At 38.6% G+C, this 136923-nt stretch overlaps 21 protein-coding genes and 1 pseudogene across 35 annotated transcripts; 9 read left to right on the forward strand and 13 right to left on the reverse strand.

Annotated features, from left to right (window-relative positions):
- LOC109724216 (SNF1-related protein kinase catalytic subunit alpha KIN10-like) lies at nucleotides 2114-7215 on the reverse strand. Of its 2 annotated transcripts, XM_020252957.1 has the most exons (11): nucleotides 7032-7213; nucleotides 5750-5943; nucleotides 5304-5488; nucleotides 4922-5104; nucleotides 4703-4834; nucleotides 4416-4601; nucleotides 3851-3940; nucleotides 3417-3497; nucleotides 3157-3297; nucleotides 2850-3065; nucleotides 2114-2608 (listed from the first exon to the last, which is right to left on the reverse strand). In XM_020252957.1, exons 2-11 carry the CDS (start codon nucleotides 5934-5936, stop codon nucleotides 2495-2497), a joined length of 1515 nt encoding a protein of 504 aa, XP_020108546.1. In that variant the 5' UTR covers nucleotides 5937-5943; nucleotides 7032-7213; the 3' UTR covers nucleotides 2114-2494. The 2 variants fall into 2 exon arrangements, with proteins under 2 accessions (XP_020108546.1, XP_020108547.1); XM_020252958.1 differs by lacking the exon at nucleotides 2850-3065 and having other exon boundaries at nucleotides 7032-7215.
- Nucleotides 8229-11450, reverse strand: LOC109724297. Of its 2 annotated transcripts, none has more exons than XM_020253073.1 (6): nucleotides 11101-11450; nucleotides 10916-11015; nucleotides 10300-10819; nucleotides 9118-9865; nucleotides 8993-9038; nucleotides 8229-8579 (listed from the first exon to the last, which is right to left on the reverse strand). In XM_020253073.1, exons 1-5 carry the CDS (start codon nucleotides 11126-11128, stop codon nucleotides 9001-9003), a joined length of 1434 nt encoding a protein of 477 aa, XP_020108662.1. In that variant the 5' UTR covers nucleotides 11129-11450; the 3' UTR covers nucleotides 8229-8579; nucleotides 8993-9000. The 2 variants fall into 2 exon arrangements, with proteins under 2 accessions (XP_020108662.1, XP_020108661.1); XM_020253072.1 differs by having other exon boundaries at nucleotides 8229-8594.
- Nucleotides 11597-15749, reverse strand: LOC109724296 (transmembrane protein 209). Its single transcript, XM_020253071.1, has 7 exons — nucleotides 15267-15749; nucleotides 15127-15182; nucleotides 14162-15042; nucleotides 13869-14067; nucleotides 13123-13290; nucleotides 12274-12650; nucleotides 11597-11984 (listed from the first exon to the last, which is right to left on the reverse strand). The coding sequence occupies exons 1-7, from the start codon at nucleotides 15470-15472 to the stop codon at nucleotides 11829-11831; spliced, it is 2043 nt and encodes a 680-aa protein (XP_020108660.1). The 5' UTR covers nucleotides 15473-15749; the 3' UTR covers nucleotides 11597-11828.
- Nucleotides 16377-17458, forward strand: LOC109723868. The gene is made up of 2 exons (XM_020252356.1): nucleotides 16377-16658; nucleotides 16741-17458. Exons 1-2 carry the CDS (start codon nucleotides 16488-16490, stop codon nucleotides 17260-17262), a joined length of 693 nt encoding a protein of 230 aa, XP_020107945.1. The 5' UTR covers nucleotides 16377-16487; the 3' UTR covers nucleotides 17263-17458.
- LOC109724305 (lipid phosphate phosphatase gamma, chloroplastic) lies at nucleotides 18863-21795 on the forward strand. Its single transcript, XM_020253086.1, has 3 exons — nucleotides 18863-19483; nucleotides 19577-19787; nucleotides 21373-21795. Exons 1-2 carry the CDS (start codon nucleotides 19022-19024, stop codon nucleotides 19781-19783), a joined length of 669 nt encoding a protein of 222 aa, XP_020108675.1. The 5' UTR covers nucleotides 18863-19021; the 3' UTR covers nucleotides 19784-19787; nucleotides 21373-21795.
- LOC109724303 (alpha-taxilin) lies at nucleotides 22425-28360 on the reverse strand. Of its 2 annotated transcripts, none has more exons than XM_020253079.1 (11): nucleotides 27890-28360; nucleotides 27333-27415; nucleotides 26623-26746; nucleotides 25804-25871; nucleotides 25647-25724; nucleotides 25082-25146; nucleotides 24470-24536; nucleotides 24132-24314; nucleotides 23551-23607; nucleotides 23302-23397; nucleotides 22425-22875 (listed from the first exon to the last, which is right to left on the reverse strand). In XM_020253079.1, the coding sequence occupies exons 1-11, from the start codon at nucleotides 28257-28259 to the stop codon at nucleotides 22720-22722; spliced, it is 1347 nt and encodes a 448-aa protein (XP_020108668.1). In that variant the 5' UTR covers nucleotides 28260-28360; the 3' UTR covers nucleotides 22425-22719. The 2 variants fall into 2 exon arrangements, with proteins under 2 accessions (XP_020108668.1, XP_020108670.1); XM_020253081.1 differs by having other exon boundaries at nucleotides 26638-26746; nucleotides 27890-28355.
- Nucleotides 29361-32811, reverse strand: LOC109724302 (L-type lectin-domain containing receptor kinase VIII.2). Its single transcript, XM_020253078.1, has one exon. The coding sequence runs from the start codon at nucleotides 32235-32237 to the stop codon at nucleotides 29892-29894; it is 2346 nt and encodes a 781-aa protein (XP_020108667.1). The 5' UTR covers nucleotides 32238-32811; the 3' UTR covers nucleotides 29361-29891.
- On the reverse strand, nucleotides 35799-41537 carry LOC109724304 (RNA pseudouridine synthase 5). Of its 5 annotated transcripts, none has more exons than XM_020253082.1 (15): nucleotides 41329-41537; nucleotides 41110-41167; nucleotides 41002-41029; nucleotides 40880-40926; nucleotides 40665-40755; nucleotides 40167-40335; nucleotides 39535-39622; nucleotides 39325-39406; nucleotides 38854-38929; nucleotides 38229-38296; nucleotides 37476-37545; nucleotides 37228-37306; nucleotides 36853-36946; nucleotides 36487-36604; nucleotides 35799-36149 (listed from the first exon to the last, which is right to left on the reverse strand). In XM_020253082.1, the coding sequence occupies exons 1-14, from the start codon at nucleotides 41462-41464 to the stop codon at nucleotides 36530-36532; spliced, it is 1161 nt and encodes a 386-aa protein (XP_020108671.1). In that variant the 5' UTR covers nucleotides 41465-41537; the 3' UTR covers nucleotides 35799-36149; nucleotides 36487-36529. The 5 variants fall into 5 exon arrangements, 4 of the variants coding, with proteins under 4 accessions (XP_020108671.1, XP_020108672.1, XP_020108673.1 ...); XM_020253083.1 differs by having other exon boundaries at nucleotides 36141-36281; XR_002219885.1 differs by lacking the exon at nucleotides 36853-36946.
- On the forward strand, nucleotides 46685-48042 carry LOC109723819 (nucleolin-like). Its single transcript, XM_020252304.1, has one exon. The coding sequence runs from the start codon at nucleotides 46685-46687 to the stop codon at nucleotides 47780-47782; it is 1098 nt and encodes a 365-aa protein (XP_020107893.1). The 3' UTR covers nucleotides 47783-48042.
- LOC109724085 (pre-mRNA-splicing factor SYF1) lies at nucleotides 49188-55470 on the reverse strand. Its single transcript, XM_020252749.1, has 9 exons — nucleotides 54133-55470; nucleotides 53549-53874; nucleotides 52799-52983; nucleotides 52545-52715; nucleotides 51749-51949; nucleotides 51195-51446; nucleotides 50324-50818; nucleotides 49822-49893; nucleotides 49188-49526 (listed from the first exon to the last, which is right to left on the reverse strand). Exons 1-7 carry the CDS (start codon nucleotides 55314-55316, stop codon nucleotides 50381-50383), a joined length of 2757 nt encoding a protein of 918 aa, XP_020108338.1. The 5' UTR covers nucleotides 55317-55470; the 3' UTR covers nucleotides 49188-49526; nucleotides 49822-49893; nucleotides 50324-50380.
- Nucleotides 56907-59595, forward strand: LOC109724400. Of its 2 annotated transcripts, none has more exons than XM_020253218.1 (2): nucleotides 56907-57071; nucleotides 58620-59595. In XM_020253218.1, the coding sequence occupies exons 1-2, from the start codon at nucleotides 56966-56968 to the stop codon at nucleotides 59270-59272; spliced, it is 759 nt and encodes a 252-aa protein (XP_020108807.1). In that variant the 5' UTR covers nucleotides 56907-56965; the 3' UTR covers nucleotides 59273-59595. The 2 variants fall into 2 exon arrangements, with proteins under 2 accessions (XP_020108807.1, XP_020108808.1); XM_020253219.1 differs by lacking the exon at nucleotides 56907-57071 and having other exon boundaries at nucleotides 57085-58946; nucleotides 59046-59595.
- LOC109724093 (elongation factor 1-alpha-like) lies at nucleotides 60053-63504 on the reverse strand. The gene is made up of 3 exons (XM_020252765.1): nucleotides 63361-63504; nucleotides 61552-62035; nucleotides 60053-61336 (listed from the first exon to the last, which is right to left on the reverse strand). The coding sequence occupies exons 2-3, from the start codon at nucleotides 62011-62013 to the stop codon at nucleotides 60455-60457; spliced, it is 1344 nt and encodes a 447-aa protein (XP_020108354.1). The 5' UTR covers nucleotides 62014-62035; nucleotides 63361-63504; the 3' UTR covers nucleotides 60053-60454.
- Nucleotides 64320-68199, reverse strand: LOC109724155 (protein IQ-DOMAIN 1-like). 2 transcript variants are annotated; one of them, XM_020252874.1, is made up of 6 exons: nucleotides 67966-68199; nucleotides 67571-67700; nucleotides 67142-67474; nucleotides 66176-66397; nucleotides 65796-65915; nucleotides 64320-65320 (listed from the first exon to the last, which is right to left on the reverse strand). In XM_020252874.1, the coding sequence occupies exons 2-6, from the start codon at nucleotides 67643-67645 to the stop codon at nucleotides 64592-64594; spliced, it is 1479 nt and encodes a 492-aa protein (XP_020108463.1). In that variant the 5' UTR covers nucleotides 67646-67700; nucleotides 67966-68199; the 3' UTR covers nucleotides 64320-64591. The 2 variants fall into 2 exon arrangements, with proteins under 2 accessions (XP_020108463.1, XP_020108462.1); XM_020252873.1 differs by having other exon boundaries at nucleotides 67571-67703.
- On the reverse strand, nucleotides 71488-77204 carry LOC109724186 (probable glucuronosyltransferase Os05g0123100). The gene is made up of 3 exons (XM_020252917.1): nucleotides 76478-77204; nucleotides 74060-74345; nucleotides 71488-72070 (listed from the first exon to the last, which is right to left on the reverse strand). Exons 1-3 carry the CDS (start codon nucleotides 77161-77163, stop codon nucleotides 71903-71905), a joined length of 1140 nt encoding a protein of 379 aa, XP_020108506.1. The 5' UTR covers nucleotides 77164-77204; the 3' UTR covers nucleotides 71488-71902.
- LOC109723993 (phosphatidylinositol transfer protein 1-like) lies at nucleotides 84966-88274 on the forward strand. Of its 2 annotated transcripts, none has more exons than XM_020252559.1 (10): nucleotides 84966-85165; nucleotides 85377-85407; nucleotides 85517-85665; nucleotides 86097-86188; nucleotides 86307-86314; nucleotides 86410-86481; nucleotides 86568-86735; nucleotides 86884-86979; nucleotides 87414-87536; nucleotides 87865-88274. In XM_020252559.1, exons 1-10 carry the CDS (start codon nucleotides 85146-85148, stop codon nucleotides 87952-87954), a joined length of 849 nt encoding a protein of 282 aa, XP_020108148.1. In that variant the 5' UTR covers nucleotides 84966-85145; the 3' UTR covers nucleotides 87955-88274. The 2 variants fall into 2 exon arrangements, with proteins under 2 accessions (XP_020108148.1, XP_020108149.1); XM_020252560.1 differs by having other exon boundaries at nucleotides 85034-85165; nucleotides 85357-85407.
- Nucleotides 88581-92356, reverse strand: LOC109723992 (tetraspanin-3-like). Its single transcript, XM_020252558.1, has 2 exons — nucleotides 91582-92356; nucleotides 88581-89315 (listed from the first exon to the last, which is right to left on the reverse strand). The coding sequence occupies exons 1-2, from the start codon at nucleotides 92113-92115 to the stop codon at nucleotides 88971-88973; spliced, it is 879 nt and encodes a 292-aa protein (XP_020108147.1). The 5' UTR covers nucleotides 92116-92356; the 3' UTR covers nucleotides 88581-88970.
- LOC109724372 (low temperature-induced protein lt101.2-like) lies at nucleotides 97471-98047 on the forward strand. Its single transcript, XM_020253166.1, has 2 exons — nucleotides 97471-97636; nucleotides 97775-98047. The coding sequence occupies exons 1-2, from the start codon at nucleotides 97556-97558 to the stop codon at nucleotides 97856-97858; spliced, it is 165 nt and encodes a 54-aa protein (XP_020108755.1). The 5' UTR covers nucleotides 97471-97555; the 3' UTR covers nucleotides 97859-98047.
- Nucleotides 99400-102751, forward strand: LOC109724065. Of its 3 annotated transcripts, none has more exons than XM_020252713.1 (3): nucleotides 99400-99521; nucleotides 99620-101918; nucleotides 102018-102729. In XM_020252713.1, exons 2-3 carry the CDS (start codon nucleotides 99683-99685, stop codon nucleotides 102089-102091), a joined length of 2310 nt encoding a protein of 769 aa, XP_020108302.1. In that variant the 5' UTR covers nucleotides 99400-99521; nucleotides 99620-99682; the 3' UTR covers nucleotides 102092-102729. The 3 variants fall into 3 exon arrangements, 2 of the variants coding, with proteins under 2 accessions (XP_020108302.1, XP_020108301.1); XR_002219811.1 differs by having other exon boundaries at nucleotides 99451-101918; nucleotides 102018-102167; nucleotides 102258-102751; XM_020252712.1 differs by having other exon boundaries at nucleotides 99451-101918.
- On the forward strand, nucleotides 111267-114934 carry LOC109723828 (probable RNA-binding protein ARP1). 2 transcript variants are annotated; one of them, XM_020252316.1, is made up of 6 exons: nucleotides 111267-111685; nucleotides 111854-112049; nucleotides 112273-112438; nucleotides 113143-113179; nucleotides 113618-113882; nucleotides 114571-114934. In XM_020252316.1, the coding sequence occupies exons 1-6, from the start codon at nucleotides 111494-111496 to the stop codon at nucleotides 114606-114608; spliced, it is 894 nt and encodes a 297-aa protein (XP_020107905.1). In that variant the 5' UTR covers nucleotides 111267-111493; the 3' UTR covers nucleotides 114609-114934. The 2 variants fall into 2 exon arrangements, with proteins under 2 accessions (XP_020107905.1, XP_020107906.1); XM_020252317.1 differs by having other exon boundaries at nucleotides 114583-114934.
- LOC109723991 (probable sugar phosphate/phosphate translocator At3g11320) lies at nucleotides 122456-126022 on the forward strand. Its single transcript, XM_020252557.1, has 4 exons — nucleotides 122456-123308; nucleotides 124131-124234; nucleotides 124352-124580; nucleotides 125465-126022. The coding sequence occupies exons 1-4, from the start codon at nucleotides 122841-122843 to the stop codon at nucleotides 125609-125611; spliced, it is 948 nt and encodes a 315-aa protein (XP_020108146.1). The 5' UTR covers nucleotides 122456-122840; the 3' UTR covers nucleotides 125612-126022.
- On the reverse strand, nucleotides 126186-129927 carry LOC109723990 (arogenate dehydratase/prephenate dehydratase 2, chloroplastic-like). 2 transcript variants are annotated; one of them, XM_020252556.1, is made up of 12 exons: nucleotides 129496-129927; nucleotides 129332-129396; nucleotides 129102-129194; nucleotides 128339-128539; nucleotides 128167-128247; nucleotides 127897-127974; nucleotides 127746-127823; nucleotides 127523-127612; nucleotides 127354-127421; nucleotides 127108-127189; nucleotides 126915-127037; nucleotides 126186-126530 (listed from the first exon to the last, which is right to left on the reverse strand). In XM_020252556.1, exons 1-11 carry the CDS (start codon nucleotides 129788-129790, stop codon nucleotides 126978-126980), a joined length of 1191 nt encoding a protein of 396 aa, XP_020108145.1. In that variant the 5' UTR covers nucleotides 129791-129927; the 3' UTR covers nucleotides 126186-126530; nucleotides 126915-126977. The 2 variants fall into 2 exon arrangements, with proteins under 2 accessions (XP_020108145.1, XP_020108144.1); XM_020252555.1 differs by having other exon boundaries at nucleotides 127897-127992; nucleotides 129496-129925.
- LOC109724310 overlaps nucleotides 135593-136923 on the reverse strand; it is a 7219-nt pseudogene continuing 5888 nt past the window's right edge.

Here is a 136923-nt window from a genome sequence, read left to right on the forward strand (position 1 = left end):
TGAGAATTAAAATCTCTATATCCGAGTGAAGTCACCTATTGTAAATCAACCATATTAGCGAGTATATCAGGACAGTAGAGTGTTCGAGTATCGTAGGTAGTTAGTATCGCTCTTTTTTTATCTTTAAACCACTCTAATTCATTTCTTTCACTTTTATTTTATTACAATAAAATGTATGATAAATTATGTTATAATTTATTTTAGGATAAAAAATATATATAAATTCAAAATCAAGTATGATCACTAACTTGATGATTAGTAGTCAATCCATAAGGAATATATTATAATAAAATAATTTATAGTCAAGAGTCCCCTACAGAGTAAATTGCACTACTACCTTCTGAACTTTTGGCGAGTTTCACTTAACCTCCTAAACTCCTAAAATAGAAATCTAACACCCTAAACTCTAATATTTCATTCGTTTTATCCCTTCCGTCAGTTTCCGGTTAACGGAGCTTGACGGAAAACTGATGGAAGGGATAACATAAACGAAATATTACAGTTTAAGGGATTAGATGTCCATTTTAGGAGTTCGAGGGATAAAATGAAACTTCGCAAAAATTCAAGAGGTAACAGTGTAATTTACCCGTAGGAATAGTATGGGAGGTAAAATTTGATACAAATACAATCACCTAAATTTTGAGTTTACAAAAAATGCACCATAAAACGTAAGTATAACCAAGGGAGATTTTAATTCTTACTTTAATGGACATTTGGCAAACAAAAAGTTTTTTTTTTTTTTTTTTTTCTTATTCCAGAAGCAAAATCAAGCCTTTTGTTCTCAAAAGCAGAGGATAGAATTGGCACTTCTACAACAAATGGTTATTTTACTAATTAGCACCTTTTAGAAAAATTCTGATCAGGCCAAACAAGCCATAGAATGGTCTCGACGCTTAAGCAGACAAGAACAAGTTAATTCGAAAATAATCAGAGGACTTTCCAGTATACCGTGGATTAATTATTTCAAAAATTAAAGTAAATGATAAATTATTCTTTAATTTGTGGCCATAATTTATTGTGCACATCTTCAAGTGGAGGATGCAGTAATAATTCCCCTACAAGTGGTTCTGGATACTACCATAATTCTGATTCTCTCGTATATCAATCACTAACTGTAGGTCCATCTCCATTACGACATGCATAATTATATTCTTGCTTATCATGGATGGTTCTAGTAGCAGAAACTCCTGATTCCATTAATTATTTTTAAAAAAAATAAATTTAGCTGAAAATATAAATCAATTAGGATTCGAACTTGAGACATCGAGTACCAACCACCAAGTCCTTTACCACTTGCGACAGGGACAGTCGGTAATTTTAATCATATATAACTAGGCGTTCGGTTTGAAGGAATAAAGATATAACTTCGAGAATTGTTGTTATTATCTAAACGTGTCATTAGGTAACATAAAGCAGCTGATAAGCGTCGCGTCGCTTGGAAGGCTATAATATAATTTTAGAAGAGAATATGTTCTTTATCGCGTGCTTTTTATTTGTGGAGTGATGCATCAGTGATTCCAGGTGCGTTGCTGCTTCTATGAGATGACTATTATTGCTCTCTATCCAATTCGGAATCCCCACTAGGCTCTTATCACGATTCCAGAACCTGCAACAATGAATAACTTACTGGATAGTAACACATTGAAAAGACCATCACTCACCGACCGTCCATAGAGCAAGTGGCAAAGGACTTGGTAATTAATACCCGAGACTCAAGTTCGAATCCTAGTTGATTCACATTTCCAGCCAAGTTTATTTCAAAATGAAATAAACGAAACGGGTAGCGCGCATACCACCTATCTTTCAAAAAAAAAAAAAGAAAAAAAAAGAAAAAAGAAAAGACCACCGCTTGATTGGAATTTCTTCAAAAGCACTGCATAAATTGACGAACTTCATAACTTCATTTCTCTGCGTTTGCAACTGAAGCGAAAAATGGAGATACAAAGCTACTTCAGTTTCACACCACAATAACTTCGGAATATTTTTGTTGTAGAGCTATTTAATTTGTTTCCCATAAACATCGGGTTAACATAACAAAGCCTCACAACAAGGCCAAACCACCCCAATTGCACGCGCCGACAACAACAACAAAAAGAGCACGAATCCAATGACGGAACCAAAAAGCAGGAAAGCAGTAAATAATATAAAGCCGTTCAAGCTAGGATGCTTGCCTGAGCCGAAATTATAGTTGTCCCATACATAACTAGGAAAGCTCGGTGCAGTACAAACCACTAAGTCTACAACAAGACCGGTGCAGTACAAACCACTAAGTCTACAACAAGACCGCTATAAACAAGATAAAGTTCATCTCCAACAACAGTCATATGGCAAGAAATATAGCCTCTCTCAGGTTCTTAATCAGCAATAAAAAGCCTGATAGCCTCCCACCCCCCCCAAACAAGAAAAAAAACAGAAAACAACCGAATGCTAATTTACAACAAGGAGCCGTTCCACATTGCCGAAAGAATGCAACTCTGCATCCAGTCCCAAGTGCTTATAGGACCCTAAGTTGAGCCAAAAAGGCGGCACATAAGTCGAGAAAGAGGAGCTGCGGCCCACTGACCCTCTGCAAGTCGAGGAGGTACTTCTCCTCTTTTGTCTTGAAAAGCTAGAAGTGACATGGAAAAGTATCAGCAGCATTTCTATGATTAGTGCAGCCCAAAGATCGGTGATTCAAAGGATCAATGAAAGGCTAGAAGAGCTTAAAGAAATAGACTCGGGTACTAAATGACATATTATACAAGAAACTTCCCACAGATTTATATCTTATCAGATGTGAACTTAGACTGCGTAAAATATCAATGCCACAAAAATTTATTTGAAAAAGACTTTAAAAGTGGCGCGTTTACCTGAATTTCAAACTTGACAACGTTTGGTGATTTCTCAATTGCACTATCGTTTTCGACAATAGCTGATTCATCACCAAATCCATGGTTATTATGGCCAGAAAATTCAAGAGACCATCTGCATTTCATGTTATAATGCCCGATTTTCTTCCAATAAACATTTAATTCTTGCAGTGCTTTAAGGACCTCCATCATGATCTCACGAGGGTGAGCTCGAGACTACCATATAAAATTAAGTAATCTTCATATCAGAATGGGGCGGTATAAGGCTAAAAACAAAGTGCGCTTAACAGCAAAAAGTTAAAATGACCTGAAGTCCGAGAGCCCATTTTCTTTCAGCAGGAAAGTGCGGCCTCAAACCAATTCCATGAGGGTCTGTGTACGCAGGAAGACGATGTGCAACTCCTGCAGTTGGGATCTCATAGGAAGTCATTCGAGCAAAGCCACCATCCTGGAAAACCACCCATTCAGATTTTTAGTGAAGTCACATTAACAAGCCGCTAGAAAGATGGTTCAAAGTGAAATAAAAAAAGAAGTACAAATAAAACAAGGTATCTAAGTAAAACGCACCATAGATTCTTGATAATCACCGAGATACCCGCTAGTGGCACGGAAGCGATTGTCCAGAAGTAAATAATATGCTACAGTTGCCTACAGAAGCTTTTGCAGAATCAGTAACGATTAAGATAGTCTGTGAACTTTTGACGAATTCAATTTAGTCTCTAACTTTTGCACCTAAACAAGTTGGTCCAAACAAGTTGGTCCCAGTCTTACCTGTTTTTGCAGCTTACATCTGCCACATACTAGGGATGGCCTCTAACAAACTTAGGAATTTTGGGGAAAAAAAGGCACCAGATGATGATGTAGCAAAAGATAGGCAAATAAAGGATCAAAACTGTTTAAGTGAGCAAAAGCAAAGACTCACGGATCAAATCTCAATTTTACACATCGTGAAAAGCTCAAGGACTACTCAAACTTGTATACAAAAAGTTTTAACAAAGTACCTCATTTTGCATTCTATTTTGAATAGACTCAATCAACTGGTTCTTGTCAAAACCCAGCTTAACTACCTCTTGAAGTGTGTCTTCATCAATCTGCAACAGCAACACCATCACTGGAGTGTTATACTTTCGAAGAATCACAAATACATAGGAGACGATAAATAAATTTCCAAGTATTAAAGTGCATCATTTTTAATGATCCACACAATGTAGAAAGTGAAACAATACTAACAACATCATCATTCACCTCTCATCAAGAAGCATATATAACACGGAAATAAATCTGGTAATCAAAAATCAAAATGTAGCATGGTATATGCATATTGGCGCAAGAAGAACCAACAATGAAAAAGTTAGACAGCATTATTAGCTCCGGCTGAAAAACAAAGTACTATGTGTTAAGAAAATCTACACTTTGTAAAATTGATTATGTTGGAGCACACATGTAATAAAAATCACACATACTATATTGGTGCAACATCTTTGAAGTAGACTTAATAAATAAAGAAATAACATTGAAGCAAACTTTCAGTGCTCTTCCTTAGTACTTATATGACAAGGAACATACCTTTTTAACCTGTTGCTTTGTATCAGGTGGAGGCACAGCCAAATAACGAGGAAGTCGAGCTTGAAACCATGGATGCTCACGGATTTCAGGAATTGTCATCCGCTTCATAGGATCAACAACTAGCATCCTGGGAATCAAATCCCTTGCTAAAGCCGACAAATGGCTAGGAAGAGTATATATCCCACTCTAGAAAAATTGAATGAACAGTTCAAGTCATAGAGTAACATCACAATTAAAAGAATTGAGGATCATAAAAAGCAAAATAAGATTTGTAAATGTTTCCCTACCTTTATCTTTTTAAACAGGTTAGGAATATTCTCATCATCAAAGGGAAGAGTACCACAAAGAAGAGCATAAAGGATAACTCCGCAACTCCAAACATCAACTTCAGGCCCTGCATATAATTTACCAGAGATCACCTGCAAAAAAAGGAAAAAGAGAATTCTCCCTAATGAAATCAAAATTCTACAGCAATATTATCAAAGATGATGGTACAACATGTATACCTCTGGGGCAGCATAGTTTGGGCTGCCGCAACTAGTCTTCAGGAAATGGCCATCGCGCATAACATTGCTCAAGCCAAAATCGGCAATTTTAACGTTACATTTTGAATCCAGTAGCAGGTTCTCAGGCTTTAGGTCACGATGAACAATCATGTTTCTGTGGCAGTATTCAACACCAGATATGATCTGTTTCACATTTTAGTGATATTAGCGAGGCAAATGCTAAAAGTAAAGCAATTATAAGCTTAAAAGAGTTCTGTGTAAGTAGTGTTACATCATGTATGCAATTTTTTTTCATGCCAACCCTGGAGAAGCTAATATGCCCACTAAACATAAACGATAATGAGTGCAGAAATGCTTTCAGAATGCAGAAGAGCATGTGTACCTGCTGAAAAAAGCGGCGAGCCTCATCCTCTTGTAACCTGCCCTTCTCTACAATGTAATCAAACAGCTCGCCTGATTTAACATACTCCATTATAACATAAGTATCTGTAGGTGTTTCTATGACCTCATAAAGGCGTATGATATGTGGATGCATGAATAATCTTAGTATCTTAATCTCCCTCTTTACTGCAGTAAGAAGAACATCAGAAAGATCAGATTTTACATGTCAACCATCAAAATACCATGCAAAAAAGAGCATTGTTGAAAATAAGCAAACAACAATGAAAATCAAGTGCAAGTTAAAAAGATAGAGAATAATGAAGCAGTGACGGAAAACATGGAAAGTTTGTCTTCTAGCAAAGGCACATTTTTTTTTATTCTCAGCAATAGCAATACCATAAAAGGTCTATCCACTTAATAAGTATGCAAAGAATTCTTGGCTTGTACCTTTGTCTTCCATTTCCATGCTTCTTACTTTGCGGCGGTTGAGAACCTTGACGGCAACTTTGTGGCCAGTCAGAATATGCTCTGCAACTTTCACCTTCCCAAATGACCCAATGCCAAGAGTTTTCCCAATTTTGTAGTTTCTTACTAACACTTCAGCACCGCCGGTTCCTCTTCCAGATTCCTCCATTTTCACACTAGATTTTTTTTTTTTTTTCAAAAAAAAGAGAGTAAGCTAGATAACCATATAGAAAAATTACATATATGTTGCCTATGATTTCAACTAACTAACCTCAAAAATTATGTCATGTAAACTTGGCAAAGTTATTAATCATCAAACTTGGCGGAGATAACAAGCAACATCTATGGGAAAGATAGACTATGAACTTTAAGATAATACCTATAAATAATAAATATACATCTAGCAAGCATGTCAATGGAATTTCCTATTCATCTCATTGCCCTCTACATAGGTACTCCAATTTGCAAAAAAGATTATGCTCTATGAACAATTATAAACTTCACAAAATCAGAACACCATAAAATAGGAGCACATGTTTAGGAATATACTTTACAGTCCAATAAGCTATTTGCAATTTTAAGCTAGATTGATTCATAACAAAAGACGCTCGCGGAGAAGAAGCATTTTTCCACAGTTCAAAATTGCTAAGGATGCAAGTTCAATGAATAAAATAGCAAAACTGTCAAGCAATTGAAATCTTTGCTACTTTCCAGCCTAACCAGATTCCACGAATTAAACCACCAATAACAATCCCAAAAAGTAGAAAACCTAATGAGATGTTCAACATTTACATCACATAAAGTTTCACTTGTCCCATAAATACAATAATCTTTGAGGGAAATGTATATAATATGTCTTCTTATCATGATCGCAGCTTGGCTAACATATTCTTCTAACTGAACAAAGAAGAAAAAGAAAGATGAATTACATTAATAGATGATAACCAGACACATAAAAGCCAACTGATTTGATCTACAATCTATGCTTAGCACTTAAAATTACGTCCCATTAACTCATGAACTATCAGTGTAATAACGCACCGTCATTAAAATTCTCAAGTTTGCTATCGCATCTGTTCCAGGAAATCAAATTAAAACAATAAATTAGTAGGAACAACAATTCCACGAGATTCAGGATTGATCATCGCACTACCAGATCGATTCAAAAGATAAACAAATAGCAAAAGCAGCACAAAAATGCGATTAAATAACTAAAAATTAACAGATTATTGAGCGCCTCAAGATATCGATTAGGGATTCGCACCGACGAGCAATCGATCGTGCAGGCGAAGTCGATCGTGGAGAAGAATAGCTAGCTGGAGCTACTCGATCGGATCTTCGAGAATTGGAGGAGGAAAAGGGGAAAGGGAATCGAAGGAGGAGAGAGGAGGGAAAGAGGAGGATCCAGAGAGAGAGTGGTGGAGGGGGAGGGGAAGGGGAAAGAGCGATGACGAGCGCTAGGGTACTTGTATGAGCGAAGGTCGCGTCGCGACGGAGGGGTAGAGGGGCGAAAGCGAGCAGGGGCAATTTTGTCCAGGAATCTTATTCCGGACTTCACTGCAAAACACCGAAAAGTTTTGGACCAAGTTGCAAAAGCTGAAATAGTCGAATTCTTTCACACGGTAAACCCCTCGATTATGGACACAAGGGGTAATTGCGTGATATTTCCTTTTTTTCTGATTTTGAAGAAACTTAGCTTAGTTATCTGCTTAATTCATTAGCTTTAAGCTACAAAGTTGAGATAATAATATCTTAAAAGGGTAATCTGAAGATAGTTTTGTTTTCACCAAACAAGCAAATTACAAGATCAGAGATCTGACCCTAGAATTATTTTTTAAATTTGGCGATTTTAATGTTTAAGGAAAAGGCGGTGATTTAAAAATGAAAAATGCTAAGTAATTAAAGATCTTAAACATAAATGTTAGAAATATTTTTTTTTTTGTACTTGCACTATATCAGCAACTATGAAAGTTTGCATTATCTTAATTGGAACATGTCGTCACCCTCTCACCGTATGTTGACAAACTACGAACAACCCAAAGGAGTTCCTGTTAAATGCCCTTTCCTCTTGTGTTTGCTGAGTCAGAAAGATAACTCCAACGTAAGATTGAGAATTAATAAATCTAATCATTCTTAAGTTTCTTATTTTTTAATTCTTTGAAAACGACGAATATAATTCGTCCTTTCTATAACAGTACGAGCAATTCGGACTCTCCAAAGAGGAAAAAAGAAATAAAGTTCATTTCCCAGAGACAACGTATATTATTCCTTCTTCTAGAAGATATTGTACAAATAAAAAACAATTGGTTCAAGGTTGACGATTTCTCTGATGCATGAATGAAACAGAAAGAAATTGCTATCATAAAAATCTCACATCATTTTTCCAACGCAAAGAATAGCAGTTATTGCTTTCCAAAGTACAAGAGCTAGATTAGAAACCAGACCAAGTAGACACAATCAATGAACAAACGCAAACAACTAGCATAGATCTTTTAGTCTAATAAATCCAAATTGCATAGATTGGTTCCGCCCAGGTTTTTGTTTTTAGTCTAATAGATAGCCAGTTAAGTACATTGAAATATCCCCACAAATTTCCAAGATCAACCAAGAACTGATAAGAAGGAGAGAAAATTCCTTCTCCCCCTGCGAGAACGCAGCACACACCAGTGCATGCATACAGATACTATGTGACACTAAAACAATCTTACGTCAAGCAAAGGAAACATTTACATATTCAAGCTCTAATCATACATGCTAAAACGTTCACATTCGCACTATCATAAAACTGCATCATTGATGATCATTAAAGCTCCTGCAGACAATGTTTCTGTAAAACATAAGGTCAAAATTATCATTTTTCAAGTGAAAATAGTACGCAGCAAACAGAAGAAAGCGTTAGTGTCACTAGTAACAGAAAAGTTCACAGATATGTAAACTCTTAAAATCCTTGAAATAGAAGCAAATAGAGTTTAGGAAGTTAACAAGAAACTACAACAGAAAATACTAGTCAATAAAAATACTGTATATACGTCACAATTTATTTTCACCGAAAATCACCATACCAAGTAAAGAAGGAACAAACATTAGAACGTAAGTGCTTTCGTCTTCTTCACGAACTAAGTAATTCTCATACTTAGGCCATGCATTCATGAAGAATATAAGCTAACAAGCATCTAAATCTCTCTAGATTAAGCAACAAGCCAGTGCAGCAAAGAAATTACAGACCTGGGCTTTTATCCTGTCTGCCCCATTTCAGATTTGATCTTATCACCTAGAAATTTAACATATAATTAAACACAAATCATAGAATGAGAATTTTGCGTGGAAAAAAAATAGATTTATTCACTTACCTGAAGCAGGGCTTTTGCCCTTTCCAGCTTCATTGCTTTTACTCCGAGTCTGACGGCATCGACCTATTCGTTTTCCAACTCCCCCAGACGAATTAGAACCCCCAGAAATTTTACTTGGATCCTCTATGTGGCGACTTGAAGACGAAGTTTTATTCGATGCATTAATACATCTAGTAAACTTCTTTTCCTTGAACTTCTTTTCAGAGACCTTGCCATCAACAGAATTACCTCCATCACCACCGTAAGAGATCTCATTTGAATTGCAACTCTTCTCAGGGTCATTTAGAACCAACTTTTCATTGGCGACCACATTTTCTTCACATACATCTTTATGCTCAAAAGGCTCTTCCGTTGGCTGATCCAAAACTATGGTTTCGCTGTCATCATGCTTGAAATTTTCATCTTTTTGCTGCTCACAGTTTACTTCATCTTGTTCTTCACGGTCTTGTTCGATTCCAGTTGAACCTACTTTATCCGTGTGTACCTCCTCCACAACTAGGCTATCTCCACAATGGAATTCCAAAACTCCTTGTTGACAAGTGTCACACCCTAACTCATCTATGAAAATTGAAGCTTCCTCTGCTTCAGCTAAGGAGGCACTTGTATTCTCAAGGCTAGTACCATCAAATTTGGACAGGTCAATTTGTAGCCCATAGGCCTGGAAGAGATCTTCAAACAGAGCTTTTATGGTGTTGCTTTGGTGTCGTGTCGCATAGTGCCTGAGTTCACTCTGAATCTTATGAAATGGCTGAAAATAAGAGCAGAAAAACAAAATGGTAAGCAAATATGCTAAGTTAAGAGTTCAGGTTGAATGTCCTATGTGGCCGTTTATTTCTTCTTTTTTTTTCATTTAAAAAGATTGGTTCTGGATCATGGGCATTTCTGTTTTCTGTCCAAATATCTAAAAGTCGTTGCCGCATAGCCGCATAGCCGCATTGTGTATAGCATGTGGCATGTGTCAGTTATCATGCTAAATGACAATTTTTATCCTCCATATTTTTAAACCGAATCACATAGAACATGTGTAGAATCTTTTCTCTTTTTTTTTTTGGTTCCTTGTATTGGCTTGGAGAGTATGTAAAATCACAACAATAGTAACATCATAAAAATTAAGCAAAATTATCAATCAACCTGTTTAACTTTAAGAATCAAGACAAATCCATCCTTAAGTAGAGATCAAACCTGGGCATTACACTCCAGAGCTAGACGAAAGAAAGCAGCGGAGACAAAATGCTTCCCAACGGACTCCGCCAGCCTTATCTGGGCGAGCCAATATGTCGACAACTCGAGCCTGTCGAGCCTACACTTGCTACAATCCCGGGCACTTAGATATGGCGTACCAGCTGCCGCCACGGTTTTGATAGAAGACGTCGGAGTTCGGATCGCCTCCTCCTGCTTGATGCCATTCTCCTTGCTTTCAACTGTGGCTGAAGTGTTCGATTCCTGAAAACTCACTCGCTGGTGTTTCTTGCTCCTTACAATTCCATCAACCACCTTTTTCCCCGATCCGCTTCTTCCACTCCCATTATGGGGGCTTTTTACAGCTCCAGTGGTTATCGAATCATCTCTCCTGGTGTTGGCGGGATTCGAAGGAGCTCCCGAGGGTTTCCACGGCTTCGAGGATTTGGTCAAAACGGGCTTCGATTTAGGCTTTTCCACAGGAATGTTGGCGCTACGAACTACTCCGAATGCGCGCTTTGGCCTGAAAAAACATGAGTATCATGGCACATAACCATCATAAAGCATGAAAACTAAGTGAAAGATTGGATTTTTTTGGAGGTATTAAGAACTAATTTACCTGGTTTGGGTGGAATTGACGGTTTGCGGCGGTGGTTTCTTCGAAGGCATGGTTCGATCGATCCCTCTGTTGCTAGGGTTTGCAACGGAGCGGCGTTTACCTTAAGAAGGGAATAATTTGTACTAAGTACTAGCGCAATTACGAATTAAAAAGGTGGAAATGAAGCAATGAGATTAATCCATTACCAGGGTATGGAGTGGGGTGGAGATCCATGGAGTGTGGGGAGAGATGGAGCGCGTTAGAGAGAGAGAGATAGAGAGAGAGAGAGAGAGAGAGAGAGAGGAGGGATTTGAAATTTTTTGAAATGGAGGAGGGAGCGCTCGCTAATGTTAGGCAAGGCGCCGAGAGGTTGTGATTCGGATGTCCCGCGCGAACCAGGTAAGTTAAACGCGCTCAGATCACGTGGCGTTTCACATTATTGGGGCCTAAGGCCCATAGAGTTGTTAAGTGACAAGAGAAGCCCAATTTTCCTAATTTCATGTTCACATTTTTTTTAAAAAAAAATTTCCTGTTCACATAATTATCATCGGACAATATAAAGATGAGTACACAAACAGTTGTCTTTTTTTCCTTTTTTCCCTTTCTTTTGTTTTTTTGAAATATTTGAAGGTGGGTGGGTTAGGAGTCAGGACTGAAACACATAAGTTGTCAATAATTTAAGTATCTCAATGGACAAAGTCAGAACTGGAAAGGATAAAGGTGGTGACTACTAGCTAATGTTGAAAACATTACAACATCAAAAATCGTCCACTACCTACATTCAGGAAACAAATACAATCAGTAATTAGATGAAATCCCAAATCAAATGCGCATTTTGTTAATTTCTCTCCCTGCAATTTCAAATCCTTGATTATCAGAGCTGCCAGATTCCGCTCGAAGCCTATGAAAGATATGTAAAACTTGGTGGTGTTTATCATCCAAAACCATTTAAGCCTTCAATATCCGAATCAAGAACGGGAAGAATGTTAAGAGCCGAAGAACCAAGATGAACCCCCCGCACAACACCTCCGTATCCTATCTTTATTCTGTGGCAGAGAAGCAAAATGGCATCCCACAATGCAGTTCGTCCCTGAGAAACAACCCGCGGAAGTTAGCATCACTGCTTTAAATGTTTGATTAACACAAACTAAGTTCTCTTCTGATGTGATTATAAAGAGAAAAGTAAGGGGACTAGAGAAATTGAAGTTGTTAGAATAACAGCTATGGAAGTGGAACAAGTAATTCATGCAAGGGCCAAGCCAATTAATGCTTTAGAAAACGAAGAAAACCGCATGAATCGGAAAGTTCAGGCTTAAATAAAACCAGCTCACTTCAATTCTCATTGGCATGTAGCAACAGAAGCATCAAATGGAACTTGCCTGAAGAGAAAATTGTGACTTCTTATCCCAATATAGAGCGAAAATTGGAGGATTCTGCTTCCCTACTGCTAATATGCAAGCTCCTGGATGAATGACCGATGGAACTCCTGATATGATAGCCACATACTTCTCTGGAAACCTCTCTTTTGGAGGAAGAACTCCCAAAAACAAGGGATTCTTGCTGGACTGAGCGCTAGAATAAGAGGTCGGGTCGACATGTAGCATCCATTTAGGGTGCTCCAAGAAAGCGGCAAACAAGTACAAAAGCAAGTGAGAGTCAGTTGGAAGCTCGCTGGTCCAGTTTTTACCAGCTTTGTCATAGCCATCTCCGCTGCCCATGTAGTCATAGTTCTTCACGCACGTTCCTTCAGCAAGCTCTGTGAAATTCCGGCAAAGAAGAGAGAGAGAGAGTTAATAATGGGCTCCATGTTACACTAAGGCCTCTTTGGCCAGGTTAAAGCTCATACAGAAGTGTTGCATGAGCTAAGCTGTTTGGGGAAGCACAGCCAGCTTCTTCATTAGAATCTCATCAACAGCTTCCAGCTGCACCCAGAAACATAAGCTCCAAATTGTGGGGCCCAGTAGCTCATTAAAACTTTTTGCCACAGTAAAAGCTCTAGATTTTTTTTGTTTGCAAAAGGACAAGCACTTGCTTCAAGGAATACAGTAGTTCTCAAAGCCCGACCAAGCAATTCTTAAGTGCCCATCTCAGTAAGAAAGCATGTCATCGTTAGTGAAAAATAGGTGAATATATCTGACAGTCCGCAATTCTTGCTACAACATTTAGAAGAATAAATTGGATTACTTCAGGGAGCTCTAAGATGATGTGATGGACAAAACAGTAGCTACCTTGAACCCTTTGGACGGTGTAATCTGCACGAACACTGCTATGCGGCAGCAACCCTTTTATCAGCTCTCCTTTCATCAGTGTGTTAAGCCTCTGGTGTTCAGTGATGGCATTCACGCATGCCTGAATGACTGGTAGTAGTGGGTGTTGTTGTGACTGTTGCGGCTGTGCTGTTCATAGCGAAGAAACTATTAGTAAGTGGAAAATCTACTATAAATCCCATATGCACAAATCTACCAAATTTTCTTCCTTCAACAGATCAAACTTTGTTGCATCCAAGAACTGGATAACGGTAAAACCCAATGAGAAAAGATGTAAATATCAGAGTCAAAGAAAATCACACTACAGAAAATGGGTGCTTATACCTGTAGAAAGTTGAACTAGCAAGAGAAATGTCTAAATGAACAAAGTAGAACTGGCAAGAGAGATAGGTCTTTAGGTCCATTTGGCACGGGTGGAGCTTCTTTGTATTTACTATTTCTATAGAGCTTCTGCAATTAGAGTACCATCAGCAACTTTACACAGCAGCAGAAGAAGATGCTTTAATTTGGATGTTCAGCATCTTGTGGCCAAGAAACTCACTTTGGCTTCTTGCCACAGCAAAGGTTCAGACGTTTGTTTGCCAAACAGCTATCTGCTGTTTTTCTGTCTTTAGTAGAGAAGCTATTCCACAGGCAAATAGCCAGTAATGTGAATAAAAGCAGGTTGAAGAAGCAAGAGAATGTATCAGGGGAATAAATAAACTCACACATCAATCCGTCACGCACTTGTAGGAGGGAAGCACGTAATTGATTAAGAAGCCCATCCTCATCTAATGAAACAGTAGCTTGCCAATCTTTGACTCCACTGACTGGAGACAATATCACAGGAGCCGTAGAACTTGGCGAGTCACTTCCAACTTGATTTACAGTAATTGAAACACCGACATTTGCTGCTGCTTGCTTAACCTACAACAAGAGAAAACCCAAAGATAAGTAATATCAGGAGGAGATAAGATATGCACATATTTAGTCAAGGAAATATATTCTAAAAGTATAAAACCTGAATGTGGCTTGTTTTAATCTTTTCGACAAGTGGATTTAACACGACAGAAGAAAACGACTGCCTGAGACGATCCCGCCACTGCTCTATCTGAGGATATATATCCAAATTCTCGAAAGCCTCGATTGCCTGCTCCATGGACATAGGAGGAGGAAGCTCCCCTTCTCCCTTCTTAGGTGGTGTATTGTACTTCTGGTGGGACCCAGGAGACATCCTGACAGGCCTCAGCGGCGTGGTCCTTGAAGCACCAGAAGCGGTGGTTGAAGTCGCAACTGAACCCGGGCTTGCAATTCCGTAACCCCGAATGGTAGGGGGTGGTGTCACAGTCTTCATAGCTGATTCAGTAATTTTCTCCATCTTCTCATCCACATCCGCTAAAAATTGCTCAAGCATTTGCTCTGTTTGTATTCCTTTTGCACTGCCTGAGCTTTTTCTTGACCATGGAGTTGAAGGGGAGGCAGCATACTGCGGAGGAGAAGGCGAGATGGGCGAAAAGGCCATTTTTTTCTCACCGCTAGCAGTTAACTGATCAGACCCAACTCGCAACGGACGGGTCGGAGTGTAGCTGAAAGCAGATTTTCTTATTGGAACAAGAGGCTCAGAAACCGGAACGGGCTTCGATTTGGGGGGTTTCTTCGTCAAATCAGCTCCATCAGTTGTCTCGGCAGCTTTCGGCTTCAAACCAAGAAGACCCAGTTGGCGCTCGGTTAGAATCCTCTGTTCCTCCTCCTTGGGCTTCTGAGAAGCAGATACGGCAGAGGCGTGGGGGGTAACCGCTACTGCTTTCCTTACATTATACAGCGACAGAGCCCTACAAAACGCGGATAAATTTGCCACAAAAACTAGTCCCACTGCTACTTCCAAGAGCTTCACAACAAACTCTGCAAACGACACCGTTGAGGATTTTTAACAAACACTTGGTGGGCGAAAAGGACCAAAAAAAAAAAAGGAAAATGAGAACCTACGAGCTAGGGCAAGGGACACGTGGATGTTCCTCAAGCTCCGTGCGAGGCTCTCTTCCCTTAGAAACAGTAACAAAAGCTTCGGTAGTTAGGTTATAGAAGTAGAATCTCGTTAGGGTTTAAGAGGCGGGAGAAGGGCTTACCAGGAGGCGAGAGCGAGGAGGAGGAGGGCGGAGGCGAGGGAGGAGGAGAGGAAGAAGAGGAGGGAGGAAGAGGAGGGGCGGAGGCTGTGGGCGGTGAGCGCGGCGGAGAGGGCCGGGTTCTGGTACACGGAGAACTTGGGCTTTGGCGCGGTCGTGGGCTCCGCCGAGCGCGGCGGCGGCGGCTGAGCGCTCCGGTACCCGGCCATGGCGGCCGCACGCGGCGGAGAGACCTCTACGAGCTATCGGAGGTCGGAGCGGTGGGAGGCGGCGGTGGTGGTGGTGCCGGCCATGGGAGAGGGAATTCGAGTATTCGGGTGGGAGGGGACGAGACGACTCCAAAGGTGCGATTTTTATTTCAAAAGTGCGGGTAGCATGTGAGGTTGCTGCTTGAACTGGATTCACCACGTCATCGCGGAGTCCTGTGATTTTTGAAACCGTGAATTAGATAGATTGGCGCGGTTTACGGATGACGTGGTGAACCACAACCGTGGCAATAGTTCCGTCGCCTGACGCTTTTAGAAGCGAATTCAAATTCTCGGCGCTGGCTCCTGCAGCTCGTCGGAAAAAGCGCAATGTCTCAACTCAATAATTCGGCCGCTCATCGACATTTCAATGACTATGATTATAACTAAGGAACGAAAGTATTGGAGTGAAATTAAAAAAAAAAAAGATTACTTGCATACAACATATTCAAATTATGCTCACCACTGTTTGGATGGACTAACATATGCCCAACATATTATTCTTGTTTAGACGCAAGAAAAAATAAATAAATTTTAGCGAATTTAGATAATGTTTGGTTCGACGAAAATGAAGACCGAAAATAGTATTTTCAAAATGTGGCGTATCGTTTGGTTTGCGAAAGTAAATTCGTAAGTCACTTTGAATTATAATTATTATTTTTTATTTAGGTTCAAGAACACAACCTAAACTGTCATCTCTTATTGCTAATAAGAGCCAAGCTTGATGACAAAGTGGCCCACCAATGCACCAACCAAGCGCGCATTCATTGCTTCCTAATAAGTGGACCACAAAAACAATAGTTTTAACTTGTAGCCAATTAGCCACCAAAGAAGCCAAAATTGAGGTTTAATAAATCAAGACCACACCCGCTATTCTTATTAAGGACCCTGCATCACTCATCCCAACTTTGTGGATCATTATAAGTACTCTATTCCTGGTACTCACCAATCCAACAGAGCTTTTGCAGGAAGCCACAAAATGGCTGAAAACTTCTCATACAACTTCCAAGATTCCATGGACAAGCTGTGGTTTCACCAAAACATCCTCTTCTGGGAGCCTTCCGGGATCAACTTCCAATCACTAGTCAGAAGCACTAAAGCAGCTGCTGCTTCTCCAACACTCCTTTCAAACAAAAGCAGCAGCACAGAGGTAAGACTAAAGTTTCTTTATTTCAAATATATTTCAAGTTATTTCCTCTTCGGCCCTTCATCCTACATGATTTTTAATGTAGAATGGTCCAGTTCACAAAGAGAAGATGCCCATGGAGCTGAATATCGCCGGAGATCAGCCACTTTTCCAATTGCAAGCGCCGAGAAGAAGTACAACTCACGAGTCGCATCCCTCAGCGGCATGCTTTGATGCAGGTTCGCCATCTAAGCACAGGCCAAAAATTCCGAAGAAGGCGAAGAACTTGAAGAGCTTGTCAGAACTGGAGAATTATGAGTTAAAAGGGTTTGCTGACTTGGGTTTTATGTTCCACAAGGAGATATTGAGTCCGCAGCTCATTAACATCCTACCTGGCCTTCAGAGGCTCAAGGCCAAGTGTGGAGACACTGAAGAAACGAGGGAAGTGGACGAGGGACATGTTAAAAGGCCTTATTTATCCGAGGCTTGGTCCACTAGAAGAGCTGATTCTCCGCCGCTTGATCCGCAGATATTGTTTAAACCTCAACAGGCGGAGATGCAGAATCATCTCCGGTTCTGGGCGCGGAACGTGGCTTCGATGATCCGCCATGATCATGATGCATATTAGATCAAGTTTTTTTGTTTTTTGAATGTATATTTACATATTTAAGAATCAGAGTTAGCAAGTGGAGCAGCTGCAGTGGTGAGTGTAGTTCAATATAAGTGTTGTACCAGAACTTTGTCAATATAGAGTCTCTCTGCAGCAGAATGTACAGAGCTACTACTTTTAGGCATCATAATAATACAAGTTTTGAATTTTTCTATCTGCTAAAAGCACTACAAGTAGAAGCAAAAATCGATCGAACAAGCACATGAATTAGTATCTCGCATAAAATTGATATGGCTAAGAGAATTTGGAAAAGTGATTATTTCATAGGAGATAAGAAAGTGACAAATGGATGAACTTCGTAGGTTCTTATCCGAAAAGTCGAAAGAGGCTATTTTTTCTGTCCATTAAAGAGAAGCAGAATAATTCAAAGGAGACGAATTTTTCCTGGTGATAGATGGAATTGATGGCAACAGGAAAATGATGTAAAATTACTTCTTCTTTTTTTTTTTCCTTTATTTCCATGTTTAGTTTATCCACATGCGTTGTTCCAATGAAGGTATACATGATGTGAACCGCTCGATAGTGTGAAAGGCATACAAAAACTTAGAAAAGAAGGGAAGATCATAAAAGATAGAAGTACACTTAACTAAATGTACGAGCTCACACGTTTGGGCTTGTCTTTTTTCTTTTTTCTTTTTTTTTTTTTGAGAGAGAGAGATAGGTAGCACGTTACTCATTTCGTTTATTTCATTTAGAAATAAACTTAGCTAAAAATATGAATAAATTAGGATTCATTTCGTTTATTTCATTTAGAAATAAACTTAGCTAAAAATATGAATCAATTAAGATTCGAACTTGGGTCTCAGGTACCAACCACCAAACCCTTTGCCACTTGCTCTAGGGACGGTTAATTAAGATCTACATATAAAAATAGTAATGCATATAGATTTAGCTCCCGACATTAAGCACATTCTAAACTAATAGAAAGCTTAATTGCTGATCATTGTTCATCTGTAAACGGGAATTCTACAATGGCAACCTTAGAAATACTTATATAAATTGGAGGTGAACATTGAGGGTGGCCTCAATCGGGCCCAATTTGGAAGCCCATACTTAGTAGTAGGCCGGGCACTTGTAGCAGGCCCAAATCTATTATTTATTAGTAGTAATCCACCTCAACAAAAAAAAGAAAAGAAAAGAGGGTCCAATTTGGATGAGAAAGACGTGGTTCTCCCGTTAATATATATTTTTGTATTGTTTTGGGGATTAAATTCGACCTTACAAATTTACGGGATACGTGGTGCTACGTGTCCAGATGGGCACTGCATAGCAGTACAGCATATAATGTACCGACAGATTTATCTCATCAAATTCTTTTAGATCAACTCCTTAAATATCCAATAATCTACTGCCACGTATGCAGACGGTAGTAATTATATACATTTAGCAATATACAGTATCCTTCAACACCATGAAAAGAACACTAACACACGTTACACACCTCATCATCGACCTTCCTCAAACCTCCAACTAAGCGTTTAGGGATAATTAGGGAGAATAATAATAATAATAATATTTTATAGTCAAAATACTCGACCCTCCAATTTCTCTCTCTCTCTCTCTCTCTCTCTCTCTCTCGCACCCACTCTGTCTCCCTCTCGATCTCGATCTCGATCTCGATCTCGATCGCGATTGCGAAACCCTCCTCTTTCTCCATCTCCTCCTTCTTCGCTCGTCCCCTTCGATCCCCCGCTATTTGGTCCTTGGCTGGGCTCCCATGGCGTCGGAGTTCGAGGAGGTGGCGCCGCCGATACCGCCGGCGCTGAAGGCGGTGACCCTGACCCACGTCCGGTACCGGCGCGGCGACCCCCTCGGGCACTTCCTGGCGTGGATCTCCCTCATCCCCGTGTTCATCAGCCTCGGGGGCTTCGTCTCCCACTTCCTCTTCCGCCGCGAGCTCCAGGGCATCTTCTTCGCCCTCGGCCTCATCGTCTCCCAGTTCCTCAACGAGCTCATCAAGTCCTCCGTGCGCCAGTCCCCCCTCGAGACCTGCGACTCGCACGGGTGGCCCTCCAGCCACTCCCAGTACATGTTCTTCTTCGCCACCTACCTCACCCTCCTCTGCCTCGGCAAGCGCCGCCGCGGCGGATCCGGCCGCCTCCTCGCCCTCCTCCCGTGGCCCCCGGCGATCCTCACCATGTATTCTAGGGTTTACCTCGGCTACCACACCGTCGCGCAGGTTCTTCGATCCCGATCCCTCGCTCCCGTTACCGCCATTCGAGCAGTCGATCGCTCCTGTATAGCTGATCTCTCGATTCTGAAACTGGCGTAGGTTTTTGCAGGGGCGGCGATCGGGGTCGTGTTCGGGGCGTTGTGGTACTGGATCGTGAATACTGTGCTAGTGGAGTACTTCCCCATGATCGAGGAGAGCGCTCTGGGGAGGTATTTTTACATCAAGGACACGTCGCATATTCAGGATGTGCTCAAGTTTGAGTACGATAATGCGAGGGCTGCTCGGAAGAAAGTGGCTACAGATTGAAGCTGTGAGTTTTTTCCCCCCTCTAATGTTTCTTTCAGATTCCCTTTGATTTGTTCTTTTCTTAAAAAAAAATAAAAATTGTGCAACATCTTCATAGGTAGGATTTGTTGAGATGGTGGATTAATTCTGAAACTTGTGATATGTATATTAAGGGTGTCTAAGCAGAACGGTTGAAATTATTCTATTTAATATCTGATGCGGTAGTACATAAGGGATGGAACTAGGTTATTGTGATGTGGTTTATTGGTACTTGTCAATTGTGCCTATGTTGTGGGTCTTCATCCGGTGATTCACGGATGGTCTTATCTACCATCGTCCACTTCTCATCCGTTTAGAATGGCCACATCTATTTTAGTTCTTCATATGTTTTAGCAGGTTGATGGAGCTTGTGTTCATTTCATTGTGGGTGTCCTTGTTCTTATGGCGTTTTAGCTCTATTGGTCCCTCTGTGAATTGCGGTAGACATTACTTGTTCCCTTTTTATAAACTGTTAAGATTCCTGACCATGGGTGACATATTGATTGGCAAGCAAGCATTGAAATTTCATATCCTGTACACTTTTTCTTTTTTCTGGAAATCCCCGTATACTCGTTCTGAGTCTACACAACAGATAGAAAGGTGATGCTTTGATTATGGTACGATCGTCTTTATTATTTTCTAGGATATGAAAGTTAACAAAAATGAAAGAAAGGAATGATATTCGGTGCCAATATTGTCCTGAATGTGTTTGTTGATGGGGTAATTACGGGCGCTTTCTTGCTAGGTAAGTGTTAGATTTTTCTGGTTTTGTCTAGGTTGCCATATTCCTTTCAATCTTATAGGGTTTGGATGGTGCTTCTTTTAACTCTCTTGTGGAGTGTTCTTATTCATGCCTTTTATTTATGAGTCCTAGTCGACCTGTCAACTCCTCATTGCTAGGGGATGTTTGAGACTAAAGACTTATTGTTGTTATTCCTATTGTCTGATCGTGGTGCTTATCTTAGTTGGGCCAAAGGCAATAAAAGCTGTGGCCATCGAACACTGAATAATTTATTTTAGATAGAGATGAGTATTAAGGATGTTATATGTTACGTAAATCTGCACTATTCGATATATGAAAACTGTCAACTCTCCTCATTTCACATGATGATAACATTGATTAATGTGTTTTCTATTAGTGAGATGTGACATTCTTGGTGACACTTGCTTGATGGGCATGTATAAATTTTTGTGAGCTACTTCGGACTTAATTTTCCCTCTTTTTTTGTTGAAGAATATTTTCTTTTTGGGATCATAGAATGATTAGAGAACCTATTAGAACATCAGAATTCCATTCTGACACTTGGTAGTTCTGGTTACCTGAAATTTTTTGCTTTAAAGAAAAGGAGAAAAAACTTCCAGTGATTTACATTTGCAGCACTGCAAATGATGTACATCAAGGACCATTACCTGAAGGCAACATATTCTCACTACACAATCATAATCTGATTACTGAATAATTCCGTAGGATCTTAAATTTGCACTATTGTATCTCCTTCTACTTCTTTTACTCCTATCTCTGATTGTCATGTTTTCTTAAGTTTGATTGTTCTCATTTAACTTGGATGCAGGTCTTTCTTTTCAATCATGTTCGTCTTAATTTACGGTAGCAGAACTAATCTAACATCAGTCGCGCCACCACGAAGCTAGTGGCATTTGAATCAGAGTCATCAAGCACATTGAAGAAGCTTATATTAGAAGATCTCTTCTTCGGTTGCACTCTTGTGCTTTAGTTGTTCAGCACCACATTTGTCATTTATTGAAGACATCAGAACATAGCTTCAGGTATTATATTTATGCCAATAAAACTTCTATTGGCTTTAGATTTGTTCTTTTCATTCATCCGATGCTGGACTGCACTCGGCAAAATAAAGATATTTATTTTACCTGTTATTAAAATGTAAAAAGTGGTCTCACAGTTAAGTTTGATTGTTGTCCATTTTTATATTGGTGCATTTTGCTAAATTTATAATATGTGAGATGCTTATAGTCGACACGTAGCTCTCTTTGCCTCCAGTCTCTGGAACTATCACAAACTGATCTGAGACTTTAAACATGAAAAGAAATTAAATGGCGATTTAGGGCTGGAAGTGCATTTCCTTTTCGTCGGAGTTTTCAGCAGTGTGTTTTTTTAAAGCCTTATCAAGATGAGCAAATAAGGCACAAGCACTTCAGTTATAAGGTATGAGTGATTGAACATATGACTCCTTGCTGTGAATATGCGCAGGTAGGTTTTGACAGCAGGAAATGTACGTTTCAGTTGCATTTTAGCTGCACACACAGCTGTGAATATGATTCACACTTTGGGGGCGGTTTGATCCAAATCTGCAATGCTGAAGGGCTCTTTTAATCCTCTATGGTCTGATCCTCTACGTCTTTCATTTCATGATGAAAAAATGAATAACGTTTTTGGAAGATTATGCGTACCCACAATTACAGCAATTATTATGACAAGTACCACGTGTATCAGTGTATAGGATATACGTAGAAGCCCTGTAGTCTACTTATTTGAATTTAAAAAAAAAAAAAAACAATCCATGAGCTGGCTTCGAAATGCACTACAGCCGGAGTGGTCTCCGTAAGTTTTTAGGTTTGATTCAATACCCTAAATAGAACAAGCATATTCCCAAGGAAGACTACCGTGCTTCCATTCCATTCCAAAAACTCGAGGATGTGATTGGTGTATCAAGTAATCCGAATATTTTAACACACTATATAGGAAACAATACAAAAACTATCGAAACCTCCCTTCCTCACCTTCTTCCCACAGCACAAAGAAGACATCCAAAAAAGCAAATAAAGAACGGAAAAAAAAAAAAAACTAAAATTATGCATCTCATTCCTGTTTGGATATATTCTTACAGTCACACATCTGAAAATCTCAATCGGGCTTTGCACTGTCAAAATCACTAGGTCTCTTAGGGGTCATTAACCGCATCGAGTGGAATGGTAACTGGATCAGCATTACCCTCAGCTGAGCTATGTTTCCTCTCTGCTTGTAGCGACCGACACAAGGACTCAAGCTTCTCTTTTTGATTCTTTGCTTTCTCGAATTGCTTCTTCATAAGTTCGCGCTGCGAACAAGTAATTCATGTCAGTAGCTGTAAGCTCTTAGCATTCACTATCATTGACAATACCTTAGTGTCTGGCTGGGTGTCTATCCAAGGGAGTGATATAATACTTCATAGAAATTGTAGTTCTAGGTGTAGGCACTATATTTTGTTGCGGACAGTGGGAATTGAACAAGATAGTGGGCTATTATAGAAATCATAATTCAGCCTTATGCCAGGAATTGAGCTATCTAGGGTGATAGGACTGCCCACATCCCTTTCACACTGGAGATTTTATCAGTTACAACTGTGTTCCGTAGGATAGAGGGAGTTTTTACCACTATTTGCAATTTATCTCGCAGTGAAACACTAGCTTATTGATAGTTCACAAGGAAAAAGAACCACTATAAGGAAAAAAGAAATTCATTTCTGTATGCATCTTGAACTTACGTCCTCAATGAGCTTCACCAATGCAACATCTGACTTCTCACATTTGCCCTTTAAGAATTCATTCTCCTTTTTAAGTTCCTTAATCAACTTCACCATCTGAACATAATTCAAACACCAAAAAATCGCAATTTTAACTTGCTTACGTCATGTTGGAAAGGCCGATAATGTACACAAATTTTCATTTCTTTCCACAGGCTGGGCCACTGCCCAAATATTGACACAAATATCTAACAAAAGTTGGAGGCATACCTTTTCCATCTCCACTTTTAGTGCTTCAAAGACGTCATTGCTTTTGGACAAAGCATCCTGTTTTCATTTAAAAACCTGGTTAGAGTATGTTTATTGAAAAAAAAAAAAAAAAAAAAGAGGACCAATATTCTAGTTTCATATTTACAGGAGAGAGAGAGAGACAGTATCTCCAAGAATATAATTCGATTTTGGTAAGAGGTTAACTAACATAAACATCTGTTGAATAATTCAAGCATCTTTCGATCAGTCTTATTTTATATTAGCCTAAACATACGAATATTCAATAAACACATGGTTCAAAATCATGCTAACTAATTTCTCCTTCATCAAAGTGTGTTGTAAGTGCCTTTGTGTGTGTACGTGTATAAAATTGTCCGAAAGCATGCCTAGTCTGCACAGTACTAATCGTCTTCTCAAGGTGCTGCACCAACTATTAATCTATGAAATTCTCTTGTAGTACCAATGCAACCGAGGCTAGCACCACTCCAAACAATAACTAAGATTGAATGAGCAGTTCAAATCTTAATACATTTTTATGCATTAAAGAGTCCTAATTCGAACAGAATAAATTGCAAAGGCACCTGAAATGACCGAAATTTTTCTTCATCGGCAGCCAGCTGTAAGCGTAAACTCTTCTCAGTGGCCATAAGCTGCGAAATTTGTTCAGCATACAGCTGCATCTGGGTTTGTTCCTGAGCTGATCTTTCTTGATGTTGTTGAATTTTGAGATCAGCAAGCTCAAGTTCCAAAATTTTTTGCTTCAACTACACTTTTCAAAAAAGGAAAAAGAAAAAAAGAGGTAAAATAAAGGAGAATACAGAAATAACCCTAGAGTAAATCTGAAGTTACACTGCAGGTTCACAAAGAAGTAAAATACATCATTAAGATTGATTTAGCAGGAAAGATGGAGGCATCGTACCTTTTGGCCAAATTGCTGTTCAGCAAGAGTATACTGGTCGGCAAGGTGTTTTAATTTATTTCTAAGCCTACAAGAGAATCCAAGAGAAACTAGTCATGACACACAAAAGTAACTTTTCTTTTTCTGTGCATTTGTAGGCAAGAATCACAACATAAAGGATCTAAATACATTTGACAACAGTCTACAATCAAGTCACTGTTTGGATTGGGGATAAGAGGTGGAATAACCCCTTATCCCCCCCCTTTATACCCAAACGCTAATTTTTTACTCGAGAATAGTAGTTCTCGGTTACCTATAATAACCGGGTATAACTATCCCCACCAAGACCTCCGTTTTCTATATATAACTACCCACTATTTTTCTTATTCCATATTATCTATCCAAACGTTATTTTTCTTATCTCCGGGAAAAACCCAATTTTCATCCAAACGCTATTTTTCTTATCCCCATACTTGTACCTATCCCTGTAATAGCTAGTTCTTGCTTATACCCGAACCAAACGTTATTCAGAGTTACATAAGAGAGTTCTGAAAATTTTCCACAGTATCAGCAAATTTATTTCCGTCCCCTTGCAAAGGGTAAATCTCCTAAACTTCATGAAAATTATCTTACATTTCATTTTCCCTTAATTGGGTAAGGCATTCATCCTTCTGTTCCTCAAGCTTACTGCTTACATCCTACAGGGCAACGCAGAATGAACTAGGAATTAGTTGCTAGTAGTAGGAGTATTAAGTTTGCGAACAAAACCGAGAACAGCAGTGAAAATGAAAAGCAAAGGAGAGGAAAACACAGAAATGATCATAGTAAAGCAAATAGGAGTACAGTTCCTCTGTTCTTTTGATTATGTAGTCTACGTCAATTAGCACCAACTGCTTCTCTCGTTATTAGGCTTATCGAACAACAGTTACATGAAGCAGACAAGTTACAGAAGGTTACTTTTCTTCCAGAACATAATGCATGTTTATGACAAAGCAGGAATCCAAATGGCTTTTAGCAAAACAAACATAGCACAGGTGAATAGTGATTCACCTGGGGCAGAGTATATCTTTTGAAATGTTTATAACTTACATAAGTTGTCTAAAGCAAATTATGAATATCATTTACAGCTCCCCACCTGTTATGATGGAACTAACATAAGTCGTCAATCTGATATTATGATAATATGATATATTCGTACCTTGATGGCATTGTTAAATTTTGTAGACAAATCTAGCCTCATATTCTGTCCCTCTGTTGACACTCTTTGACATTCTTCCTGAAATATTATATGTTCTAAAGCTTATCTCAGTCAAAAGATAAAATTTCGCATTTAGAAAAAAAAAATGGAGAAATACCATAAGCATTTTATTTTGGCGCTGCAGTTCCCTACATAATGACTCAAGCCTTTCTCGAACTGCAACCGCTGCACGAGCACCTCGAAAGCAAGAAATCAGATAATTATAGGAAACACAAATTTGATAATTTTTCCCAGCTAGGCGAGATTTAACTACATAGAGTAAAAGCAGAATAGAGAATAGTGGCAAAGAAGGAAATAATATAAAACAAAGCTTCAGCCATTGTTAGTGCTTCTGCTTTCAGGAATATATCATAACATAGCATGGTCACCGAAAGCATGGTAGTAAGGTGTAGATACGCCAGGTTATATAAGGATCTTCTCCATGTAGAATATACATTGAAACTTTCTTGATATTCTACAAATCTCTGCTTTAAAACTAAGATATGATTTTTACCAATATGTACCAATAGAACGACTAATACATGTTAGCATACCATTGAATGTATATCTAAAATTTAATGTGGCAATAAATATGTGTTTGCTGAAGAAAAAAGATGTGGTAAGTGAGGATAGTCTGTAGAATGAATTGTGCATATAGAATGTGAACTTCTATGTACAATTGTTGTTGTGAGTGTTTGAACTCCAATTTAGTGCTACGTTAGATGCCATAGGAATTCACTTATTACCGACCGTCCCTAGCGCAAATGGCAAAGAACTTGATGGTTGATACCCGAGTTTCCAAGTTCGAAGCCAATTTACCTCACATTTCTAGCTAAGTTCATTTCTAGAAAAATGAACGAAGCGCCAGCTTGCTACCTTTCTCTCTCAAAAAACAAACAAGAAAAAGAATTCACCGATTAGAGGTTTATAAAATTACACAGTTGAAACTTGCCTGCATCCCTCTCTGCAATTACTTTTTGATACTTCAGAGTGAACTCCAATAACTCCTTTTCTGATTTTGCGCCACGCTTCGAAACTTTAGGCTTTGGTTCACTACTATCCTAGAAGGCAATCAAGTATGAGATACATCAAAACATGTTAGACTGCTGAAGTGATCAAAAACCAAATAAGCGAGAAGTAGACATAGTTTTCTTTGTGACCATTTGAGAAACAAAATGAATGTGCTGCAAAATGTACGCATATTAACATATATGGTTTTTTTCACTCTTCGAAGTTTGCTGTTTTCACCCTTCCTTTATGAAGAAAAAGAACCTCACTCTTGTGTTGCGTCTACTTCCCACTTTTTGTAGCGCGTCTCTTTTGAGTGATACTCATAACTGAATGAAAGAGAAGAGAAAAAGTGGCACGAGGGAAAGTGGAGAAGTGGTTTTTGTATTTTAGTCTAACTATGAACTCTAGCATGCCAACAAGATAGCATTACAGAAGGACATCAGACTGCAATTAAGGGACGGGCAGAAGGAGATCCCTTTCCAGTATTGTGCTCTCATCTTAATGTTTGAAGATTATAATTCCCATAACTGCTCTACAACTATTTCCAACAAGGATTGATCATGTACCTTGAATACTTTCTCAGCAATTTAAATTCATGATTTGGAAATTAGAGCATATGAAGATAAAACCAACTACCTTCTGGTTTTTCACACGCTCAGCATTTTCTTCTTTGTTTTCCTTGAGGCTGGCAGTATGCAACTCCAAACACAAGTTAGTCTCTGCAACAGCCACAGAAAAGAAAAATAAATCACCAGATGCAGGTTTACTGCATGCTTGCGTATAAAGCATCTATGTTCCAATAGTTCCTCTGTGCCTATTGTTCCAGCATAATCCTAACATACCAGATGCGCCTGAATATTATACACCAAATCAACTTCTAAAATCTCCCTGTTGAGGGAAAAGAGATGAGTGCTACTGCAATTTGCTATTCTTAGCGACGACAAGAGGGACAATAATGGTGTTGTGTACTCCACTCACTTTTCACAGAACAAACCATTTTATGACTTCATATTTACGTCCCATCGGTTGTTCCTCTGATGATCCTCGGATCTCTAGCGAAAACTCAAATTAAATTTGGTGAAGGGACTACTCTAACATGAAACAACACCACAAAGAAGGCCTCGGACTGCATTAGAGAGATCCGATGCCTAAATACCAATATAGATAGCAAAAGGAGATGTTAGAATCATAACCTCTCTCGCAACTACGTTCGTCGCGGGGAGAACTTGCGCCCTCCGCTTCCGCCACACGATCCGCGACCGCGATCCTCTCCTGCGTCGAATCGAGGCCCCCCTTCTCCATCGACGAATCCGCGGAGGTCGCGAGCTTTGCGAAACGATCCGCGACGCCCTCGGGATCTAGGGTTTCGGGCGCGAGCGAGAGAGGGAGCCCCTCCACGGCGGGGTCACCGGGGCGGTCGAGGTCGAGGAGAGAGCCGTTGTAGTCCTGCGGCGGCGGAGGCTGCGGCGGCTCCGCCGCGGCGGGCTCGGCAGAGCTCTCGACGAATCCGTCGGGGAGAGAGTCGGCTTCAGGGAGGCGGTTCGCCGGTGAGGACGACTCCATTGGGGACGGAGAGGGAGGAGAAAGGAAGCGTCGGGAGACGAGGGACTGAAGCAGAGAGGCGAGAATCGGGATTTCGCATTTCCCAAAACAACGCTAGGTATTAACGGAAATTACACGTATGCCCTTTTCCCCCCCTGCGGAGTAGGGATACGTACAGATACTGTTTGCCTACGAATACAAATGGATAGGATCATTAATTCTGCTTACTAAATAATTAGTTTGATTGAATTATTGTATATAGTCTAAAAACAAATTCAGCAGTAGTTAGTGGCCAAAAGTGTTTTAGATCTTATTAAGGAACAGTGTTAATCCTCAATCTAGATGATTTGTAAATATTTCTTTATTAATTGCAAAGTGATTTTTGCTTTTAAGAAAAGATTTACTTAAAATGCCTATTCCGATGAAACGAGAGAGGGAGGAGTGTGGGGACTCAGTTGAGCAACAAAACTTTACCATACTCCCATGTAAGCTATTACCAGTAAGATTTTNTTTTTTTTTTTTTTTTTTTTTGGGGAAATTGGCTCCCATTAAAAAAGTTGAAAAAAAAAGAGAAGAAGATAAGTGTGAACCCCGTGCGCCGTTTGAAGCATGTGAAACCCAATTATGAAAAGGAAAGCCTATAGCAACACGGGCTCTAGATGCTAAGCCCAACAGTGTTATTCTCTATTGAATCTACCTTTGCTGTGCATAACCATAACACTGCCATTTTCTTACCCAAGTGAATTGTTATTTCTAATATGAAATATATAATATTTTAAAAGTATTATAAGTTTTGAATCAAATGGCCTTCTAATGGTGAAAGAGTTACCTGGTGAAATTGAGACGGTTTTGATTACGAATCGGGTCCAAGGTAGCGGCTTAAAATTCCATTTGGACCAAACAACGAAAGTGAGGGGTTCTTATCCAAGTCCACTTCAGAAAGGAAACTTTTGAAATGATGATAAAGACACTAAATCATGGGTTATAAGAAGCTATATACAAACACTCATTGGTCGTATCGCTTTCCTAACCCACCTGCTAGTGACACCTTCCAATAGACCATTAGAATTACGAAAAAGAGGAAAAAAAAAAATGTACGACACGTTATAAATCAAGAAAATGGGAACACAAGATGCAACAAATTTATATAAATAATAACAAGAAAAGGAAAGGGAGCACAAGTCTATAGTCTCGCCAACTGATGATTGTACAGGAAAAGTAGCAACAAAAAAAAGCCTTCTTTTCCACCAAAAATTATCCTATAAACTTGAAAGTAATATTAATAACAAAAAAACTATAGTTATACTCAAATTCATCTCCATCTCGTAGATCTAATTCCCGAACTTAACCTACTGGAAGAGCAAAAGATAATAACTTAGAAAGTCTATAGCCTTAAACTCTCAAATGAACAGAACAGAACAGAACAGGAAAGAAATGAAAAGGAAAGAAAATCCTTTATACATCTGCTTTTGCAGTTTTAGATTGGTAAAAAATTAGAATGAATCAATTTACTCAATGCACAAAACAGATATTACCTGCATCACAGCAAAAGAAAATAATAGTAATAGTAATAGTAATAGTAATGTATGTATACATATCTAATGTTACTTAATTAATTACCAAAAAAGAGATTTAAGAATCGGCCAAAAATGTCTAGGAAAGAGTCCATCCCCCGCCGCCGCCACCGCCGCCGCCGCCGCCGCCGCCAAGAGTGCTGGTAAGAGAAGAGGAAGACGAGGCGGAAGAGCCGGATAGGTTGAGGCCGATGGCGTTGTAATCCGACACGCTATCCTGGAGGCTGAGGAGGAGGTGGTGGTTGGCGCTGATGAAGCTCGTCGACGGCTTCGTCTCCGGCACGAATGGCGGCTCGGATTCGCCGCTCAGCATCTGCACCACACTCCTCATTCCGGGCCTCATAGCCGGGTCGGGGCTCGAGCACGCCAACCCCACCAACAACACCCGCCTCATCTCCCCCTCCTCGTACTCCCCACCACCCTCCATCCTCACGTCCACTGCTTCCAGAATCCTCCCCTCCCCGTGAAGCCCCCACACCCACTCCACCAGGTTGCTCAGCCGCCGCGCGCCGGCGCCGGGGCCGGGGACGCCGGCGCCGACGCCGTCGATGGGGCGGCGGCCGCAGGCGACCTCGAGGACGAGGGCGCCGAAGGAGAACACGTCGGCCTCGGCGGTGGCGCGGCCCGTGAGGAGGTACTCGGGGGCGAGGTAGCCCATGGTGCCCGCGGCGGCGGCGGCGCCGGCGCCGGGGGAGGAGGCGGGGCCGCCGCCGTGCTCGGCCTGGCGCGCGAGGCCGAAGTCGCCGAGGCGCGCGTGGTAGCCCTCGCCGAGCATGACGTTGCTGGACTTGACGTCGCGGTGGATCACCTGGCGCTCGCACTCCCAGTGGAGGTAGGCGAGCGCCGAGGCCACCCCGACCAGGATCTCCCTGCGGTGGCGCCACGGCAGCGGCGGGGCGCCCGGGTCGAACAGCGCCTTGTCGAGGCTCCCGTGGAGCATGTAGTCGTAGACGAGCAGGATCTCCCCCTTCTCGTGGCACCACCCGATGAGGCGCACCAGGTTCCGGTGCCGGAGCCCCGCGATGATGGAGAGCTCCGAGAGGAACTCCGCCCGCGCCTCCGCCGCCCCCGCGCCGCCGCCGCGGTGGCTCCGGATGCACCGCTTCACGGCCACCATGGCGCCCGTCTCCATGATTATCCCCTTGTACACCGTCCCGAACGCGCCGTGGCCGATGATCCGGGAGGGGTCGAAGTCCCTCGTGGCGACGCAGAGCTCGCGGTAGGCGAACTCCCTCGGGGCCTTCACGATCTCGGACGCCGCGGCGATCTCGCCCCACGTGCGGGGCGAGGAGTAGGAGGAGGACCTCGCCGACCTTCGAGCGAAGACCCAGAAGCCCAGCCCGGCGAAGGCGGCGAGCACGAACGCCCCCGCGGTCGCCACCCCGGCCACGGCGGCGGGGCCCTGCCGGCACAGCCCATTGCTCTGGCACGCCGACGGCGACGACGGGGGCGGATAGTGGCTCGCGTCGCCAGGGCTCTCAGCCGCTGCGGCGGAGGAGGTGGCGGGGGCGATCGAATGGGGCGGGGACGGGGCGACGATGGGGTTGGGGGGCGGAGTAGAAGCAGGGGAGGGGACGGGGACGGGGTCGGGGGAGGAGGAGGCGAAGCTCCACCACTCGATGCTGTGGATCTCGGTGCTCCCCTGCGTGGACGCGGAGAAGCCCACGAACGCGGCGTCGTAGGGGAACTGCGCGAGATCGACGGGGAACTCGAGCACGGGGTCGGCGGGGCGCTGCGCGGCGTAGGAGACGAAGACGCGGAGCGCGCCGAGCTCGGTGAAGTCGACCCACGCGTTGACGAGCTCGCCGCTCTTCAAATCCACGCCCGCGAGGTCGAGATCGGACGCCGCGGCGGAGACGACGCTGCCGACGTCGACGCCCACGTGGTTGCCGTTAATGTCGTCGAATTCGACGTCCATCAACGTATCGAACTCGACGGCGACGATCGAGGCGGAGGAGGCGGAGGAGGAGGAGGAATTGAGGAGGCCGAGGAAGGGGCCGGAGTCGCCGAGGGAGTGGTCGTCGGGGGAGAGGAGGAAGGCGAGGCCGCCGCCGGCGGAGGAGGGGTTGAGGAGGGTGACGGAGAATGCGAAGGAGGTGGAGAAGGGGAGGGGCTGCCCCGAAGACGGGTGGCGGAGCGGGACCGGATCCGCGAAGAGGGCGCGACCCGCGCCCGACGTCGGCACGGGGAGGTCCCGCGTGAGCCGGATGCTGCCGTTCCTCAGGTGCGCGTCGCCGAGGAGTTTCAGGCTCCCCAGCGTCAATGTCGCGAAGTCGAATTTCGTCGCGCGCGCGCTCTTGCCGGATACAAAAGATTGCACGACGAGGAAGAAGCAGAAAAGCGATATATTCTTCTTCTTATTATTATTGGCGAGTAATTGCTTCTGCTGCCTCTGCTTCTGCTTCTGCTGCTTCTGCTGTTGCATTTTTGTTGGGGAGATCAAGCTAAGCTTAGCTTGTTCATCTCTTCTTCACATTCTAATGATGGTTAGGGAGAGAGAGAGAGAGAGAGAGAGAGAGAGTGGCGGAGGTTGAAGGGGGAGGGAGGATACTTGGGGTGAAAGGTAGGTGAAGTGGAGTGGAAGTTTTGGGGGAGGGGAGGAGAGCGTTGCTGCGTTGGTGAGGGGATGGGGAAGAGGTAAAAGCATCCAAGTGAGGAGTGAGAGGGACAAGTGGCCATACCGGCCGACACGTGTATCCGCTGCAACGGTAAAATAGGCATGGGGGAGTGGGGAAAATAATAGAGAGGGGAACGGACATTTTCGTTTTAGTTTGATCGATCCCAACTCCTCAACAAGTTTATCTAAATTCATTAGTATTAGTATAATAATAATAATAATCGTATAGTATTTAATTAAGACGTAAATTAGTAGTGTTTAAGTCTCGGGTATTTATTTATTAGTGTCGAGTCTACGGCGGCTACATAAATGAACTGGGCTAATAATTAGCTGCGTAAGTAACGGGAAGATGAGCTGTATTTAAACTTTTTGTGCATCGGAGTTAATTAATTTAGCGGATCCGAATAAGGTTCATTATATCCATTTTGTAAGTAAAAAAAAAAATCATCTCTGTCCACAAGTATATTTTCAAAAGTTTTTGATATATGATGACATATTAATATACTGCTCACAAATTAGCGTATTGTTTCTACATCAGTACCGCTGCCTATATATTTTCAGATTATTGCCTTCTAAATTGTTAATATATTAACATACTCGGTGATATTTTACCAGTCCTTGTCCAATGTCTTAAAGAGCCTATAAAGATAGTGAGTTGCGAGACAAAACGTTTCTACACCACCGCACTATTAGGAAAGTTCAAGAATGTTAGTCATGTTTGCCATGCACAAGCCAATAATTTTTAACACTATGTATATATTTGTCCGCGTACAAAAATAAAGTTAAAAAAAAATAATTCAAAGTATTTCTCTCGGGCATATCAATGGAATGTCAAGAGAAGAAGCGCTTCCGATTTCGATTAATAACGTTGCCAAGAAAAATCGACCGTTTCTAGAATAAGTGGCAAAAAATTTGGTGGTTGATATTCGAGATCTAAGTTCGAATTCTAGTTGATTTATATTTTCAGCTAAATTTATTTTTAAATAAAATAAACGAAATATTTTTCAAAAAAAAAAAAAACATCTTTGTGTAAAGGAACGGAAAGAGAGGATAATAAATTGGTTAGCGATAGTTAGCGGCAACGGCAGGAGCGGAGGATCAATCGAGGAATGTGACCTGCAACCTGCGAGAGAGCAGTTGTGGCATGTAAAACGGGCGTATGATGCTGATCTCGCTCGCGGTCATTTAATGCAACTTCACCCATTTCCGGGCCTTTTTCCGTTGGCAACAACTCCCACGCTTACAGTTACAGTCACTCACTGCTCCTGCAACTGACAGCTGGCGTTCTCATCAGCGGAGAGCGAAAATTTGTCATCTCTATCTTTTATTTATGGTATTTATTGCTCAATGCACGTCTCGTATCTGATCACCGTCGTCAAAAATTCTTTGAAGTTTTTAAAGCCAAAAAGTACAAAATTCACATGACAGCATTGCTCGTGAAGTGAAGTTTCAAAAACAATCTATTAATATAAGAAAAACTTCAAAAACCCTCCCTGTAATTTCGTGCATTCTCACTTTACTACCCTGTGGTTTAAAACGTATCAATTTGTCCCCCTGTGGTTTCGTTTTTATCTTTTTATTATCAATTTTATTATTATTTTTTTTTAAAATCAGTGACAAAGTTAAAATTAAAGGATACTAAAGTGACTATTCGATAAATATAGATAGTTATCTGAAGTTTTTTGTATATAATTTAACGAAATATTAACGAAAAAGCTTCCGAAAAGATAAAAATGAAACCACAGGGGGGTAAATTGNAAGTGAGAAAAAATGAAACCACAGGGGGGTTTTTGAAAGTTTTCCCATATTTAAATGCATGAACATTTTATATATTATATTATTTTATATATATATATATATATATATATATATATATATTAATAAATATGATGTAAATATTACATAGTAAAATTTCTAGACTTGCCGGTTGTGATCTGATGTGGGGCAGGAGCTGGCCGAGCGGGCAGGCTCTGCACTCGCCACATGCCGATGTTGAACACGGGCAAGGACAAGTGCTCTTTTATAGTGCACACAAGGGCCTCTATAGCCACATGGGAGTTTTCTAGTTTTTTAACATTGCTATTTCAAGAAATGCTATTTTAAAATATCCTCAATAGAGAACAGAAGGATATATCATAATAGAATAAAGAATATGTTCGAGATTTAGAATTTCATTCCTATTTTCCATCATAGCGAAAGCTCAAGATATATTTCATCCTCAAATGCTCCGCCCAAGATTACTTACTACTGTAGAATATCAGAAGTAATACCACAATCAAATGCGCAACATCAAATTAGAACTTCAATAATAGTAGAAGCGACCCCAAACAGAGAACGAAAACCAAGTTCATTAGTACAATTGGGGGAGGGCCCCACCAGAGGTCAGGAGGAGGTGGCGATGCTTCACCCGTGAAGGAGAGAAAGCCACAACCTCACTCAACCCGAGGGTGAGAGAGAGGTAATACGGCCAATACCATCTATCCAATAACCTCTCGCCCGTACTCCTCAACCCGTACCAATTACCATCCTCTAACACATTTTATTATTATTATTATTATAAGTATTATTATTATTATTTATCCTCTTTTTCCTTGCTTTGTTGGTTTTTTTTTTTTTTTTTGTGACTCATCCTCCGAATCTGAATTCGGATACGGCATGTGTAGGTAGGGTACACTCTCGATCCAATTTAACAATATATTATTATTATATATTATTATTATACTATGTTACAAAATGGGTAGGATATGTAGCTGAAAAGGACAAGAATTAAGGATCTGTTGGGGTACATTGCAACGGTTGGCGTGTAGTAGATGGTACGCATTGCCTCGCTCTTTTTCGCACTCCACTCAACTATACAGCCTTAGAAATGCCTTTCCAAGGCAAAATACGTTCCCATGTCTCCTCTTCTTTTTCTAACCTCTTTTCCCCAAGTGGGCTTAGAATTTCCCCCAAGAAAAAGAAAATAAGAAAAAGGAAAAAAAAGAGTAGGCTTAATTCTCTCTGCAACAATGCATGTAGGCCCATCATTTTTTATGTGTCTTCTTGTTCGTATCAACTAATTGAAAATTTTTATGATAATAAAGAGTTCTGTTAGCATGGACCATCATTAAAAACGATGACCCAATTTTGTTTTTCTTTTTCAGAATAAAAGCCTAAAATCAAAAGAAACAGAAGTTGAGTCGCAAGTCGCGCGAGTCTCAATATATTTAAGGCTTAATTACATATAAAAAAACAATCCTACACTTTACACTTTGTCTTAAATACTCCTCTAAGTAAATAAATTAAACAATATCAACCATGCACTTTAGTGCCAAGGTCCAATAATTCAGATATTCCATTAATTTTTGACAAAAATATTAACAGTGATGATACGGCAAATATCATTTGATATTAAAAATACATAAATTCACACCAATTTGAGATGGAACTTAAATACAGAATTGACATTGGTTAAATTTTTTATATAGGAAAGTATTTAGTACACGGAATGAAGTGCAGGGGTGGTTTTTATAATCAAGCCTATATTTAAACTTATCATTTCATATATTTAAACTTATCTCTTCTCCGTGGGTTTGCAAAATGAAAAAGTTCCCCTCTAACAGAGACAGCAGACCTTTAAAATTCAGCACAGAGCATGGAAGGAACTACACAATGTTCTTGAATCGCAAATGGGAAATGACAGAAACAAGCAGCAAATAAGCTTTCACCTTTTTCTGGCAACTGCATAATATCGCGAGAGAAAAATCGTGAGCATCCGTTGGGAAATTATATAGTTTTTGTCTAGCGATGACGACGCTTCGAGCAAGAAGTAACCAAGCAAGAGCTTGAAGAAACAGTTTACATATCTACAACCTAAGCAATAATAATATCAAATTTAAGCTTCATCATTGCAACAAGTATCTCGAACAATCATCTACTAAGTTATCGGTTGTGATGTCACTCTATAAATTTAGCTACCATATTGGAAAATTTGAAACTGGACATAGCAAATTACGCATTGTTGATATCTTTTTTTAAAAAAAAAACATTAAGTTAACGGATATGAACAAGTACTTACCATTTTATAAGAGGGAAGGGAATCAGCTGCAAATCTAATTCCTCTACTCGCATCTTCTTTGCTGTAGCTCTTCTCGAGTTTGCAAGATTACCGGCAATGGTGCAGCGATCTTTAGTATCTACAGTAATATGCAAGAGTTGCTAGATCAACCACTGAGAAAGAAATAAAGAGCAAATGCACATAAGAAATGTAATACATAGTATAACCATTAAGAGGAGGTATACGAAATACGAAATATACCGGGTAAAAAAAACAGCCAATTGCAGCTGCAATAAGTTTATGGTATAGATCATAATAAGCGTATGAAACTGTGGTAATAAATGTATGCAATATGCATGAGGAATTAAGGACAAGCAGGATCTATACATCATTTGTCGTTGGATGACAGAGAACAAGCCAATGCGCATGCAGGTGATAGCCACAGTCCCCAGGAACAGGTTGTAGTGGCTTCTGGTAACCTCTAAACAGTAAGATAGCAAAAGAAAAGGAACTATGAATGAAACAGGATAAACAAGATTCAATTGCAAAATAAATGAAAAATTATCTATTAGTGGTAGAACAGTGTTGTCATTTTGCCTGATCATCAATATAGAAGTGAGTGTTGCAAAAAAGTCGGAGAAAGCAGAAAGAGGGATGAACTCTGATAGAAAGGCGGTGAAGCAAGTAGGTGAGCTGGTTTTCCTGGCTCCATTCTCACATTAATTTTAATAAGAAGCTTATAAATGACATATGATATCTTACCCATCTTCTGCAAAACATCCATTGGTATGTTCTGACTCACAAAACTTAGGCTGCCCACCAGTTTCATAGAGAGAATCCCCTGATTATCACATTCGGCAATAATTTTCTATCAATGTTTGGTCATAAAAATATGTAAAATGTCAATCATCATTAACATCTTTTAATCCATATTTACCGCCTCTACAATTGAATACATGAAGTTAAAAGTCTACTAGTTGTAAAAGATAAAAGCTAAAAATCCGATTCACCTAAAAGAGGGTGCCCAATGGATGCTAGGTGAATCCTAATTTGGTGAGGTCGACCTGAGTAGATTTCAACCTACAGCATTGATAAGAAGAGAGATTGTAAAAATAGGAAGTGACCAAGATAAGTAGAGATCTTGCAAGTTAAAAGAAATTCATAGAAAAGAACTCATGCCATCAAATGACCTTATATGATTCAGCGGCACAGGTGAAGAATCAACTGGTTTATCGGAACTAAAGTATAAATGAATGATGTTTCATAAACAATTTATGATCCTATATTGGTCCTACATAAAATACCAATTAAAGAAACCAACATAAAGAGCAAAATTTTGGTTAGTCTTTTACACTCAACACTGTCACCTAGCAGATCATAATCAACATGAAAAATATAAAACATCAATGGAACTGAGAAGTGTCCAATATTATTAGACCTCCAGGAGAAACAACTTCGCAGCACAATACTAGTTAGAAATATTAGTAGAAATGAACAGTAGAATCTGCAGTTATATACGAACAGTTGTGAGACAATTGCCTAAATGATGATAATGTCATAAAAACATATCTGTATAATCAAGTGGAGTTACTATTTATGGAAGGAATTGAATTGCATGTGAGACGTGCAACAGGACAAGAAGGTGAGGCAAAACACTAAACATTTCAAACAAATAACAAAAGCATTTTAAATAGTAAAAAAAATAATGTCACAGAAGTAGGACACAAACAGTATATACATCTAAACATCAAGTCAGGAAGTACCTGCACTAATGTTTGGCTTTTTTCCAGATCTCTCTCAAGAACACAAACCTTACTCATTGCTGGCTTTCCTGATTTGAGTTTTACAGCAAAAGAAATGAGATGATTGATAGGCTTGTGCACATGGCGTTTCTTATGATGACACCACTTAAGGTCCATCTCAATCAATGTAAAATTGTGAAAAATAATTTTCCGTGAAAAATAATTTTCGGTGGAGAAAAAGTTTTACGTTTTGTGGTGTTTGGTTTGTAGAAAAAAAAAAAAAAAGTAATTTTTCATCAACATTTGTTAGGTTGAAAAAAAAAATCCACATTTGTTTGGTTCGGTGGAAAAAAATAAATGAGAAAAGTTTTACGCAACTTGAGTTTTTGTTTTCCACTGTTTCAATTTTTTTTTTTCCAAATCTTTAAGTCGAACCAAACAAGCGGAAAAGCATTTTTCATACCGAGATTAATTTTTCGGTTTGTTTTACGCCGAGCCAAACACCCCCTTAGCATGGATGAAGACTGAGTTAACCAGAATCAAAGAATTAAGATATTGACGTCAAGGGAAATGGCAAGTTCCAACAAAACATAATAAAATGGAAAGAGAAATGAATATTCCATTCAGCATAAAGAGCATGAGCAACCTGATGAAGATGCAACATATAGCCCATGAGCTACTCCTGGGTAATGAACTAACCCAATAGGCTGGTTGATTTCAACCTGCAATTTGCAAAGAACAATAAGAGTAAAACCGAGAAACACGGACACGAAGAAACTTGCAAAATTGAGAAAAGATAAGACAAATAAGACTATCTCAGCCTATAATTTGTAAATATTGCATCTCCACTTGACAAGTAAAATGGCAATGTCTGGCCAAATGAAATAGAGCCAGATTTGAGCCAGCAACTGAAGGACCACAATTTGTTGAGATATCCTAAGACCTCAGAAAAGACCAATTCAATCTTTCTTAAAGTGGACATGCCAAGAAAAAAGTCAAAAGGAGTAGCATAATAAGCATTAGTTTTTTAAAATGGACATAAGGTCGGTCTAGACTGCATTGCAACGCCTACTGATACTGGTCAAGATAGATTTAATGCTATATGAGCAAATGCTACCTCATCCTTTTCAAGCACTCCTGTAACCAACGCTCGATAGAATTTTGAAATTCGGCGTGCTTTATGAAACTCTGGTTCATCTCTACAAGGTCAATTGGAATGTTGAAGGACACAATCATTTGGAGTAGAAAACAGTTTAAATCCAGCACTTGGAAGGAGAAAAATTTAAAACATGCAGAAATAAGAGCCAGAAAAATGACATATTTTCACCTCTCAACTGTACCATTTGCTGTGCCCTCGGCAAAGTAAGATGCGAGCCGAACTTTAGCAATCTTGGTCTTAGCACAGAGTAATATACCTGCCACAGCATCTACTGATGGTAAAATACAATGCTTTGGTTCAAAACTCCAAGAAAAGCATAGTAAAAATGTGTCAAGGACATGATATCATACATTTCATAAACCCTGACAAGTTACATGTCGGAATCATAGAGGATAAGTTGCATGCAAATCAATTGGTATGGTTCAAACACATAACATCTAACATAAATAATATAGAAAGGAGTGGCCAAATTCCATATGAAAATGTTAAAACGGAGAGCATGATGAACACCGGCATAGGAAAAGCAACTGGACGATGTGATTTGAGAAAAATCTTGTAAGAAACAAAAATGAGCAGAGTAAAATCCAAATAGCCGATACCGGCGCATTTGGTGCCCATGTTAGAACACAAAAGTGAAGTATGGAAGATTCAACAAAATGAATATGCAAACACAACTAGTCTGTTTTCAGCACTAGCATAGCAAAAGAAACTTAAAATGGAATCCAAAAACTAGTATCTTAAACAATATTATTACCTTTAAGAAATAAAATTGCATTTGACACATGTAAATAAAAACAGACCTGATGTGCCTCTTCCCAAACGATGAACGGGTACTGGATGTGCTTTTCTTTTCGAACAACATGATGTTGTATTATTCCAATCTTTCCACTGAAGTTGCATTAACACAGTACGCTGCTGGAAAAGCCCTCCAGGTAGAACTTGCAAACCAGAAGGTTTATTAATAGCAATCTGAGATAACAATAACTGCTTTTAGTCTGTTTTCTTAAGACTGAAAAACGGCACGACTAATAGAGTAATTGGAAAACAGCGAGTGGCTTCGAGTGGCCTGAAAGTTTAAAACACCAAAATTACAACTTCTTCATTATGTCAAGTAAGCTGAAGTTCATTTCCGTGTAAACATGCTAACAATCACAAATATTCTAACAAATTCCGTGTACCAAATTGCTTAAAGTTTAATTAATAACAGGATGATTACAGATTAATCCGTAAAAAATTAAATTTAGGAACTACTGAAAAATATTTGAATGGCTAGAAATTATTGAACACACACTCCCTACCATATCATCATCTTCGTAGAGGACTGGAAGCAAATGCGGCGCTTGTGGCTCCTTCCACGGTATACGGTGATACACCACTCGCGAACCATCTCTAGATGAAGTTACAAGGTGTAATTTGGTATGAGAAACAAATAAACCAAAAATGGGGATTCAGATAACAACTCAAACAAAAATTGAAGTAACGAAAAGTAATAAATATGGACTTGTTTTGGAACCTTAGTACACTGCTGGGATCTCTAACCACTACACCATCAATTGTAATCTACAAACCAGAAAAAAAACGTAATCATATCACACAATGTAGAGTGATTTACAAAGAAAACGATCTCAATCATACCTGCCCATTCCGAATCCTCTGAATCCAACTGTAAAAATCAGAAATTTAGAGATAAATGAAGGAATTGAAATAGGTATTGTGGAATTTGGGATTGGAGAGGAGACTCACCCTTCGCGTGGGGCGGAGCTCATGTAATTGGACGAGTAAAAGTCGATCAACGAGGGACCTGCCCCAATTTTCGGAGAAAGAACGCGAGAGAGAGGGGTTAGGGCATATCAATAGAGATCAAATTACGAGAAAATACGCAAAAAAGGGTTGGAAAATAAATTGTAAAATAGGATTAGAGCGAGATAGAGAGAAAGGGGAGGAAGAGGAGGTGAATCGAACATGCGTGAGCGCATCGAATCACGTCCGTGTACGACAAGCCCTCGTTGAGCTCCGGCCATGGTCGGCCGAACAAGTATGGCGGCGGCGGCCGCGTCGGCGGCGCTTGGTGGGAAGTGGCGGCGGCGGCGGAGGCCATGGAAGCGTTGAAGAGGAGAGCGCGAATGAGTTTGGGCTTTGGACTCGAGTCCAAATGGGAAAAATTAATTGCCCGAACCTCATCGGTTGAACCAGGTACGCAAGCCAGTTTCTTTTATAAAAAAAATTTATTTTTACGGCCCGTTTCGTACTAAGGCCCATCTAACACTAATAAGCAAAATAAAAGTATAAAAAATTATATTTTTTATTTTTTGATAAAAATATATAAAATATATTATAATTGACTCATTATGATGGCTAGAGCTAATATACTATTATAAGCATAAGATCCCTTTATACTCATAAATTTCCGGCTGTTGGATGAATTGACGTGCGGTTACGATGATAGTAATATCATGAAGTTAAGTGGATGGTTAGTTAAATAGTATGATTTAACAGGTGAAAATATTCAAAGAGATAGATTTAACGATTGAAAACTTATTAGTAAAAAGAGGTCTATATATACTGATAAGAGTATAGTAAACGGACTCCATTATGATATTCAAAACTCAATATTATATACAAAAAATAAATATAATATTTTTTCATTATACTTTTTTTTCGTTTCTATAAGTAAGACATTTTTTCTCAATCTTAAAAAAAAATAAAAAAATAAAAAACCAGGAAGAGAAGTATAAATGCTCAATGATGGAAGCCGAAGAGGTTTACCACTACCTAATGTGTTAATAGCTTGGAAAAAAACTAAGCTTATTTAGCCAACTTCGAATCCTAGTTGATTCACATTTCAAGCTAAGTTTATTTCTAAATTAAATAAACGAAGCGAGTAGCGTGCTATCTATCTCTTAAAATATATATATATATTTTACTGTGTTTTGATTAGTTAGTTACGATTTTTAAATTCAGTGAGGACATCCTGGTATTAATGGCACTTGTCTACTTGCAGCACTGCACTGCCCACATGAACTTGCAGCATTTACTAGTGGTCCCGTTTTAAGCGATTGGTTGTTCAGGACGGTCGCTCCACCAGTAAACAAAAAAATATACACATATATACATAAATTCAATGTAATATGTTCTTCTAGTGTCACATGATCGGTTTAGTTAAATTCAGTATATGCAAACTATCATATCAGATCAATAGTAAATTATGTCTCAACGGGAACACTAGGCCACAACTTAAATGAGAAAGTTGTTTCTGCGCTTATGACCATTAATGACCTTTAATGAGATGTTTTTTCTCTGACTCATATACAGATCACGTTGAGAAAAAAAAAAGTTTAATTTAGGGTTTTATTGAGGATTATGAACATTATCATGGTCAAACTATGGAATCTCTGAACCTCATTGACTCGCGAAGTGTGGAAAAACGCTATTTATGGTAGCTCAAAGCAAAAGAACTTGCTCCAGGTTAAAGCTACATAACATTACATGCAGCTATTAAAGTTATGCATTACTGTTTGGGTAACTGATAACAACATGACATTGGAGTTAAAAGTACACAGTCTTTTTTGCCTTTTTGGGTGGAAAGTTAAAGTTCACTGCGTTGAAAGAGGTGGATTTGGTGATTGTTCTTTGACCCCTAACAGGAGGATCTTTATGCAAATTCCAAGGTAGTTGAAGCAATGCTCTCATGGCAAGCAAACAAGTTCTACATCTACATCTCTAACTTAGGTAGGTTTTGTCAATATTTTTCTCTATGAATATTTGGGAACACTATAAAATAAATAATAAATTCAAACTCATCAATTTGTAAAATTATTTAATAAAATTATAGCATTATTCATCTGTTGATTAGGTCCCTCGTTATGAAATGTACTATGTGCTTAATTATAGGATTAAGTACAACATTGGAACTCTTATTTATGGAACTCAGAGTAACCATATTTGCCCCCCTTTTTTTTCCTCTTAGGAGAAACAAAGAGAATCACTTGCATGTTGGCAAAGGATTGGCTCTAAGGGTGCGTTTGGTTCGCGCTATCTTTTAAAGATTCCTAGTAATCCAATGGAAATAAAAAATTATGACGGTGTTTAGCTAAACGCACTAAGTGATCTAGTTGGTAATATTAGATTTACTTGGGAATAAGATTCACCCCAAAGTACTAATCTCATTCTCTTGATGGAGGGTGGGTATCCTCATATTAATAGATTGGGATAATCATAATAGGTCTAATCTCTTTCTTTCTTCTTACCCGCCGGCTAATTGATATTATTTTTCTTTACACTCTAACCTTATTTCTCTCTCTAAACTTATTTTTCTTTCTAAAATTCAACTTTTTTTTCTCTTTCTAAACTAAGCTTTCTCTCTCTCTCTCTTTCTAAAATTTTAACTCTCTCACTCCCTCTAGTTTCGACTATATTTTTCTTTCTATTTTTTTAATTATGCTCTCTCTCTCTCTCTAATTTATACTCTCTCTCCTTTTTTTCTAAAAAGATGTTGAAACTTTTGTTAACATTATCTAAAATTAATTAAATAAATAAATTAATTAATTGTATATTTTTTGTAATATTAAATAACATGGCTAATTAATATTATCATGCGAATCAAATACAGGAATTCCACATTCTTAGTAATAGGATGAATAGGAATAAGATTCTCGAATATCTTTTATTTCTAGTAATCTTTCATAATGCGAACCAAGGACACCCTAAAAGTTTAATACTTTTTAATTAGTACCAGGGCCACATTCATCCTCCTGAATTTGAGGTTCATGACGATCAGATCTCATGACCCTCAAATGACTATATGAAGCTCAGGGCGCCCATTTCCTGAAACCCCGGCTGTAGCAATCACTACAACCGAGGTATATGATATTTCGCATGAATCTACTTTTGTTCATGTTCAGTATTGCTGATACCGACCAACTGTTCTAGATGATCTCATATTTGTTTGGATGCTTGAAAGTTTTTTCTTGGGAAAACTTTAAAAACCCTCCGTAGTTTCGCATTTTTTTATTTTAGTATCATGTGGTTTAAAGTGTATCAAATTATTATCCTGTGATTTAAAGTATATCAAGTTAGTACTCTATGATTTCGTACTTTCTCACTTTAGTATCCTGTGGTTTAAAAAATATATCAAGTTAGTATTCTGTGGTTTTATTTTTGTATCAAGTTAGTATCTTGTGATTTTATTTTTGTATCAAGTTAATGCCATGTGGTTTTATTTTTTTCTTAATGAAATATTAAATCACATGATACTGAAGTGAGAAAGTACGAAACCACATAGTACTAATATGATACACTTTAAACCATACGATACTTAAGTAAGAAAGAGTGAAACCACAAGGGGGTATTTAAAGTTTTTTCTTTTTTCTTTTAGAGAAAGATAACATATTACACGCTTCGTATATTTCTTCAAGAAATAAGCTTAGTCGAAAATATGAATCAACTGAGATTCGAATTTGAAACCAATCGTCAAGCTCTTTGTCACTTATGCTAAAGACGGTCGGTTGGATGCTTGAAAGTTACACTTGAATAATGAGATATTTTAAAAAAAATTTAGACGTCTGAACATGATTTTACGATCAGTACAAAATGTGAGAGAGGTCGCAAGTTTTTCATGTACAACCGCTGATCTTGACCTGGATCGTGGTGTTAGCTTAGGCCACAACGTGAAATCCCAAACATCAAACATGCATCTAGCCTTAGTGCGTTGGAGATATGGGTTACCAAACACCCCAGTCATTTATTAAGTTCTAATTCGGACGGAGGAAATAAGTACGTTGCATCATAAACTGGAATCATATGTACAATCAGAATTTGTTTGACCCTAGCTAGCTAGCTTTGAAGAAATATCCATCACACGAAGCCAAAAAAAAAAAAAAAAAAAAAAAAAAAAAAAAAAAAAAAAAAAAAAAAAAAAAAAAAAAGCACGTTGGACCTCCCACATCACATGCGAAGAGGGCTATTTGTTGTGAGGCAACCTCATGCAAAAACGTTGTGGCATTAATTAATCAATTAATGCTCTACAAGACCACAATAAAAAAGGATTATATTATAATCAGCATGAATAGTTTTTTGAGGGTATTTAATATCTTACTAAACACGATCACAACATCAAAGAAAAGTAGAGAGACTAAAGTACAATTTATCGTTAGAATTTTAAAAAATTTAAATAAATTTCTAGTTGTAAAAAAAAGATAATCAAAGTAATTATAGTCATAAAAAGTTAGACTTTAGATATACAAATACTGTTGCTCTTAAATAAATGAAACGATCAACAGTTATAAATAAAATAAAGTTTGAACAACAACTTTGTTGATAAAGCACGGAAACTGCTGTATGATCATCCCAACGTCTAGAAGTTAAAAAAAAAAAAACTCCCGTGGCGTGGATGGTTCACCCACTCGTGCAGTTTAGCAGTTCCCTTCTCTCCTCCATTATTTTACTCTCTTCGAAGCGAGACGAGGACAAACGGCGAGTCGAGTGTTAAGTAACGGAGAGTTATCGATGGGCTGCAGTGACTGACACATGGGGCCCACGCCAACGAGCGCGACACACAAGGTCGTTACACGGAAGACGATCATGTCTTATCTACTGTTGGCTGTACAGTTACAGATCAGCGAGACAGAGAGAGAGCGTGGGTCGCAGGAAAAACGCTACGGCAAACCACTTCATATGTTTTTTATCCGAACCCGGTTCACCACGTCATTCGTACACTATAGTCCCATCTCCCTTCATTTCTTCTGCACAAGTTGTGCAGTAAAATTTCTCTCCAGTTATTTATTTTGATAATTTTTTTTTTTTTTTGAGAGAGATAGATAGCACACTATCTATTTCGTTTATTTCATTTAAAAATAAGCTTAGCTGAAAATATAAATCAATTAGAATTCGAACTTAGATCTCGAATACCAATCATAAAATTCTTTTGCCACTTGCGTTAGAAACGGTCGGTATATTCAAATAATTGTTAGAGAAGGTGAAGGGTGGTGGGAGCATCTTCACATAATGTAACTTCACTCTAGTACTTTTTGACACTTACTTTTAGGGTTGTTGCTGATGCTGTTGTTGTTCCAATCCAAACGAAGCCCTAGCTGTTTGTAAATCGCCATCACAAGCCTGGATAGAGGGAAGTGGAGGGGTGCGGCGTACGGATGACGCGGTGGACCGGGTGCGGGAAAAGATATTTGGAGCGACCATTCACGTAACGCTGCCCTCCTCCCCCTTGTCGGTTGGTTTTACAAAATAGTATCACTACGCTTAACTCTATTCCCTTTTCTCGATCCGAATCCGAGGTGGCGAGGGCGCGGCCGCGGCGGATGCGATGAGGCCCGCGGCGGGGGCGACGCCGAAGGCGGCGGCGGTGGCGTCGAGCCCAGGGCGAGCCNTCGTCGCTCGGAGCCGGAGCGTTGGCCGCGCCTCGGCGGCGGCTGCGGCGGCGGCGGCGGAGGCGGAGGCAGAGGGCGGGGAGCCCTCGTCCCCGAAGGTCACGTGCATCGGGCAAGTGCGGATTCGGAAGGGGAAAAAGGGCGAGAAGAGGGCGAACCCTAGCAACTCCAAGGCGAAGGCGAAGGCGAAGGCGAAGGCATCGACGATCATGGCGATCGCGCGGTGCCGTTGCCTGCAGAGCGCTCTCCTCTGCGGCGGCGGCGGAGAGTTGTGCGCGGGGAAGCCGAAGAGCTGGCGCGCGCCGCAGCGGAGGGGCGCGCTGTGGCGGCGGCTAGGGTTGAGCTTCGGATCCGAAGAGGAAAAGAGCTGTTCGGGGAGCAAGGGGTTGGAGAAGGGACCAGGGGCGGGGGCGGGTTTCATCACGGCGAGGTCGGAGATCGCCCCGGCCGAGATCAAATCCAATCGCGGAGAAACTAACGATGGAAACTACGACGACGAAGAAGGAGCAGGAGGAGAAGAAGAAGAGGAATCGGAGCGCGAGGAGGAGGAGGAGAGCGCGCGGTTCGTGTCGCCCGCGAAAGCCGCGACCCCGCCGAGGAACGCGCTTCTGCTGATGCGGTGCCGATCCGCGCCGCACAACCGCTCGTCGGCCCTGGCGACGGCGCGGTTCGCGATCTCCCCCGATCCGGCGAAGCGATCGCCCTCCCCCGCGGCGGCTGCGGCGGCGGAGGAGGAGGAGGAGGAGGAGGTAGAGGAGGGGCAAGAGGAAGCGGCGAAGCTTGATGAGAGAAGAGAGGAGCGAGGCATCCATGGTGATGAGGAGAAAGAGGACGAAGATGATGATGATGAGGAGGAGGAAGAGGAGGAGGAGATGAGGTGTTCTTCGTCGCGGCCATTGGTGCTGACGAGGTGCAAGTCGGAGCCGGCGAGGAGGGCGGCGAAGATGGTGGCGGCGGAGGCGGCGAGCTGCTTCTGGAGACGTAGGAGGGTGGCGGCGCCGCCGCCTCGGGAGGAGCGGACACCACCGCGCTGACCCAAACAAATTAATTAATTTCCCGCCTCTCTCTCTCTCTCTCTCTCTCTCTCTCTCTCTCTCTCTGTGTTTTTCTTTATTATAGTTTTTAGTAATTAGTAGTAGGGGGAGTTGATGTCTTCGTTTGTTGGTTAATTTGTTTAACTGAACTGCTGTTGTATGGCTCGGTCCTCGGATGTATAAAAAGCATACATAGAGTGTTTTGTGGAGTGTTAATTAATCGCCAATTTGTTATTAAACCAAACAGTGATCTAAGTTAAGTTGGATGCTATCGTCTTCTCGAGATCTGCTGCTGCTTTTAATTACACTCCCTGCAAGTAGTGAAAGAGAGGGGGATAGATTACAGATTTGATAGATGGGAAATAATAGAAAGAAAAGACAACCTGCAGGTGTTGTGCGTAAAGAAGAAGTTTGCGTGCGTCCGTACGTCTCGTGGTGAGTAAACAAACGGAGGCTAGCGTCATATGCCATGGCCAGCACGTGCCAACGAGATCTTGCTTCGTTTCGTTTCCAGCAGGGGAGAAATACTCGCGGATTTCCATGTTATGTTGTGGTTCTTTCCACACGATCAACCTCTAGATCAGATTTATAATAATAATTAATTAATACTGCATACCTAAATTAAATTAAATTAAGTTAATTAGATTAGATGTTATGTTGTGGTTCACATATTTTACTCATTTTATCCATTTAATCCGTATGTTTATAAGCTAAATGTATATCTTACATTCTGTTTTATCTCTTTTATCTAGTTTTATTAAATTAAATTAAATTTCTGAAATTGATTTGACTTCTTTGTAAATTTTAGACTGAAGAAGGTCTAAAATTTATACCTATCTACAGCACTTTTTATGATTAGGGAACAAGCTTTTACTCTTTTAGGCACATAATCATTCATTCATTCTCATGTTTTTATAAATTATTTATATTTTTAGGCGATATATTTTCAAGTTGACGAAGCTCTTGGCACACTCGTGGGACCCAAGACACGTGGACTCCGCTCCCTTTGTGTAGCGTGGGGTACCTGAGTACGGTTCTCGAAGAGAAAACGCACTTGACGCTGATGCAGAGGAAGTGACTAAACGGTCGATCGCCGTTGTAGCCGCTGCGATGATTTGATTTGTTACTGAACGAGGCATCCTTTTCCTGCGGGAAAATGATACCGATGGGGACATTTTATTAGGTATCATACATATATTTTTTTTACTGCAAATAGGTTAAAATTATCTGATTACATTCAATTGAATCCAATCTTATTGAATGTAATCAAATAATTAAATATATTTTTAATTAGTAAGAGTAAGATTAGTTCGGATGAAACCACCATCCTAGAATATATGTCATACATTACGATGTTAAAAATATAAATCAAAACCTCACAAATTCCCCAACAGCTACCTTCTGCTGCAAAAAGAAAAGATCGTCTTTCATTCAATACTGATAAACACACTTTTTTAAGTACTAAAAAGTCCATCACAGAAGCAGTAATAGGTAGAGTTAGTGATGTCCTACATTGTTGAGGAAAAGGATGATAAGATAAGAACAGAACTTGAAATTGCTGTCCCAACGCATTAGGCAGCTAAAATTTAAATATAATTTACACGTCAATTTACACGAGGAGAACATTTACTCAGGGAAGCAGGGCTTGGCACATGTTTTAATCTTCTGCCTGAAAAAGCCGCAACAAGTTGACTTGTTCTTCTTGATCGAACACTCGAAGAGCTAAAATCTTACAGCAAAGTCCCTGATGAAAAGAAGGGAGAAACAGAAACGAGCAATTTCAAATGGAAAAATCACACCAACCGATGCAACAATTTTGTCTAAGCTCGTATAAGCAACTCCGAGACGTTCTATGAGAAAGGGAAACAACACGACCGCAAAATTAAAACAAGCAACTCGATTTTTCTGCTTATTTTTACAAAGAATATCATGATAACAGGAAAACACGCCACATAGACTTCAACGTGCGATAAAGATGTTTATTGGAGTTCTCTGGTTTAGATGATCACAGATCAAGCAAAACGAGAGAAATATCGTACCTCTCGAAGTGCACCAACCTTCAGGAGGTATGATGAAAGAAACCTTCAATGCTACACTTTGAGAAGCAAAATCTGTTTAATCATAGCATCAAAGAATATCAGGAAATGATTAAAACCATCTAGGCAGTTCAATTGATCATAAATATGTGATGAAATATCTAGCAAGCATTCATAACAAAGGACGTAAACGAAGTGAAATAAGCAGATAACTAAAACTGAATCTCAGCAGACTAAAACAAGTGAAACATAAATAGTACACAGAAAAGCAAATATGATGAATTCACAGTTACTACGTTCAAAAGGGGAAAAATGGGCAGAGACTTTTTCAAAAAAAAAAAAAAAAAGAGGAAAAAAAAAGATGAACACGAGCAGAACTTATCATTCCATTAGACAAAAACAAATGCAGCAAGCAGAAAACCAAATCTTGTGCACCATGCTTGGACAGTATTAACTAAAGCAGCCTATCATCGCAGACTAGTCAATACTAGTACTAAAGACTCACATCTCAAAAGCATTTGAAGGTGGAATTCTGAATTTTTCTAGTCCTTCTTCGCATGCGCTATTGCCGCCTTTGCCTCTTTATTCTCTCCAGGGCACCTAGTTGACTTTTGCTTTCATTTTCATTATCTTCAGCAGCATCACGCTTATCATCATCTTGCTTAGCCTTCTGTGCAAGATCACCGAATACAGCAGCTGGAACATCCCTTTGGGCAATTTCAATATTCTCTTCATCAGAGTCACTCTCCTCGGGCAAGTCGATGTCCTCGCTGTTCGCTGCAAGTCTTGACCTGCTATCAGGCTGCGACTCTGCACCAGCACTCACAAAATTCACCATTCTGTCATTAGCAGGTAAATTAGTAGATGCAGGAGCCAACTGCCTTTCTAAAGCAGCCATCTCATCTTCAGGTATGCCGGCACGCTTCAGAGTATCAACTGCTTCTTCCAGGTTCAACTTCTGATCCTTTTGCATCATATACTCCGGGAGAATGAAATGGGTCTGCAAGTAATATATAATTAGTAAAATTCCAACTACGTAGCTACTTGGCCTGGCTTCTAGAACAGCTTCTCTACTTGAGAAGCAGAAAGCATGCATTTTGCAAACAGAAAGTCTAGAACTTTTAATGTGGCAGGAAGCTAAAAATGATCATCTGGTTCAGTACAGAAACTCCAATTTGAAGCTTCCAACTCTAGCACAGCAGCAAGGCGTTCGTGAGATTTTAATGAAAAAACTATTACTGCTTGCTCAAACAGCAATACTTGAAGTCTAAAAAAGCACTATGCAGAAGCTACAGCCAGACCAAAAGACCTTACATATGAAACAGATGCAGCTAATATATTATTCCTCGCTAATCATGGTTTATCGCAAAAGCTACCTGACTATTATGAGCTTGGACACTGCGCTGGATACGACGCATTTCCCTGAAGGTATCCTCGTTACCATGCTGAATCTCAAACTCTTGCCATTTTTCCCAGAAGTCCGAGCCAGTTCGTGGATCTACATGTTTTGATGCATAGTTGTATATGTTGCGAGCGCGATCAATTTCCCCCATGCTTTTTTCTAGATCAGCGTACTTCATACACATGATTTTTACATCGCCGTGAGAGAGAACAGTGTCGATCGCTTGCTACAGAAGCACCACCAGATGTCAGTTAGAAAACCTTACAAACTTTAAAGCAAATAGGAGGAAAATATAAATCAATAATTGTCTAGATAACAGAGTAAAAAATGCATGAAATATAAAAGATGATACATTACAGCACAATCTAAACTTGAGGTAGTATTTAAACTACATAAAATGAAAAAAATTGTCCGAGAATTTTCATCAGGAAAATTGATAGTCATGTTTGATTTAACATTATCGAACAAAATACTGTGGCGGAAATGCTTTAAGCTCATGGAGGGAGAGAGGGAGCAAAGAAAACTAACCTGATATATCTCTCGTGTTTTTGGAAGACCAAAAATCTCAGAAGCTCGCCTAATATAAATTTCATACAAGCCCAATTTTTCACTATCAGGAACAGCCCTTACAGCTTGATCGTAGACACTCATAGCACGCTTTGCAAGGCCATAATCCTCCTCCAGTTTAGCATATTGCAGATAGAGTGGCTTGACTTCTTCTGCAGGTGCCTGATAAGAGTAAGAAAACAAATTACAAGTTAGCTGATGTTCAGAGACAACAGTATTAATGCCAGCATACCCATTAAAATTCATACAGTTATAGAGGAATATGACATAAATATGCAGCCAGATAAGATAGAAGCATCTTTTACTGCAGAACTGCTGTACTTCTGAAGTAGATACCAAATCAGTTTACTAGACAATATTGCTAACAGGCAAAAAAGATAAGCAAGCAAGTAATTCCACATGCAATGGAATATAAAGGACAGATTAACAACCAAGCTCAACTAAACCTACAAGCAGCTGTCAGAAGACTAAATAATGACATCATGTAGGTTTGCTACACAATCAGAAGACAAAATCCCAAAATAGAAGACAAAATCCCAAAATGTGTGAAATAGGAGAAAGATGACTAGTCAAAAATGGGGGGGGGGNGGAATCATTGAAACAATAAAGATGACGAAGAAAGCAACAGCAAAAGGATTGTCATCTCAGAAAAGATTTGTACACTGGATTCTCAGTAACTATTAAACAGCATGCTAAATGACAAAATGGGAGCTCATGAATGGAAACATATATGAGACAACAATATGCAACATCTTACCTGCCCAATTGCATGGTCAAAGAGCTCTCTAGCCCGTTCCAACTTGGTATTTCCATATCTTTTCACAAACTTGGAGAGGTACGTTACCCATATGTCTCTGACGTGAGGATACTTAAATATCTTCACACCTCTTTCATACACCTTAAATGCATCCTCAAAGTACTTGTGCTCCTATAATACAGGAAAATGTCAGAAGCAGTTAGAATATTAGGTACAGAAAAATGAACTAACGGGAGAATATCAATAATTTCTACCTCCAGAAAAAATGCATAGTTAAGTATTATCTGAGGTGTTGCAATTCTCAAATCAAGTATTCGCTCATAAACAGCACGAGTTGACTCCAGCGTGCCAAGGCTCTCCTCCAAATCAACGTAAAAACTCCATAACCGCAGAGATTTATGCAACTTCATCTGGACAGGTTCATTCCCATCAGCAGCAGCTGCACAAACCATAGAGACCATAAGCAAACAATGAAGAACCACCTTTTTCCCTCACCCAAATGGCAAGGCTGGAACTATAAATGAGGCTATGACATAGTTGCAATTCATGGATAAACTAAGTCACATGTCCATTCATCTATGGGCATCATAGTTCCAAAACTCAGAAGGTCTCGATAGTTGAAAGTTAGGACAATGTCAGTACGGTTCAAAAGATTTGAGTCAAAAAAAAAGAGTCAACAAGAATAACGGTTTCCTCTTCTAAAATTTTATATAAATCAAGCAGCAAACTACGGTTCATGTCAGCATCTACATCCAATAAGTTACACCACACTTCATCCGCCCACCATGCTGGCATAGTTCTCTCCCAGCTACTATTGATATTGATGTAAGATAGGAAATGTTATATCAGGCAAAAAAAAAAGCGGGCATAGAAGTTCCATCTCAATTCTTTTACCACGGATCTGCATCTAATTGTCCTTTCAGCTAGAACTAGCAGTTCAAAGACATCAAAAGGAATAGCATAAAGCCCTACTCGCAAATAAAAAACCTAAAATAGTAAATTACCTCTTCTCTTGACCTCAACCGAGGGCTCTGCGGTGGCCTGCCTCATCAGCTCAAGAGCCTTTGGAAAATTCTTGTGCCTCAGTTCCATTTCTGCCCATTCACACCACACGCTAGCCAGGTGATCGACTGCCTTGTAATTCACCTGCGTAGCCTTTTTAAAGACCTCTTCAGCACTATCTAGACGATTATGGTTCTCATACATTCGTGCAAAAGCAACCCACAGAGTATGAGGCTTCCCAACAGCCTTCATCGGATCAACTGTTCTAACTGCCTCGACGTAAGTCAATGCCTGCCTTGCAGGGTCACCCTCGAAAAGCTTCACTCTCCTGCAATTGAATCGGCGGTTAGATCATTCCCGTAATGCATCAAGCCATGTAAACAAATTTGCACGAGCATGGTAAAGAATAAAAAAGGCAAGTTGCACTATCATATCAAACTACGGTTTCTGAGTAATCTTCACAAGATAAGTTATAGCATTTTAATCATCATAGCATGAGAAATTGGTGAACAGAATTCAAAAGGAATCTTCCAGTTTCAGCAAGTGTGCCTGCTAAGAATCAATTAGTTCGGAAGCTAATTCTTACCTGTGCCATTGCTCAACGTTGTGAGGATTCTGCCGCAGCAGGACACTGTTTAGAAGCTCCGGCCTCCTATCAAATAGCCGTTCGAACCTCGCCAACCTAAGATCTGTGTCATCATCATCGTTCAACCAGAACCCATGCAAGAACTTCTTTGCGAGCTTAGCGACCCCGTCCTTCCCGCCTTTCTCCTCAGCCCCATCGTCCACCTCACTACCAGAGTCCTCCTCGGCCGTCTCGAGCTTGGCGGCAAGCGCACTCTGCTCGAATTGCGTGTAGGCCTCGAAGATGACACTGAAGTCCCTGACGGTGGTAACCGTCGCGAGGCCCTCCTCGAAGATGTCGCGAGCCTTCTCGTAGAGCCCGCGGCGGACGTAGTAATCGGCGAGGGAGGTCCAGAGCCGGCCGACCTCGTCGGTAAAGCACCGGATCCCGCCGCGGATGATGGCGTCGACCTTGAGGCCGGCGACCTCGGTGGCGTGGCGGGTGAGGAGGTCGCAGAGCTCAAGCCAGAGCTGGTGGCGGGTCTTGCCCTTGATGGAGTGGAAGGAGTCGTCGTTGAGGACGCCGGCGAGGCGGTCGGCGGCCTCCTGCCACCGGCCGGATCTGAGAAGGAACTCGATGAAATCCTCGACGTGGGCGGGGTCGAAGAGGAGGTATCGGCGGAAGACGCGGAGCGAGGTTTCGACGGGGACGCCGGGGAGGGAGACGAGGTCGAGGTAGGGCGCCCAGATGCGGTCGTGCTGGGTGACGGGGAGGGCGCGGAGGGCGCGGTCGAAGGCGCGGCGCGCGCGGGTGAGGAGACGCTGCTCGTAGAGGGAGCGGAGGTAGAGGAGCCAGATGCGGGGCATCTTGTGCATGGTGACGAGGGCGCGCTCGAAGGTGTTGTTGAGGGAGGCGTAGGAGCGGTGGGAGATGGGGAGCGGCCGCACGGCGTCGAGGCGCTCGCGGAGGTACGCGTGCCATAGCTTGTACGATCCCGGGAGCGCCTTGAGGGCGCGCTCGTAGATCACCGAGCGCTTCTTGAAGGGGGCGCCGGCGCGGGCGACGAGGTAGCGCCACCACCCCTTGAGCTTGAAGGGCTCCCGGAGGATCTCCTCCTCGTACGGGAGGTCGTCCTGGGTCGGGTACAGATCCGGGGAGATCCCCGTCGCACACGACGACGGCGACGCCGCCGTCGGGATCACCATTGGTGGAGCCACGGAGCAAGGCGAAAAACCCTAGCCCCAACCCTAACTCCAAGATAAGGGGGTTTTCAGAGGAGGAAGACGATGAAACCCTAACGCTGAACCGACCGAGCGCGACGAAGCCACTCCCTTGCCTCCCGGTTCGAGTAACGCGCCTTCTATCGAGACAAAAAAACAATTTAACACGAATCCGAACCCGAATGTACTTCATCCTTGTCAGATATAAGTCGAATTCTAAAATCACAATATTTTCTAATTCTATTCTATTTTTAATTATTTTATTAAATTAAATTTAAATTAATATCTAATTTATAAAAATATTTTTATTCTTAATAAATTTATTATTTTAAATTATATTAAAATTTATCATTAATATAAATAATTAAAAATAGAATAGAATTNATCTAATTTATAAAAATATTTTTATTCTTAATAAATTTATTATTTTAAATTATATTAAAATTTAATCATTATTATAAATATACCTTTTTATTCCATTAATTTGGTGCGGTAGATAAAAAAAAATATGAGCATATTTTTTGAATTAGAATTTTACAAGAGAAACATATTTTATATTCTACTTTGATTATAATGGAATGTAAATATTATATATTATATTTTTTTCTCTCTTTTTTGGATTTTTTTGATATTTTCTCACTTGATGAACTAGATCATTTTCGCTTTAATTTTAACAAATTGGTATAAAAACCGGATTATTTGTTTGGGTGTTTAAGATGTCGACAAAATTTTGAGATCAAGAAGTTTGATTGCTCCAAAAGTTTTGCTCTAGAGCAAGTTGTCGTTCCATGCACTAGAGATTGCAAAAAGGCATAATTGAAGAATGAGAAGATTGACACTAAAGAGAATCCCACAAATTTGCTCATTAAGTTTTTTGGCGATCAAGTTTAAGTATTATGTAAACTTGTTCGCATATACAACAGTACTTCATTTTGGAATTTTACTAATTTTAGTAAATTTGTATTTCTAATCATATCAGGACTTAGTCATTATTATAAATATACTCTTTATTCAAATAAAAGAAGATATGGGTGCATTTTAGGATTAGGATTTTGCAAGAGATGCATATTTTGTACATTATTTTGATTATAATGAAGGTCTCGGCTTCATCTTTGTCCATAGATGTAGGTCGGTGGTCGTATTCGTCCGTGGATGTAGGTTAGTAACAGAACCATGTAAATATTATGTGTTTTATTTTTCGTATCTTTTTTTTAGATCTCTTTTGATATTTTTGCATTCAACGAACTACATCTTTTTTGCCTTTGTTCTAACAATCCTTACACCCTCATCGTTACAAACTACTAAATCAAAATCAAATTGAACTATTTTGCGATTTATTAAATCTTATTGAATTAATTTACATCTTGAGAAGTTTTTTTAGATGATATAATCATAAACAGAGTATATCTAGATCAATAAAAATCATTATAAATCCTACGGGGTCGAAAAGGGTGTTAATTCAAATCCAATCGTGAGACTGGACCAAGTTGTTGCGACCTGAATCGGGTCGGCTGGGTTGAACCCCACTGATGCAAATAACTACAATTACGAGGACCGAATTGCAAATTTACGCCCTTTGTTAAACCCTTGCTCCAGGAGAGGGGAGGTTGGAGCGCTCCGCATAGGCCCTAGAAATGGCGACGAGACGAGCCGCTTCTCTCTACGGCCTCCTCCTCCGCCGCCCTCCGCCGCCGCCAACGGCGGCGGCGGCGGCGTCGGCGGCGCCGTTCCACAGCCGAGGTTCGTTTCTTCTTCTCGCCGCTCTTCTTCTTCTAGAGTTTCTAATGTATTGTTCTTTTGTAGATCTTGTTAGTTTATGTAATTATTTGATCTTTTCGCGAAGTTTGAGCTGAAGTGTTTGAAGTGAATTCGAGTAGCTGGTTCGTTTACTTGAATCTTCGAAGAATCCTCTCATATTAGCTCCAATTTTAAGAGGGAAATGGATCGCATACCGTTGTAGAGTGTTGGCAGTTATTGGAGTTTCGAGCTTTTGCTGCAGCGGGAAGCAGAAATGTGATTTTGAGGCACAAAAAGCAGATCTGATTTCGAAGTTGTGATTTTGCTGCAGAAAGAAGCTACTGAGGAGAATTTCATACAGTTCTTCTCCTAATAGCACTTCCTATACAGCATGACACCATAAATCAGAATCAAACAGGCCCTTAGTCCGGTTTTTAAGAGGCATATCCCTTTGTCCCTTCAGTTCTCTATTGAAAGCCCCATGAAATTTTATGTGGAGTGTATAATTGGCTCGTAAGCTGCTGTCGGTGTAGTTATTGCTTACTTGCATGATCTGAGAATAATTATCCAACCTTTTCATATCAAACTTGAACAGCTAGCTAGTAGGATTTGACAGTTTAAAGTACCATTACTAAATTTATAGTTCTTATCTCATAGGAAAATTCTAAATTTGTCGCTAAGCATAGAACTATTTCTGTGTAATTAGCCTGAAATGTTCTTCTATCAGATATTTCCTATGGATAATGAATAGGCTCTCTCACTTCAAGTGTGAGAAATGTTTTTCAAACAATGGGTCCTTCAATATACAGTGCTTATGCTTGTTTAGAAAGCACGGGGCCGAAATTGGGATTTCAATAGCCTGGAAATGTTACGGGATTAAGGAGAAAATTTAACTAGGATTTCATGTTTGTCTGGCAAAATCAATGTTGCTATTAACACGTTGAGCTCTTGAAATTTTTACTTATTGGAGGATGTGTATGACACTTTATCTTGGCAAACCCTACCATACTACATCTATGTTGCCATTAGCGTGATAAACTCTTGAAATCTTTACCCATTGAACAATGTGTACAGCACTTATTTGAGCAACCCGTATAATACTGCATCATAATGGGTAAAGTTGAATTTCAATTACGTTAACTGTGCAAAATGAAAATGATTGTCGTTCCCACTTCGTAAAAATGCATGATAAAAGTCACTAACTGCTGGCTCTAGAAAGCAGTTGAGCTACTTCAATTCTCGGTTCTAAAGAGAAGGAACAAACTCTTAATGGTTATTACATTTAGATTTCTTTTAAAATGAGCTGCTTTAATTGTGATTTGCTTCTCCGGTTCTGAAAATTATAAATTTTAACTAGAGAAGTATACTGGCTACATGTTTAAAAAACCGTCCTTTAACCCATTCTTTTTTAATTTTGTGGATATCATTCCACTGTTGTTAAGATGCATGATGCTTTTGTGTTGCTCCATTTTGTATTAACTAGTAGCTTTGTTACAAAGCACACAGACACTATATGTTCTCCTCTTTTCTTTTTCTTTTTTCATCGATCAGATTTCGAGGCTTTTTCATATGGAATGTGGAGGCATTATTCAAATTGCAAACCTGCATCTCCAATTAAGCTCAACAGCTTTAGATCAGCAATATATCCATTTTCTACTTCTGCAAGATCTGAAGTTGGTGAAAGCAAGATTAGCATCGGACCCAAAACCAAAGAGCTCGAAAAGGATGACGAAGATGCTAATGTTGTGTACCGAGGACCTATCTCCTCAACCATAAAGAAAGTGAAGCTTCTGTCTCTCTCGACGTGCTGCCTTTCTGTCTCTCTTGGACCAGTCATAACATTCATGACTTCACCCGGCATGAACGTAATCTTAAAAGGTGCGGTTGCTTCTACTGTGATATTCTTAAGTGCTTCTACCACCGCGGCTTTGCACTGGTTTGTGAGCCCCTACATTCACAAGCTGAGGTGGCGGCCAGGTTCAGATAGCTTTGAGGTGGTGATGATGTCATGGCTGGCCACACCAATCTCGAAGACAATCAAGTTTGCTGATGTGGTGCCGCCGGCAACCAACCGGCCGTTTGTTACCTTCAAGGCGGATGGTAGCTTCTACTTCGTTGATGTTGAGCATTTCCACAACAAAGCCTTGTTGGCGAGATTGACACCTGATAATCGGGCTCATCAATCAGCTTTCAAGAACCTTTAATTGTGGAAATTGGATGATTTTGTTCGACATCAACTTCGTTTTTTTGTCAAGGCACTTTTATATACTGTTGTAATAAAAAGAACATATGTTATATCTCGAGGATATCTGAACAAGGTACGAACTGTTGTTTTAGTTTAGCAGAACTTTCGGAGAGCTCAAGCCCAAATGCTGATTGCCGCGAGGGTAGGGTACTATTATGTCTTTTTGGTGTGTCTTTCATCTAATTCACGCTGGTTGTCTATTTTGTTTGCCCGTGCTGATTAAGCGCGACTGATTGTTTGATAAACATGTTTGCCTTGTTTTAATGTGTATACATATACGTATATACTCTTTCATTGAATTTGAGGTCATACGAAGGGTTTATTTTATTTCAAGCCATGCCATGCTCAACAAGCTTTCAATCTAAGCTATGGCGACAAAGCAATTAGTTTGGTTTACTACTATATGTACTTTGTGTTAATCTTATGGCGGGCCACGCCTTTGAAGAATGAATTAATCCTCACTGTTTCATTTTCTCACTAAATAAAGAAGACAAAGTACCTTCGTATCTTTCTCTTAGGCCCTGTTTGGTATAAATATTTTGCTTACTATATTTTTCTAATTTTTTATTAAAAAAATTGTTTTTCAAATGCTCAGAATTGAATACTACCCTATCCAAACAGTTAATATACCAAAGTTTAATGTTTGCACGCCTTTCCTTTGACACAAGGTTGAATTTTGAACCCCTGCAAATGTCATTGAATACCTTTTGATCGTTAAACAGTTTTGCACACAAATCCATGAAGAAATTTTCCAGTCGAAATATATTGAAGGCCAAACAAACAGATGAAAACTATTTGCTCCGCAGAAGATGCAGCTAGTGAAGAAACTTGATGATCCACTGAGCAGCCTGCATAACATTTTGGTCACAAAACTTAAAATAAATCACCCCTCTAGTGACGACAATGGCCTAATTCCAATTTAAAGAAATAGCTAAACGATAAACATGTCCCAAATTTAAATCTGTTCTCAAAATCACAATCATCTCTCAGCGAATCGAAGGAGGTTCAAAACTGCATGAAATCGACATGAAAATTAAGAAACTGACAACTTTTGAAGGCGAAATTTCCTCTCCAAAACTGATACTAGGATGTCACCTCACATACTACTGGCTACTGCTCCCACCATGACATTTACGGTAGCTCACTTCTTCTTCGCGGCAGCCTTGGTGACCTTGGCGCCAGTGGGATCCTTCTTCTCGACACTCTTGATCACTCCGACAGCAACGGTCTGCCTCATGTCACGGACGGCAAAACGGCCAAGGGGCGGGTACTCGGAGAAGGTCTCAACAACCATGGGCTTGGTCGGAATCATCTTAACAAAGCCCGCATCACCGTTCTTCAAGAACTTGGGCTCCTTCTCGAGCTCCTTGCCAGAGCGGCGATCAATCTTGGTGAGGATCTCAGCAAACTTAACGGCAATGTGGGAGGTGTGGCAGTCGAGTACGGGAGCATAGCCATTGCCAATCTGTCCGGGGTGGTTCATGATGATAACCTGAGAAGTGAAGCTAGCGGCCTCCTTTGCAGGATCTTCCTTCGAGTTGGAGGCGACGAAACCACGCTTGAGATCCTTGACGGCGACGTTCTTAACGTTGAAGCCAACGTTATCACCAGGTAAGGCCTCCTGAAGGGCCTCGTGGTGCATCTCCACAGACTTGACCTCAGTGGTCAGCCCAGTGGGCCCAAAAGTGACCACCATACCGGGCTTGAGGACACCGGTTTCAACACGACCCACCGGGACGGTGCCGATACCACCAATCTTGTAGACGTCCTGAAGGGGAAGGCGGAGAGGCTTGTCGGTGGGCCTCTTTGGCTCCTGAATCAAGTCGAGGGCCTCAAGAAGGGTTGGGCCCTTGTACCAGTCGAGGTTGGTTGACCTCTCAATCATGTTGTCACCTTCGAAGCCGGAGATGGGGACGAAGGGGATCTTATCGGGGTTGTATCCAACCTTCTTGAGGTAGGATGAAACTTCCTTAACAATTTCGTCGTACCTGGCCTTGGAGTACTTTGGAGTGGTGGCATCCATCTGAAATATGACAGGAGAAAAAAAAATGCTTAGGGCAGCGAACAAAAGTTGCACAATTAAGCATAAAATTACATAGTTATAGTTGATATTTGTCAACAGCTGTTCTCTTATCATTCTTATAACTGGAATGTAGTGACACGGGGAACATTAGCAAAAGTTTTCTTGTTATAGGAAATTCTATTTATCCATTAAGGTTGCAAACTAATAATGTATACCTTGTTGCAGCAGCAAATCATTTGCTTCACTCCAAGAGTGAAAGCAAGCAAGGCGTGCTCACGAGTCTGACCATCCTTCGAGATACCAGCTTCAAAACCACCAGTGGTGGAATCAATGATAAGGACGGCACAGTCGGCCTGGGAGGTTCCGGTAATCATGTTCTTGATGAAGTCCCGATGCCCGGGCGCGTCAATGACTGTACAGTAGTACTTGGTGGTCTCGAATTTCCACAAAGCAATATCAATGGTGATACCACGCTCCCGCTCAGCCTTGAGCTTGTCAAGGACCCACGCATACTTGAATGACCTCTTGTTCATCTCAGCAGCTTCCTTCTCGAATCTTTCAATAACACGCTTGTCGATACCTCCGAGCTTGTAGATGAGGTGACCAGTGGTGGTCGACTTGCCTGAGTCGACATGGCCAATGACCACAATGTTGATGTGAACCTTCTCCTTACGCATGAGTGCTAGAGCTAACTGCTTACTGATGGAGGCCAAAGAGAGTAAAAAAGAGTGACTAATTGGCATTAGCCAGCGATGACTAACAACAAGCAGGATGCTTAATAAAACATTTTCATTATTGGTATATTCAAATAATATCTTTTGTGATCATTGAACTACCAAAGGAACAATATGATTGATTGTTTATTATATAAAAATATGCGATATATAGCAAAAGACTAGAGAATTTGTTCTTTTTAAAGGGAAGGCCAAGTGAGCATTGAATCATAGCAAGCATGGTCAAAATTCCATTACCTTACTACGGACCATATTAAATTAAAAGGGAGAAGAAGAGAAGTAACATCAACATGAAGCAATAAAAACATGTGCAGCAGTTACACAGAAATGTTGGGTTGCTTCTTGTAAAAAGAAAAGCTTTTCCGCAACTGATGGCCACATCCACAGTAACTAACATGACAGCATCTAGGGTTAACTAACTTAACGCACATCACCAAACAACGATATCACAAAGAACTAATAAACATTCATATAGACATCTCAATGTCCACTTTGTAGTGCATCCAACTATTATGAATATATAAATAAATTGAATTAGCTTTAGCAGTAACATATTTGCAAGAAAAGTACGGCAAAAGATCAAACTAATTGAATGAGTGATCAACAAGTCATGTCATTTCTAATCTTCACATAACACTCCCGTTTGAAACATCACAGTAGGGAAAGATTAGCCGACACATCTCTGTTGACATCACTCATTCAAGTTTCACAGGAGAAGGAATTCAATGAGCGTCCAATAGGATTTGAACCTATACCAGAGGTTTATACTACCCCTGTCCTTTCCATTAGACAATGGACGTTTCTCATCTCCAAATATTTCTACATGTTACTAGACATCTAACACCAAATAAACCCAGCAAAAACTATAACATCAGTCGATACAGCAAAACACAGGATAAAATTGATACCACCATTTCAAGAAGGAAACGAGCAATCTATAATCTCAACTGATATAATCCATACAGAAACCATAAAAATAAACAGAAAGTTGCAGAAAAAACACCGATCTGCAAGCACAAATCCATGCGCACAATACTCGAATTCGGGATAAATTTAGATGAACTACTTAAAACTAAGTTCTGCGGAGCAAAAAATATCATCAAACACCTACAAATGATCTAAGAGTCAAAACGATGCTCGCATCAAAAGATCGTAAAAAACCTACAAATGGTTAAAAAAAAAGCCCACGCGAATCAGCGTAAACAAGCACGATACAGAATCATCTCGAGGAGATCTAATCATCGTAGGGAACTAAGCGAAGAGATCAAGCATGGAACGAAGAGAACTCACCTCGTGCGAGAGATCAATGGAAGGAGAAGAGTCGGCCGATCGAACCTAGGGCTTCAGAAGGAGGACGACGAACCTCTGAGCTCTTTATAAAGAGATCGACGAGAACCCCAGGGGACTAGGGTTTCTCTACGCACCGTTGGATCGTTTCATCTAACGGCCGTAAGCGTGGTAATATACTCGCCGTCGGATCTGATCGTGCCGTTATTATGATGCCACGTATATTAGCGGGCTAAATGGGCCGCACGAGCCGTTCATGCCAACAACATTTATGTAGAGAATCTGGACGAACTTTGACCGTTTGATCTCGATGGAACGGTTGAGATGCGAAGGCTGTAAAGAGCTCGAGCGTTCCAGTGGAAAAGAATAATAAGTGAAGGGGCGTGAGTCGGTGCTTAGCTGGAACTGAGTCACACTAGAGTCTTCTTAATTTAATTTCGTCAAAAAAAAAAAAAAAGGTTTTCTTAATTTGGTAACCCCTTGTCTCCTCAATAATAGATATTTTCCAAATATATGTTTATAATTTCTTTTTCGCTACAATCATTTTCATAACATAAAAAATTATTATTATTATTGATTAAACCACAGATTCCCGTGTAAAGGAGTAGTTGGAAAGAAAAAGAAAGATTAGTTGGCTGTACTTTTACAAATTTAGAAGAAAGAATCTAAGAAAAAGTGAAAGTGAAATTGGGCAAAATTTAAGGCCAAATAATTAAGTTAGCCTAATTTATTTAAGATGCACTTGTCACTTGTTAATTCTCCTTTTTCACTAAAAACAACTAATGCTATTTTAAAAGAGTAAATTCTTTTTTTCTTAATATATGAATTTTGAGAGCGCTTAATAGGACTTCATTAAGAATGTTGAGCTTAAGTACAAAATAAAACAACATATGCATAGTTATATTCACCTACATTAACTGGAATAAAATACAAGAATTCATGAAACACAAAATCTATTATTCTTGAGAAAGCATGCAAAGCAACGCAATCACATAAATTGACAGAAGTGTGCCACAACTCAGACATCTTTTCTCAGAAACTTAAACCAAATCTTCATGCGTTCAATTACAACAACAAATAATAATGTGGTAAATAGGATAGGACTAGGAAATGAATGCATCACAATAATCTAGTAGCAGCAAACTTAGCCCCGATAAATGAACAACTCAAACCAATTAATCAAATTCAGATAAATAAATTTGCTTTTAAGTAGCCTTGTTTCAAGCTCGGCCAGTCACTGGTTCGCACCATTGGTTGCGTCGAGCTCCGAACGAACTTCTATACCCTTCATGGCGGCGATATCCACCTTAGGAGGGCCTGAGTGCCTCCTTGTAATCAGCGGCAATGCGCTGTTGTGTTTATCCCCTGCAGTGAAAGACAACCTCTTCTTAATCGATCCAGCCGACCCTTTTTCCGGAGTCTTAATAATCTTTTCGATTGATGGGCTCTGCAAGCGAGACTTAGCCCTAGCAGACTCTGTCGGCACCATATAGCTAGGAAGTGAAGGAGAGCTCGCGAGACTCTCGTCGTCCCTGATCGACGGTGATCCCCCGATGCTCTGCCTCCTGATCCGCTCAGATTGCGCACTTACTATACTTTTCACATCATCTTCCAACTGACTCAATCCATTTCTAGGACTATCCAATTTGATCTTCGGCGCCCGAGAGTTGGGGGTAGAGGGGGATTTTCGGGTTCCAGGCCTGATCGAATTCGGTTTCGGGGTTGGGGGTGAGGGGCGGTCCAGTTTGGTTTCGCGACGAGCGTAGGCTCGGGTTATCTCTCCTTCCCCAGTGTTCTGATTGGTGGCCTTCAGAGAGGCGCGATCAGTGTTGTTTTCCTTATCCGTCTTGCTTTGGATCTCCCAAGATCTTGCCGCCATCCACCGCTCCAGCCAGCTCCACCCCCATTGTGGGTTGTTTGGATCCATAAACATTGGATTCGCTGATCTCGAAGAGCTCTTCCACTGTTGCATTGTACCATTAGTCAAGAGTTTGGAAAGTTCATTTTAGCTTTAACTTCAACTGAGCCCCCTCTTAAGTTTTAAAGCATAGCACATGCCCTCACAAAAGTTTCAAATATCATAGATGCTCCCATAAAATTCTTTCTTAAAAAAAAAACACCCTTGTATGTGAGTCTGTATGAACAGCAGAAGCTTTTTTCTCGAGGGAATTTATGACAGTCACAAGGAAACTTTTGAGGATTTTTTAATATATATATATATATATATATATATAACGGATAACCTGATTATTTCAACTTTTGGAGGCCATGTCCTTTGAGAGGTGCCTATGTAATTTTCCCTTGATTGGAGAACTACTTTACCTCAAAAAGTGTTGCAGTAACAGCTCAAGAAAGTAATAATAATTTTGATCACTGAATGGCATAGGCTTAAAACACAAACAAGTTTGTGGAGCAATTCTAAGAACATGAAAGAGTACCTGATGAGAAAATGCATAAGCTAGTGCTCGTTCTCTTCTTATCGCGGCCTCTTGCTTGTTTACCAGACTTGCTTCAATCTGCTCCTTGGATTGAAGACTGTCGTCCCATTCTTCTCCCATCTGTTATAAGAGGGGGGTGAGGGCTGAGCTGAATAAGAATTTGAAATAAAATGTTTTTTTTTTTAAAAAGGTCCATTTGTAGAGAACTAAATAACATGAGCTACTAAATAAATTGAATTTCGCATAGAATGAGTTATAGTTTGATGAGAATATCATGAAACATGGCGGAAGTGACAATAAATTGAATTTCGGTTTGTACAGAGAAAAGGGGAAAAAAAAAGGAAAGGAAAAAGCAATTTATATGATGAAGATGACCGTACCCTCAAACTTTCGAGTTCTCTTTCATGCTTGAGAAGCAGCTGACGATGAAGAGCCTGGTTCTCCTCGTTCATTCTTAGTCTCCTCGAACGGATCTGTGATTGAACTCTGGAGAGCGTCTGCATGCAACGTAATGTGTTCGTCGCTTGGCGCTTCACAGAATTGCCGTCTAACAGAGACTTCAACCTCACCAGCCCTCTCAAGGCCCGCAGTGCTCGCCTTGCCTTTGAAATGCAAATAGAAATTGTAAATAATTGAACAGCATGAGATTAAGAAAGTAAGGATTCTTTGAAACATCAGATCGGTTATTAGAAAGCTTAGCTTGTAAGTGTTGATTTTAGATTGGAAGATCAGTTAATAGCCTATTCCAATAGGCCTTGTTAAGTAACTTTGTCAGATTAAATGTTGCGACGGGAAAAGAAGTATTTTTCTTTTTCATTATGTTTGAACATTAAACACTAGTAGTTCAAATCCACAGTGAGAAAGTAATTGACTGCTAATGACGAGAGAATGTCGCAAGTTGGAGAATATTAAAAAATGAATACAACTAACAAGCTATTCTCTATCTAGAATTGCTTCAGAATTACAACCTGCTCTTAAATAGAAGTTGAACAAACTCCAGCTACCACTGAGTGGTTAAATACAAGTCAAATCTTGCCCAAATACTATTTATGAGCTGGAAAACTTAACCTAACATGAAAAAAAAAAATTATATTTTTCGGATATAGCTAAGGACTGCTTAACTACTCTCATATGCAAGATAACTCATTGCAAACAACCATACTCAGTTTTATACCTATTATCAAAAATATTCATAACTATAAGATCCTTCCTATGAACGAAAGCTCACTCAGGAATTACAACAAACATAAAAAGTCCATGCCTTTTTATGTAAAAAGAGGTAGTAGCAATGATAGAACTATTATCCAATCTATCAGAAAACACTAAAATGTATCGAGTTTAATTACCAAGTATCCTCGAAAAGCTGTTTGGATCTTGATCGCTGCGATCTCTTCTCTCGACTTGCCGGGGATCTCTGTGGGTGTGGTGAGCCGTACAACTTCGGCGGCGGCCTGAGCTGCGGCAGCCGCAGCTTCTGCCGCCGCAGCGGTGGCCACCGCCACAGAATAAGCATGCTTGCTCTGGTCGTTCTCGACCTCCGCCAATTTAATCTCCTCAGAATGGGGATGAGGAGGAGGAGGAGGAGGAGCTGCTTCTTTTTGAGAAGCGCTTTGTGGCAGATCCGAAGAGCTCGGATCGGGCGTCTTGGGTCCCCCAAATCCCCATTTCTTCTTCGATTTCTAGTATGAGAAGAGGAAAGGTGAGATTTTGATGAGAACCCATTTGGATCTACAACACACTGATTAGTAATTAAGGCAAAAGGATTTGATTTTAACCTGATCCTTCTTCTCTTTAGATTCGGGGCTAAACACCTTTTTCACCGCACCAAACCACTTCCCCTTCTTACCCATTTTTCGCTCCTTCCCCCTTCTCCTTATAATTATCACCACATCACTCCATTCAAATCTTCTATTCATCAAATCAATCAAAAAACAAAAAAAAAAAAAACATCAAACACAGGCCTAATCAAACAAACTGTACACAAAAAAAGAGGGATCTAGCGAATCCAAAGAGCATCCAGCGTAAAAATCGCATCTTTTTGTGTCAGAAAGAAAGAATAAGCACATTTAGATCTACAGAAACTTTCACTGAAACCAATACCCGCTCAGAAAACTAAAAAACAGGAAAAGGCCGTAACTGAAAACAGGATCAGATTGGAACTGCCCATTACCTGTTGTCTCTTTGGTCTCAGTGGGTTCAGTAGATCTTTCTCCCCCACACACCCTCTCTCTCTCTCTCTCTCTCTCTCTCTAGAGTAAGTTAGAGAGAGAGGATTAGGCCAGAGAAAAGAAGGAAGGGGAGAAGGGGAAGAGAGAGTAAAAAAAAAGGGAATCGCTTTTGCTTCGGCTCTACGTCGTTTCTCTCTCCCCTCTTCTCTCTATAAGAAAGGAATGGGATAAATAAAAATCAGATTTTGGGGCGTTAAAGAGAGAGAGAGAGAGAGAGAGAGAGAGAGAGTGGATGGATCGGAGCGCGCACACACAGCTGGTGGTGTTTTCGTGGTGGGACCCACCAGAAGGGACGGGTGGGGCCCACCTCCGCTGTCAGTTGGTCTTATGGAGGAGGATGAGAGACCGCTTTTGAATCGAGATGGCAGATTTCCCTGCCTCTTCAAAGGACTGGGAAAGTCTGCAGCCCCAAGCTCTCTTTCTATTTCTTATCGTATATTAATTTTATTTTTATTTATTAATTTATTATGTATTTTTTTATATTGAAATTTAAAAATAAATTTTAAGTTTTAGAGAAAAAATTATCGCTTTTGCATCATTAGAAAATCCACGCTCAAAGTTTATTTAAATATGAAGTGAGGTCATTTTTTGTATGATTAAAATTAATTTTCAAACTTCGTCTCTCACCTGTCTCATAAAAATCTTTACTTATCAATAAAGAGTGTTTGATTTACAATACTGCATACATCTAGCCACCGCGCGACAGGTGTGCGGGCTCTGTGCTCACAACTTCCGAACAAAAGACTTGCTAAATTGCTATACTGTTCTATTCTGACAAATCAATATAATCAAAATAAAATAACATATATGGACACCGAATTACAGTCTCTTCTAACGGCAAAGCAAAAATGGCCAAGATCACATAAAAGCTAATAAAGTTTACCGATCTATGTTTAATTTATAAAGATGGCCTAAAAACTAAACACTAGAGAAGCTCCTAATGGCCTCAAATATTTATACTCTTTAGACGAGAGAATTAAAATAAAATAAAATAGCACATTCAAAAGTTGTTGGGTTTAAGAAACTGATGGAGCAACGAACTGCCGAGCCTACTAAATGTCGGTACTGGGTCCAGTTAATCAAACGTATAAATGCAGGGTGTCTTAATCTATTTAGCAAATATTTTATACATAAATATATATTTTATGTATATATATATATATATATATACATAAATAAAACAAAATTTGGGACACCATTTAACCTGGAGAAACTCTGTTTTAATTTACATTTATTATTTAACGTTTGAGGCTGTTGTGCGAGGTTCTTGGGATAGGGAGCCCCCATAAACAACTTCAACTAGCAAAAGAAAAAAAAAAAAAAAAAAAAAAAAAAAAAAAAAGCAAAAATTTGACAGGTTTAATTGGCTAAAAAAGGAGTGTTTTCTAATTTATTTGGGTTTAGAAGATGTGTTTTACTGTTTCATGATCTTTCATAAAGTGCACTTTGAGCTGCGAAAATACACGTGCATGTAATAAACGAAGCCTATGACTTACGAGAGTATTATTTATTATTGCTATTGCAATCCAAATCAAAATATATCTATCTATACAAGATCCGTAACTCACTCCACGTGGGGTTGCGAATTAATTTTTCCACTGTTGACAAATATTCTTTTTTTCAATATTAGTAAGGACTAAATGCTAAATATCTTTCAAATATTCATGGTGAATTTAATCCTGTGAGAAAGACTCACATTTTGGGATATTGAAGGAATCAGTCAATTCTCGTATTCTGGCTTTTAATAGAACGAAATTTTTAACGAAAGCAACCGTTTGGACATCTCACCAAACACTTGTAATATCTTTTCCAAAGCTCAAAAATCTCTACAATGCCCGGCATAATTTTGGAAAATATACTTGTCATGCATCATATTCTAATTCCTCGATTTACAGAACAATTCTAAAATTTTGTACTCTATATAGTATGAGTTGAGAAACTATTCTGCGACATATATCCTTCCCCACCAAAAAGAGGAATCACCGATTATGATCTAGATTAGGATTGTGTACCAACGAGTTTTGTCAGATTACTCTCCTTTGCATCTCAGTCACTAAACTTTTTTATCTTCCGACACCGCCTTTTTATTTTGCTGTGTTTAGTTCAATTCTAGTTGTTCTTTTGCTAGTGATAAAGGACTTGATAATTAATATCCGATATTTTTCAGATTCGAAGCATAATTATTTTATATTTTCAACTGAATTTATCTGTAAAGAAAAATAATTAAATTTATTTATAAAGAAAAAATGACTAACTATCATTCTCTCAAAAAGGAAAAAATAAAAATTTTCGTGCATCAAACGCTCCGGCAGTTCTTCGTGGCAGTGGCATTCATGGAAGCTACGTACCAAGACAAATTAAATGCTGTAACAGTGGGATAAGGACACGGCGCCGAACTCGTGAATCTACTAAAGTCGGCGTTGGGACCGCCCCAAGCAACGTATTTGTAGCGCTCAAGACAAATATTTATCCGGGTAGAAGTATAGGCCCGGCCCGTTTGGCCCTATTTGCTCAACGATAAAAAAAGTTCTTCATGGGCTTCTCTTGGCATACGGCCCACTCCTAAATTATTTATATGCAGGCCCAAGTATCTTCATCTTTTTTTCTTTTCTTTTCTTTTTTTTTTTTTTTTTTTTTTTTTTTTTTTTTTTTTTTTTTTTTTTTTTTTTTTTTTTTTTTTGAAGAATCACTTCGCTCTGTGTTGATGCAAGTAATTTAGTATTGAAAAATGCAACTTGTACATCTATACTAGTAGTACTAGAATGTGAATTTTACATCCCGCCCATCTACAAATTCAAAAACTCTCTTTAGTTTTATATGATAAAACTAGTAAAAAAAATATTGATCTTCATACGTATAAAGTGTAAAATTTACACCGTGTACAAATAGCGTTGCTTTTTAATAGTAGTCATCGACGAATAATTAAACACTACCATCAAAGCATAAATAGACTCGTTATTTACCTTTCCATTTTTACCATTTTAAGTTTAAAAGGACTAAAATGCGCTTCATGAGTTGGACTACATAACACACTCTTTTGATCCGATGGCGTCGCGGCCACGTGTCTTACATGGAATGAGCAGAAAAGGAAGAAAAAAAGTTTGATTGGGTGGTCCGCGTGTGACGTGGTGGACCAACTCTAATTAAATGATTTCACATGCTTATATAGCCTCAATTTGCTACATTACAAAATAAGATTCGGACAGATATGAATTCGAGCACAGTTTTGTCGAACCAAACTTGCCAGCAATACGTGCAGCTTTGGTCCTCTCTTTAACTCTCTAATTTAATTAATTATAATAATAATTTTGTTTGTCCCAAAATAAATATACATGTAATTGAATAGTACAAAAGTGCATGTGCAATTTGAGTGCGTGGTCCATTTGGACCATCATCATGTGTTCGCAAATGCTCAACCCCACATGTTTAAGTTCTTTCCACTATAATCATTAAAAGAAAAAACAAAAAAAACAAGCACTTTTTTTTAATAATAAAATATATGAACAATTTTCTTTAGGAAACTATAAGTATATATAATGAATCACCTTCCTTGCTTCCCCTTGTGATTGGCTATACATAATAGTACATCTTAATTTCAGATACACCAGGGGCTTGGAGAGCAACCCCTAATATATATTATATAAAAAAAATAAAGGTAAAGAATAATGTGAAATTATAATAAACAATATGTGCTTGGTTGGACTAATTTTTCCCTCAAAGAAAAGCCCCAAAAACTTAAGCAGAAGCTACCAACACCCCCAACCCAGCTCTAAATTTACACCTCACCTTTTTTGGGTCCTTTTCCTTTTACCTTCTCTTTTATATTTTACTTCCATCTTCTTTCTTTTTTTTTTTTCTTTTTCTTTTTGTTTTTTCTCTCTACTTATCCATAAATCTTGGCCTAATTTGTCTTTGACCGAATGGGAGAGGGGTGGTGAAACTTGGGATGTGGAGGTGCCACAGCATTATCTGAGAGCAATCAGATGGTACACCTTTCAACTTGGCCTCATCTTCCAGAATCACCTCTTGCACAAACTTTATTGAGTCCTACAATTAATCACCATAATAAATATTTTTGTTTTAAAAAAAAAAAAGAAAAAAAAAATGTTCAGTGGTTGAAAAATAAGAACATGGATAAAAAGAAAAGGTGAGAAAGATGGGGTGGTGGGTGGAGGAGGCTTCTAAAATGGTTGCACATGGCTAGTTGGTGGTATTCAAAATCAAAGAGATGGACCCAATGGTTAGTTGCTTGGTTCCTTCGAGCATGGGACAGCTCATTGAATGCTCCAGGGTTTCTAAGGAATGATTGCTCTTTGGTGAATTGGGTACCTATTTAGCAATAGTTTAAGGGTCCAGCTTAATATTGTAGATTGGTTAGGGGCAAATAAAACTTGGGATTCCATAGTAATAATAATTGGGCCTAGTTAGTTTGATCATAGCATGTGCTTCTTACAGTGGTACAGTGCATATTCATATCAGCATCCTGTTTGGATAGGATATAGAGCATATATATATTCAGCTAGATTTTGATCGAAACTTAACTCGAATCTCGATTCAAACTCAAGTTCTAGCAGGTTTCTGGTTTAGATCAAACACGCTACTGTAGATCAAAATCTGATCCGAACTCAAAAATTTATCCAATCAAAATAGCAACAGGAAGGCACCTAGATACTACAAAAGAAAGAACAAAAATATATACCAAACTGAAAATACGAGAGAAATTTTCTTAGAAAATTACGCGAAAATATCAGATTAAAGTTTGGCGAAAAGAGTGACAGTAGTGGAAGAATCTAGTAATTAAGGTGGAACAAGTGATTACAGCTGGAGTCCAATTAATGTGAGAAACCATATCTCATTCGTCCACCTCTAGTATTGAAACTAAAATGTTGGTCATATATTCAAATAGAGGCCGCTACAAACCTCCGTTACCATTAAATTAGTCCACCATTGTTTGGTCCAGACCTTAGAAATAAGTACTTTAATTTCATATCTAGCATTGTTATTCTATTTTTTATAAATAAACATTTTTGCATGGTTGGATGTGTTGATAGATGAGTTTAACTTGAAATGAAACCAGATCGGATTGTTTAAAACTAATTATTGCTTCAAAAAATAAGAAAAATAAAGTTATAAGCGCACACGTTTTTCATTTTTTATCATCAAATAATTAATTAAGCTTGTAAATATATAAACAGCGTCTAAATGCATAATGCAAGGTCAATAATACTAAACATGTTACTTTCTCCTATTGAACAGTATGATATGATATAACGGGTAAAAATAATTAAAGAAATAAATCTAACGGTCAAAAAAATTATGAGTATAAAATGGTTTATACTCATAAGAGTATAGCAGCCGGACTCTACTAATTGGGGACCAGTCATCCTAACCACACATTCCGTCATTCAACGGTCGAAAATTTATAAGTACAAAAGATTTTGAAATACTATCGATAGTACCAAGCGTTTAGTACTATCGAGTTTTCCGCCGTTAGGTTTAATCCTTGAACTATTTTTATCCGTTAGATTATACTATTCAACCAATACTTACTGAACCCTAGAAAGCCCACATCAGTCTAGACGTATATTTTTTTTATCCAAAGGTCGAAAGTCTAATCGCACCAATAGCTTGGTGCTTTTGATAGTATTCCAGCCTAGTTCTCTCTCTATATATATATATATAATAATGTGGGTTATTTAATTAGTACGATTGAACCAAACAAGAGGCTGCTAAATCAGTGGGCAAGTATCTTTTGGCTTCTACAGTAGAGGACAAATTTCTTTTTTTTTTTTTTTTTTGGCTTTTTATGATGTATGCGAACCCACAACTATAACACTCGGCACAATTTCCTCCATGCAAGGAAATAGAGACGAGTTAGGATTATATTGGCCCACAGCTTAATTATTACCCCCCACCAAACGCCCTTATTTAAAAAACTCACAATCCAAAAGCTGTATATGTGAGGATTTAAAAATAAAAATAAATTAATAGATTAATTATTAATTAATTAATTAAGGAAAGGACTTGTGGACGCACCTGTGACGTGTCGGGCAAGGACGTGGGGCGGCCCCACCTCTCCGGGTCCCACAGTATCGAGCTGTTGAATGCGAACCCGGAAATGTTGATCCCTAACGGTTTGGCGGATGATCCGTTGCCGTTAGTAACGTCCGTTTCCGTCGGCAAGGTGACCGTTGTGGCCGTACCGTCGTTTAAATCCCCGGAGAACCAACCGACAACCTTCGATGAGCTGCAAATGGGGCCCTCCACCGATATCTTCTCCTCGTTCGCCGTCATCGTTGCCACCGGCCACGTGCCGAAAGCCCTGCGAATTTTCCAAATTTATAAAACAGTCCTTGCAATGTGTATCTTTTATGAAGTGATTGAGATCCCCGAACGGAACTGAGAAATTAAGAACATAAAAATATAAAGATTTAAAATTCTGGGGTTCGCGTCTGCGACTCATGTGATAGACAAAGTCTAAGCAGTCACTCAGAGATGCAGAGACCAAACTGTAGCAGATTCAAGTTGGACACTCCTCATTGCTCTGCAAAGAGAATTTATTCCTAATAATTGTTGCAGTAAAATGTCGCATGTGCATGAGTCAGCTGGTTCGGTACACAAAACAATACTCGATCGAAGGGGTGTTTTCCAATAGTTAATTTGGTCTAAGATAAAGAAGAGTTAAAGCTAAATTAGAATATTATTGTTTTGTTTCCATGCATGAGAGATTAATACACACGTTTCTCCCATATGCCTCGACAACAAGTAGTAGGAAGAAGAACTTATTAGAAGCATGTGCCAGAGATTAATAGAAAGAGACTAGAGAAGTTGTGTGTTGAGAAACAGCATATTAAGAAGGCGACTTCATATCCCCCGAACTAATTAGTTATGGTGTCAATTGGCGAACGAAAAAGGAAAAAGAAAAAAAAAATATATATATATATATACATAAAAAAGCAAAAAAGAAGCCGACTTTTTACCTAACTTATTCAAGATCGTCAGCAGTTGGGTGATGTTGACCCCCTTCTTTAATTGGCGTCCAACCGCATCAATTTCGATGGCTATTTTTATTTACATTTTAGAGGCTGTTTTGATTCAAAGATTTGAAACATTTTAAAAATATTTTTATATTTCATATTAAGAATAATAAATTTATTAATAATTTATTAAATCACTTGAATTGGAAGGTTGTTAAGAACTAATATATTGTTATTAGTAGATTACTAAATATTCTCATAATAAAGTATAAAAATAAGAATGTCTCTTAATATATGAGAATCTAATATTTTTACTATTTAAAATTTTGTAATAATTTTACTATTTCATTAATATTTTTTACGACTATTGAATTTGAGTTAAATGATAATAATAATTTGAATATTTTCAATAGAAAATATAGAGAATTAACATAATATTACAAGCGGTGAGCCAAATGGTTCCTTAACGTTATTTATATTCATATAATACCCATGATTTGAATATTTTTGTTTAATGGATTGAAAAAAAAGAATAGGGAAAAAAAAAAATTAGTAAGAAAGCCTTAAGAAGATACGGCTAGAGGTTATATTCTCAATAGCTCATGCTTGGTTCACTTGGCAAGAGCTAGTTTCTACTAATTAAATAAAAAAAATACTTATATGGAAAATGAAAGCAGGTTATGAATTTTCAGAAAATATAATGAATTTAATTTGGAATTTCTAGTTGTAACTTAGCTTCTAACTACGAGGGAAAGTTAATTGCGAATTGTTCTTTTCTAAATTAAAATTTGATGTTCTCAAGCAGGTTTGCGCATAAGAAAATACTATAAAAAATGGAATAATCTAAGCAGCAAAAAAAAAAACACTAATAAAGGACTAAAAAAAGATACGAAATTATCAAGTTGTGCTTAAAGAGTACATTATGAAATTAAGATTGATTAGTCATGTGAAGATTCTTATAATAATACATTATTTAGGTCACTAATCATAATCTTCTCTTTTCTCCCTTAAGAATGATATAATATATTTTTCTATTTCGCCTAAAAAGATATACTTTCATATGCTCGCTAGTGGTGACTCAACAAATACCTGTTTAATAAATTAAGTGTAACCAATTAGAGTGTGAAGAGTACTTCGTGAGAGGAACGCATGTAAATAGTATTTAAATGAGATACAAATATCTAATTCCAATCCGAGAAAAATTATGCTAAATAAGTATATTAAAAATTTACTATCTATTCAGAAAATTTACTAATTAGATGATTTCACAGAAACTCTCAATTGAGCTCTGCTGCAGAATTGTGGCATTCCAGTTGAATTTCCTAAATTTTATTAACTGACTAAAAAAAATACTCCCTTAATTTTTTTAAAAAAATTTTAAAAGCAATCAGAGTATGGAACTAATTGATTTGGAAGAAGGGGAATTTAGATCAAAAGTTGGAGGGGAAGAGGGGGAAATGGGGGAGGGATTGCGTACTCGATGCGGCGGATCTCCTCGAAGAACTGGAGATCGTAGACGTTGTCGGCGGCGGCGAAGTGGACGACGCCGGCGATGCGGTGGTGCTCGAGGTGGCCGAGGGCGACGTTGCGCTGGTGGTGCGCCTCCGCGGCGGGATCCGTGAAGTTCTCCCGGAAGGTGAGGTGGCGGTACATGATCCCCGTGCCCCGGAGCATCTCCGCCGTGCGCGGCGCGTCCCCGTGCGCCTCCACGACGATCCACAGCAGCGGCGGCGGCACCAATCTCAAAGTGCTCGCCAGCCGCATCAGCGCCGCCCGATCCCTGCCCCCGTCGCCGCCCGACCGCGTCGTCGTCACCGCTATCAGCAGCCGCCGCGGGTTCGCCTCCGCCGCATCGTCCTCCGCCGCCGCGGCCGAGATCTGGTAGGGTTTAGGGTTCCCGGGGGCCGCCGATTGGGTGAGGAGGACGGTGCGGTTGGGCGCCGGGGGCCGCTCCAGGGCTTCGAAGTGGTCGGGCATGAGGCCGATGTTGGCGATGGGGTGGTGTGGCGCCGCGGGCGGGGAGGATCGGTCGGAGAAGAGGGAGGCGGTGGAGGTGGTGGGGGCGAAGCCCGTGAAGAAGCCCATGACGAAGCAGAGGGAGAAGTGGATCAGGGCCTTCTTCCACAGCTGGATCTTCTTCTTCGATCGCTCGAACGTCCCCATTGCCCCCAATCGAACAACCCTAAATTCTGTAGGGTTCCGAGAAGGACNTTTTTTTTTTTTTTCGATCCCCTTAATTATAATTTGTTAAATAAGCAGGGGGGAAAGGGGGAAATGGAGGGGGTGGTATTATATAAGTGTGGTGTGGGGGTCCTCAGAGTTAGGGAGAAAAGGAGGGGTTAAAGTGGGGAGGGTTTAAAAGAGGCGGGAGCACAACGGCTATATTTGCAGGGGGAAGGGGAATAGGAGAGGCGGTACAATGATTAGGCATGCGGTCATTCTTTTTCGATACTGGTGCCATCGCTGTCTCTGTCCCCTTCTTTTTTTATCTTCGCCAAATTACCTTTTTAGCCTCCGAGGTAAATTGCTTTCGCAATAAATGGTCAGCTTAGAGTGAACGACCCAGACAAGTCGCATTCGCAGCAATAATACATTTGCTATCTATCTGAATATTGGGTATGGAAACTTGAAGTTTGAGTATCGCTACTATTGAATATCTCAGTAGTTTCTCACAATTTGAAGACTGAAAAAATTATTTTTGTATTGTGTACCTATACGCAACTTTGAGTACCAGTACACAGTTATGCGACCAGTTGAATATGCTGAATTTGACTCTAATTGAATTTAATCTTATTTTAAAATATTAAGAATAGTTCAAGATCACTTTAAAGATAATTCCTATGAGGAGATTGATGGTTAAATACGAATCGGAGACTCGGATGTATGGCGGAGATCGTTTCCTACCATAATTGAGATTATAGAGTTATATAAGCTCTTATAATTAATCTTTAGCTACCGTTCGGTTCGGGGTTAAGGAAAAACTAGTTATTCCAGGAATTGGATTAAGTTCAGGATTGAGGTAGGGTTAGAGTATTTTTGTGTTTGGTTGGGGGTTGGAGTTAGTCCAGAATAGTGAAAAATAGTGTTTGGTTAGAGTAGATGAGATAAGAAGGATAGTGGGTTATTATAAATAGAAAATAGTGTTTGGTTGAGGTTTGATGGGGTTAGGTGGGATTAGCTAACTCAGGATAGCATATTTGAGGTGGGGTTAGCTAACTCAGGATAGCATATTTGAGGTGGGGTTAGCTAACCCCACCCATTTTTGAAGACATTTGGAGATAATATGAGGGTTAAGAAATTAATCCACCTCTTAACCCCCAACCAAACAAAGGCAACTCGTTGTTTGAGGTTTATTGTGAGAGCTTCATTGTAGACACTCTAATTGAGAGGAAAACGTAGAGAGCTCCTGAGAGAGAGAATTTTTTGTAATCCAATCTTACTCCTTATATTTTTGTGTCGTGAATTAATTGAAGAACACATGAGGTGATCTTGTTTGTGGATGTATGTCTACTCATCGTTGGCCGAACAACGTAAATCTTGTATTATTGTATTCTTTTGTTTTATTTTATTACGTTGTTATTCTCGTGTTTATTTTCTACGATCGTTTTCCTCTATAAAAGGTCATATTTTCGCTGTACTCATATGTTGTGTGGGTTTGAAATGTGCTCAGTATCTCACAGCCGGTCCCTTTCGTTAAGTTTAGTTTACGAAACATCAAATCTTAAGATATAAATCACTTACTAGCTTCCAATTATTGCGAATACTATGCTATCAATTGTTGGTCTCTTGTTTTATCAGTAGGAGAAGCACTCTTCACCAACACGGAATTTAAAAAACAACGATAAAAATAAAGAGCTGTAAAATCCAATCCGAACAAGTAGTGACCTAATAATCTCCCTTTCTACCATCCGTTCCTAGCGCAAGTAGCAAAATACTTGGTGGTTAGTATCCGAGGTCTTAAGTTCGAATTCTAATTGATTTATATTTTCAGCTAAATTTATTTAATTAGCAAATAGTATACTACTTATCGCTGAAAAAAATAATCTCCCTTTCTCCTAAAACCAAAGGAAAAGGATGGCTAGGCCACCAAAGAAGAGACAATTTACCGGCTAGGATAGAGACACAGCACCAAAAAATGGAAATCCCACCTCTCTCTCTCTCTCTTTCTCTCTCTCTCCCCTTCTATGTGACTGGACACAAATGTCAAATTGTCTCTAATAAAATATAAGGAAAAGGAATAAAGGATTAAATAGGAAAACATGTTTTACTCGCTAAGTAGTGTCGGTCGCAACATTAGTTAGTTGATTCGAGTCGATTCCGCTTGTCATAATCAGAGTCGCGACTCGGTCGTTATCGATTAAATAATTAGGATCAAGTCCAATGTTACTGGGTTCTTTATACCACTAAGTTTGAGGTTGCAGTGGTTGCTTCGTGTCTAAACTAGGAATGATTCAAGTTTGAAGCTAGCTTAGAAAACTTGTTCTTGTGATTTTCGTGTTCGAAAGTTCCGTAATCTACGGACTAATATTCTCTCATAATCAAGTGGTATTTTTAGCGTAGTCAAAGTTATTTTTTTAGTCGAAAGGATTGGATTGAGTTTGATTTGGGTGGGGGTAGCTTCAGCTGTTAAATATTAATTGATCAGCCAACCCGATCTAGGTGAGAGAGAGATTGACCAAACAGACGCAATGCGTCACTCGACAAATTTTAGTTCATGATTCACTCAATTGTATATTCGAACAATTCATAACAACCAACGAATCAACACAATGTGTCATTAAAATTATTCCGAAATAACAGTTAATAAACAAAATCATCAATGGTTTGGTCAGTAAAGAGATCAGGATTCGAGTTCATGGTATGGTTAAAATTTAGAACTCAGGACTAAAATTAAAAGAAAAAAAATAAAAAAGAAGGGTTAAAAAGAAATGGATATATACGGTGAAGAATTTAGGTTGAGGTGCAACGATGTCTGAATACGCACACCAATTCTTTCGTGAAGTTTACATTCCAGGGTTGTCCGACAGCTGAGACAAGCAGGTCAACGTAAATGCCACTCATCAAAACTGGTTAACGACATGCTACGAAGAACTAATTAAATTGGGTAGCTTTAATTTCAACCTTTGGCACAGAAAAAAAAAAAGTACATTATATTCGTTAATTGTACTTTCTGAATAGCAATCAAGCTTAATATTCGAGAATACTAGTATTGATATAATAGATATATTGAATCTTATCAAATGTACAATGTGAGTAGTGGTCAGATCCAACAAATTTTCTGGAACAAAGACCACGGGCTTGTATGGCTTGCGCATTGCAACACACAAGTGTGCGCAAGTGTTGGGCACCGGTAAAGCTTGTGCTTGCAGTGGCCGAAACAGGCTAGGGACTCGCCCGGCCCTGCCCGACACCAAATCCGGGTCGAGCGGTGCCGTACCTGAGCTGCCTAGCCTCCAGCCCAGCACGGCCCCTCAGCCTAGAAGGCACGGGCCGTGCAGGGCCGGGCCCTGCTCCGGGCCGGCCCCTTTTTTTATTTTTTTAAAAAAATATATATATAATATAAAAATACAAACAAAATTTTTTTTATTTAAATTGATAAAAAAATTTAAAACTTATAAAAATAATTATTAAATAACAAATATATATATTAGGATGATGTGGGTCCCCTAGGGTTGAGTGGATAGTTGGTTGAATAGTATAATCTAACGGTTGAAAATGATCAAAAACGTAGATCTAACAGTAAAAAACTTACAAATACCAAGTGCTTTGTGCTTTTACAAGCACCATAGCCTGACTATATATATATATAATTGTATATATATATATAATATATATATATATATATATATTATATGTATATATATATATATGTATGTATATATATATATAAGCACGTATTTTCAAATTTGGGTCTGTCGACAGACCATTTTTCGGCGAAAAAATTAGCGCCATTTTTCTTTCGTACGAAAAATTTTAAATATAGAAATAAAATAGAAATAGAAATAGCAATGAATACGTAAATTCTCTATACAGACTATTTAATTTCAAAAGTAAGTTTTCTATAACAATTATGGGTGTGAAAATCCTATAAAAGATATTTTCCTATTTTATTTTAAAATATCTTTTTTAGATATTATCTATTTAATTTCAAAATATATTTTTCTTTTAAGATAAGATTTTATTTTCCATTTAATTTCAAAATTTATTTCCTAACAGATTTTATTTTTCTATTTAATTTCAAAAGTAATTTTTGCATTAGAGATTATTGTTAATTATTTATCATTTAAAGCATATCTTTCTTAATAGCGTGATTTATTATTTTAAATTTTTTAGATACATATTTGACAATCATATAAAATATGGCCTAAAATTAAAAAATAATTTAAAAAAATTATAACTTTTTCTAATAATTATTACGTGCATTTGCACGTACATTTTACTAGTATATATATATATATATTTGTAATATTTTTTTTAAAAAAAAATTGAAATTGTTTTTTGGTCCAATGGACCAAAATTATTCTGGTCCATTGGACCAAAAGCACGCCTCCCAAGGTCTACGAGGAAATCTCCAGGGGCCCTCCCCAGACCCAAGGCAACTTGCCTTGGGCCTGGGGTTCCGGGCCGTGTTGACTCGGCTGGCACGGCCCCAGAGGGCCGTGCCGTGTCGGGTAGCTGCCTCTTCTTGGCCCGGCACAGCCCAGGCCCGTTCGGGCCATGCCGTGCCGGGCAGCAAGGTGGCCCAGCAAGGCTCAAAGAGTCGGGCCGGCACGGCCCGGCACCAATGCTACAATAGCAGTGTTGGGCGACAGCCCGGCCTGCAGTTGGCCCGGCCCGTTTTACACCCTTAGGCGCGGGCGACGTCAATCGGAGCTTTTGCGGTGAAGCGGCGTGCTTCGGCCATCCCGACCTTTTAAGTTTGCAGACACCTTCAGAAAATCAGCTCAAAAGGGACCAACATATATCAGACTTTCGGCCCGATATAATCTTCCTTTATGGGACTGTTCTTAAGACCAGCCCAAGAAGACGCTAATTGGATTGCGGTGCGAAATTGAAACTTGGGCCATATGTTGGGGTGTAATGCAAACCCAAAAATATAACACTTAGAAGGAGTAGGCTGCGAGTGCTCAAATGTGGGCCACATAAAAGTCATAACGCGTAGTCGTGCTCTTAATATTATTTTTTTCTAAAATTGTATGGGATAAAATAAATAGCGATATTAGAAAAGGAGAAGGTTGTACAGTTTCAGATCATACTGTAAATACAAGAGGATCGGCATGATGGACTCTCTAGTGTTTTTAATTCAGTCCGTTCAATTCTAACATCTAGAGTGTAGTTCATAATTTTTTTCTTTTTTATTTGAGAAGGATATATTAAGTTCGAAAAGATTAACACTAAGCTAATTCGGCTAACACTTATATATTTCTTAATTCGTTTCAAGGAAAACTCAAAGGGAGTTTGTTCAAAGCAGTTGTGGGTGCACCTTTCTTCTACGTTAGGTACCATCTTAGTTACACCCGGCAAAATTATTCAACCTAGCTAGTGCCTACGTACTATGCGTGTTAAGGCATGGTTCGATATTGTAGTGACTAAAAATATTATTTTTATAACATAAAAAACTCCTAATTAATCATAAATAAATGTCGGATTTGGAGACCATGCTATTTATTCCACTGGAGATCCCCTAGATAGCACAGTAGTATGTGTCCACTAATTATGCTCACGACTCACAAAGTGATTCAGCACTTTGCCTCTCGGGTGTTCAATTCAACTGTTCATTAATAAAGGCACGCGTGACTCAGCACTTTGTCCCCCTTAACCCTTTTGTGACACGTGTCACATTCTGTACAATATGAGCACGTAGAAAAATCTCTCTATATTCCGCAATTAATAAAGAAAAAAAATTAGAGTAAAACGCAACGTGTTTACCTATCCGCTTTATTATAATATATATATAAGTGAACGAGAACGAGACACTCACTTTAGAACTAGCCTAGAGGTTTCTGGTTCAAGTTCGACTTGTCCAACTATGAGACTGCGAGATTTCTAGAGATTGGAAAATATTATATGGAACTGTGTAGGGGGGTAAAACAAGGTGCAATGAGTAAGGTGCTAAAAATAAGTTACTAGATTCCAATCAAGAGTTGATCTTTCTAGAATTCCTCTCCCGTGCGCTTTAATTTCATACATATACATTTTAAATTTCCAAATTTTGTATGAATCAATCCACTTAAAAACCCAAATCCAGAATATATATATATATATATATATATATATATATATATATTATATATATATATATATATATATATATATATATATATATATATATAAATTAGGCTGGAATACTATTAATCGTAAAACGCTCTTTTTGCTATCAAATTTTTAACCATTGATGAAAAATTATAGGGTCAGGAGGATATTAGTCGTTAGAGTTGAGTGGCTCCTCTAGGGTTGAGTGGTTTCTCACTAGGTTATAGTATTTAACCAATGGTTAGAAATAATGAAAAGATTGATCAAAAGGCTAAAAAATTAGTAGCAACAATGAAATTTTGTTATTAATAGTAGCCCCGTCCAACTATATATATATATATATATATATATATATTATATATATATATATATATGCTATTTTTTTTAAGAAAAATAGCAGCCTATCTGTTTCATTCATTAAATGTATAAATTAGGTTACAGGAGTGAGGCAACCCGGGCCTCAATGTATATGCTATTAATCGCACAAAAAGTTGGCATGGGCTTTTAGTGTAATTTTAAGTCATACATGCTTTAAAATTTAGAAGATTTGTTGGATTTTAAGTTAAAAAATAAAGGCCGGCCAAAAATCTGAACCACTCGTTTATGAAACGAAGGATCGGTGAATGCCACAACGTGATGAGATGATCATCACCCGTTGGTCAAATTCTAACCGCCCACTGTTTGGTCACAACTGCTTCACGAAATTCCATTTTTATTTATTTATTTATTTATACATTATTATATTATTCATTCCCTTTGGAATTATCAATTGTAGGTTTTTCTAATAAAAACTAGAGTTGGGCATAATTTTGTTAAGCTCGTGGAAAACATCTGACACAAATTTCACAAATTAACCTCATTTGGTATGCTATTGACATCGTAAAAATTATATTTTAATCAATTTATTATATTATATGCATCGTGATATTACCTGTAAAATAAATAAATTAATTTTCGCATCATACTTTATTATTACTGGTAATCTAATGTATCTGTAATTTTAAATAGAATCTTAGTTGATTGGAATTTTTTAAGGATCAACTTTTGAATTAATTTTTTTTTTTTTTTTCAAAAAAAGAGCTTTGACTTTACAACCTGCACTTCGACAGCACTAAATGAAATAAACGAAACGAGTAATGTGCTATCTATCTCTCTTAAAAAAAAAAAAAAAAAAAAAAAAAAAAAAGGAAAAATAAACTTATCCAGGGAGTAGTCACCAAGCAATACAGAAACGGTTACGTGTCGTCGAGAGCAAACTATGCGATTCTGAACCGCATATTCAAAAAAGCATCTTTCCCTTTAAAACGAGCATCCCATAACAAGCATCGCATACGAAACCACCCCCCCGCTCACGTGCCCCCCACGTGCCGCACATGGGCCGTACCCCATGGGCCCATGGGCCCTGTACCCCTAGAAATCAATCTCAGCCGCTCGATCTTCTACCAACGGCTCTAATAAATAGCACGAAATTCGTTCGCATGGCAAATTTTTTTTTTCCAAAAAAAGTCATTTCCCGGAATTTTCTCGGCCCCAATAAAGTAACTGGTGATGCATTATATTAGCCGTCTCACGAACCAGCAATGGGGATAGATATTATTTATTAATTAATTTAAATATGTTTCTATTGCAAGCATTTTAACTCCCAAACATCTACTTTTTTAGTAGTTTGAAGGTATAAAGTTTAAATTAAAAAGTTTAGGGACTAAGTCGTCGTAATGGAATACTACAGGGATCATCCATACATTTGACCCCAGTATTAAAGGACAAAACATTTCTCTGAATCCTCATTTGCTTTTTCACCCAATGAGAGGGAGTTTACAGCAGGTGGAGAAGGAGTATTTCTGGGACAAGAGGGAAGTTGAACAAAAACTCCTTTTAGAGCCCAAGATCAAATGGTTCAGATCAAGGAGTTGTATCCTGTTTAATTTGCATCTATTTTTCGCTGTATTTAGTTAAACAATCACCATGCCTTTTGTTTATCTGTGTAAGATCATATTGATCTTCTCTAGTTTGTGAATTATGATCAATCTAAGATGAGATTATTCTTATTTCATTTCAATTTTTGTTACATTTGTGTGCACCTTGACGTGTTTTCCTCTTCGGGGGAATTTTTCGCCGCAAAGCCGAATTGTCATGCCTATGACTGTGGAAGAGGTGAGAGGAAAATTTTATTTACCAAGATTGTGATTTTGTTGTTTTTTTGATATTACGAGGCAAAGTAAAATAAATGAAATGATATGATATTTACTTTGATTTTGTGTAGTATGGGATGGGTCTAACGTACACCGTAATGAAGATGGAGCAGCAGAATACAAACAGCAAAGAAGGGGTGGAGATACTGCAAAATTCACCTTTTGAGGATCAGATGCTTGGAAAGGGCCAGTACACTTCCAAAGTTTATCATCTGCAGAGGTATTTTTAGATGGTTTTCCAATTTAATCATTAATCAAGCATGTAATCTTGTCTAATTCTAGATTGATAGCAGTTCATAATGGTATGCATCACTTGATGCTGAAACTTTTCTCAGATGTTCACAAATGAATATAAGGTGGTGCTTCATCAGTAAGTAGTGGAACAATTTGCGAATCAAATGGTGAAATTGCCTTTCATGAATCTGGGATTACTAGATTTTGGATCTAGAGTAATCAACTATGTCGAATTCAGATTGTGAAGAAAAATGATTTAACATACAAATTGCTACCAGATGCTAACAGATATTATGATTATGATATGAGGAAATGTGTTTTATGCTCTTTGTTGTTAATAAATTGGAGAGTTCGAACACAACCTCTTGCTATTCATGTTGTAACGAAGAAATTATATTTACGAAATATTCATCGCAGCAAAATCCCACCTTGGCTGAAAACTTTTGCTCCGCTGAGTGCTCTCACAGTGGAAGAGGAATCGTGGAGCGCATATCCCAAAAGCAAAACAGGTATGTACTTCACAGAGCAAAATTTTTACCACTAAAGGTTACTTAAGTTTAAAACGCAAGAACTTACGCTAAACTGTTTGGTCTCTGCCACCGTGAATTCGATCGTCGTGCAAACCAGTGATCAAGGTACTTACGCGTCCTGGGTATTTACGAACTGCTAAATTCTCTTCTCTCATCGTCGTCCTGATCATTTATCTCCTTTCCGTTATTGATTTATGCAGTGCCCATTTTTTACCAAGTGTTCTCTGACTATCGAAACTGTTAATAAGGCGGACAATGGTTGTTCTGAAAATGTAAGTACATTAGGCTCATTACCAACCATTATGAAAATCGCTTTAAGATAAAGGCATTCTAATAGTATAGGAAGACATATTACCAGGTCCATGGTTTGAATAAAGAGCAACTAGCTGCTAGGGAGGTGGAAATTATCGACATAGCATCGGTTTCGAAGGATTACTGGAGTAAAGTAATCGGCGCTAATAATGTGGATTTGACAACTTTCAAATCTGAAAGAACCGGTCGCGGTCCACTTCTGAAAGGATGGATGGTAATCACTTTTTCCCTATTACTTCCGACTTCTTGTATCCTTGCATTCAATACAGCAGCTCTAACACTCAGAAGGAAAAAGATTCATTGCGAAAATTTAGTGGTCGTATCATTTCTAACATATGCAATGCGTCATTGATTATTTGTAGGATTCGTGTCAACCGGTCATGACAACGTACAAATTGGTGATGATGGATGCTCCGATCTGGGGTATTCGTGACCGCTTGGAGGAATGCCTTATTACGGTATGTTTTGATCTCAATCGTTTGCATGCATATGCAATGTGGACAACTTTGAGAAGCAGTCAATAAAGAGTGTTCCTGTGATTTGCTTCATCAATTTATTTTACTTCCAATTAAGTAACAAGATACTTGATGCAAATGTTCGAGTCTTAGAATCTCCATTATGTGTACTGTATTTTCAAATATAAACAGATTATACTTGCTAAAACGTGCTGCCTTTTTCCTCGTCAGCAACATAATACTTCAGAATTTCACCTTCTGTTTGTGAGCAAAGTAGCATTCATATGGATTCCCGATGAGTTCTCAAATTCCTAGTCCAATTTGCCGTGGGCTGATCACATGTTACACTTCTGAATTCATCATGCTACGTTTCTGAAATATTTGAGATATCAGATTTTATCCATATCGACGATCTAAGGTTGCTTAGTTTTTTGTAGGGCGAGAGGGCATTATTTTTAGCATGCCACAAGCTCTGCTTTGCATGGATTGATGAGTGGTATGGAATGACCAAGGAACAACTATGCGAGTTGGAAAGACAAAAAGACTCGTTACTAAAGAAGGTAAGCGACTCATCTTTTGCACATGTCGTGTTCTCTCTTTTGCACAAAATTGTTCTGGTTTCAGCAAAAGAACTGAATCCAAATCGCCGAATTATTAAACATGTGAGCTTCTACAAGAAATTTGAGAATTCATTTTAGAGGAGTGCGTGATGTTAAAAGAACAGAGTTGCAGTTAATTGTTAAATATATATAGATATTTCTATAGGCATGACAATCTTTTTATGCTTGTGTATGGAGAAGACTCTGCCCATATGTTGTTGCAGTTAGCTTGTGTATGCTTGTGAAATGGGTTGGCTCTGATCTTCGATATTTTGCTGATTGAAAACAGAGATTCCAAAAGTCGTCGAAGGTCGGGAGCAAGCGTGACAAAAGGAAAACCGCACAAGATAACACGGCCATGGTCGAAAGTTGTAAATAATTGATTACGAAATGCGTGTTTTAAATGGCCCTACTTCCTCTCCATTCCTTAGAAAGGGGGCGAAGGAGTGTTTCAAAAGGATGCAATGAAGATTCAGGAGGGCCAAGGTCACAGAAAACAGACTTAAAAAGCATATATTTCATTCAAGGTCTGTTTATAATGCCACCAACTTATTTCTATCAAAAAGAATAGATTGTTTATAACATTATCCCTAATCGAAAGTTACATTTCATGCTGTTATTTCTGGTTTGTATAGTTACCAAAGCCATGTTCTACTTTAATATAACTCTTCTAATTATACTTCTTCGGTATGTATATAATTTTTTAGTTATGTTGAATAGCTGCTGAATTGTGTGCACCAGAAACTAAACATCAAGGCTACTTCTACTGAGCTGATTTCCGCAAACAATCCTGTTTATAACTTTTGAGTGGAAGGTGTAGATAGAATAGTAAAAGCTGTTTACTTTTTGTTTAGTTCATATTGCGTACACAGCAAGATCACTATTCACATAGTAAAACTTGTCCAGAACCAATGCAACTTTGTTGTTAATAGCAAATGTTGCTCCATTAATGTCACTGCCCTCTTAGTGTAAAAGGTTTGTGTATATAATGATCTCAAATTCATGTAATGGAAAAAGGAAAATCTTAAAATTTCATGCTTCTTGAAAATATAATACATACTTAAATTTGAGCAATAAGTCATCAACAACAGAAAGATCATAAAGTAGAAAAAGATAAAAACAAAATGTTACAACAGTCCATCGTTCTCTTGTTTCCTGTGACTTTGATTCTACCGAAATGTTAACAAATAAACCAAACTAAAACTGCAACAGGGGAAAAAGGGAAAAGAAAAATGGAAAAGAAAAGAAAAAGTAAAACAAACCATTTGAGCGCTGATTTAACCACTCCTCCTGGAAAGTACTTCGAACACTGAATGCTCATCAATCCTCTTCAGCATTGACTACTACGATCCTTTTATACAAACATCAAAACTCACCATAGATATCCAAGCTTGCCTAGAACTGGAACCTGCTGGGCTGAGCCTTAGTCATCCGGGCCATCCCGAACGACTCGTCGTTCTCAACCATCTTAGCATTTCGATAGGCGGCGCACCCAACAACATAGAAGATGACAATGATGATGAGCACAACGATGTTGATAACAGAGACCTTGCGCCAGCTGTGGCGGATGGTGGCAAGGACCCCGGCCCTGCACGAGTCGCACTGGAAGCAAAGAACCTGCTGATCGTTGCTCCACCGCACGCAATCGGGGTCCGTCACCACCATCCCTGCACCCGCATTCCACAATGTCTCATTCACGTACGTGTAGCCGCAGGATGTTGGTGGCTTGCAGCACCCAGACTGCATCGTCAATGACCAAGTAACAAATTAACTTTTCAACTAATATGTGCTCAGTTAAACTCTCAAACTGAACTCATAACTGCAGAAGAGATCAAACAATGGATTTTTTTTTTTTTTTTTTCCCTTTGAGAGAGAAAATAATAAGGCCAAACAAAGATTCAGAAAAATTGCCAGTGCTACTGTTAAGCTCAAACCTTACCATAATTCCCCTTCCTCATTCCAATCATCATAAATATGGTGATACCAGAGAAAGAAGAGCCAATCGAGAAGCTCCATAAAACGAAACTTCACAATGCAATTCAATACGACTTGAACCCTGTAGAAAACGGTTCTCACCTTTTGTCTCATAGAATACCGAGTAAATGAAGAGGAGCTTGCACGGAACTATTTTGTTATTCATTAAGGCTATCGCATCAAAGGCTATCTACAGATGGTAAATTGGTTGGTCTCTATGCAGCACCTTCATAACTAAAAAGGTGTTTGTATGCAATGAGGTCTTAACTCTTCCAAAATGACCTTTTTAACATAAATCAACAGCTAAACTTCCACTTAAGAAGCATCTTTCAACCATAAACTTATGACGAAGTAACACAAATAACCATTTTATATAAATCCCTTGGACATGAACATGTCTAATCAGAGAAATTATTGTTCAGAACATTTAAATGGGTTTTTTTTTCATGTCATTAGTTGTGAAGGTAGGAAACAAGATCGAAACCAAAAGTACGAAAAAAGGACCAGAGAAATTATGGTTAGGCACCAGGAGATGTAGCAGGGAGTTGGGAACAGGAATCAAAACATGTCTACTGGGTCTATCCAACCAATTACAAAGTATGATTACTATTACCCAATTAGTCCTTGGCCCTTCCATGTGGCCCATTCCAATTGGTTCAACTGTCCTATTTAACCTTTAATGGGTTAGTGGGGTGCCACCATTAATAGTATGGAGAAAGACCTCATTCCTCAATCATGCAGCTATTTGTGGTCCTTCCTTCTAATTTCTCACATAAAGGGCAGAAAAGGACCTCTCCTCAATCACTCTGTCATATGGTTCATTGCCGCTTATCTCTGAGGACCTCCTTTTTTTTGGTTCACTACTCACAAAAGTGGAAAAAGACTAGGGGCTTAATGCTGAACATACTTTTTCCTGCTCGGTTGTGGCTATTTCCCCTCGGAAGGGCTACCATGCAGAGTTTATTCAATTCAGCAAAGTATCACAAGTCATTAGAAAGTAAACATACAGCAGTATCAAACAGATAAATTATTAGATTAAGGATACCTGAAGGAGGAGCAACTTCTCGGCAGATTCGGTCTACTAAGTGGCCAGTCATGCACGCTTGGATCATGAGAAAAAGAAAAAGAAAAGACTTGGGGCATCGCTAAATCCATAGGTTGTAGTCCTTTGATTGGTCTAGTCCGCAATCACATGACAGATTGAGCCTACTCACGAATTACTTTGATACAAACATGCTTAAGAGTGAGTCTTTATAACACGCGCCAACTTTTCATTCGCTTGTAATATTACGCAAATCATATAAGCATTATACCAAAGACCTACTTCTAGCTTCTCATCCACCTAATGTTCAGGTGGGTAAATTGGGAATCTGCATGGACCTGGAACTGCTAAATGGTTTAGGACTAAGAAAACTGTTACAGAGAAAATCTAATTGGATGCAAGAGAGTGTAGCTATTCATTCACCAAGCAGAATTTAACTACCATGTAAGCTAAATATACTAGCAATTATTTCCCAAATAATGTAAAGAGGTATTTAGAATGAAAACAAATTCAGTTCAGGTCCAGTTACAGAACCAAGGAGGAGGACAGAAGAGAGTTGCGGCTACTGAAACCAAGTAAAATGGGACATTTGTTGCAGAAAAAAACTATAATTGGACTACTCATGAGTCCACATCGAGATCCACATACATCTCTGTATCTTTCAGATTAAGTAATTAATTACTACTTTTTTTTTTACCAACTAATTCCACCACCTTATTCCTATAATAATTATAAAAATAATTAATTAATCATCAAAATAACCAGTACCCATGAAATCAACTGGGGTTCGCCCCCAAATCGCAAATTAAACCAAAACCCATCATCAAAATCCAATTTTTCTTCTTTTTTTTTTTCTTTTTTTTTTTTCTTTCATCAGATCTTGTGACTGCCCTAAAAGTTTTTAAAAAAACTTAAAACTAAGAAATGAAAAGCGCAATCATTTCAATAGAACAGGGATAAATTAGAGAGAGAGAGAGAGAGATGCGTTACCTCGATCGGGGAGAGATCCCTCTGGGAGAACATGTCCTGGGACTCGGGGAGGAGCAAGCCGGTGTTGGGGTCGCGGACGTAGCGCGCCATGTGCTTGCAGGCGTGGGTGTCGCGGAGGCAGGCGCTGATGCGGGCCCAGTAGCCGGGGTCGGAAACCCGATCGCGGAGCCATCCGGAGTAGTCGGAGAGCTGGTACTCGAGGAAGGCGCGGTTGAGGACGACCTGGCCGTGGCCGCGGTCGGTGACGGCGAAGGCGAAGATGACGAAGAACACGAGGGCGGCGACGATGAGGAACATGGCGAAGAGGTAGAGGCGGAGCAGCCACGTGAGGCGGTAGCAGGCCCCCGCGAAGCCCGCGAGCGACACCACCATGAGCGCCACGCCGATGGCCAGGAGCGGCCACTGCAGGAAGCGTAGGCACTCCGTCGTCGCCGCGCGGGTGCTCAGCCATATCGCCCCGCCCAGGATCGGGATCGACACCAGGAACGTCACGAAGTTCACCACCCCTATCAACCCATTCGCCACCCTCGCCATTGTTACTCCTCCCTCCTCCCCCTCCTCCTCCTCTTCCTCTTCCTCTCTGCTTATTCCTTAAATCTTATTCTCCTTCACTGTATATATATATATATATGTATATATATATATATCCCGTGAATGGTTTGTGAAAACTCCAATTTATGATTTGGGGAATAAGGCCAAGCCCTAATAAAGGGAGAGAGAGAGAGAGAGAGAGAGAGAGAGAGAAGTATAGTGGTGGGGGTGTGCGTGTGTTTGGTGTTTACTTGCGCCGTGTTTATCGGAAAAGCAGAGGAGGCGCGGCGGGGCCCGGAGAGTCCATCATCAGAGAGTAATATGTGTAAACGTACGGTCACCACCCTCAACTATGGTCCCATTTGAAGTTGCCCCTCAACCTTTCTTTTTAACCGTACTCTTTTTTTTTTTTTTTTTTTTTTAGAGAGAAAAAAATAGCTTGCTACCCGTTTCGTTTATTTCATTTAGAAATAAACTTAGTCGGAGATGTGAATCAACTAAGATTCGAACTTAGGTCTCGAGTACCAACCACTAAACCCTTTTGCCACTTGCGTTAGAGACGGTCCGTTAACCATACTATTTGTTGATGAGCATTGCCCCTTATCTGAAAAATTCTAGAATGCAACCTGTATATTGGTGACGTGGTGTAATAAACTAATCAAAAATCTCCTTTTAGAGATATATGTCCCATTATAATTAAAAAAAAAATTTATTGTACTTTTGTTTGAAAAGAAAAAATGTGATTGTCTTGTTATTGATGACATTATGCAAGTGTGATAGTGTAGAATTAATTCCTCCCCTTATCTTATTATTTTTTTCAAAAAATTAATAGCTAAAATAAGAGAGTGTAAAATGTATATTCCATTATATTGAATAGGTTGTAAGATAGTCTTTTATTTAACTACCTAATATTTTAAAAAAATATTTTAATATTAATCTTATATTTAAGTTATTTAGTAACTGTTATACTTTAAATTTTGAATATATTGTCTACCAATTTAATTAGCATATTTTACATAATACATTAGGCTTTTTTAATTTTACTAATATATAAGAAATATATTCAAATTTTATACTGGAAGAATCATTTAGTGCATTTAATTAAACAAATTAAAATTTGAATACCAAAATTAAATTTTAAAACATTGAGTAGTTGAATTTAGATAGGTTATATGCAGTTTTACTTTTTTTAATAATTATTTTATTTTAGTTAATTAATTGAGGATTTCAGTGAATTCAATGATGAATATATCGAATATAATGATTTCATTAATTTTTAATTAAATTAAATTAAATTAAATTAAATTAAATTAAATGGCTAAGAATTAATAGAAATATTAAAATATAATATAATTTTAACTGTGCTAACAAAAAAAAAAATCACTTTAGAAAAGTTAGAAGACGTTTATAAAATAAAGAAAAAACATCAACTACCACCTCTATAGTTTAGTGCTTTCTCATTTTAGTATCTTATAATTTTATTTTTCTCTTTTTGTTATCCCTTTTATTAATTTTTTTATCATATGGATCGGTGATAAAATTAAAATTATATGGTACTAAAGTAAAAATTCAGTAAACCACATAATACTAAAGTAAAATTAAAATTATATGATAGTAAAGTAAAAATTCAGTAAACCACATAATAGTAAAGTGAATATTCAATAAATTATAGATCGGTCATATAAAGTTTTTTTATATCATTTAACAGATGTGCTGACTGAAAAAGAAAAAATGAAACTACAGGTACTAAAGTGATATATTTTAAATTATAGGATATCGGAATGAAAAGGTGCAAATTTATCCTAAAATGAAAGTTGATAGAGCTATTTCTAAATGAGATATAGTGTAGGGATCTCCGAGCAATTTTACCTTGAATACGTGAGTTGGATGAGATTTAAAGGGAACCAGTGTAAATATCTATCCCAGTTCCTGGAACTTAGACAGGTTGTGATGTATATATAGGGGTTATTCGTTACAGCATGTCTACGGGTCTATGAATTATGAGGCGTGTGAGAATAGCATCTTTTGTGTTCGTATTTGGATCGCTGCATTATTTATAAGAATTTATTTTAAGATCAGTTGGTTGAAATCTTTCTCTTCTGAGAATAAATTTTTAATTAAGTCATGGATAACATATATGCCCTTTGATTACAAACTTATTCCAAAACAAAAGAAAAAGAAAAGAAGTTAATTATAGAGGTAACATCAAAATCCTGCATTCACTTTATTCGCAAGGTATAGCAATTGTTTGGCAAATTGATGTAACCTCTTTCATTCAAATTTTTATAGATGATGTGAATTATACAGTCGAATTCACATATTGCAAATAGAGTTTTAACTTACAAATTGTAATCTAAACCACTGCAACCCTAACTTCTGGGTTCATTGTGTATCGGTTTAATCAAATTTGTGTGTTTTATATGACATTATATGAGTTTGCTAACACAACAACAATACAATGGATTTGGACATTGTGAGATCTTTTTTCGATAGAAAAAGAATATTTTATCTTTTACTGTATTGGAATATCTACCTCAAATCAAAATAAAAGATGAAAAAAAGGAGGAGGAAAAAGTGAGAGAGCAGGTGGAATCCATACTTTTGCCTAGGGCTGGCAAACGAGCGAGCCGGCTCGCGTTCGACTCGTGTTCGGCTCGATATTCGGCTCGCTCGAGCTCGACTCGAAATTAAATGAGCCGAGCTTGAACAAAATAAAAGGCTCGAAATTCATTTCAAGCCAAGCTTGAGTATTACTCGGCTCGTTCGAATTAGGCTCGAAAAGCTCGAAAAGCTCGAAAATATATATAGTATTAGTAGTATTATAATATAATATATAGAGTATACGTAATATAACTATATACGTATATATATATATATATAGGCCGGGGTACTATACTCTTATGAGTATAGACCTCCTTATACTCATAAATTTTTAACGTTGATTGATGGGATGTGTGTGTTAGGATGATGGTAGGTCCCATTAGAATGATAGTTGTCCCTAGGGTTGAGTGGGTAATTGGTTAAATAGTATGATCTAACGGATGAAAATGATTAATGGAATAAATTTAATGGTCGAAAACTTTGAGAGTATAAAAAGGAGCAATACTCATAAAGTATAGTAGCCGGACTCTATACTATATATATATATTTAGGTAGTATATATATAATGTATTTTAATTATATTAGGACTTTATTTAATTTGGGCCATTATTGTTGGCCCATAAAATAAAACCCAACAAGTACAAACGTGCAAATTGAGCCCAACTCTAAATTTACATAACACATTCTCTCTTTCAAAACTCTTCACTGTTTGTACATAATCCTAAAACATGATAACATTCAAATTTTCAAATCCCTATTTTTTTTCCTCTCTCTCTCTCTCTCAGACCCTCATCGAGTCAGGAAGTCACCTTAGCTCACATTTCTTATAATTATTTTGTATTTTGAACTATTAGACATGTTGCATCAAGTTGTAGGTAATGTTCTATAAAAATTAAACTATTGATTATATAATGTCGAGAATTTCAATCGGCTCGTTTAGAGCTCGAGCTCAGCTCGACTCGAAATTAGGCTCGCTCGAGCTCGGCTCGAATTAATTTCAAGCCGAGCTTGAGCCTAGATTTAGGCTCGAAATTAATTTCAAGCCGAATTTGAGCTGACATAAGCTCGCTCGAGCTCGGCTCGTTTCCACCCCTACTTTTGCCCCCACCACTAGGGTGGATATCCATCAGCATATTTTCTCTTAGAAATCAAAATTTTTCTGGGACTTTCTCTATTATTTGTGGCGCATATAAAGTGCAATCATTTTGATGGGGGTTATCTTTCACTTTGATAAGGATATATGGTGATAACTACTGGGCACTGCAGTGACTTTGGTACTAAGAAACAAAACCTTTTTAAATTATAAAATGTGTAGTGCGTATCTAGCTCAATCAAATTTTACCAAGTTCTTGAACCTTGATCTTCTATCTATTATGCCATGATTTCGCACTATACGTGGTTCCATTAGCATAAGCTTTCGTCTAAATCGTGATATCCAATTTTGACGCGTCATTTACTCGTACCGTCTAGTGCATCTGATAAGAAAAGAATTTAAGTACTGTTCTTTTTGTTATATGGATTCATCTTACTCGAAGAAGTACTCGAATATATTATCTATCAATTCATTTCTTGGGATACCATGCCTCACTTTGAATATGAGAAAATTACCTCAATATCTGCATGCAAGGACGTAAGTTGCATCGTATCAATAAAAATATATTATCATTTTTATTTATAAATTATTAAAAAAATTATATTATTCAATTAATTATCACTGAAAATTTTATTCTCACAATCTAATGGAATCTAATTAAAGTCAACGTTGCAGTTGTATAGCGGGATACTCACACTAAAGACTCGTTCTCGTGTATGTTTTCGGTGTACGAGAAAATTCGATCTACGGCTTCATTTCCCCGATCCCGAGGAAATTAAACGCACCGTAAAGTTTCTGCACCGTCCAATTAATTAAAAAAAAAAAAACACATTCAATGTGGTCGGTGGGGACAGAGATCACCTTTCTTTAAGTGATGCTCTTTTCCGTTATTTATTAAACATGTCTGCGACAATAAATGATATTAATAAATAGAATTTTAATGCTAATGAATCAAATTTATTGAACTCCTCAACAAGATCTTCAACACTGTATAGTAGATGAAGGATTAAAAGAGGACCCAATGAAAAGGAATGAGGTGCTTCTCGTACGTTCCAGTTGTTTTCTTTGCTTAATTGGTAGAATCATCAAATATGAGATTGCTTCGCATGTTTGGTAGTCAATACACTATCCCAATATTGCACCTTAGTCTATATGTACTTTTACTAAAGTACGCTAAATCACTAAACAATCACATCAATTATAGACTCAAAAGATCCCCAAAACTTATTATTATTATTATTTTTAAGAGCTCATAGATATTGAAGATCTTAGAAATTCGAATCTTGGACCTTATAGTTCGATTTTTTATTATAAATTATCGGCAGGAAGAGAAGCCCATTAAGGATTTATGGGCCCATGAAGAAGGGAACTAGAGGACGAAGCCCATTAATGGATAAGCACGTAATGGGCGATCGATCATACACGGTACGTAACACGGAACAATTAACCGACATATATGTATGATATAATAAATTCACACCTAACAAAATATTAAAAAAAAGTAAAAAAAAAAAGAGAAAAAAGGAAAAAGGGAAACGTACGTGGAATAGAAATAAGCAACCCACGTACGTGGCAATCAAACGCGAGAGTTCCATGCCACGTCCGTGATCAAAGTGCCCATAAAACCCCCTCCCATGCACGGCACAAACTCCTCATCAACACATTCTTATTCTCTCTCTCTCTCTCTCTCTCTCTCTCTCTCTCTCTCTCTCTCATTTTTGTGTAGCTTAAAGGAAAATAATAAGAGTGATGGGTTCAGCAACATTCATTGAGGTGTTGTTAGCCATATTATTACCACCCGTGGGTGTTTTCCTACGCTTTGGATGTGGTGTAAGTCCCTTTAATGATCACTTGTATATTTTTGTTTGAACTTTATTAATAATGGATTTTCTCTCTCTCTCTCTCTCTCTCTTTCTAAGATCTGATGATGATGTTGTTGATTTTTGCATGGTGATTTGGTTCGTGCAGATGGAGTTTTGGATCGATCTGCTGTTGACGATATTGGGCTATATTCCGGGAATTATTTATGCACTTTATGTCTTGGTAGGATAAATTAATTAGTGCATGTACTAATTAATTAGTATTTTGTGTGATGTTTTACATTGTAATAAAATAAAGTAACATGTGTGGAGTGTCGAGTTCTTCTCGTGAATTTCTTAGTACGAGAGCAAGTTATGGATGTATTGTTGCCATTTGTATTCTATATTTTGTGAATGGAAGATGAGGAAATTAATGTTTCCATTGGAATTTTATTGCTATCATTTACTAAAGCTTTTATTTTTCTTTTTATATTTAAAATAACCGCCCAAATTAGTGGGTAACAAATCAACTAATCTGAAAAATAACGAACTTCGTTTTTGTCTGATGAATTATTTAAGAAACTTTTAGTATTTGATAGATAAAGGGTGTATATATTCAAATTATCTCACATTCGATTTTAAAGTTGAAATAAATTATTTTATAGTTTCATTAAGAAGCTAAAATTAAGTTCCTAATGTTCTAATGTTGTAATAAGTGATATAAAGTTAGCATGTTAACTTTTTTGTTTTTTTTTTTTTTATAATTTAAGAAGAAATATGAAACAAATAGAATTTGAACTTTGAGATTTCGGGTATTAATTGAAATTTCAAATATTAATTGTATTAAGCTTTTTGTAACTTAGTATTAGGTAACTAATTTGAACATTCAAGTAGGACTTACATGGCTCATTTGCTTGTTGGAAGTGTTCATCATTCACAAGCTTCAAATCACAAAAGCACCATTAAATATAGAGGTTTGAACCCAAGCCAATTATTCTTGTAAATGAGATGAGAATGGGAGAAAGGGGGTGAAAGTTTTATTTATAATATGCGTAAATTAAAAAAGATTATCATGCTGGGTGATTCATAAATGGTGATGAAGTAATCATCGACAAATGTCACCTGAATCGCCATATTTATTAGAGCCTTTTATTAAAATATAAGGCACCTTTATTGGATATTGTTACACACATTATTCCGAAAAGATTTGGACTTTACAATTGTGCACCCCAACCATCGAACATGCTAATTAATTCAGTTCATACTTAATTAATGTGTCCTTTCGATCTTTATTAAAGTACTAAAAATAAAAAACTACCTTCAACATCTCGCTTATTTATAGGTATCGAGCAATTCTCTGTGTAGAAAGATTCATATTACACACATATCCGTGGCGGGATAATTTCTATATACATTTTTTCGCACACGAAGCAGATTAGGAGCGAGATAATTTCCGTATATAATTTGTCTGCGCACGGAGTTACATCCAATATGGTTTCAAAAGAATTGAACGAAGTCGCACCTTAGTACATTTAAGGCCCGTAAAGTTATAAGCCCGGCCCATTAGGCCCATTAATCTTAGGGCCCATTAGAGTTCTCAAAAACTTTTGCCCTCGTTGTTGCCGCGAATTTCCCCCGGCGCCCAAACAGAGCCAAAATTTGAACTCCATCCAACGACCACTAACGAGTAAACGGTAACTTAAAACCGGCACTGCGTTACGAGCGACCCGCTGAACCTTCGCCACCGACTCTGAATCTCTGATCTTAACTACTTTGTAATGAAGTGGTAACCGCACCGGTTTTGTAACCACACTCACTTCGTAATAACTTGTGGTATTATGTCCGAACTCCGACTCTTTCGTTTCGCTCTTTCCCCGTCACTTGTCGTTCTTGGAGGGTGGCGAAATCGAAATCAGGTACGCGATCCTTCTCCCGAGCAAAAAATTCTAGGGTTTCATCGTCCCATTCCTCTCCCGTACGAATCCCCTTATTAGGTTTTCTCCTCGCGACGAAGCTCTTCGTTGGCCCTAACCCTAGACGCCCCTCCGAGGGCTTCTAGGGTTTCGTCGCTCTTCGCATGTCTTCGGATCCCCCCATGTCCGCGCCGGCGCCGGCGCCGGCCCCGGGTGGCGCCCGTGGTGGCGTCGACCTCAATTTGTCGGGAGCTGCGTCCGAAACCCTAGCCGAGAACCTGAACGCGTCGGAGGCGGAGAAGATCGCCGGGGAAGACGCCAGCGCTGAGAATCAGGGGTCGGGAGACGAGAAGATGGCCGGAGAAGGCGGGGCCGTCGGTGGGAAGGAAATTGGGAACGAGGGGAGCGTCGTGCCGGAGCAATCGGTGCGGAGGGGAAGAGGTAGGCCGAGGAAATTCGCTCCTAAGGCGGAGACCACTCCGCTCCCGACCCCCTCCTTTCCATTTCAGGATGAGAGGAAGGATGTGTTTGCTGTTAATGATTTGGTGTGGGGGAAGGTGAAGAGCCATCCGTGGTGGCCTGGTCAAATCTTCGACCACTCGTCGGCTTCGGAAATGGCATTGAAGCGCCAGAAGAGGGAGGGCTTCTTGGTTGCTTACTTCGGGGACAAGACCTTTGCTTGGAATGACGAGTCGCTGTTAAGGCCCTACCAAGCCCACTTCTCCCAGATGGAGAGGCAGAGCCCTTCGGAGGCGTTCGTTGCGGCTGTGAATGACTCGTTGGCGGAGGTCTCGAGGCGTGTGGAGCTGGCGTTGACGTGCCCCTGCTTTGCTGTTGAAGCCCTTAAGGGCAAGAAGGTCGAGAATGCCGGGATTCAAGAGGGGACGCTGGCACCTGATTCCGATAGCTCCTTTATTGCGGATTCGTTTCAGCCCGAGAGGTTTCTTGAGTATGTTCAAGATTTAGCTCAGTCCCCGGCTGTGGTTGCCGATAGACTAGAGCTGGCGGTAATTAAGGCTCAGTTAAAGGCGTTTAATCGCTCCAAGGGTTATCCCGATCTTCCCGAGTTTGTAAGTGGCAGTGAGTTCGGTGGTGACGCGGAGGGTCCGTCTACTAAGAAGGATAGTCCCGGTAAAGATGCAGCTTCTGATTCAGCGTCTGGCAAGGGGAGGAAGAGGGGAAGGGAGAGCTCGTCCAGCAAGCGGAAGCAGATATCTGAGGACGGTAGGAAGAAGAAGAGATTATCTGATCTGATGGAAGAGAATGATACCCCTCCTCGTTCTTCATCTCGTCGCAGACGTCTCAGGAAACGAGAAGCAGAAGACTTTGATTGGACTCCCTCCGGTGAGATTAAGGAGAAAAGACTTGACTCTTTGGGAGATTTAGATTACGAGTCGCTTTCTTCCGACCGTGAAAGGAAATCCAAGGTTGGAGCGATAAAATCTCCCTTAGTTTCCAGTGTTAATGGTGAGACATCTCAAAAGAGACCTCGGGGACGGCCTAGAAAAAATGCTATTGTTGGCGATCCTCGTATGAACATTGAAACTGAGAAAGTGAAACAAGGTGCTGTATGGGAGTTGTCTTCTTCTGGTGAGATGCTGTCGCAGCTCTGTTTAGCTGCGGCAGGTCCGATGAGAGAATACAATTCTCTATCGATGATTGTTAGGTTTTTCACTGATTATAGGGATTTTTTGGCATCTGGTTTCTCTGACGATGACGAGCTTCTGGGGATGACTGGAATTAAAAAGGATAGGAGAAAATTGGCTGACTCCAAGTCTGCTTCTTTGGATGTGTTTGAACGTGGACATATACAGGATTTCAAGTCCTCTTCCTTGGATGTGTCTGCACCTGGACATATACAGGATTCTTATTGGTCTGATCTTGTAATTACTGATAGTGCTGACGATCAAACAGCATCCAGTGGCCAGAGGAAGAAAGGAGGATCCAAGATGAAGACGGGGGAGAAGAAGACGGAGGACGAGCAGCCTCTCATCGAACCTTCATCTATTTTCTCTGTTCCAATGTTAGACCCAACACTACATTTTGGTCCTGAAATTCCTAATATTGGCCAAGAAGTGGCTGCTAAAAACTCGATTAATATCAATGAAGACAAAGTTGAGGAGTGCATGCCAACTGCGCTAATTTTGCATTTTAGTGGGTCGCATGCTCTTCCATCTGAAAGTGATCTCATTAAGATTTTCAGCCAATATGGACCTCTCAGGGAAGCAGAAGCGGAAATCCTTAAGAAATCAAGCTGTGCTAAAGTTGTTTTCAAGAGGAGGACAGATGCAGAGTTAGCATTCAGTAGTGCAGGAAAGTTTAGCATTTTTGGACCATCGCTAAGCAGTTTCAAGCTTAGCTACTTGCCATCAACACCAAAACCTTCCCATGAGGTTCCAGGTACTTATTTCTTAATTCCTTTTGCTTTTGCTGGTTACTTGTTGTTATTTCCTTTTTTTCTTCTCTCTCTCTCTTATTTGCATACTTTTCCTTCTGTAGTTCTTCATGAAAATGCTGAAGCTGTGTCTGATGCTATGCATGTTGAAGCAATGGTCAATGTGTCCCCAGCGTGAGCTGTTTGTATTAAGAGGCTGAACTGTTAAGAGGATGTTTTTAGACTATCCAAGTTAGATGTAGATGTTGAATCAGGTACGCTGACTGTTGGATCCTTTTCAATGTATCTTCAGCTTCTTACTGCCTTGTAGTAACAGAAATTACTTGTTTTCTGTTCTAATGTAGCTGTTTGTAGAGCAATATATAGGAAATGTACAAGTGACGTGGGCTGTTGGTTCATCAAATTTGCCCCTGCTGACTGACCAAGGTTTTTGAAATTGCTTAATTTTCATCTAGTAGTTCTAGCATACCTTAAGGTTTGTATAATCAGGAAAGTTGTGATCTAGTTTAACGAAGTTGAGCACTTTCTGAAACTATTTGTGTGTGGGTAGGACTAAGCCAATTGGTATGACCCACTACTAAGGATTTACTATATGGATCTTCTAATTAGCTTTGTTTGCTGTATGGATCTTCTAACAAGATAAGCAAAGGCATATGAAAATTAAGGACATTAGCCAGTTATTATATGGTCACTATACCATATGTAAGGTCACTTCTCTGTGATCACTTAATGGCTTTCGATATGTTTTAAAATTTCATCTGTTGGACAATGATGATTCTTGTATCTTAGGTTGATATGATATGCTTTTTCCATTAATTGGGAGGTCAAACTACAGTAAGAATGGAGGGTTAGTAAGTACTTCTGGCATAATAATGTCCTTTAATGTTCTAGATTAATGATTGATAATTGATGATTGACGATCGGAAGTTGGAAGTTACTACATAGATACATGTATATGGAATATGGATCACTCAGCAGGATGAAAAGGGCTTATCGAGAAAAGTTCTTTCTGGTCCGGTTTTGTTATAAATGGTTCTGAATGCTGATTTGTTTGGATGAAGTGCAAAAATTGCTTTTTGAATTACAAAAAGGGCTTCTATCTGTAGTCTTGTTTCTATTTTTGGAAGAACATGGGTAACTTTATGCCAGTGATTGCGATGTGAAGTGTCAATCAATAGATTGAAAAATAGCTTGCACTTCTCTTTTTGTAAGCGTAGTTTGCTGATGTTGTCTATTTTGTGCATTTTTGTTTGCTATTTTTCTCTGTAGTATGATGTGTTTTATGGTGATACATTTCAGAAGAGATTGTGGGTATGTTAATCTTATCCTTGTTGTACCGTAGTGCAAAAATTCAGTTGGATTTAAGGTTGCATAATGCTTCGGATAGTTTAAGATTTCTTACTGTAATACTTTTATCATTTATTAATACTTTTATCATTTATTTGGGAATGCGAGTTAATGGTGGAGGTTATGTCCGAGACAAAGAAGAAGCTTAGTTTGAAGCTTAGTTTTCTCTGATCTCCAAGCATCGGGATCTCTTGACTGGTTGTACAATCTTTTTTTTCAGAGATAGAGATAGATACTGTTCATAGATTTTTCTTTTTCTTTTCCTTTTTTTTCCCCTTTACTTGTAGCTAAATAAAAAGTATCACTTAAAGTTTGAAGCTCCTACTTCTGAATCTTCTGAATGTTGCTCCCTTACATGTGAGTTTCGTTACTTCTTTGGGCTGGACCTTGCTGAGAAGAAGATCGTTTTAGGCTTGTTTTAAGTCTGTGGCCCAACAATGCAATGGGCGTTTAGAACTTGTTGGTTCTGGAACTTGTGTTACTTCTCCATTCCGGAATGGAAGAGAATCAGATGTTTGAAGAATCAAATGATGTGTCTTTTAGTTGTGTCAGGGAAAACTGATATAGTCATTCTACTAAGATTTTAGAAGCTCTACTATGATACTTTTGTTTTATTGCGAAGATGTACATTTTTATATGTTGGGTAAACTAAGGAGATGCGCTCTTCATAAATTCAACCTAATCCAAACTGACCAGAATCACTTTGCGTTCCTTGTCTATGAACCGTATTGATCCGATTACAGTTTGGGCTGCTACAAGAGACGAGTTCATGGAAGCTAAATGTCTTTTATTAAGCATTCTAACATTCTCAAGTATTTTTGTACCACGCAATGGATATATCTTCTTGTGTTTCCTCTGGTTCTATCCTAAATCAATTTAATAGAGAATTCCAAACCATTTATCTTCAAGGTTAGATTTGATTATGCACGCTTTGGTAAATTCTAAATTTCTCACGGCCTCGCTTCTGAAAGAGCTTTTCTATGCTAGCGCATTGGATTGGGGTGAAGTTATTAGTTGTTCGTCGAGCTCAGCTCCAACAATCATAACTGCATGGGACAATAGTACCCCCACACGCCCGCGAGGGCTTCCACTGTGGAATACGGCCGAGCACAATTCCTAAATATTCTTTATGTTGTTAATCACATCGGAAGGAAAAGCTCTGACACTATCTTAATCCGTCATGTGCCCGCGAGGATTTTTGCTGTGGAATAAGATGGAGCGTGACAGTACCGCAGAGGAATTTACCAAATTAGTACCGGAAAAGGCCCCTACCATAGCTGGTGAGCGTACGAAAGGGCCATATGATATGATGGACAACTAATAATGCAACTCACGGCCATTATTATTACTGGTATTAAGCTGGCGTTTCATCAGATAAAAAAGCATAGTTGGAGGGGGCAGATCAAAGCCGAATAGAGCTGGACATTTCCCTACTTATCCACTGCTGCGTGAGAGGGACCTTTCACTCAGAGGCCACTTCCTGATGCACATTCTATAACGTATTTTCAATTTGTGGATTTCGTATTTTCAATTTGTGGATTTCCGCAGTGGCTTTCGATAGAAGCAAAAGAATGGTAAAGTTTTCTGTTATTCAAAAGATTGATCTGATAGAAAATCACGGCAAAAACTGATAGAAGAGGCTTCTAAATAGATAGAATTCAACCTATTAAATGATAAGCGTGCATGGTTGAACCTACGACCTTTCGGAACCGTAGAATGTCTAAGAATAGCCTTAATACTAATATTGACTAAAAATTCATGCATCTCACTGTAGTTAAACTGACGGTCTAAATAAATTGACTCAAAATACATTGATTACGCTATTGGGTTTATGATCTCTTCATTGAGACGTGAAAAGTATTAAGTCCATAATTTTATTTAACATAAAAAGAGTACTTCATTGGATTCCAAAATTCGTCAGGGTAATCGATATTGATTAATGAGGGGCCGTCCCATATTATTGCCCATGATTAATTATATGGGGGAATTAATTAATTTATTTAACATTGTGGCAACTTATTGGTGGAGGTGTCACCAATTGTGAATAATTGGAGATCCACCATAGTGGACTACACTTTGTCATGCATCATCTCTTTGACCTCACCAAAGCAATTTTTCACCGATTTAGAGGTTTTGGACTTAAATATCTATATACATGCATATGTTTCCTCTCCGAGTTTTGTGAAAAACTTAATTTTTTAACTGTTTAGTTAAATATAACTGTAAATATAGTATAATTTCGAGAAGTGCTAAATTCACACCTTAGCAGGAGAGAGAGAGAGAGAGGGCTATTGCAAACCTACATGTAACGTGTCTCGGACTAACACCAAAGAAAAGAATTTCTATTTAATCTGTTTGTATATAAAGTTGCTTGGACAAGCATTGAATTCCATCCAAAATAATCTTTATTATGGATCGATCAATGGAGTCGGTGATCAGGTCAACTTCATGTCACGATAAAAGCTCCAAAATAGTTGTATTGTTTAATGTATATTTTTCATTTTATATTGCCCGATGGCCTTATTGCACGACGCTTTTTCTGATCGCGAAAGAATTTGCAAACTGCTTTAAACAGTGATAATAAATATATACTTCTTTACATAACATGCATAGTGTGGAGCTACTATGCAATCGAAAGTATAGAGAATTTAATACTTTCAATTTTTTGACCTTTAGATCAAGAATTGTATGGCAAGGATGATTGTGGTCTTTTCTAGGGTTGAGTAGTATCCTTAAAATTGAGTGGTCTATATAGGGTAATAATATTAATTCAAAAGTTAAAAGTGACTAAAGGGACTGATTTAAGAGTCAAAAAGTCGAAACATCAGATCCTCTATACTTTCGAGAGCATAGTAGCTCTACTCGCATGCATATATACTAGTAACATTAATTTATATATAAGATTAAAATGTAGAAATATATGCTACGCTGGCGTGGCCATCATTTTATGTCCAATGGCCAGCTCACCTCCACAAGCCTTCTCACGCGGACGCAAGGAGACGATAAAAAGATACTGCTTATTCCGTTAACTCCATATCCCTACTTTTAACATCTTCTACTTGGCCCCAATAACATGACAAGTAGTAATTATTCTATAAATAAATAAATTAAGTTTCGTTCATGCAAAGGATGAAAACTTTAATCTACACCCGGTGCATTCGTTCGCTTGCGCATGCACCGCTCATCCATCTGATATCTGACCTAAACAAGTTGAATGATCGAACCAGGAGAATGGGATAAAAAGGAGAGTTAGTATGCATGCAGAAGAGCCTGTAATTAATAACCTTAACGTTTGTAGTGACAAGAGATCTAAAAATAGAAGTTGTAAAAGGATACGACGGCGGATACGTAGGAAGAATATTTAACAACACAACCTTTTGAACCGAGTAAACTTAATTAGAACCGACTCTGATATCATAGTACCAAAAGAGACCGATCTGCTACTCTCACTGCACCAGGTGCAAGCAATTCTTTCTTTTATCCATCTTTTGATCCTTCTTTGTCTAAAAAGCTACAATACCACCACCACTCTCTCTCTCTCTCTCTCTCTCTCTCTCTCTCTCTGATATTATTTATTCCACTTGGCCAGCTCATGTTTCAGGAGTTCCAGCTAACTCCCAGCCCATGCATTGGTCTCTTTTCCATCCCCACCCCCTCAGTCAAACCTTACAAGCTGACCACTCTCTCTTTCTTTCTCTCTCTCTCTCTCTCTCTCTTGTGTCTATATATGTACACATTTATATAGATATATATAGAGAGAGAGATTATTATGATGTATATATATGTGTTTATATACTATATATATATAGGACAGTTGTCCACGTTAGATGGCCACTAGGAATGGGGAGGAGGAGGAGGAGGAGGAGATGATGGATATGGATTGAGAGGGCCGGTGAGTAAATGATGGGATTCAGATCGAGTTAGTGTGTGAGTGGGAGACCATGCATCTGGTCCACTCGAGCTTAGCTGGCTCGATTTGGCTCCATATTTGTTGCCACACCACACATTTATTCAGCTAATTATGCAGGGAGGGGAAAAGGAGCTTAATTAATTGATCTCCCCACCTCTGTCCCCTCTAATAGATTGGGCCGGACATTATGTCCTGTACCATATATACATATTAAAATACCTTTATAATAATTCCGTAAAGTTTGAGCTTATTTTTGTTGTCCCCATGTTGTGTAGTATTCTACACATTAAGAGAAGAACTAGGCCGGAATACTATTAATAGCACCAATGATTTGGTGCTATTAAGTTTTCTGTCCTTAGATTAAAAGATCTGCTGTTAGAATGATGTAGGCTCCCTAGGGTTGAGTGGGTGGTTGGTTGAATAGTATAATCGAACGGATGAAAATGATAAAAGAGGTAAATCTAACGGCAGAAAACTTTATAACACCAAATACTTTGTGCTATCGATAGTATTCCAACCGGACTCTTAAGAGAATATATATATATATATATATAGAGAGAGAGAGAGAGAGAGAGAGAGAGAGAGCTAGTCTCCTATACTATCTATACTACCGGGGCTCGGGTACTATAGTCTTGTTTTCGATTTTAGGGTGTTCAAATCAACGATACACACTGTTAAAACTGATCTAGGATATTTAAAGTTTTTAGAAATAAAATTTTATATTTTTTCGACATAGTTTACTTTATGATCAAATCATTTCAAAATTGTCAATTTTCAATGGCTACTATGACGAGTTTGGAGTTTAACGGTGTAGAAGAATCTAAATTTTTTCAAATTTTGATAGAAAATACTTTAAACTATTTAGATTAAGGTTAATATTCTTGATTTTGAATTTAAAAATCTCATGCTTAAATTTTAAAGATTATTCAATTTTCACCGTCCATTTTGACATAATTTATTTACTAAGTAAATGATGTCGAAAAAAACTAAAATTTTATTCCTAAAAACTTCATAAACCCTAGATCATATTTAACGGTGTAGATCGTTAATTTGAACACTCTAAAATCGAAAACAAAACTATAGTATCGAAGCTCCGGTACTATAAATAGTATAGTAGCCTAATTCTCTCTCTCTCTCTCCNAGCATCATGCATTTGGTGCTATCAAATTTTCTGCCATTAGATTTAACATTTTAACTATTTTCACCCGCTAAATTATACTATTAAACCAACAAATCACTCAAACCTAGAGGGCCTATATCATCATAACCGTACATTTTTTAATCCAATGGCCGAAAACCTAATAGCACCAAATATTTGGTGCTATTGATAGTATTACAACCTTGGTCTATATATATATATATATACATATATATATATATATATATATATATATATTCCGTACTATCCTGATATTACCCGCTTGTGCTTGCATGTACTTTTATTTTAACGGGTTTTCTAGATTTTGCTGCAAAAATCTTAAAAACCTTTTTGATATTTGGAGACTAAAAATATAATTACACCAAGTGATATCAAAATAGTAGAAGGATTGTACATATATAATATGTATAGAACTGTGCTAAAATGTTATTAATAGCACTAAGTCATTATTGCTATTAAATTTTTCACTTTTGGATGAAGCGATGAACGGTTAAGATAATAGTAGTCCCCAAGAGTTTAGTAGGTGATTGATTAAATAGTATATTTTAACGGATAAAAATGATCAAAAAAGTAGATCGAAGGGTGAAAAATTTGGTGACACCAAATGCTCGGTGTTATTGGTAGTATTATAAACGGACTCTATATATATACATTTTACGTAGCATACATATGATCTTATTATAGTTAGAACTATATATACATGTTTGTATATGTACGTACGTTACATGCATTGTTTCCGTTGCTATTTTGGAATTTTGGAAGAGCCCGGCCCGGGGGTTATCATTCGCTTGGACGGTTGGCACGTGCATGGTGGGACCATTTTGTACGTGCCAAAAAAAATTAAAGTTAAAAACGAAGGAAAAAATTTAAGTTGTCCCTGTAAATTTCATCATCAAACACAAATCATTAATTAAGAGCAGTTAAAATAACATAAAAACATACTAAATTAAGAGCACGCGTATCATGATATCAAGATGAGTTAGAATTAAGAGCAGTTGATCAATTTGATTTATATGCCACTAACAACCATAAAAACTATAACATAAATAAATTAATGATATCACGGTTAAGCAAAGAACTAAGTTTCATTTTTTAATTTTTCGTTAAGCTTTTAGATGTTAGAGTAATGATTTAGAAAGATCTATTTTGATGAACTGTTCCATTCCTTGGCCGGTCTCTTCCCTGAAAAAAAAGAAACCAAGAAAAAAAAAAAAAAAAAAAAAAAAAAAAAAAAAAAAAAAAAAAAAAAAAGAGAAAAAAAGAAGAAGAAAAAAAGCTGCTACAATGACAGCGTGCAACTGAAACCATGAGAGCATCAAAAGCCTTGTATATATATCATAGATAATTAGGCCCTTTCATTTAAATCATAAATTTAATTCTATGCATGTAGAGTAACTTTTTCAAACTAACTTAGTTGAGATAAAAGGTAAAAAAAAGTTAAATTAAATTAACCCTGCCACCAAACTTTGAATTCTCAGATATTGCAGTAAACAGTGGGCGCAGCATCATATCGTGCACTTGTTTCCGATTTTGGGAACAGTGGTCTCCACGTTACAGCATCCAAATACAATCAAATATTCCCTATTATGTACACATTATATTATCTATATATGAATGACAATATTAACTCACCGACCAAAATCGATCTACGCTGTCCAAATTAAACTCAATTATTCGCCGTTTGATCACACGTACGTGATCGATCTCAAGTGCGTGTGTGGGGATTAGTACCAGCCTTAGCTTGCGAAATAGTTTCTCTATTTAGAATAGCAATTGATCATAATTTGCCAAAAAAAGGGGTGTTTTGTGTATAATCTACTTTAGGTTGTAATCCTGCAATTCTTCTAATTCAAAAGCGATTTTTTTTCTACAAATTTTATTTTATTTTTTTATTAAAAATTAGAAAATAATTAGTAAATCCTATATTTTTTTTTTCCTACAAAATTTATAATTACTTTTGGTTATGGACTTAGCCTTTTCTGATAGAAAATTTTGAGGTTTTAATGTAACGGGAACTTTAGGCCACTTTTGGTTGATTTTTTTTTTTATTAAAAAAAAGGACCTTAGTGTGAGATCTCCACTCATGATAATGGTAATTAAAATAAAAAAGGAAACAAAAAGATTATAATAAAAAAATTACCAAACACTTATTCAAAATATCTCCAATCCGTACGTTGTCGCTCCTGACTCCTGAGTACCTAAAACTGAATAGAATTATTTGTAACATTACAAAAGAATCCTGAGCACCACAACGTGCCACAGTGTACCCTAATGCATGGGTACCATTAATTATCGATTCACATCTAGGCCACCTCGTCGTACACCTATGCACCTTTATAATTACGGAGATTTGAACATCAAATCTAATTTGTTGGTAAAATTTACACAAATTTTACCCATTTTCTTTTACACCAATAATTATTTTTAACTGTTTAATTTCTAAATAATAGTTTTTATAAATATTATATATTATTATTATATTGTGTTAAGCATCAAATATTAGCTGGTTAGAGTGCGTCAAATGTAGGGATAGATAGACGGGAGATAGACAGTAATATTTATTTCTCGTTATTTATGCATTTATTCTTGAATTAGGTCACTATACTATTAATAACAGCAAATCATTGGTGCTGTTAAATTTTTGGTCTTTAAATGAAAAATTCGTGGTTAGAAGGATAGCCGTATTTTAGAATTGAAATAGTCAAAGAGATGGATCTAACGGGAGAAAACTCAATAATACAAAATTCTTGATGCTATCGATAATACAGTAGCCAGACTCTTCACCCTTTTGGGGTACATTGTGGCGCACGCGAAGCGGCACCGGTAACAACGCTGAGCGATATGCATATACATATACCACCCCACTGTCGCATTCCAAGCTCTGAGCACCACTCTCTCTCTCTCTCTCCCTCTCTCTCTCTCTCGTTCTCTTTCTTTCTTATGCTTCTTCTTCTTCTTCTTCGTAAAACGTTATATATATATATATATTATATAAAACCCTCTCTCTACCTCCCACCAATCCTCCTCCTCCTCCTCCTCATTGCTATATATGATCTCCTCTCCACATTATTATTATTATTATTATTATTATTATAATTCTGCATTGTCGTGGTGGTAGAAGAATTAAGAGAAGGGATCGGAGAAGAAGAATTGAGTGCAGATCAATGGGGCAGCAGCAGCAGCAGCAGCAGCAGCAGCAGTTCGGGGACACGACGCTGACGAAGGTGTTCGTGGGGGGGCTGGCGTGGGAGACGCAGAAGGAGGCGCTCCGCGACCACTTCCACCACTTCGGCGACATCCTCGAGGCCGTCATCATCTCCGACAAGCTCACCGGCCGCTCCAAGGGCTACGGCTTCGTACGTCTGCTCCCCAGCCCCCAAATCCCATAACTAACTAACTAACTATTTAATATATTGCTCTTCGATCCGTGCTATCATCACATTTTAATTTGATCTCATTTGATTTGATTAAACTTAGTTATACGACATGCATGCACTTGTATGTATATGTATATACAAATATAGGTGACGTTTAAGGAGGCGGAGGCGGCGAAGAAGGCGTGCGAGGACGCGACCCCTGTCATCAACGGCCGCCGCGCCAACTGCAACCTCGCCTCGCTCGGCGCCAAGACTCGCCTCCGCCCTTCGCCTCCCACCACCCCGGCCCCACCAGCCCATCACCACCACCTCCACCACCACCCCCACCCCCACCAACCTGCAGGTATACACACTTCCATATATATGCGCGCTCTAAATTCTTCCATCCCCTGCAATTTTCTTCTGAGCAATACTCTCCGTACATTCTATATTTAATAAAGTGTAAGATTTAGACCGCTATTCCCAGTGTATATGTCGTATTAATTTTTTCTCTATTGGTTTAGAGAAATAATATTGCTGATGTTTTTTTTTAATTTTTTTTTTTCAATATATATATAATATCAAAGGAGTGGCCGTTGGATCGAGAGGGATCGCATCGGGACCGCCGGCGCCGTGGTACTACCAGCCCTCGGGAACGCCGCCGCTGCCGACCCCGTTCCACGGCCACCACCACCACTACCACGGCGTCCTCCCCTTCTACTCCGCCGCCGCCGCCGCCGCCGCCGCCTACGGGTAATAATTTCTTTAATTTTTTTCCGTTTGTTAACGGATTCTTTGTTGTTTTTTTTTTTTTTTTTGGATGTGGATTCCGTTTTGTACGCGCGAATCTGAGGCGTCCGATGCGGCTAGATCCGTAGCGATCCGACGTACGGGAGTGCTGCGCGCACCGCCGCTTTCGGTTGGTGGGATGGGGCCCGCAGGCCCAGGCACATGCCAGGGTGGGGCCCGGTCACGTGTGCTCGGTTGGTGCCACGTGGAAGCATCGTGGTCGGGGGTCGCACGATGTTTCGTGCGTCCGCGTGTTGTGGTCCCACGGGACAGGCTGTCGTGTTCGGTCCTCGCGTGGTCGAGCACGTGGCCTCGCCGGTTAACAAAAAGTCCCGCGTTAACATCTAATTAACGCGGCCGCGCATGTGCTCGAGCACGTGACCTTTGTGCCACAATTTTCACAATGGCCCCTGTAATTTTGTCGTATCTCACCTCCGTACCTGAATTATTTCAAAATTTAAATTCGAACACAAACTAAACATTTTCCAAACTTAAATTGTAGTTACGGTGACAAAGATACGGTCGGAAGAAACTAGAATATACAGCAATGTGGAGCACCTCAAATGATACAAACACCGAGTTTAATTTCACTTATCCTAATTATGTGGTTAGTAGCGTAATGAGTTGTAAAGTGTTTCTAATCGCCATTTATTGTTTCCTTTGTTTAGGTATTCTCCTTACGTGACAGATTTGAGCTACAATGCGGTAACTCTCATTTGTACTGTTGTTGCTTAATATCTATCTTAGCTTGTTTAATTAGTAATATTATTTCCTTTAATTTCTTTCCTAAAAAAACTACAAAATGGCTTTTAGCAAAGGTTAGAGTCAAGCTAATAATGATCTTGGCTCAATTATTTCCAACATTATTTAATTTCATGAACCAAAGCTACTATATATCCAAATTGTTGATTTAAACACGCATATTAATTAATTGACACATAAAGCATGATGATCATATAGACACATTCTTAAAGTAATGAACAATTCTTTGAGCACAGTACGAGAACCACGGATACGATAACAACAAATCATGAACTTTGGTACATCAGGATTGATGGCGAATCGAAGTGATTCGCTATCATACGATGTACAAGTTGTTTACATGATGTATTGACAAAGTGCTTTTTCCGGCGGCGGAAGCAGAAGCTGAGCCACACAGCAGGGGGAGGGCCATACCTGCAGGGTGGCCAATTCTCGTACCCGGCTCACGGAGCAGGGATGGTTGCCACTGCTGCTGCTGCTGCGAATGGAATGGTGCCTCTGTATCCCTACTACCACTACCATCATCACCAGTCGCAGGGGATGGGCGTCCCCGCAGCGCACTTCTTCCCTCCGCCCACCACCGCAGGCTCCATGGCCGCTGTCCCCGCCATCATCTCCAAGCCTACTGCAATGCCACCCTCCACTGGTATTATACAACATTCTCATATTCCGATCGCAACCTTTTTGTCGAAGAACATGTGCCATGAGAACACTTTCAGTTAGATGAAGAATGTTGATTATGCGAATACAAAAATCAAATGAGTTCACTGATAACAAAAGAGCGGAATGGCTGGGATTTTGTTAGATCTATGTTTCAAATTTTCAATAGCATGATGTGTGAACAAGGGGTTCAGTTTCTAATGTTATCACTGCATATATTGTTTAGAAACATAAATAGTGAACTAGTTTAAAATTTAGGAGTGCATTGTGTGGAATTTTACATGAGTATATACACATGAGTACTCAAGTAGTACTAGTTGATTCACAGTTATTTTTACATTTAGACGATGTTATATCTGTAACATTTTGTCTTTAAGACACGCCATTTTCATACATTTTCTCGCGGACAGCAAGATGATTTTGTCACTTTTCTGTAAAATTTAAGTGATTAATGAGTTATTTTTGGATTGGCAGTTTCTTCCATGTTTTGTCATATTCATGTCAGAAATTCAGATATTTCCTTTAAATTCTGAGCATATTGTGAAAAAAAAAAAGGCATCATCATGAGTCACTTATCAGTAGAAATTGAGAATAATTCGTATACAAAAACAGTTAGTTATACATATTCCATGGCTTGTGTAGCCATCATATTGATTTTGCTAATGCACAAATAGTTTCTTATGCAGTGGAGCAGGTCACCGGGTGCAGCTAAATGAATCAACAAAGAAGGGCCTAAGATTGCTCATGATGGGTTCTCTTATTCATTCGATTAGAACCGTCGAATTCTTTTATTACCTCTAACTTGCATCGCAACATAATGATGCACATCTGTAACAAAGTTGTTATCAGTTTGCCAAGGTATTTTATGGTAAACTTTTCAATGCTGTAGCTGAACTGGTGCATAAACATGCGAGACCTTAATGTTATTTATTATATCTGTTATAATTTTGTAGTTATTTTTTATATTATTTTTGAGGATAATATTGTAATTGTCATGCTTCTCTTATCAATCTTAATACTTCTAGCTCTGGGTTATTATCTTTCGGTGTTTCTAACCAAAATTCTCAATGCAAAAGGATGAAAAGAGCAAGGGCCTTAATTTCACATTAAAGTTAGCTAAAATGTGACAATTGTTATATACTTTCCATATTTATCCAGGTTACCTGAAGCTTAATAAAAGTTCAGAGGGAAGCAGATAAAAGAGAGGGGATTATATGAAGCACAAACAAGTTTTACAAAAATTACATTAACAGAGTTGCTAAGATCTTTGTACTTCGCAGTCGCAGTTCATTTCATATAGAATCAAAGAGAAGAATAATGCATATCATGAAAAAAAAACAGACAATTTCTTTGGCAGCGTTGTTGTTTCATCGGAACAGATGCTAGAGTTACCTTCTTAACATTTATGCACAGAGAACTAACATTTGCATCTGCACCCTGCGCTGACCCAAGTTCAGGGTAGATGCTAACAGATATGTTTCAGCTTTGTCGTAGTTTTATTTTCGATGCGGTTCTTAAGCATGAATAGATGAATGGCTGTGGTGCGCGGTGGTTGGTTCTATGCTCGCTCCGCTCTCCCTTGGATTAGATATTGATTAGCAGTTAGAATAGATCTTTACACTCAAAATCATGCATACAATTCACTAGTGTGATCTTTTCTGAACTGGTAAGTAACATTAATATCAGGTACTCAGAATTCTATTTCAAATGAAATTTCTTCTAAATATTCACACATTTGCCTTCGAATTGATTTTTCATGTACTGCTTTAATATCAGCATTATCAAACATGCCAGTACCTACTTTCTGATGCTTCCTCTGGGCCGAAAAAGAGCGCACTCGAGACCTTTGCTACCTCGGAGGCCTGTCGCGGAAAATCACATCCAACATGTTTCTAATACCTTGAATCTGGCCCAACAAAGCAAAGTCAATAACACAAAATGTGTAAACCATGCTATCTACGCTATGAACAACAAATATTAATGCGCTTCAAGTAAGCATAAAATATAAAATATATAAAAGCACCGTTCTATGACGGCTATAGCGCTTAGAATTGAAAAATTCTAAAATGCAACGGGTATATTGGTGACGTGGCGTAACAAACCAATCAAATATCTCATTTTAGAGGTATATGTCCTATCATGATTGTAAAAAAATATTTTTATTGCACTTTTGTTTGAAAAAAAAGGAATATGATTGGCTTGTTATCGATGACGTCGTGCAAGTGTGACAGTGTAGAATTCCTCCTTAGAATTATCAGAAGAAGGATCATCCATGCGTAATACCTACCAATTTCATGCATGGCGCTACGCTAGTTGTACAGGGAGCTTTCAAAAATGATATTAGTTACAAAAGTTATGAGTCATTGTATTTTTTTTTTTTTTTTTTTTGAGAGAGAGAAAGGTGGCGTGCTAACTTGTCATTGTATTTTGTTAGCATATTTACAAGGTGTACGTTTAATATATACAGAGATGAAAAATAAGGAAATTGTGCATTTGTTTTTTTTTCAAAAATAAATTTAAGATTTATTTGTGCCTTTAATATCTTCTACTTTGTGTGTGTGTGTGGAGTAATGCCTAACTAAGTCATATATTTTCTGTCCTGTTAGTAAGTGATGAAAACAACTCCGTACCTAAAAATTGGAAAATAAAGAATTCAAGTGGTTGAGAAGGTCAAATGAGGGAATACGAGAGAGAATGTGGTTACTACTTGTTTAGAAAAAGAACATGGACGGCGATGGCGCTTGCGTGTACACCTCGTCTCCGTGTTCATCGCCTCCGATCACTCCAGTGTGGAGAGGAATACTAAGCACGGCACTCTGATTGGCAAGCTTTGGCTCGTTCCCAGCATCGTCTGGTCTGAGTTGAATTAGTGAGCCAAATCTACTCAGTTCGAATTCGATTTTTATCACTAGTTCAAATTCGATTCATCTCTAATCCAAACCGACACAACCCGGCCCGGTGGAACCTCTTACTTGGAGCCCCAATAAGTTTACCTGACCCGACGACCTGATCCGACCTAGCCCGGTTTCAGCCTGACCCAAATTGAGTTTAGCCCAGCTGAAGATTTGGATGTCCAACTTGAGCCACTAATAGACTGGGTAGGGCTAGAATATTAGCCATCAAATTATGAGAAAATAGTTTAATCAACCGCTCATCAGATACAGTACGTGAATCTTAAAGCAGAGGGGGGAGACTCTCCATATAATTTAGGTTGTTGTTCTTTACATATAGTATATAGACTCCTGTAACATCAGAACTATATTCATTTTCTCAATATTAATTTCTCGAACCATAACCAAGAGTGCTACTACAAAAGTCATATATGATTACTTAATTTCAGAGAAAACGTATGCTTTTATGAAACAAAAATCAATTAAAATGACAGGTACAATACCATCCAAATAATTTAGTAGAATTTACAAGTACAAGTCAACAAAAATAGCTGTGGAAAAGTTAGGAGTGAGGTAGTTTATTTATTTTAGTAGGACATGTGCCAAACTTATTTTCGAATATAGAAGTGCATATTCGACAATTATGAAGCGCATCTAAGCAACAAACACGTGCCATTAACTGCCCTATCTCTTCACCGGCGTCTAAGAACGTTAACGGGTCGGATTCGAGCCGGTTCACTGAGGATCGAATACCAATCCATTTGGATCGTGCAACAAATATTTTTGAATTTCGCATATGCTGGCGTGGTTGGTTCGAAGTCGAAATCAGAATCGGAATTGAAATCAAAATAAGCTGGAATCGGAATCGGAATGACTCATTACCTAATTCTGTTTGGTTCATCACCTGAATCGGAATCAGAATAAATCATTTCCATTGTCGGCATTTGGTTCAGGTAAATATAAAAAACATAATCAGATTAATATATTAACTTTATCTTTATAATATGTTAATTTAAATTCAAATTAAAAATTAAATGTTAAAAATTTACATCAAAATTTTGAAATAATGCCAAGATTTTAAATCTATTTTTTTAAAAAAATTAAACTTTGAAGTTGAGTGGATAATTCAAAATATAAAATTAAATTTCGATTTATTCAAATTCAAATTTAAAAATTATAATTTAAATTTTAATTTGAATCCATAAATTTAATTTAACTTTTAAATAAAATTTGAATAAAACTTTATATAAATTAAAATTTAATATAAATTTAAATTCATAAGTTAAATTCAAAATACTTGATTAAATTTTAACTTTTAATTCAAGTTCAAATTAAAATTTAAATTTTAAAATTTAATTTCTAAATTTAAACTCATATTTTAATTAAAAAATTGAAAAAATAAATAATTTGAATAAATATCCGTTCCGTCCGAATTTAACTTCCAATCCGGCCTTCTTTGCCGGATTGGAAAAAAAGGTAATTGGAGGATTCCCATTCCACTCGGGAATCGGAATCAGAATGGGACTCGCGTACCAAACACCTACAAATAGATTCACCTATTTTGATTCCGATTTCAGGTTAAAAATAAGTGAACCAAACACGCTCTGAATGGTGATTGTATACACATTGCATCTGCTGTGCAAGACCCGAACTCGGGTCGAGATAAGTGGATCCACCAAGGGAAAAAATTCCAGAGCACACTAGTTATAAAAAAATATTATTATTATTTTTTTCAAAAAGATGATCGACCAGTTATCGATGATGTGTTGTAAATATGATACAGTAAACTTTCTTTTACTGAGGATGATAGTATGACTCAAATTTTTTTTTTTTTTTTAGAGAAAGATGGCATTTATCTGTTTCGTATATTTTTGAAAAAATAAACTTAACTAGAAACGTAAATCAACTAAAATTTAAAATTAAATCTCAAATATTAATCATTAAATTTTTTACTAGTTGTGCTAGAGAAGATCGGCAATAGAACGATACAGTTAGATTGCAATCGTGTTATTTTTGTTATTGTTATGTTTGTAGTGGGGGGCAATGGTGTCAAAAAGTGGAAGAGTGGAGTCAACAACACGTTGCGTAGATTCACGCTGCATTCGTGGGCGACGCCGGCGTTGGCTGCGTCGGCTCCCAACTTGTCTCTTCCGCGGAAGAAAAGCCGTCGTTGCGTGCGCTTGTTGGGGACACCATTAACCATTTCCTCGCACCAATCCCATTTTGTCCCTCGATCACCCCCCTTAATTTCGATCTGCCAATTAAGAACCTTTCTAATTGAATGTAATTATAGCTATACTATAGTTGTTACTGCATCCACCCCGATCTAAATAAAATTTTAGTTTAACATATTTAAATTTAACTACTATAATAGTTAAAATTCATTATAGTTTTAATTACAGTACGTAGTTGATAAAATCATCTTATTCACGATTTGTAATATTTTAATAATTTTATATATTTTTTATTAATATATTTAAATAATTATTATTCAACTTAAGTTGAACAGTAATAAAAAAAAATTAATAGAGTAGGGGAATTATTGTAGATTCTTAATTTGTTAACTTAAGTTGGGTAGTTATAGAGCTTTCCAATACATTTAACTAAATAAATATACAGAATTGTACTTTTTTTTTTTGAGAGAAAGGTAGCAAGCTACCTGCTTCATTCATTAAGTAAAATGAATTAGGCGAACAAAATGGAGGCAGCTAAGGCCTCCTTGAGAGTCAGGCGCCAAAAAAAAAAAAAAAAAAGAAAAAAAAAAAGAAAAAAAAAAGACATCATTTGGGGATTGGGATGACCTCTATCGTGGGGATGTTCTCGCAGACCCGGGCGCCCTTACTACCCCGATATCTATAGAAGAGGTCAAGAGGGCTACTTTTCAGCTCGGTAGTGAAAAGGCCCCAGGCCCTGATGGATTTCCCCTCTTATTTTTCCAGGTATTCTGGGAGACAGTGAAGAAGGACATATTTAACATATTCATAGATCTCCAAAATAATGTGCTCTTTACGGCACCAACTGATTATTCATACGTCTGCTTAATCCCAAAAAAGGAAGGAGCGTGCAAAGTTTCAGACTTCCGACCGATAAGTCTCTTGAACGGAATTCAGAAGATTATTTCTAAAGTTTTGGCGAACAGATTGGCGTCCATTCTACCGGCGATAATATCTCCATCTCAATCGGCCTTTCTGAAAGGTCGCATTTTAGCGGACTCTTTCGTAACTGCAAGTGAACTCCTTAACTGGACTGCAAAATCCGGTAAGGAATGCGTTAGCGTTAAGGTGGATTTCGAGAAAGCTTACGACAGCGTGAGTTGGACTTTAATACAGAGTATATTGAGGTCACTGGGTTTTACCGAGAAATGGTGGAACTGGATCGAACAGTGTATCTGTAACGCCAAAATCGCGGTATTGGTAAATGGTAGGCCGACAGGCTGGCTGAAAACTAAGAAGGGGCTTAGACAGGGTGATCCGCTCTCACCCTACCTATTCATCCTAGTGGCCGACGCTCTCGCGAGAATGACGGAAGCAGCTAAGAGTAATGACTTACTTCAAGGAATTGGACCCACCGGGAACTGTCAGACAGTGCTGCTACAATACGCAGACGACACGTTATTCTTTTCCGAACCAAAGAAAGCGGCAATGCGAAATTTGTTACTCATCTGGAAATTATTTGAATGGGCCTCAGGACTTAAGATAAATATGAACAAGACGGAACTAATTTACCTGTGCCACAACGCCAGTAGAGCTACCAGACTAGCGGACATTTTGGGATGTAGAGTGGGCAAGTTACCTTTTCGCTACTTGGGGATGACGCTCCACACCAAATCCCTTCGGAAGGAAGACTGGGCGCCGTTGGTAAATCGTATAGAGGCACGAATCGAAGGTTGGAAGGCAAAACTGCTATCCTACGGGGGACGATCCGTCCTCATTAACTCGGTGTTATCGAACCTCCCGTTATTCTACTTTGCTATTTTTAAAGCGCCAAAATGGGTGCTGAACCGCATCGAGACACTGAGAAGGGCTTTTTTTTGGAAAGGTTGTTCTACAGTTACAGGAGGAGCATGTCTTGTAGGATGGAAATCGATCTGTAAAAGTAAAAAAGAAGGAGGACTGGGAATTAAAGACATGGAAGCTATGAACACAGCGCTCTTGACCAAATGGTGGTGGCGTTTCTTCAATGAACCGCGACTGATATGGGGGAGGTTGATAACATCATTATACTATACTAGAAGGAGACCCCTGCACGAGGGAAGAGCCTTCAGGCCCTACTCCCAGTAGTGGAGAAGCGTGATGTCATGCAGAGATGTGTTCAAAATTGGCATTTCGTACGTGCTCGGGGACGGTAGGAATATCAGGATGTGGTCTGATATTTGGATCGAAGAAAACCCACTCAGTACTCAATTTCCAGAAACCTACTCCAGAATCATTTATAAGGAGGTCACAATTTCACAATGCTGGAACGAACAAGGGTGGAGATGGAGATACATATTCAGAAGACTCGATAGAACGAACAATAGTGAAAGTCGGCGACAGATGAGGTCGCTCAAGAACCTACTTAGCCAATATAGCCCATCGGGTACGTCGGATTTAATCAAGTGGAGATGGACTGCCAACCAAATGTTCACAGTAAAATCACTTTATGACTTCATCACTGATGGGGGCCAGAGAGACCCTATGTACAGTCAGCTTTGGAGGATTAGAATGCCGGCCAAAAATAAAATATTTACGTGGATCCTGCTGCGCAAGAGATTACTTACAGCGGACAGATTGAACCGCCGGGGGTGCGCTGTGAATTAGTACTGCATGTTTTGTGCATTATGCCCTGAAACTTGCGACCACCTCTTTTGGGAATGTGTTTTCGTCAGATATCTTCGAGTCTGTGTCGGAAGGTCTGAAACAGGGGATTTGGAAGCGAGGGACGTTCGCGGCCTATGGTCGGAGATAGCTAACATTCACAACATGGGGGTGCGGATAAAGAGTTTAACCCAGTTGGCGGCGATATGGTGGGTCATATGGACGGAACGCAATAATATTATCTTCAACGACGTGCGACCCAATGCTTCCCAGGCTCTCGTACGTGTCAAGAGTCTGATCAAGGATTGGACGGAGGACACCTAGCTTTTGGAGGGAGGATATACAGAATTGTACTTGTTATTATATATATGTATCTACAACTATACGGTGACTTTACTTAAAATTACAGTCAAAGATTACTAATTAGGATGAATTTGATTAGTCAAATAATCTTAAATTTAATTGCGCATGCTTTTCGAGGACCAAAGTTGGTGGGACCAAGTCTTTCTTTTTTTTTCCCTTTTCCACATAATGGAAGAAGGAAAATATGTAATAAATAGATTAGATAAGGACAGGCCACCGTTTCTTGGTATAGAGTCTGGCCCAGTTTTGACCCCATCAAAATAGGAATAATTAAAAGGCATCCATCCGATGGTAGGCAAATTGCTATTCTACCAAATAACTATTCTTTTTATATTTTAATTAAATTATTATTAAGAACATAAGACCTGAATCGAACCAAGTCGCCGCACCCGAACCAAGCGCAACCGAAACCACCTAACCCGAGTCCCGACCCGATCCGAATCCCCGTCGCTTCGTCCCAAGAGACAAAGTCCACGCCTCTCTGTGACTCTTGTGTATCTCTCTCTCTCTCTCTCTCTCTCTCTCTCTCTCTAACCTTCCATTTCCGATCTCTTATTATGCTATAATAATATATAATAACTCCTCCGTTCTCCCTCTTGCTCAGATCCAGCGCCCCCTACCCCGCCATTGCCGCTCCCATCCCCGTCGGGCCAAAGCCCTAACCCTAACCCTAATATCTCCCCCTCCCTCCTCCATTGTTATCCGCATCTATCTATAGATCCATCGATATTTGTGCCGCGATCCCCGATCCCCCCCCTATAGAAGCGGATCCGAGGGTTTCGTCGGATCCGGAGGAGTCGGAGTAGACGAAGAGGAGGAGGAGGAGGAGGAAGAAGAAGAGGAAGAGGAGGCGCGAGATCACAGGAGGAGGCGGTGGGCGAAAGGGGCGGAGAGATGAGCGCGAAGGGGGGCTCGTCGCCGGCGGTGGCGAACGGCCGACTCTTCACGATCGGGCTCGTCGCGGCGTGGTACTCCTCCAACATTGGGGTCCTCCTCCTCAACAAGTACCTCCTCAGCAACTATGGCTTCAAGTACCCGATCTTCCTCACCATGTGCCACATGACCGCGTGCTCCCTCCTCAGCTACGCCGCCATCGCCTGGCTCAAGCTCGTCCCCATGCAGGCCGTGCGCTCCAGGGTCCAGTTCCTGAAGATCTCCGCGCTCAGCCTCGTCTTCTGCGGATCCGTCGTCAGCGGCAACATCTCCCTCCGCTACCTCCCCGTCTCTTTCAACCAGGCCATCGGCGCCACCACCCCCTTCTTCACCGCCGTATTCGCCTACCTCATCACCGTCAAGCGCGAGGCCTGGATCACCTACATCACGCTCATCCCCGTCGTCACCGGCGTCATCATCGCCAGCGGGGTTAGCTCTACATCCTCAAATTTCCTGTTTTCCAATGGATCTGATGGTATTTGCTGTTTTTTAGATTGAAAACACAGGATTAGAACTTGGAACGCCTTGCCAGTACTTAATTGTGAATAACTAGTAATTTGATATCGGGTAAAAATTGCATTTTGAGGATGGATTTCTCCCGGAGGTGCTTGAAATTGCTGAATTTCTGATCCTATGTTAGGCTGTACATATAATGGCCCTTGCTGGAAATTGCTCCAAAATAAGTTGTGATTGTTTTCCTTTCCCATTCCTGGTCTGTGTTATTGAAATACGTGGAGCTACTGGGTTTTGTTTGGATTAATAGTTCTTTTCTTCCTTTTTTAAGAATTTATGTTTAGATACCGTATTTTTGGCTGTCTCTAGCTGAAGGATTTGCCATTTATTTTTCACTACTAGCATCTGGGGACCTTGTAGCAGTTGGCTCATTTGATATCATAGTACTTATCGTCAAACTGTTGGTCAATCAGATCTGTTTAGCATTGAGACATTTTGTAGCTTATGACCAATTTGATTGGTTGGAGTATTCTACTTTGACGTTCGGTTCTCTATATTTTGTATATGCAGACCCCAAAATTAGTTGTCTACGACACTGATCTTCAAGCACTCGGCAGATGTAATCATAGGCCGATCTATTTATAATATAAAACAAGCTATTGAGATTCTCTGTTATCAATATTTGCCTTGTAAATAATTACTCTTGGTATATTCTTACAAATGCAAGATTCTGATCTTGATAGATATACAGTGGAAGAAATCACTGACACATTGTCGTTTGATTATGTGATATTGTAGGGAGAGCCAAGTTTCCATTTGTTTGGTTTTATTATGTGCATCGGTGCAACTGCTGCCAGGGCACTCAAGACTGTGTTGCAAGGAATTCTACTATCCTCTGAGGGGTAAAGCATTCATTTCTTTATGCAGTGCATGACCAGATAACATATTTATTCCTTAGTGAGCTTCCTTACTTGAAAGTGTCTTCTGATTTTATTATATGGATGCATTTTTATTTTCAGGGAAAAGCTCAACTCGATGAACCTCCTCCTTTATATGGCTCCAGTGGCTGTAGTTCTGTTGCTTCCTGCTACAATTATTATGGAGGAAAATGTGGTTGGTATTACATTAGCACTTGCCAGAGAAGATTTCAAAATCATTTGGTACCTGTTGTTCAATTCTTGTTTGGCGTACTTCGTGAATTTGACCAATTTCTTGGTCACGAAACACACCAGTGCATTAACTCTTCAGGTATTATTTATCATCCCTTTTTCTGTGGTATCCTGAGTTTTACAGTTTTTGTTGCTTAAGTAGATATATAAGTTCTGTATTATCTGTTATCCATGTACAAGGTTCGGTTTCCCTGAAAAAAAAAAATCAATTAATAATTCACAACATAAAACTTCTGCCCGAATTCAGTTTATAAAAGGTTATATTATTCAAACTTGCTGAACCAAATGGTTGTAGAGTGTGTTTTAAGCATGAAGCTGGTGGTAAATTTGTTTCAGTTGAAAAATATAGATGTTTCACATGTAATATCCCGATTAACCGAATATTTTTGACAATTTTCAGTGTTCCTTCAGTCTTTATGTGCCGTCTGACCTTTTCCATGTTATAAGAACCCAAATATGATTTGTGGAATTATATTGAGGGGAAAGAACTCTTGATTTAGTTAGCGGTAACAACTCACAACATACAATTTATTTAGACCCACTGCCTTTTTCTTATTTTTTAATAACCGAAGCCGTGTCTCAGTTTTTTTTTTCTTTTTTCTAATTATATTATTGACTGTTTCCTCTTCTTGCTAAGATGCTATTTCTTGGCTTGGACTATTTGTATCATCCTTGTACTCCCTAGTTGTTCTTCTATCTTATTTTTGCTTATGCTAGCATTCTCCTTTCATTATGCCAAATTAAATGACCTCAAATGTTTATGCTCTCTTAGATCATCCACTCACGCATCAATAACTTGAATATGCTGTAACATCTTCCCCAATGTTTTTCACAGTTTTTACATGCTTTTCGCTTAGCTTTGTGTATTATATAATATAACTCGACCATTGTTGATAGATGAGATCAACTCTTCAGATCAAATAAGGATGCAAAATTATCCTCCTTGTTTATGCCTTCTCGCAGGTTCTCGGAAATGCGAAAGGGGCTGTTGCTGTGGTAGTCTCAATTCTGATATTCAGGAACCCAGTATCCGTGACAGGAATGATGGGTTACACCCTCACCGTCATCGGTGTCATCCTCTACAATGAGGCTAAGAAGCGCAATAAATAGAAAAGATAAATCTTCGAGTTCTGAGAGTAAATACGGTCCTTTTTCTACTACCGCTGGTTTCGCTGGTGCTTTAGCTGAAGCTGGATATCCCATGGGCACAATCGTGCTGGCGATAGCACTGCAACCCTATTCTTTTAATGGATCCTTGCATATGGTCTTCGTTTTTCTTTTATTAATTTAGTTTTGCACCGACATTTGAAACAGCTAGCGAGGATAGAAAGTGTTCAAATAATCCCTACTTATTTATATGCTCTAGGTTCCCCTTACAGGGTCGACGAGTAATGCATTTTAATCCCTTTTGCGAGATTACCAATACATTGTTACTGTTGTTAGAGGACTATGATATTTCATTTCATCTTGTTCACAATATCTTTTGATGAATTCATGAGAAATTGATTTCCATAGTTATTATGTAGCGCAATTTTCTTCCATACTCAAAATCTTTTATCACTCTATTTTTCTTATTGATCATGTGCAATTTGGCGACAACATGGTCTTGTAAATTTTCACATTGTTTATCTTTATCTTCATTGAATTGTATAACAGGTTCGCCGGCCAATTCATTGCTTGTGAGTAAAAGCAATAGAAAAATTAAAATAATCCTAAATTCTGGAATAATTTGTCTCGTACACGGGATAAATTTTGGTTTCGGGCCCTTCTTTACTCAGCAACTCTTCCCGATATCTCACAAAAAAACAGGGAAGAAGACAAAAAAAATCAACTTTGGCAATGCTTAGAACAAACTCTTTATAAATAAATATTCCAACTATAAAAGCACTTCCTCACAAGCTGAGATCTGGATCCACAGCAACCTGTTGAATAATTTGGTTAACATGTGGCTCAGGATAATAGTCCTGAATCTTGAACATAGTTGAAGCTTTTGGTCCTCTGTGGTTGTACTCCGAAGCATTTGATGACACTAGCAAGAGCAAATTTAAGAATTTAAAAACCCATATTCAAATATTTGGAATTAGTATCATATTAGAAACATTATGCGCTGATTCGTGCAGAATTAAGATTCCCTAACATACAAAACTTTGACATTGAAATAAAGATTTAAATGCCCATTACTGTATATATATATATATATATATATATATATATAGGAGCACCATGAACTCAGCATAGTATGTAGGTCCAATAAATATTATGAGATGCAATTATATTCATAAATATGACTCATGCAATCATGATAGACAAAATTCAAATAGGAATTAAAGAGGAAAGCATGAAGAACCTTCAATCATAGTCGTAATGCTCTTCTATTGAAAGCTAGGGCCCACAAAAAAAGAAATCAACGAACCAGTTAATGTAGGATTATTATTTCTTCTTTGTGTGTGCATCTTCAGCTCCATCCCGCTCTCAATCACGCTTCGGTCACATCCATTGGATAGCTACCGAGGACTCGCAAGAAGGTGGCAAATTCCTGTTTACACAAGAGAAACTTAAAATGATGCTCTGAGTAACTAATAATATCCGAAACATCCCCATCATACCTTTAAGTGCCTAAGGGCATTCTGAGCATTAGGATCAGCCATTGATGCTTCAAAATCCACATAGAAGAGATAGTTAAAGTACCTTAACAAATAGACGAAACATAGTGAGCTTCATACAAATCAATACAACTTCTTTTCAAACTTATCTACAAAGATGGGGGGGGGGTGAGGTGGGGCAGCGGGCCCGAAACCCTAAACCCTAAATCAGAAGTAAATAGGAAAACATGAAGTGATTCCTGTTCTAACTTTAAAGGTATTGTACAAATGTCATCAATTACGCGGAAAGGCTTTTTCCGGCACGGACGGCTTTCAATCTGCAGTGGTAAAGTAATAAGTACGTCAAAATATGATCTTTTGCAATTAATACTATACCACAACAAAACAGTAGTCAGTAACAGGAGATGTTGAAAAATGCCTTTGTGAGGTTTATATCTCTCATAGCAAATACAGCAAGTGCCTTAAAAAGCATTCCGGGCCCTTCTTCTAGAGAGAAAACAATACTGGTCTGAGAATTGCAAAACAGTGTAAAAAACAGTCAGCTGAAATAGATTAGTCGAATAATAGCAATTTAACTTTGTATGAAAGAAAGAAGAAAATGCAAAAACAACAACATTCAGAACTTCTTTCTGCATGCGCACCTTAAATGGCTTCCCAGTACTTGGAATAATCGGTTCTCGTGCCAGCATTAGAAACCGAGTGACATTATCAGAGTCATCCTGAAGAACTACCAATGCATTATTGAATAATCACCGATCTCCATGTATCTCAAATTATTAAAAACCAACCTACCTGAATGTCTCGTGCAAGAATATCCAAGCCATAAATTTCAGCGGCTAATGAACTAGCAACCGCCCCTGTATCTTGGAGCTTGTTAAGAGCAACAAACTACATGAGGCACATTGTTTTTATGCACATTAGAGTAGACAATAGTGACGATGTGGATGATTTACTAAGCTAAAAACTTGCAAAGCTCATCGTGAATAGAAACTAATCCTATGATTGATTCTGTTTTTTGAGAAGAAAGAGGAGCTCAGGAGGAAAGCATCATTATAGTGTCACCTTTGCAGCACCTGCTGTATCATCTACAGCTTCTCTGATAACTCCTAACTTGGTCAGATTGTGTTCGCATTGTGCAAGAGCCTACAAATAAGGTTTTATCAACATACCAACGGGAAATTACCATAATTATAATGCAAGCAATATAAATGAATAAAAGCTAAGTTAGAATTACTTGGGGATGGCTGAGAACTCGTTTTAGGTTTTCCTTCTTCACACCGCGATTTGCTAACAAGCAGTGTCGAACGGCGTATTTTACTTCGCCAACAATGTGCAACTTATGGCGAAGTAAGAGGTCATAGTTGCGGTGTATGCTACCACCTAGTGAATTCTCAATGGGCAGAACTGCCCGATCAACAAGCCAACGTTCAACAGCCTGTTAAAGATCAATAAGTCAAGTACGAATTCCAAGCTTGGTAAACAATAAGAGGAACTTTTCATTGTCAGTCTAACGAAAGAGAATGATTGAATCATCAAAAGTACAAAGTGCATCTAGTCTTCCAAACATAAGACCAAAACATACTAGCTTAGCCAGGGCGACTAAAATGCTAGCTAACCAGCCTATATAACAGATCGATAGCGAACATTCCAGGAAAGAACCCAGGATGCAGTTAGATAATTAGAGTGTATCAACAAAATTTGCAAAAGAGAATGTTTAACATTTTGCATCTGTTTAGCTTCTAGGAAAAATATGACTTTCTATATCAAAAGTCATCACAAATTGGAGTGTTCAATTGAAGTGAAAGTAAATGCATACAAATCTAAAACAACTGCATCTTTCCTGATTCCAGTGAATATAAATCCTAGAAAACTAGGTAGTAATATACCTCTTTTTCATAAATAATAAAAACCACAAACAATCCAATACAAAATTTCTACTTTAATGAAAGAAAATATAAACTAATCCCGGGGAGGAAATAAGAACAGCATAAACTCACATCAAAAGCAGTCTCGAATAATTCGCACGGCACCGCTTCGCAATTGGGGTATGCTTTCGCGGCTGCAGCTTCACTATATGCCCCAGGAAGACCCTGTAAAACCAATAACCACGAACCAAACAATTGAAACAGAATATTAAAGAAAACCAAAAAAACAACCTAATTCTTTTTTAATTAAAAAACAGGGGAAAAAATTGTTCGAGTCAAAATCATGTCAAGGACTCCAAAACCTGGTACGCCACTCGTAGTCTCGATCCATCGACAGAATTGGCGACATCAGAAACCGAGAGGGGCCCTAGAAACAAAAACCCATGTCGTAAAATCACAAAATTAATGCGAAAAAACCAACCATAACCAATCAATAATTCTTATAAAAATGGGATTTTTATCATACTAGGGAGTGTTTGGGAATCGTTCGAACTGATCTCAGCGTGGGTAACATCGGAAACTCCGATTAGCTCGACAGCTTTGACCCCATTATTGCTACCATTTAGGGCATCTCCTCCTCCTTCTTCTCCTCTTCCACCGGCGACGCCGTGGAGAGAGGCCGCGGCGGAGGGGTTGCGGCGCCATTTGAGGGAGATCCTGGGGAATTGGGTAATGGGTTTTCGCCCACCTTCGTTGCGGAGCGCGGAGTGGATAGAGAAGTGGATAGAGGAGGGAGTGGGAGCGAGGGAGGTGGAGGCCATGGATGCGAGGGTTTGCGTAGAGGAGGAGGAGGAGGGAAAGCGCGTAACGAGTCACGAGTCAGGAGGACTCGTAACGGAATCAGGGAATCGGGGTTTTGCGTTTCGGGAAAGAGAGAGAACGAAGCGGTAACGGGGCAATGTTAAATGAGGGCCACTTATGTTATGTGGCCCACTTGGGATTGTGAACTAAATGTATGGAATGGCGCGATATTTTATTATAAAGGGAAAAAAAAAACTCGAATATCGAAAATTAATTCAAAATGAGCTATGGATAGTGAGAGAGAAAAAAAAAACTGAGATGAATATTTGTAATAGTTTAGCATTTATATTTATGATACTTATGCAATCTATGTTGAATACAGTTCCTACTTGGAACCTCGTGTATTGCATTATATACATGAAAAGCTCTGTCCGTTCGGCGGTCTGTTGGCGTGCCATAATTTGACCAAATAGGCGGAGCTCGGGGCGTGACGTCACAATCTATACAATGCCAGAAACAATATTCAAACACAGATTGCATAAATATCAAAAATATATAAGACTACTATACTATTACAAATATTCATCTCAAAAATCTTACATTTATAATATTACATAAGCCTTTAAGTTATTACAACTTATACAATTTACTACAAATTTGTTACTTTCATTATGAATTCTGAGCTAGACCATCTCAGGATATTGCTATCTCGGTCTCAGTGGTAGAGCGCTATCTACGGAGCTACGTCATGTACTCGGGCGACCGCGCCGTCCCCGTGTTATTTTTGAGGCTACAGGTTAATTATTTTTTGATATTCAAATATTTTTAATAAAATATCAAGACACTCCATATATTTTTAAGGCTTAGGCTTAGTTTGATATTGAGGTCTATCTAACTCTATTAAATAAAATAAAATTAGGGTAAAAATATATAGGAATATTATGTGTTCTCCGGTGGGACTGTAGAAAATATATCGTAACCAACTAATCTCGATGTACAAAACATAATATTATATACGGAAACTAACAGTATATTTTTGTTTGTGATTACGGGGAGATTGCATTATGTGCGGTGACAAAATACAATGAAAAAATATTCTATTTATTTTAGTATATAATATTACGTTCCACGAACGTAGAAGTCATTTTAATAGCATTGTCTGAGCATCAATATCAAACTAAGCTTTAGTTCACAATCCCAAGCGGGCCAAAACATAAGCGGGCCTCATTTAACATGCCCCCGTTGCAACGGCCCACGTATTATTCCGCCTTCTCCTCTTTTCCTTTCCCGAAACACAAAATCCCGATTCCCTTATTCCCTTAGACATTATCTATACTATTAAAGTTATTTACCAAATTTCATAATTTTTTATTTCATTTGACTAATGAACGAGTAATCTTAAAATGAACATGTGAAAATAAAAAAATCTCATAAAAAATAATAATAAAAGGCTCAATTTTGAAATTGAAAGTATTGTTCTTACTCTTCATGTTAAGTAAATTTTTTATTAAAATTTTATGTAATTTGAATTCTTCTACATCGTTGAACTTACAAACGTTTCACATCGGCCGTTAAAATAGTTATTTTTAAGACCAGGTGATCACTTGTTAAATAATGTCGAAAAATTATAAATTTTAGTTTCTAAATAATTTTAATAGCGTAGATCATAATTAACGGACCGATCGTCGAATCGAATGTTATACCATCAAAAATAACATACAAGTACTGGGACCTCTGTGCTTTCGAAAGCACACGAGACATACTTTCGCTTTCTCTCTCTCTCTCTCTATATATATATATATATATAAGCATCAGTATTTGGTGCTTGTAAGTTTCCACCATTAGATCTACATCTTTAACCATTTCCGTCCGTTAGATCATATTATAACAACATTATTTGGTAGCGATTATAATTATAATTTTATAGTATAAAAGAATGAAAGTTTAGTAGGACTTTTACATTTTTTTTTTCCTTCATTTTCTATAATAGATTTTAGCGAACCATATATCACCAAACTAGATCTAACTTGTACTAGGATCAAAGTATAGGCAAACATTCTGCCATAATCTCAGTAGCACGTTCAATCTCCTTCTCTAAAATGATCAATGGCGGTACAAGCCTAACAACATATCCCTTCCCCGCAGTGTGCATGAAAAGATAAAAATATGAGTTAAAATTTAAAAATTAAATATATAATTTTAAATTTTAATTTGAACTTAAATTAAAATTTAAAATTTAATCAAGTATTTCGAATCTAACTTATTAATTTGAATTTAAATTAAATTTTAATTTATATAAAGTTTTATTCAAATTTTATTTCAAATTTAAATTAAATTTATGGATTCAAATTAAAATTAAAATTATAATTTTAGTTTGAATTTGAATAAATCAAAATTTAGTTTCATAATTTGAATTATCCACTCAACTTCAAAGTTTAATTTTTTTAAAAAAAATAGATTTAAAATTTTGACATTATTTCAAAATTTTGATATAAATTTTTAATATTTAATTTTTAATTTGAATTTAAATTAATATATTATAAAGATAATGTTAATATATTAATTTGATTACGTTTTTTATATCCACCTGAACCAAACACTAACAATGGGAATGATTTATTCCGATTCCGATTCAGGTGATGAACCAAACAGAATTAGGTAATGAGTCATTCCGATTCCGATTCCAGCTTATTTTGATTCCGATTCCAATTCCAACTCCAATTTGGAACCAAACACGCCCTAAATGTATGGAATGGCGCGATATTTTATTATGAAGGGAAAAAAAACTCGAATATCGAAAATTAATTCAAAATGAGCTATGGATAGCGAGAGAGAAAAAAAAACTGAGACGAATATTTGTAATAGTTTAGCATTTATATTTATGATACTTATGCAATCTATGTTGAATACAGTTCCTACTTGGAACCTCGTGTATTGCATTATATAGATTGTACATGAAAAGCTCTGTCCGTTCGGCGGTCTGTTGGCGTGCCCTAATCCGACCAAATAGGCGGAGCTCGGGGCGTGGCGTCACAATCTATACAATGCCAGAAACAATATTCAAACACAGATTACATAAATATCAAAAACATATAAGGCTACTATGCTATTACAAGTATTCATCTCAAAAATCTTACATTTACAATATTATATAAGCCTTTAAGTTATTACAACCTATACAATTTACTACAAATTTGTTACTTTCATTTTGAATTCTGAGTTAGACCATCTTAGGATATTGCTATCTCGGTCTCAGTGGTAGGGCGCTATCTACGGAGCTACGTCCTATACTCGGGCGACCGCGCCGCCCCCGTGTTATTTTTGAGGCTACAGGTTAATTATTTTTTGATATTCAAATATTTTTAATAAAATATCAAGACACTCCATATATTTTTAAGGCTTAGGCTTAGTTTGATATTGAGGTCTATCTGACTCTATTAAATGAAATAAAATTAGGGTAAAAATATATAGGGATATTATGTGTTCTCCGGTGGGACTGTAGAAAATATATCGTAACCAACTAATCTCGATATACAAAACATAATATTATATAGAGATTACATTATGTGCGGTGAGAAAATACGATGAAAAAATATTCTATTTATTTTCGTATGTAATATTACGTTCCACGAACGTAGAAGTCATTTTAATAGCGTCGTATGAGCATCAATATCAAACTAAGCTTTAGTTCACAATCCCAAGCGGGCCAAAACATAAGCGGGCCTCATTTAACATGCCCCCGTTACAACGGCCCACGTATTATTCCGCTTTCTTCTCTCTTCCTTTCTCGAAACACAAAATCCCGATTCCCTTATTCCTTTAGGTATCGTTTGGTTCGGGGATAAGACAAAAGTGGCTATTCCAAGGATAGGTATAAATTGAGGTATAAGCGAGGATTAGATCAATTTTGCGTTTGGATGAAAATTGGGTTATTCCTGGAATAAAAAAAATAGCGTTTGGTTAGGTAAGATGGAATAAGAAAGATAATGGGTTTTGTAAATAAAAAATAATGATATTATCCACTTATTATATTTGAATTTGAATTTTTAAATTTTTAAATTTATATTTCTAAATTTAAAATTTTAACTTTGAAATTTAAAATCTCAAATTTTAAATTCAAAATTTTAAATTTTAAATTTCAAACTTTAAATTTAAGATCATATTTAAATTTAAAAAATATAAAATATCAAATTTTAAATTTCATAAATTTAAAATATCAAAATTTAAATTTAAAATTTATAATTTATAATTTAAATTTTAAACTTTAATTTTGAGATTATAAATTATAAATTTTAAAAATTTAAATTTTTAATTTTTAAAATTTTAAAATAAGAATAGTGGTGGGAACAATTAATAAAAATAATTTATTATAATAAATTTATAAATTTTTTAAAAATTCTACTTAAATTTAAATTTAATAAAAAGAATTTATTATAATATTTAAATTTAATTTATTATAAATTTTATTATAATATTTAAATATAAATAATATGTATTAATATAGTACAATTAATAATTTTATAATAAAAATAATGTATTATAATATATAACATATTATATTTATATAATTTAGTTTAATTCAATTTATAAGTTTAATTAAGTTTGAAATTAAGCATTGGAATAGCACTATTCCACCAAAATGGTGGAATAGCAAATCCCTTGCTATTCCGGGATAACCGAGAATAGCAAGGTTTGACCGGGATAAAATATTCCGGCCAAATTTCACCCCGTTTGGCGGAATAGCGGGGATAACTTTCGTTATCCCCGCTTATCCCGCGATCCAAACGGGGCCATATTAAAGTTATTTACCAAATTTCATAAGTTTTTATTTCATTTGACTAATGAACGAGTAATCTAAAAATGAACACGTGAAAATAAAAAAAAATCTCATAAAAAATAATAATAAAAGACTTAAATTTGAAATTGAAAGTATTATTCTTACTCTTCATGTTAAGTAAATTTTTTTTTATTAAAATTTTATGTAATTTGAATTCTTCTACATCGTTGAACTTACAAACGTTTCACATCAGCCGTTAAAATAGTTATTTTTAAGACCAGGTGATCACTTGTTGAATGATATCGAAAAATTATAAAATTTAGTTTCTAAATAATTTTAATAGCGTAGATCATACTTAACGGACCGATCGTCGAATCGAATGTTATACCATCGAAAATAACATACAAGTACTGAGACCTCTGTGCTTTCGAAAGCACACGAGACAAACTTTCGCTTTCTCTCTCTCTCTCTCTCTCTCTCTCTCTCTCTCTATATATATATATATATATATATATATATAAAAGCATCAAGTATTTGGTGCTTGTAAGTTTCGACCATTAGATCTACATATTTAACCATTTCCGTCCGTTAGATCATATTATAACAACATTATTTGGTAGCGATTATAATTATAATTTTATAGTGTAAAAGAATGAAAGTTTAGTAGGACTTTTACATTTTTTTTTTTCCCTTCATTTTCTATAATAGGTTTTAGCGGACCATATATCACCAAACTAGATCTAACTTGTACTAGGATCAAAGTATAGGCAAACATTCTGCCATAATCTCAGCAGCACGTTCAATCTCCTTCTCTGAAATGATCAACGGCGGTACAAGCCAAACAACATATCCCTTCCCCGCAGTGTGCATCAAAAGATAAAAATTAACAAAAAGAACAACACCGTACAAATTAAACCACACAAATTATATCAATGTACACTACTACAATGACTTGAAGAAAGGGAGAAAGAAGTTCTAGTTTTTTAAAATGTAAAAAACTACAGAGCAAAGGTTTGAGGATAAAATGTGTTCCATATAACCAAGGATAATATCCAGTACACCAAAATTAGAGTTTAGAGGTTACAGTCCAATGTCCTGGCATCAATCTATAAACCCCAAAATGTATACTAAAAAGAGTGAGAAACAACAAAGGAGTTGACGAGATTGTTCAACTGCAAGATTCAGCTCACAGCAATAAAAAAAAATACAAAAAAAGACACTATGTTAGACAGTCACTTATTTACTTCGAACAGGTGAGTAGAAACCTAAAAACTCCATCGTCCAGATGCAGAATGAATGTTACCTAACTTGTACCAGCATCAAGTACAGGCAAACATTCAACAATAATCTCGGCAGCCTGTTTGAGTTCCTTCTCTGAGATGATCAGCGACGGTTCAAGCCAACCACATGTCCCCTCCCAGCAACGAGCACCAGAAGCCCGGCTTCTCAACAAGCGTCGACGAGGGGAAAAACCTCCACATCAAATTCAACACTGACCATAAGGCCGATTCCTCGCACCTCTTTCACGTGGGGGTTCCCTTGCAGCTTCTCATTGAGGAGCTCTTTCAGATAGAAGCCTTTCTTCCTCACGCTGGCCAAAAAGCCATGCTCGTGGATCTTGTGGAGCACGGCTAGGGTTGCCTGGGAGACCAGAGTGTTGACACTAAAAGTGTTTCTGTGGTAGTGTTGGTAGCCGGAGGCTATGGCGCCGAAAGTGCTTCTGTGGTAGCGAAAGCCGGAAGCTATGGCAGCAGACACCCTTTCGGTGAGTAAGACAACGCCGATCGGCAGAGCACCGGCAAGTGGCTGAGCAAGAGTCATAATGTCGGGCTCCACGTCGAAGGCCTCGTGGGCCCACAAATGGCCCGTTCGTCCCACCCCGCACTGAATCTGCCATTTATTTTGGAAAAGCACACGATGAAATGACGATAAAACTATTTTAACAATTCTACATGGACAAGGCTACATAGCATGGAGAATAACTGATTAACTGAACGAGATAGATTTCATGACACAAAGAGATTAATGATTTAATTAAGCAAGTTTTTTTTTTAGTTAACTGAGATCTAGCAAAAAGAAGTAGAATTAATTTTATAATAATAAACAGATCCAAGCAGCGCAAACCTTATCAAAGACTAAGAGAGCTCCCGCGTCATCGCAGAATGTACGCAGCGCCTGCAAGAAATCTTTCGTGGCAGTATATATTCCACCCTCGCCCTGAACAGGCTCCACAAAAACAGCGGTCGTCTTGCCCTTTTGTATCGTTCTTTTCGCCTCTTCGATACTTTCGTACTGGACGAATGTCACACTGGGCATGACCAGCTCAAAAGGTTCGTGGAATCTCTCCTCACTTGTCAGGGCAAGTGCGCCCATTGT

This window comes from Ananas comosus, linkage group 18 (assembly GCF_001540865.1).
Source record: "Ananas comosus cultivar F153 linkage group 18, ASM154086v1, whole genome shotgun sequence".
Taxonomy (NCBI): Eukaryota; Viridiplantae; Streptophyta; class Magnoliopsida; order Poales; family Bromeliaceae; genus Ananas; species Ananas comosus.

Bases quoted from the DNA above. Each gene is read 5' to 3' on its own strand.
- LOC109723993 (XM_020252559.1), top strand. From the start codon at position 85,146: ATGGTTCAGATCAAGGAGTT. The intron at 85,408-85,516 runs GTGAGAGGAAAA...GATTTTGTGTAG, and splicing joins TGCCTATGACTGTGGAAGAG to TATGGGATGGGTCTAACGTA. The intron at 85,666-86,096 runs GTATTTTTAGAT...TATTCATCGCAG, and splicing joins AAAGTTTATCATCTGCAGAG to CAAAATCCCACCTTGGCTGA.
- LOC109723990 (XM_020252555.1), bottom strand. From the start codon at position 129,790: ATGGCCTCCACCTCCCTCGCTCCCACTCCCTCCTCTATCCACTTCTCT. The intron at 128,540-129,101 runs GTGAGTTTATGC...GATCTTTAACAG, and splicing joins TATTCGAGACTGCTTTTGAT to GCTGTTGAACGTTGGCTTGT. The intron at 127,422-127,522 runs GCATTTTTCAAC...TTACCACTGCAG, and splicing joins GAGATATAAACCTCACAAAG to ATTGAAAGCCGTCCGTGCCG.
- LOC109724305 (XM_020253086.1), top strand. From the start codon at position 19,022: ATGGCGTCGGAGTTCGAGGAGGTGGCGCCGCCGATACCGCCGGCGCTG. The intron at 19,484-19,576 runs GTTCTTCGATCC...AAACTGGCGTAG, and splicing joins GCTACCACACCGTCGCGCAG to GTTTTTGCAGGGGCGGCGAT.
- LOC109724297 (XM_020253073.1), bottom strand. From the start codon at position 11,128: ATGGATCTCCACCCCACTCCATACCCTG. The intron at 11,016-11,100 runs GTAATGGATTAA...TCCCTTCTTAAG, and splicing joins CCACCCCACTCCATACCCTG to GTAAACGCCGCTCCGTTGCA. The intron at 10,820-10,915 runs GTAAATTAGTTC...ATGTTTTTTCAG, and splicing joins GTCAATTCCACCCAAACCAG to GCCAAAGCGCGCATTCGGAG.
- LOC109723868 (XM_020252356.1), top strand. From the start codon at position 16,488: ATGGCTGAAAACTTCTCATACAACTTCCAAGATTCCATGGACAAGCTG. The intron at 16,659-16,740 runs GTAAGACTAAAG...TTTTTAATGTAG, and splicing joins ACAAAAGCAGCAGCACAGAG to AATGGTCCAGTTCACAAAGA.
- LOC109724155 (XM_020252874.1), bottom strand. From the start codon at position 67,645: ATGGGTAAGAAGGGGAAGTGGTTTGGTGCGGTGAAAAAGGTGTTTAGC. The intron at 67,475-67,570 runs GTTAAAATCAAA...TTCTCATACTAG, and splicing joins CTAAAGAGAAGAAGGATCAG to AAATCGAAGAAGAAATGGGG. The intron at 65,321-65,795 runs GTACTCTTTCAT...ACAATGCAACAG, and splicing joins CTTATGCATTTTCTCATCAG to TGGAAGAGCTCTTCGAGATC.
- LOC109724296 (XM_020253071.1), bottom strand. From the start codon at position 15,472: ATGGCCGGGTACCGGAGCGCTCAGCCGCCGCCGCCGCGCTCGGCGGAG. The intron at 15,043-15,126 runs GTAGGTTCTCAT...TGTCGTTTGCAG, and splicing joins CGTGTCCCTTGCCCTAGCTC to AGTTTGTTGTGAAGCTCTTG. The intron at 14,068-14,161 runs GTTTTATACTTT...CTCTTGTTGTAG, and splicing joins TTAAAACAAGCCACATTCAG to GTTAAGCAAGCAGCAGCAAA.
- LOC109724302 (XM_020253078.1), bottom strand. From the start codon at position 32,237: ATGCAACAGCAGAAGCAGCAGAAGCAGAAGCAGAGGCAGCAGAAGCAA.
- LOC109724085 (XM_020252749.1), bottom strand. From the start codon at position 55,316: ATGGTGATCCCGACGGCGGCGTCGCCGTCGTCGTGTGCGACGGGGATC. The intron at 52,984-53,548 runs GTAATTTACTAT...TGGTTTGTGCAG, and splicing joins GGTTGAGGTCAAGAGAAGAG to CTGCTGCTGATGGGAATGAA. The intron at 52,716-52,798 runs GTAGAAATTATT...CCTGTATTATAG, and splicing joins ACTATGCATTTTTTCTGGAG to GAGCACAAGTACTTTGAGGA.
- LOC109724304 (XM_020253082.1), bottom strand. From the start codon at position 41,464: ATGGCCTCCGCCGCCGCCGCCACTTCCCACCAAGCGCCGCCGACGCGG. The intron at 40,336-40,664 runs GTAGGGAGTGTG...TTGTTATCTCAG, and splicing joins TCTACGAAGATGATGATATG to ATTGCTATTAATAAACCTTC. The intron at 36,947-37,227 runs GTAAGATATCAT...CTTACTGTTTAG, and splicing joins GGATGTTTTGCAGAAGATGG to AGGTTACCAGAAGCCACTAC.
- LOC109724372 (XM_020253166.1), top strand. From the start codon at position 97,556: ATGGGTTCAGCAACATTCATTGAGGTGTTGTTAGCCATATTATTACCA. The intron at 97,637-97,774 runs GTAAGTCCCTTT...TGGTTCGTGCAG, and splicing joins TCCTACGCTTTGGATGTGGT to ATGGAGTTTTGGATCGATCT.
- LOC109724186 (XM_020252917.1), bottom strand. From the start codon at position 77,163: ATGGGGACGTTCGAGCGATCGAAGAAGAAGATCCAGCTGTGGAAGAAG. The intron at 74,346-76,477 runs GTACGCAATCCC...GAAAATTCGCAG, and splicing joins GAGGAGATCCGCCGCATCGA to GGCTTTCGGCACGTGGCCGG. The intron at 72,071-74,059 runs GTGCGTCCACAA...GATTAATTGTAG, and splicing joins CCTTGCCCGACACGTCACAG to GACTCAATAAAGTTTGTGCA.
- LOC109724303 (XM_020253079.1), bottom strand. From the start codon at position 28,259: ATGGAGTCGTCCTCACCGGCGAACCGCCTCCCTGAAGCCGACTCTCTC. The intron at 27,416-27,889 runs GTTATGATTCTA...TGGCTGTTGCAG, and splicing joins CGAACGTAGTTGCGAGAGAG to AGACTAACTTGTGTTTGGAG. The intron at 25,147-25,646 runs GTACGAATATAT...GTTGCCCTGTAG, and splicing joins AATTTAACAATGCCATCAAG to GATGTAAGCAGTAAGCTTGA.
- LOC109723991 (XM_020252557.1), top strand. From the start codon at position 122,841: ATGAGCGCGAAGGGGGGCTCGTCGCCGGCGGTGGCGAACGGCCGACTC. The intron at 124,235-124,351 runs GTAAAGCATTCA...TTTTATTTTCAG, and splicing joins ATTCTACTATCCTCTGAGGG to GGAAAAGCTCAACTCGATGA. The intron at 124,581-125,464 runs GTATTATTTATC...GCCTTCTCGCAG, and splicing joins CCAGTGCATTAACTCTTCAG to GTTCTCGGAAATGCGAAAGG.
- LOC109723828 (XM_020252316.1), top strand. From the start codon at position 111,494: ATGGGGCAGCAGCAGCAGCAGCAGCAGCAGCAGCAGTTCGGGGACACG. The intron at 112,439-113,142 runs GTAATAATTTCT...TCCTTTGTTTAG, and splicing joins GCCGCCGCCGCCGCCTACGG to GTATTCTCCTTACGTGACAG. The intron at 113,180-113,617 runs GTAACTCTCATT...CGGCGGAAGCAG, and splicing joins CAGATTTGAGCTACAATGCG to AAGCTGAGCCACACAGCAGG.
- LOC109724093 (XM_020252765.1), bottom strand. From the start codon at position 62,013: ATGCGTAAGGAGAAGGTTCACATCAACATTGTGGTCATTGGCCATGTC. The intron at 61,337-61,551 runs GTATACATTATT...GTCATATTTCAG, and splicing joins TGATTTGCTGCTGCAACAAG to ATGGATGCCACCACTCCAAA.
- LOC109724065 (XM_020252713.1), top strand. From the start codon at position 99,683: ATGTCTTCGGATCCCCCCATGTCCGCGCCGGCGCCGGCGCCGGCCCCG. The intron at 101,919-102,017 runs GTACTTATTTCT...TTCCTTCTGTAG, and splicing joins ACCTTCCCATGAGGTTCCAG to TTCTTCATGAAAATGCTGAA.
- LOC109724216 (XM_020252957.1), bottom strand. From the start codon at position 5,936: ATGGAGGAATCTGGAAGAGGAACCGGCGGTGCTGAAGTGTTAGTAAGA. The intron at 5,105-5,303 runs GTACACATGCTC...AATGTGAAACAG, and splicing joins CTCGCCGCTTTTTTCAGCAG to ATCATATCTGGTGTTGAATA. The intron at 3,941-4,415 runs GTATGTTCCTTG...TTGCTGTTGCAG, and splicing joins CAAAGCAACAGGTTAAAAAG to ATTGATGAAGACACACTTCA.
- LOC109723992 (XM_020252558.1), bottom strand. From the start codon at position 92,115: ATGGCGAGGGTGGCGAATGGGTTGATAGGGGTGGTGAACTTCGTGACG. The intron at 89,316-91,581 runs GTAACGCATCTC...TTGACGATGCAG, and splicing joins GGGATCTCTCCCCGATCGAG to TCTGGGTGCTGCAAGCCACC.
- LOC109724400 (XM_020253218.1), top strand. From the start codon at position 56,966: ATGGCGACGAGACGAGCCGCTTCTCTCTACGGCCTCCTCCTCCGCCGC. The intron at 57,072-58,619 runs GTTCGTTTCTTC...TTCATCGATCAG, and splicing joins GGCGCCGTTCCACAGCCGAG to ATTTCGAGGCTTTTTCATAT.